Here is a 144,179-nt window from a genome sequence, read left to right on the forward strand (position 1 = left end):
TAGAAGGCTTTGTAAGCCTTCAAACTTATTCTTGCATTGTCACATACCTCCATCATCTTCTAAGGAAACACAATTCCCTTCAATTTATTGAAATACTTGTGGTGCAACACTTTGGTAATGCTAGCATCATGAAACAGCTCCACAAGTTCCTTTGTCTTGACGATGTGCTACAGTAGAGTATGTCCTATTGCTTGAGCATTAAAATCAATCCCCATCATCATTTAAGCCAAATTATTGCAGGTAGAAATAAAGTTTTAGTAGCCTACAAAAGCGTGAATTATTGCCCTTACCTAGCTTGACGGATACGTTTCTTTCAAAATCCACCACCTAAAGATAGCATGGACATCGCTTGTCTCTTGCATTTGCAAATGTTGAAGCCAAGGGAATGTGTATGAGATGATCTACTCAATGGCATATATAATATGCAATGTGTTGTAGTTGAACGTAGTTGTCCAACTGCCACTCTTGCTTGTGTTTTTGTTGGCCGAATTTTTGTTTGAGCTTTTCCATTTCCTTGTTGAGTTGGTTGGTCTTCTCATTGGCTTCCTCTTGGGCTTGTTGAATTTCCTCACATACTTCTCTTGCCAAAGAATATGCAACAAAGATTTTCTTTGTTAATTCCATTTCATTAAAAAAAGCAAAATACAATCTTCTGCAATAGCCAATTAGGCCGTCTCTTCCTTCAACTACAAAACACAATAGCTCAGTGACATTTTGAAATGGTGGTGACACATAGGTTAGAGCATTGCTCAAGTAAATATGACCATCAACCCATAGATTGATTGCTTTGCACCCAATCATCCATAGCTGATGTGCAAGATAGGGATTGGATATGCCAACTCGCATGATAGCATATTTTTGCTCCAAATCAGCATTAAGACGATATTGTTTTGACATGTTAGTAATGTCTTGAAATAGAAGGTAATTGAATGACATTTGGAGTTAGCTTGATCAAGCAAATTAGAGAGATAAGGTGTAATGGTGATAGCTCTACAAGTAGAGGATGTTGAATATGGAGGAAAAAAATAGAGAGAACTCAGAGATATGAGATTTGGATGATATTGTGGAGGGAATAAAGAGACGGAATGCTAGTTAGTCTCCTTTGAATTCAAATGGTTGCTCATGGGTGTGCTAGAGAGAGAAACATTGCTACACACAAAGAGAATGGAGTATCCCATTGCTCTAAGCTAGAGTTGGAGATGGAGAAGCACATGAGAGAGAGAGAGAGAGACGAGAGAGACGAGAGTGGGGGAGAGAGAAAATTTACAACCTTAGGAGATCACCACTTTTTGTCAGAGCCTGGCACCAAAGAATGTCCGTTTAATGATTGGAACAGGGAAGTGACTTTGGTATATGAGAGAGAGAGAGAGAGAGAGAGAGAGAGAGTGAGAGAGAGAGAGAGAGAGAGAGAGAGAGAGAGAGAGTTTGCTCACATCTTAAAGAGAGAATGCAGCGAGAGAATGTGAAAAATCTGGTTTTTTGGTAGGGGGAGATTGAAAAGTGCTTCCTTCAATGAATTCAAAGTGAAAGAGAGTGGATTCAAGTTAAGAGAGAGAGGACACAAACGGAAAAAAGACAATTAAATTTTTTGAAATATATTAAAAATTAATTTATCCACCTCTTTTTTGGAAAGTTGCCTATTTTAAAAGACAAAATATAAAAGTAGTTTTTTAAAAAAAGCCCAACATAGGCCTTTTTATCACTCTTCTAGGCTTGGCCAAACTTGGCTTAAGCCTTAAGCATTTTTTTCAACTACCTAATAAAGAGGTCCTCCTATACCCCATTCACTTCCTAATGTGTTTCACTAGTGCATAAGTTATTTTGCATTTTAGCCTTCCTTGCTTCACTCTCCAACAAGGCAGAAGCTACCAATTTGAAAAGGTCAGAAATCAGAGAAACCAATTGATGTAGGCTCCCATGAGGACACCTCTTAGCTAGCACTCCGTTTTTTGTCGAAAGCAACAGCTGAAGGTTGGAAAGATGAGCCATGAAATCAGCACCTCCACTTCGACACGTAGCAATCAAGACTTATACATGTGGAATTTGTCAATCATCCTTGTATGCATTGATTTTTTTTTTTTTAATGCACACTATGTTGGTAATTGTGGTATGTTTGACATTAGACTCTCCTCAATGTATCTATGGAGATTAACTTTCTTTGCTTTAGCCTACAAGTGTATGGATAGCCAGACTTTGTGCTTTATCTTAATCAATGAAGCATCCACACAAATGATGAATATTTTTTTAATGTAACAACCTTTGGTTGAGCTCGTAGGCATAATGAACGGTGGAAATGTACTTAACATACACATTTTGATAGGTGAATGGAATACACACTAGCGTCAAATATCTTACAGCACCAAGTGATGTTTGTCGACTCTATCTGCTTTTGGTTGTTGATGCCACTGTGGGCAAGAGGGATGCCATGCATGTCCTACGTAGCTTCTTTAGGGATTGTGTGCTTACTATTAGGAAAAATATGAACCCTTTGGGATTAAGGTTAATTAAAGGCCAACCAACAGGAAGAGGGCGGTGAACACACTCTATGCCCTAAAAATAGTAGGAAAACAAAGTAGTCTTACACTTCTTATTGGCCTCTTACCTAGAGATAAGGTGGGGGGGACCACTTGGATCTCCTTAACCCCCCCTCCAAAACTATTTTATGATCAAAAAAGTATATTTTTTTAAAACTTCAAAAGTAAAAAACGTGTACCCAAAATTGAATTTTTTTTCAAAAAAATTCAAAACATTATTTTCTACTCTCCAAAGCCCCCCAAACCTATCCCATACCTAAAAAGTGAATTTCTCTCTCTAGAACCCATTTTTGAAGCCCTACTTTATTTTGTAACCATCACACTCACCCTCTACTTCAACACACACACTCTCTCTACTACCACCTTCATTGCAACACCAAGGAAGCTCTTCTCTCTTCTCCTCCCACCTCCAATTTTTTTCACACCAAACAAGTGTCATTCACTTTCTTTAAGCTACAGCAGCACCAAACCAAACTCCTCTCCATTCTCTGCCACTCCCACGTCTTGTTGGCACATCAAGCAAGCTCATTCCATTTCTCCCAACTACATTGTAGCAACAAGCAAGGTCCTCCTCCTCTTTCTAATTTTCATTACTCACACATGGCAATATCTACTCCGTAAAGGCAGCCAAAGGATGAGATCACCGGATTTGCATGCCACAACACAAGAGGTGTAGACAGTGTGTGGGTTCCACAAGAGTTCACGAAAGGTGCTTGGTTATACATATAGCCATCTACTCTCACCCTCATCGTGTTTGAAACCATGGAGACTTGGATCATCATTGGAAAAGAAAGCTCCTTGGCTTCATGAATTGCAAAAGACAAGGGGACCATAGCCATTGTGCATCATGTTTTCTCTACGTCAAGCATGCAATTGCAACAACCTACTTGATTCCCACCAAATTGTGAGTACTTTTTTTTGTTAATATAGAGCTAGGTGTGAAGTCACATTGGAAGTTTTTTGTGGCTACAAAATTATGCTTTTGCAGCCATATTTCCATCTACATTGGTGGAGGAGTAGCCGCTTCATAGCCTCTCCAGCACATTCAAAGCTATACATGCGGATATTTGAGCAATGATTTTTGCCCACCTTTGTTCGGTAAAGTTGATTCAAAGAATAAATTTTTTATATTCACACTTGTATATTGTACCTACTACTATGCAAGGTTATGGGAAGATTGAACCCATCACGGTATCTTATTTATTTATGTATGGAGTGGCCACACACAGATTTATGGTCGGTAGCAAAAGATGTATTAGATGTCCAAAAGTCCTTAAGATATTATAAAGCTTCTAGGTCTATGAACTTGAGTTGGTGTTTTCTTATTCATTGTTTTATGCATATCTTTAAAGAGTTTGCATTTATTGAGACAACCACAATGTTTGTATGCAAAGATGTGCACTATGAGGTTTTGGGAAGACTTTTAAAAGAGAGCTGCAGGTTTTGTGGAGGGCATGCACAATGGAGAAGGGTACCATTGTAGGGTTGGAGCATCAGGTATTGGGATGCGCTATTTAAGATCTCGCACCTTCACTATGATTGTTGGATGTGCAAGCTTGGAGCGTGGACTCCCTTATAGTGTGTAGAGGGAGCTATTAAAAGCTTTGACGTTATAGTAAGGATGCCCAATGTTGATTTGGAATATGTATGAGTAAACAAGCATTGGTCTCTCAGCAATGTGCGAGAACATTTAGAAATTATGAGCTTTGAGGACCTTTAGAAAGCTCAATTTTGTCTCCAAGGCCACAAGGTGAGGATGTTTTCATCGAAAAATTGCTCCATCAAATTTTTATGTTCATTGCTTCAAAGTTATGTTGAATGTTTGCAGATTAAAAAGAGAATGGAAGACAAACTGAAGTTCCAGGATGATTGGGGTGTGGATGGAGCTATGTTATTGTTGTTATAACTTTGTTACTTTTATATTTTTTGAAAAAAATTACCTCTATAACCAATATGCTTACCTTTGGCACATTTTGAAATTTGAATATAAATTTTCATTCAACAATATTTTTCTTATATATAATTTATTTTAGTACCATTTTTGTGTATTTTTAGAATCTTGGCATCATAATGAGAGGATAGTTGTAATAGTGTGATTTGGTTGCCCTATTAAACATGAAATTTATTGAGCTATTTTAAAAAGAAAATGTCTTTTTTTAGAAGGACTCTACTCTAAAAGGAGGGGCTTAATAACTCATTCTCACTTTTCACTTTCACAACCCTCAGGCTCTTCCAATATCTGTCGGCACTCCAAACCAAACATAGATGCATATACAACCTCTGCCTCTATACCCATACCCACCCCCTTGTTGTGCTTCACCCTCTTCCTTGAGGACACCAACTAGAAGACAAAGTTAGAACTTTACACACTTTCACTCGTCTCCCTGACCTTGTTGCCACAGTTGCCCTCCATATCGATGCATTTGCAAAGATTTCAATATTCATGGAGGAGAACATCATCAAATATGTCGTAGCTATCCCTCCACATGGAGGAATCTGAGTGGCTTGTAACCTCCTAGACTACATTCACTAAGGAGATTGCCCATTCTCAAAGCAGTTGAGACGGTTCGAGGAAATCACTTTTCGATGCATGCCATTTCTTGGACGAGCACGTCCCAGGGGTGCTGGCACTAAAGAAGTGGGTGGAGTACCTTTCTCACATGGCTACCTTCATCTCCCTTATCAGCAAGGAATCCGATTTGGAGGAGGTGCAATTGACACACCTATAGATTGGCACCATCATCAGGGATGCCAAGGAGCTACGTGGTGTCACCATGAACCCTTTGGCCGAAGGCTAGGCACTTCTGCTTGAACATCTAAGGGGGCTCAAGGAAGTGGTGAAAAAACACATTCTTATGGATAGAACTAGTGCCACTCCAGAGGATGATCCACTCATGAATGAGGCCATCCCAAATGTAGAGATCATCCGCTTATTGTCAGTGGTAGTGGAAGGGGAGGAGATTCTTTTTTTGCATGACTTGGAGAAAGCCTTCAACCTGTGCATGCATGAGTGCTTGAGTGTGCTATGCACCAACACCAAATTTCCTCTAGACTTTAGCCCAAATGTCCTTGAGACCAAGCTCCTACCACTTGGAGACACTTGTATGTGAAGAGGTTCTGGCAGTAGAGCAATTTCAGGTGGTAGAGGAAGACTTTCAAGACACTAAAGCTACGCTTGTGGCTACAAGGATGCCTACTCTAGTGAATCCCCACCACACCTCTAAGGATGCCCAATATTATCAATGCAATAAAGTCATGCATTGACTTGGATGCCAAGGGTAAAAGATAGGAGGAGGACAAGGAATAGGAGGTAAAATCTATCCTAATTTATTTGGCTATTTGTTTATACCTTAAATTTTATTTTCTTACCCTTGATTGGTTTGTGATAGGATGTCCTGGAGCTTGATGAGTTTGCAGCGTGGACAGGTGGCAAGCGGCAGAGACGCCCTTTGTACCAAGGTCCTCCCTTGCATATTACATTGGAAAACTCCCCCCTGATGATGTTTCTATTGTAGACAACGAATTCATTCCCCAAGGTCATTTCATGGCATGGTCATTGAAGTCCTTGAATAAAGTCTTATGTTTAAGCACATTGCCCAAACTGCTCATCTTCTGTTCCTAGTGCGTAAGTCCCTGGCATGTACTACATTTAGGACTGGCATCCATGGGAAGGTGCTTGCCCAAATATGGATACACACCTCTATTGGCTCGACTGACCCTAAGGCAATAGCACACTTCCTTTTGGTCATGGAGTTGTCTTATGCGCAAGAGAGATGCCAAGAAATGGCTAAGAAAATTATGGGCATCCCACATGAATGATGTAATATCCCTCCATTGAATCATTAATCAAATATATGCAATTGCCTCTCTATTTTGTACATTCTGTTTAATTATGGTTCTATGTTTTCTAAGTGTGGTAAACTAAGAATATCATTTATTAGTTGTACCCTTTTTGCTTCGCAAATTCAACTCATTGATAATTGATGTGAGTGCCGGGGGGGGGGGGGGGGGGGGGGGGGGAGATGGATCAACACTTGACATCAAGTAAAATTTGTTCTTTTTTGGTGTCTTGGGGGGCACAAAACTGCTTAAAATGCGAAAAGGGGGGTGGACACAAGGGTGCATGGAACAATCAAAAAAGGGTCCTTATTTGATTTTTCTACGCGCCCTTGTGTCCACCCCCCTTTTTGCATTTCAAGCAGCTATGTGCCTCCCAAGACTCTAGACAAGGGCAAAATTTACTTAATTATAAGTGTTCATCCATCCCATCACTCACTCCCCCATGACAACGGTAGACCCAAAGGTTGTGCAACAAAAAGAAATCATTTAACTCTAAAACATTAGGAAATTGAATACCTTAAAAGATTTTGAAGATCAAAGAGAAAAAACTATGATTCCATTGCTTTAGTCATCAATAAAATGTTGGAATACAAAAGTAGGGTGGCTAAAACAAAATATATATTCCACTTTGGCTAATGCTCGAAGTATCACCTCAATCGGTGCACAAGTTGCATGTCCTTTGGTTGTATAGTCACTCTCTTTGCATGCATGGCACAAAGGTTGATATCCTCTAATGAAAATGATATGGGCCTTGATAGTTTCTTGAATCGCCTCCAACACCATGGCTTGTATTCTATATTGATTTTCATAGCTTTAAAGCACCTCCTTCCCGTGCGAGCAAAGGTGGCTCAATGAATGTGCGACTCTATTGCTTTTTGGTAGTGCCAAACTTCCACAAATTCTCTTGCTATTTTGCAACGACGTTGGGATTTTCTGGGGGGAGGGGAGGGAGGCACTTGCACATTTGCTGGTGGGATGTGCTTAGGCTTTTTAAAGAGCCTAGATTTGTGGTAGTTTACATGCTTTGCTATCGGTGTCACCGCCTCCTTTGGCTCCTTGTCTTGCTCCTCTCTCCTTGCCTCCCGATCTTGTAGTGTAGGGAGAGCTCCCATCCCATGGGGTAGTGTCTTCCCTACCACTGGCATGTGGTAGTGGCAAGGTAGGCACTTGGTGGTGTGCGTGGTATCTGAGCACGTTGGCATGGTGGCTCTATCTTTGAGTCACTGTTTTTATTCACCACTGTAAGGTCTGATTAATTAAGGCAGAAAAGGGTTAGTTTCATTCATGGTAGTGAGAGTTTTATAATGATTATGAGAGAAAAAATTAGAGAGAGAGCACTCAATGAAAATAGACTCGCTTGATTGATTAGGATGAAAAGAGAAAAATACAAGCTAAGCATTATGGCCTTATATAGGCTTAGAGTGGAAGGTGGCATTTAATGCTAGAAAGTGATTTCCATACATGTGGGAGTAGGGTCAAGAAGCATGTGGCTATAGTGAATAGCATGTGACTATAAAGAAGCATATGTTTAGGGAACTCTATCTAGTGAGATGCATACATGCACAGTATGGTGCATGGTTGGCATGCTTGGCTTTAGGGGTTGGTCACGTATCGAGTGTAAGCTAACGACTTACCCCAACCTATGCCCCCATAAGCAGAAGCTTACACAAAGTGCATGGATTCTAACCAAGGCTAATAAGGGTTACTTAGGGTAACTGCATATGGCTCATAAGGTGGAATCTGATGCAAGAGAGGGTACATGGATGAAGATAGGGTTTACCTAACAATCCTAGGTATGCATGGATACATCATGGCTAGTTCTCTATGGATTCATTAGCACATGGTTGACAACAACATCATTAGGAATATGCATAGGTTCACATTTGGATTCATCAAGGCGTGGTTCTAATTACTTGGGTTCACACTTGGATACATCCATGCATATGTTTTTAGGGTAGGTCTTACCACCAAAATTTGGGTTTGGGAAAGTGTCTAAAACCCATTATGATACATTCTCATACAGACAGTGCTGACATTCCCTTCCTCTTCTTCCACAATGTGTGCTTTGCCTTTGGAGTCTCTAGGATTCTTTTGGTTCCTAGCATGATCTTTGAGGAAACACCAATTGGGTGCATGCCCCTTCTTACTGGTGGATAATATAGTGCTTGTACACATACGCGCGCAATAGATTCATACAAGTGCGGAAAGACTTGTGCAAATGCATGGTTTTGTGCTTTGATTATTGTTATCCTTTTAGCTGTAGCACAGATTCCGTGAATGCTTGATCTATTTTTGGAATGCCTTTTTCGAACTTGCTTAGTGCTTGACGCGCTTGAAGCTTGAATATCTTAATGCTCAAATGTGAGAGTCTGCTTCCTTAGTGCCAAAATATAGTAAGGACTTTATGAGGCTAGGGGATTGTGTGGTGGACCCAAAATCTAATTCCAATGGAGTTGAGTAGCGAGGTTTGACACCCAATGGTAGTGTAGTTCTCATGAGTTTTACAAGAGGAAAATACATGCCAAATGCAAAGTAACTCTTTGCCAATGAGAAGCACCTCTTCACAGGGCTTTGGAAAATTTTTAGCTCCGAAAACCACTCTCGAAGATTTGTGGCTATGAGAGCATTTGCTAGGTTGGTGTCAAAAGTTTTGTTGTGGGAAGCTCCTCTAAGTGGGGCCAAGGCTTTTGAGATCTAAGGTCACTGGGGTTTTTTATTTGTATTTTTTATTTTGCTTGCATAGCCGAATTTTGATTCTGGCGGGTAGAGAGCAGCACAGCAAGGGTGAGAGATGGCACCTTTGAAGTTTGGACAATGGGAGTGCGCATCGGAAGGTAGGAGAGGCCAAGGCACCAAGACGATGGTAGGTTGATGCCATCAACACCAAAAATGCAACAATCTTCAAATTCTTGTTGCAACAAGCTGAGGGCAGCGAGTTGATTGGGGGGCAGGGTAGCGTACTACATGCAAAGGGCCGATGTGATCATCAGTTGCAAAGGCAGATAGGTGATGAGCTGCGAGTGCTAGACGGCGTGACCTTAGGGCCTATGGGCTGATGGGGCGACTTAGCAAATTGTAGAATCAATGTGGTCAAGACTCGAGAGCATGTGTTGGATGCTTGCCCTAACTGGATGCAAAAAATTTGAAATGTTTCCCCTCAAAAGTCAAAGAACTCTATTAGATTATGAACTTTTTCCACCAGAAAGTGCTTTGGACATTAAATGCCTCAAGCATAAACACATTAAAAAAAACAAAATCTGATTTTGTGGTGCTTAGCTCAAAACATGCATAGATGTGCTCGAGCGAAAGCTAGCGATAATAGCTTTACACACACATATGTGTGATTAGAGTATAAGTAATTAGGATCTAAATGTGATTAAGAGATATTAATCACAACCACCATCTGTGTATGGCTTAAGGCGGAAAAGGGTTAGTTGCATTCATGGTAGTGAGAGTTTCATAATAATTAGGAGAAAACAAATTAGAGAGAGAGAGAGCACTAAATGAAAATAGACTCGCTTGATTGATTAGGATAAAATAGCAAAATACAAGATAAGCATTATGACCTTATAAAGGCTCAGAGTGGAAGGTGTCATTTAATGTTAGAAAGTGATCTCCATCACATGTGGGAGTAGGGTCAAGCAGCATGTGGATATGTGAATAGCACGTGACTATAAGGAAGCATAGGTTTAGGAACTCTATGTAGTGAGATGCATACATGCACATTATGGTGCATGGTTGGCATGCTTGGCTTTAGGGGTTGGTCACGTATCGAGTGTAAGCTAACAACTTACCCCAACAACCACTCATGCACGCAACCTCTTGCATGCACTTGGTGGCGTGGTGGCTCTTCTCTATCAATTATTCACAGATGATGATTCCTCTTTGTATTGTCTCCATCATTGGGTGAGGATCTTTTATCTTCTCCCAGGATTGTTTCTCCTATTCTTGCTACTCCTGCACCTGTCACATGTTTAGGATTTTGAAGATTTATGGAAATCCAGGCTTATGGCTGCGTCCGGCTTTGTGTCAAAAGCCTATGGCTAGGTTGGAGTTTGTGTCCAAGTTTAGGCCTTTGAATAATTATGGAAATTTGTAGTTATGACTAGGTATTGCAGGATTTAGGTCTATAGGCTTACGTCTTTGAATAATTATGGCAATTTGTAGTTATGACTAGGTATTGCAGGGTTTAGGTCTATAGGCTTACGTCTTTGCTGATGATAATCTAGGGTTTATGTTGTCAAAGGCTCATGGTAATCCAAGGTTATGGTTGGTTCCAAGTTTATGGCAGTGTAAATTTATGGCTAGGTTCGGGTTTAGGTCTAGCTAGGTTTATGGTTGTGTCCAAGCTCGGTACAAGTTTCTCCTAGAATTGCAAACATAACCAACAATCATGACATTGTACATCCATATCCTATGACAAGCCAATTTGAAATATTTCATCATGGGTCATTCTATCTTTGAGGGATTATTGTGGGATAACATCCTTCAAAACATTGAGCAAGATGGGCAGGACTATGTTGTCAATTGTAACACTCAAAGCATGCACTAGACTCTATGGTTTGATGATTGTAACTTCTTTGCAACCACTCCCATCTACGTTCAAATATGATGGCTATCCTGATGCTATGACTTGTGCTGGTCCAAGGATGTTGATGTTGCTAAAGTAGATCTGAACATAAGGCTATCTACTGACAGTGATATGAGGGCTGAATAATGCATGCTCTATGGCTAACCATAATTCTTTTTGCAAGCCTTCTATCTACCTTCTATGGTCTTATAATAATCGTCATATCGCAAGCCTCCTATGTAGCTTTTATGGGCTGAAATCTAATGGATGTCGTGATTCTATGACTTGGCTTATCTGGGAATGTTGATGTGGCTAGAGTAGAGCTCAATATAAGTCCGATATGATATTGGTCTTAGGGCTGAATTTTGATGCTCTATGGTTGACCATAACCCTCATCGGCAAGCCTCCTATCTTGCTTTGGTTGGCTGACCATAACCCTCTCATCATAAGACTCTTTGTGCTGACCCTATTTGCATCAAATTATATCATCAGGTATGGTCCCAAATTCCAAATCCCTCATGTCCCAATCCTTGTTGCAAGCCTCTATAGGCTGACATAACCCTCCAAGTGGCACATCAACCATCTCATGCAGCTTCTAAACTCTTGTTTATTGATTATTAGGCAAGATTTATGTTTATCTTGCCAACAACATATTTAGGTCCAGATTGAAATCAAAGAAATCCAGGCACAACTTGACCTGAGAATGAATAACCAGATTAATGAATGTTGTAGACAAGTTTGAATATATATGAAGAACACATCAAAAGTTTACCTACAAGAAACACATCCCTTGCAATTGTGTGAGCCATGTTCACAAGATAGCTTGCCAAGTTCCAACAGCACATGAGGTATGGGAAAGAGTGTTAAATGAGCTGACGTCAGTTCACAAAAGCTACTAAGGGCCCAAGACTTACGAATGCACATCAAAGAAAAATACAAAGAAGCAGTAAAGATTGGAGTTACACATATTCACATTTTCCAAAATGGTCATGTATTGAAATTTTCCAATTTATTTCAAGACATTGTAATAATTGTAATGTGTTATGGGCTCAATGAGAGTTCCAAGATGTAAAGGATAGGTCAGTTAGTGTGCCTAGGTTGCAGATACAGTAATTTGTGGATCTCAAAAGGCCTTGGGCACCCAAACAATGCACATTTAACCATAGATTAACCATAGATATATAGGGCAATGTGTAAATGGAATTAGGGTTCTCATTCTCATTTGGACTAAGAGTTTATGAGGTGTATGACTATGGAGTCCTTGAGCTTCTCATTACTCATGTGACTTGATTAACACTAATCAAGACTTAATTCTCTTTCACTATGCCTCTTTAATTCTTTCTTATCATTGCCTATGATGATTTGATTAGCAAGATATTAACTAATTAGTGGTTAATCTTGATCTCTTGTGTGATTTCCCTCTATTCTTTTCGTGTGCTTGTAGGTTTGATTGGAGTACAGTTGCTCAATAGATCTATGTGTGGGCGCTTGTGATTAGTGTGTTGCATGATGGGATTAGTGATGTGTGCATCGTTACAATCGTTACTCTGTGTGATTGGGTTGATTTGAGATGAAGATATGGTGATTGTCAATAGTTGTAGCTTTGCTCCTCTATACGCCAAGAAACTCACCTCGTAAAGTCATTGTTCGCGTTGACATGATTAAATCACTAATTAGGTGAGTGTTTCCATGCCCTAGCCGGGTAGCTCATCACTCTGGATTGATATTTATTGTTGTTCATTGGAGATATGCTACAATGGTATCCCCAACATTTGGTAGCGTTTTTGGGGATCGATAGACTACGCTAGTGTAATTATGGCAAAATTGAATTGGTTTCCTCGCTAGTTTCTTCACTAATTTCACTTATGAGTTTGTTCTTTTGTGGATTTTGGATGTGTGTGCATATGGAAATTTGTTACCAAATCTTGCTAATTGTGTGTCTACACATTCTAATTTCTCACTAACCCCTTGCTAATTTCACTAAATTTTTCTAACTTACACACTAATTTTCTACTAATTGGACTAGGATTTTGTGCTTATGCCTTGATATTTGCCTATTAGAGGCTTGGATTGCATTCTAACAATGCTGGTTTGTGCTAACCACTTCACCATTTGTTGATTTTGGAATGCAATATTAGGGCTTGGATCTTCGACAAAATCGGCCTACACATCGAGCAATCAGCAATTGGATGGTGCCATTGGATTCAAGAGTTGTGCGGTATGCAAATTTTTGTCAAGTTTGTGATTTTGAGCTTTTGATTTCTGCATTTGCATGTCATTGTTATGGCGAATTTTTCCTAGAATTGAATGTGCATAAATTGATGGTTTCATGTGGTAATTTGCATTGTTGATTTGCCAATTGCATGCTTGGATGGTTCAATTGCATTTGTCTGCATTAAGATTGTGTGTGTGCACTCTAATTGAGTGTGTATATGCCTAATTTTAGGTGTATGTGCACTAATTTGCCATTGTGTGTGCCCCTAAAAATCAATGTGTGCTTGGTGATTTGGCTAATGTCATGATTGATTTTAATATGGCCATGCCCAATTAGACATTTGTGTGCTTAATTTTCAATTTTGGCTTGATTAATTATTGTGTGTGTGCACCTAGAAATTGGTAAAAACTGCCAATTATTAGTGTGTATGTACGTGCGCGCGCGTGCACACCTAAAAAATGATTAATATGCATAGTTAATTCAATGTTTGATTAAAAATTTGATGTGTGTAATGATTAAATGCTGCATTTTTTAGCTCAAAATAGGGTTTTACACACCAATTGCGTCAATTTTTTAACCTAGCTCCATCGATTTTAATTGCCTAGTTGTGATTGTTATTGACAAAATTCATTGGCAATTGAATCGATGTGCTCATTGAGTTTTCATTTGGCCACACCATTTGTCTATGTGTACAATTTTGTTAAAAAAAATCTGGTATTTATTAGATACTTTTTGTAATTATTTACTAATTTTTGCATTGATTTCCAATTAATTTTGTAAAATTTTGATAAAATGCAATCTTGACGAGCTGTTTAGTGTGCAAAATTACGGCATGATTTGGAGCCTTTGAGGCCCTCATTGGTCAAGTTTTGCGCGTTTCGCTATTTTCGAGTTGTCGAGGATTGGTTTGGTGATTTTGTCGTATTCAATGTTTTTGATAAAAATTGATATTTCTGGATTGCTTGTACGTGTCAAAAGTGTTTGAATGCAATTGCCAATGATTTTCTGACTCTAATGAAATTTTTAGAAAAAAATTTGGATCTTTTTGGCACTTTTTTGGAATTTAATGTAATTGTTTAATTTTTAGCTAATTTTGCATTTTTGAATAATTGCAAAATAAAAATTGAAAATTTTTGGTGCGATCGACGTCGAAAATATTTGACGAGCCGGTGTGCGGTCTGGCAATGTTGTGATTTTAAACAGTCCCTCCCAGAAATCAAATAAGCGCGCTTATTTTCACTCTCTCTCTTCTCCAAGTCTCTCTCTCCTTGCTGAAAAAAGGCCGCTTATTTCCTCTCTCTATCTTCTTCATTTCTCTCCTTCTCTCTCTTCAAAATAAACTTTGTGCTTATTATGTTTGCCCTACCACTTGCCTCTCTCCTCTCTCTCTCTCTCTCTCACACACACACACACACACACACACACACACACAATTACCTAGTGCCTTTTGGTGCATCTAATTAGTGTCACACACACACACACACACACACACACACACACACACACACACACACACACACACACACACACACACACACACACACACACACACGCTCTGTCACCCACTTGCAAACACCATTGTGAAGGAGCACGAGCGGAAGTGCGACGCGAGAGAGAGTGCGAGAAGAAGAACACGACGATATGGTGAACTCGCTCTACTGTAATGTGTAGAGCATAGTGAGTTCTTATTAGGTTTTTACAAAAGAATATGTGTACATACCTGGCAGCCCGCCCACTTATCTGGGCGACCACATTGGGCTTTATACCCCAACAACCTCCCACTTAAAGTCCAATGTGGTACTTTAAGTGTGATAGAAGCTACTAGACAAGCTAATATACAAGAGATGTACTACCCTACACCTAACTTCTTGCGAAAATGCGCAAAGTTCTTTGAGGGAAGTCCTTTTGTAAGTAGATCAGCAGGATTTTCTGTGGTGTGAACTTTGACAAGCTGAAGTTGCTTATCCTCGAGCATTTCCCTGATGAAATGATACTTCACATCCACATGCTTTGTCTTTGAGTGATAAACTGGATTGCGAGCCAATTGTATAGCTCTTTGACTATCACAATATAACACAGGCATCTCTTCTTTGATTCCCAAATCTGTTACTAGTCGATTAAGCCAAATTGATTCCCAAATCTGTTACTAGTCGATTAAGCCAAATTGATTCTTTGCATGCCTCTGATGCTGCAACATATTCAGCCTCTGTAGTAGACTGAGTAACACAATCTTGTAATCTAGAACGCCATGATACTGCTCCACTAGCCAATGTAAAGACATACCCTGACGTAGACCTTCGGTTGTCTAAGTCACCTGCATAATCTGAGTCTGTAAAACCCTTTACACTTAGCTCCTGACTCCCATAGCATATACGCATACTCTTTGTAGCTTTCAGGTATCTCAATATTCCTTTCACTGCCTCCCAATGTTTCTTGCCTGGGTTTGACATGTATCGACTTACTACTCCCACTGCAAATGCAATGTCTGGGCGAGTAGCAATCATTGCATACATCAAACTACCCACTGCAGACGCATATGGAATCTTATCCATTTCAGCCTGTTCTTCCTCAGACATAGGACAATCTTGTTTGCTAAGTTTCACATATGGTGGCAATGGAACACTCAATGCCTTTCCCTTCTCCATATTGAAACGTTGCAAAACCTTGTCAATATACTCTGTTTGAGATAACCAAATCAACTTCTTTGATCTGTCTCTCTCAATGCGCATACCAAGTATATGACTTGCCTCACCCATGTCTTTCATGTCAAACGATTTTGCCATCTTTGACGTCAAAGCTGAAATTTCTTCCAAGTGCTTGCCAGCAATCAACATGTCATCCACATACAAAATAAGGATCAGCCAAGTTCCATCCTTAGCCTTCTTTGTATATAGACAGTGATCGAACTCACTACGTTTGTAGCCTTGAGAAAGCATAAACTTGTGGAATTTATGGTACCATGCCCTCGGTGATTGTTTTAAGCCATAAAGACTCTTTAACAACTGGCATACCCAATCTTCCTTGCCTTTCTCAACAAACCCTTCTGGCTGCTGCATGTAAATTTCCACATCTAAATCACCATGCAAGAACGCTGTCTTGACATCCATTTGGTGCAACACCAAATCTAATATGGCAACCAATGCAAGAAAGCATCTCAATGTAGTCATCTTGACCACCGGAGAGAAGACTTCATCAAAGTCAATGCCTTGTTCTTGCTTAAAGCCCTTGGCACAAGCCTTGCTTTGTACTTTGGCTGACTATCATGAGCGGTGATCTTATACCTGTAAACCCATTTACAGGGTAGAGCCTTTTTGCTCCGTGGTAATTTAACTAGCTTCCATGTCTGGTTTTTATGCAGAGCTGTCATCTCTGATTGCATGGCCAATTGCAAATTCCCGGAGTCCTTCATTTGCACTGCTTCCTTGTAACATGAAGGCTCATTGCAATCAGTCAACATGACATAGTTCATAGATGGAACAAACCTATCAGGAGGTCGTGTGACACGTCCAGATCTACGCACAATAGGTGGCTCAGGCTCAGCCACAACCTGTGGTTCCAATCTATCCTGTCCTTGCTCCTGTTGAGCCCTGACATTTTGTCTTGCACGTGAAGGTCCATCTTCTTGGAAGAGAATTCTTCTAATCTCCTCAACCCTCTCTGGTTTAGAATGATATTTGGATTCATTAAAGTGAACATCATTGCTGCGGACAACCTTTCTGGATTCGGGATCCCAAAGTCTGTACCCCATCTCACCAGAATTACCATAGCCTAGAAAGATGCACTTTCTACTCTTTGGCTCAAGTTTGTTCCTAAATTCCTTTGGAACGTGAGTATATGCCTCACATCCAAAGACTCTGAGATGCTTGTATGAGGGCATTTTGCCTGACCATACCATCTCTGGCACTGAATCCTTCTGCAAAACCTTGCTAGGAGATCTATTTACAAGATGAACAGCTGTTGATACAGCTTCAGCCCAAAACCCATTTGGCAGCTGTGCATTAGACAACATACTTCTGACCTTCTCTTGTATGGTCCTATTCATCCTCTCAGCAACACCATTTTGAGGAGGATTGTAAGGAGCAGTAAGTTCACGTTTTATACCTTTTGACTCACAAAAGTCCTGAAAGGCCTTTGAAACATACTCTCCACCATTGTCAGTGCGTAAGCATTTAAGCTTCTTGCCACTCTAATTCTCCACAAGTGTCACAAACGTTTTGAAAACACTAAACGCTTCATCCTTGTGCTTGAGAAAGTAAACCCATACTTTCCTCGAGTAATCATCTATAAATGTCATAAAGTAAGAAGCTCCCCCTAGAGATGGGTTAGGCATAGGTCCACACAAATCACTATGAACAAGTGCCAACTGTGTATCTCTTCTACTACTTCTATGCTTATGTGGCTGCTGTGTTTGCTTACCATACAGACAATGTTCAAAGAATTCAAAATCATTAAATGAAAAGCCAGGCAAATAACCAGAACGAGACAAGATTTCCATTCCCTTCTTGGACATATGTCCTAACCGGCTATGCCACAAAGAAACGTTCGGCTGCTCGGTTACATTGATTACATTTTTAGAGACATTTGATACATAAATCATGTAAAGTCCTCCAGACTTTACTCCATGTGCTACGGTCATAGAACCCTTGGATATCTTCCACATGTTCTATCCAAAAATGGTGACGTAGCCAGCATCATCAAGTAAACTGTGCTGATCAAGCTCTTTGTAATTGCGGGAACATGTCTCACATTCTTCAGCGTGAAAGAAGAGCCATTCTGAAACTTCAATTGAACATCTCCAACACCTAAGATCTCACATGTCTGCCCATTGCCTAGCCGAACATGATCTTTAGTGGTCACATAAGAAGTAAACCACTCCTTGTTTGGAGACATATGAAGTGATGCCCCTGAGTCTATTATCCAATCACTCAGTGCATTTCCATCAGATGCTGTAAGAAGAGCTGACTCCATTGTATTCTTCAAGAAGTAGATGTCTCCTGACACTAGACTGTCATCCTCTGCAACAGTGTTTGTCACATTTATTTCTTGAATCTTCATTGAGGACTTGTTCTTTTCACCATGGTCTTCAGCTTTCTCTTTGCCTTTTTCTGTTTTCCATTCTCTGCAGTCTCTTTTCATGTGACCCTTCTTGCCACAATGGTAGCATTCTATGTCACTCTTGCCTTTAGCACTGCGGGACTTGCTACGAGACTGATTCCTCTTTCCACCTTTGTACTTTTCTTTTGTCCTTCCCCTGACAACTAAGGCTGCTCCTTTTCCTTTGTCCATTGTCTTTCTATTGGTTTCTTCAGTAAGCAGACTTCCTTCTACACCTGCTATGTTCAAACCATCTGGAGGTGCAGAATTACTCAAAGCTGTGCGAAAAGTGTCCCAACTTTTCGGCAATGTGATCAACAGGAACATAGCTCTAACAGGTTCATCAAACTTGACACCTTGAGCTGACAACTAACTGTAGATTGTGTTGAATTCATTCAGATGATTGGAGATAGGTGTCCCTTCTTTCATCTTCAAGTCAACAAGCTTCTTAAGCCAGTATACCAGTGAAGCTGCACTCTGCTTCTCATAAAGATCACTCAGCTTTATCCATGCTTGATAAGCCGACATCTCGTCTGCTACATTGAAGTAAACGCTTTCTGCCAAAGTCAGCATAATGGTAGAAAGTGCCAATTCATCCATTTCGCTCCATTCATCTTCGTCCATATCTTCTAGTTTTATCCCCTTGAGATTTATAGGTTTTATCTGCTTCTTTTGTACCAACACGTGCCAAATCTGCTTCTTCCACAATGGGAAATTGGTTCCATCCAGCTTCTTGATATTGTAAAGAGCAGTGTCATGTGATCCAGCCATAGCTATGCTTCACAGTGGTTTACTTTCCTGGGAAAAATTCGGCAGAGTTTCCCCTGTAAACTGACCTCTGAACCAATATCAACCTGTCAAATGAACCAAGAAAGCTTCAGATTCTGCATAAATTTCGGCAGAGTCTCCTTTGTAAAATGGCTCTGGTGTACTCAAAAAACAGACCAAAAAACAGCTCAAAAAACACTGTCTCTCTGACACTGTAAGCTGCGGGTATATTTGTCCTGCACCTGTACTGTCTCTCACTGTCCTGTAAGCATAGACTGTGACAATGCCTCAACGGCAGTAAAGCAAAGATGCAATCCCAACTGTCTAACTCACAGTCAATACATCCTAGCTGCCTATCTAAGGGTGCTCGAGGGATCGCTCCAAGACCTGTATCACCGAAAGGATCTCAACATTCGAGAATCCCCCAGCTCAATAAAACCTCACTCGACCCTCAACAAAGGCTGCAGTAAATCTGACAGTACATAGACTTCCCACAAAGTCATACATCCACAAATTTCCCACTGTATGTTGTAACCGCTGCGGCGGTTGTTTGCTGTGTGACTCATAGCCAGCAAACCCTCAACAGACATACATAATCTCTGACAATACATCCCATGTGGAAGTACCTGCAATGTCACGAAGAAATCTGGAATATCAAGCAGCAAACACAAGCTACCTGATGAACTAGTGGATGTCGCCTACAGTCTGTGTGTAGATGCGCCCGTGTCATATGTGACACGCCTCCAAGAACTGTGAGCTGTCCTTCAATGTGTAGACAGCCACAATTCAACACTCTGGGAGTGTTGATATCCTCAGCACCTGCAATCGTAGGCCGAACACCCCAAATTTGCAGAGTCGGATCTGCACTCGCCGAGACCACGTAGTCAAAAATGGCCTGCGCAGACCTTTGTCGAAGCCGAACGGTGGCCGAGATGACCTTAGAATGAAATTCTGAGAACACCATGGCCTTCGGGCTCTCCCACAGGATTTGGGGCCGTGTCTTCGCCTGTCGAATTTCACTCCAATCTGAGCTGGTGACTCTAGCCTCCTGCAGTGCTGCCCTGAGCCTCGATCTGAGCTCTGATACCAGTTGAAGGAGTACGAGCGAAAGTGCGACGCGAGAGAGAGTGCGAGAAGAAGAGCACGATGATATGGTGAACTCGCTCTACTGTAATGTGTAGAGCATAGTGAGTTCTTATTAGGTTTTTACAAAAGAATATGTGTACATACCTGGCGGCCCGCCCACTTACCTGGGCGACCACATTGGGCTTTATACCCCAACACATTGTTCTCTCTCTTGTTGGCAGTGTGGCAGGGCCCCACTTCCACTCTCTCTCTCTTACTCCCCCCTGCACACATGGAGTGCTTGCTTGGATGAACCTCTTTCTTGTTGCGGTGCGCCGGTTGCGAGTGGTACATTGTACCTACACACCCAAGTTCCAACGGTCAACCCTTTATTCTCTCTCTCTCTCTCTCTCTCTCTCTCTCTCTCTCTCTCTCTCTCTCTCTCTCTCTCTCTCTCTCTCTCTCTCTCTCTCTCTCTTTGTGCGCCACCAGTGCTCTCTTATTCCCTTCAACTCACACATGAAAATTGAAAATTACAAGGGAAAATGCACCTCACTTAACTCAAGCTCCCAAACTTCTCGAATTTCAAGCCCGTGCCTACCCGCAAACATTGTGAAATGAATCGAGTTGATCAAACCTTGGAATCATAGACAATGAATAGAAAAAGAAGAAAAAAGTGCTCAGGTTATCTCTCTCTCTCTCTCTCTCTCATTCTCTCTCTCTCTCTCTCTCTCTCTCTCTCTCTCTCTCTCTCTCTCTCTCTCTCTCTCTCTCTCTCTCTCTCTCTCTCTCTCTCTCTCTCTCTCTCTCTCTCACACACACACACACACACACACACACACGCACACACGCACACACGCACACACACACACACACACACACACACACACACACACACATGCGCGCGTGCGCTCGAACCTCGATCTCCCTTTATCTCCGAGGCAGCCTATACTAACCCTCTATCACATTCACTGCTCCACGTGGTGCACAACCACTGCCTTGTGTTTCTCCCTGCGTCTGCAGTGTACTGACTGCCCACCATCACCGGCTCGTCGACCAATGTCTGCAGATAAGCTTTATTAATCTAAGTAATTATTTATTTGATTTTTTAATTTATTTTTTTTAATTTAGCAAAGAAAATTAAAAATAAAAAAAAGATAGAAAAATTCAAAAAAGTAGAAAAAACAAAAAAATAGCAAAATCATACAAAAGGCCAAAAAACTAGAAAAATTTTAGAAAAATCACTAAAAGTTCTATAAAATCACTAAAAGTTCTATAAAAATTCACCAAAAAATCTTCCAAAACACAAAAATTATAAATGTTCCTAGAAACCCAACCGATCGAAAACAATCCTTCAAAACCCGATCGAAAACTGAATTTCAATAAAATACAGTCGTTAGGACAGTGTATGCGAACTGAAAACTGCAAATTGGGGTTTGAAATTTGAGTGTGATTTGGTAAAAATTGGCAAAATCTAAGTGATAAACTCGTCAGAGCCTAGAATTTGACCTTGAGTCACGGGAAACCTTTGAAAATTGGGACAATTGTTTCAGACAAGAACACCTTTGTTCTAACCAATTTTGAACAATGATCACGTAGTTCAGTCAAAGAACACATGCAAGCTAGAAGTGATCATGCCAAACACAAATTGACAAGTGCAATCATTGTATTGCAAATTGGGCCTAAATTGGAGGACCTAGAGCATGTGTGATTGCAGATTAGGCTATTCAGAGCCCTTAATTCATCGTTTCAAAAGATTGCAGCCAAGCTTGACACATTCAAGCTAGAGTTACCCAACTCTTGTGAGTGTGGAAAGCACTCACCTGCCAAAATTACTTTAGCACAAGCAGTCTTGTCAACCTGAGCAGGCGATGGTGCAACAAAAAAATCTGCTAGGAGACAGTGTCAAAGACCGAGCTAGCATGGACTCGAGTCGAGTGGAGAATTCAAGTGAACCAAAGCCTGTCAATAGAAGCAAGGCACAAGTGCAACAAAGCAAATTTTATAGCTCTATGGCTACACTGGAGACAAAATCTGGTATGCTTATTCAAAAGGCCATAGGTATCTAATGAGCAGCAAAAGTAGCAAAAGAGCCAAGATCATATTGATTAGAGTGAAGCCAACACAGGAGCCAAGATCATACTGATTAGAGTAAAGCTAGATTCAAAGAACTTCCAAATGTTTTTACAGATTTCAGTGGAGCTAGGTATTGTAAGCTCAAGGATGAGGTGCAGATAGAAGTTCAGAAAATTGACCCAAGTGGTTATCCAGACATCTACACAAGCCAGTAAATCGTACACTTGATGCATATGCAATCATGATCATTGTACATGGACTACAATGGTTGAGTCTATAGTTTGGAGCCACAAATGGAAGACCAAACATATCAGCCAATAGAAGCAAGTCTAATGGGAGAACTAGGTCAAAGTCAATATAAAGGTCAAGATGACAATGACGTATGGGAAAGGAAAGCACGCAATAACAATGTCTACTTGCAAAACATACTATCTTTTGCACGTTGCACTGGAAAAGAAATTTTGGAGGCAGGTTGAGATCAATCTTGTTTTCCATGTCCTTGCACGTCTATCGTAGTGTGACATTACCTGGTCGCTAAGAACTACCACCAAGTCAAGTCCACACCACATCTCAAACATCTTCATCAATTGTTCATATCATCAGATAAATCCTGGTCCACAACTACCAATTGACCGTGCACTTAATTCCATCTTAAGTAGTGAAAGAAAGCTATGAAGTTCTGAGAGGCTATCATGCACTTACACACAATAAACATCTTATCCACTTTGCACAAGATGCCATCAAAATCATGGATGTCCCAAGAATCATCTAAAAAATCAAGGTATTTTTCTGACTTGTAGATAAGCATGGTAGCAATCTTCCTGAGCTCCTCATCATGGAAGAAGTCAATAAACACATGCATGTGCATGAAGATGGAGGCACGTAGCACATGACTAGAAACATTTGTTCTTAGGCACTTGTGTGTCTCCTGATGGAGCTATAGTCTGAAGTACTCAAAGGTTTCAGAGGCAAGGACTGGTCACTTTGTACTTTCCTTTACATGAAGTGGGAGATATTGGAGTGTGTCAAGACCAAGCAAAGAACAAGGAGCATTGTAAAAGTGATGGAATAAAATTACCCCCCTTTTAGAAAGCGCTCTTCTAGCACTAGTGTTGTAGAGAAGCTCTTCCACCAATGCATGGAATATATCAAAGATCCCCATAGTGCATTCCACCGGCTGCCAGTATTCATTGTCTGAGCGATAGATATTTGCAACAATCAAGTTAACCACACAATACACTAGTGAACAGAAAACCCTATTGTGAAGTTTAGAAAACACACAGTTTGATCGGTTAGTTGGAAACCTTATCGATGGTGCTCGTAGATGTAGCTCAGAGTGTATATATGCATGTTCAACAAGCACCTCCTTGATTGTTTTTCCCATTTGTGACTGTTCACAAACTCATTTTCCCTGCGCTTTCTCTTCCTTGTTTGTCGGACAACTTAGCTTCCAATGGTAATGGAGGTGGAAATCCATCGGCCACTGTCCAAATCAAAGTTGATGAATACTTTCATTGACTTGATGCTTGCAGACAGTCGTCAAGGTCTTTTGTTCTCCATTAGTGCTTATTGTACGATCTTAAATTGCACAATACGAGAGAGAGAGAGAGAGAGAGAGAGAGAGAGAGAGAGAGAGAGAGAGAGAGAGAGAGAGAGAGTCACTGCGCGCAAAGAGAATGCAATGGAATGTAAGGAAAAAACTTAGCAGAGCGCAAAGCAATGGGAATAAGAGGGAGAACTATGAAATCTCCCGTATCAAAAAAGTGCACAAAACTGCATCGTGCGAGTTATGCCACATTTGTCCTATTTTCGGCCCCGACATAAGAATATAAGACAAAAAAATATATTCAGTCCCGGGTTCAGTCCTAATAGAAGAAAGATTTGTGTGAATCGCAATGTATATTACAATGAAGGTTTTTTACGCAACTGGAGACTTTTTTTTTGAAATTGCATAAAATTGAGATAGAAACAAAGACAAATCTAAGCTACTATTATGGTAGCCCGCCATCCATTGGTCGCGTAACATTCTCTCTCTAGTGCTAGAAGGACCAAATTTGAATCCAAGCTTTCTCTAACGTGGGTCATTGATTCTGGTGCATGCTTCCACGCTACACCACATAGATATTGGTTCTCTACTTATGCAAAGACTCAAGAAGCTTGGAGGCTCTTACGTGCTTGATATATTTGGTGTTGGAGTCATCAAGTTAGTGTGGAATAATGGCATAGAGTTTATGCTACGCAATGTCACACATGTACAAGCTAGCAAAGATTTTGCTTCGGACAGCCAGATGATTTGGGGTACACAACAATCTTTGGAAATAGATATTGGATGATCAAGAAGGGTAATCTTGTGGTTCTTAAATTTCATAATCATGGTACTCTTTATTCCATGCTTATATCTTATGTAAAATATGATTTTATCTTTATAGCCGCCGAATTGCTATCTAGTGACTTGTGCCATACCCTGCTAGGCCATATAAGCTAAAAGGCAATGAAGAGTCTAGCACATTTTGATTACTTGCTCTTGATAGGTAGACCAAATCAATGAAGTCCAATTGTGGTACCACTGACGATGATTCTCGTCCTAGTGCCAGTGGTGATGAATGTGAGCGAGAAGTCATCGAGGTGCACCATGTGTTGAGTTTCTCACCCTTGATCCCATGGGGCCCATGCCGAGGTCCAAGTGGCAAGAGGGGCACCCATTGACACATTTCCCCATAGGCTAGGTCCAACAAAGAAGGCAGCCCATCCAACATAAAAATGCTTAAAAAAATATGTGTGTGTGTGGTGTGTGTGTGTGTGTGTGTGAGAGAGAGAGAGAGAGAGAGAGAGAGAGAGAGAGAGAGAGAGAGAGATCCCACACCTTCACTTTAATCTCTTGCAACCCTATATAAAGCCTTGAGCATTTTTTAAATGAAACTAAGCAAGTTCAAGAAGTATATAATACTAATACAAATGAGATCCCACACCATCCCTTTAATCTCTTGCAACCCTACGTGGCATATAAAGCCTTGAGCATTTTTTAAACGAAACTAAGCGAGTTCAAGAAGTATATAATACTAATACAAATGATATTGTTACAAATTTTGGTTTGGGTATCATGTCCACCCTCTTGCTCCGTTACTAAATTTTGATTCAAAAGAATGGTAAGAATGATTAATTCAATTATATCTTGATTTGGAGGCAAATTAATTGATTCATATTGGGTAGCCAAAGCAAACAGTGGCAACTACTTTGGAAGACCTTCGTTACCAAAGTGAAGAATTGCACAATGTTCCTTAATTGATGGCCAATGAAGAAATCGCTTGGTATTGTATCATATGGTCTTTCCATTCCTCAAGTTCTTTATGGTAATAAGGAGCTCGCCTCTATCGATCTCCGTCTCCGCAAGCTTGAGGCTCAAATGGCTATACCGTTCGTTCATGTCCTTTCGCTCTTCATCTAGTTCTTCCATCCTTGCCTTGTAAAACTCAAGCTTAGATCTTAACCTCTCCATCTCATTTGGGAGAAGCTCTTTCAAGGCATCCATGTCTATATTTTTTGGTTTATCAAGGAGACTACCAAATCACAAGAAGACAAAATAAGTCCAAGTACTAATTTAAAAAAATCTAGGTTAATTATTTTCAAGACAAGAAATCTTATTTGCTATACCCTTTAAGTTGCAATCTATACAAGTTGTTGACATCCATTGCTTCGGCTAGCTCTATTTCCAAGGTGATGAACTTCTCTAACAACAATGGATCTGCCGCCAACTCCATGCATTTCGCAAGACGAGCCTCAAGAACCTCATTAGCCTGGACACACATTTCTCAATAGCAATCACTTTAGCATTTGCACCTATTTTATTAATAATTTGTGAACTTCATCACCCACCCAATGAATAACATAAGAGAACGAGACAACATTTGGCTAAAAGCACATTAACCCTACATGTTACTTATGCTTGTCATCAATTTTATGATTACAAATTGGGTGCGCAGTAAAAGTTTTGCAAATCATATCAAAATTTGTTGGCAATGTTTAGATATAGATTCCTTGTTTCAAAAGCTTTTTGATGATATATAACAAAAAATTTACCAAATCCTTGAAATTTGTGAATTTTCAAAATACCCCTCAAATTTCAAAAATACCCAATATACTCTTGTTTCATTTTTGGATGCAATAACCCCAATTTTTGCAAAGTCTAGTCTTTTTGACTAAAAAGATCAACTACCTTAAAAGGTTTTAAGACACAACTATTCATTGCTAAGCTCACAAAAGGAGGCGTTTGTATCTAAAAATAATGAACAATTTCATCTTGACAACCCACTATACTATCTATACTTCCTCATCTTCTAATGAGGAAGAACCAATCTTCCTAAGAAAAGTTGCAAAAAAAATGTCTTTGAAGATGTTTACAAGGTTAATGAGGAGTATTTTGGGAGTTTTGGAAAAATTGAAGGGCAAGCCCAATATGAGGGGTTTCGTTAAAATTTGAGGAGTATTTCCACAAATTTCAAGGGTATTTTGATAATTTTCCCTATATAATATGATAAGGCATAATTACAATATAGTCCATCATCATAGAATCCAATCTCAAATGTGTACTGACCGACAATGTCCATCGACATGCTTTCTTATGAAAAGTTAATGTTCTTTCACCCATCAATATATATAACGGATGTGCGTGTGCGCATACACATTAAATATGGTCAATGTAATTAAGTTGTTAGTATTGTGGGGGATTGACATCACTTGCGTGCACCAAAATTGCATGTTTGGCCCTCCTTTGTAAAATCTATCTATTTTGCCTTATTAAAGCTCCCTATTTAATGTTCATGTGATACCATACGGTAACCCTCCTTCGGTTAGTATGTAATGACTCAAGGCATCCACTTCATTTTAAAGAAGGTTTAGAAAAGCAAACCTACTTGAAATATAGAAAGAGCTTTGTATAATTTATACATGAATATATGATGCAAAAGTGTACATACTTCTTGGAGTCTCAGCACTTCCTCTTGTAAGAACTCTTGCATCTGCAGGCTTGACTGGAGCTCTTGCTCTTTCCGTGCAAGCGACGCATTTTGCGTTTGAAGCCGCAAGAGCTGTAGCAAAACAAAATAACATATGGAGACATTTATATATGCAGACTAATGCACAAGAGAATACAAGAGGTATTGTCAAGTAAGATATCAGAATATTGATGTGCCACACATGTGCCCCTCGCATACACACATTTGATACAAGCACATCTACACAATGGCATTGTGTATGCGCGTGTATCACATGTGTGTGTGTGTGCGCGCGCGTGCGCATGCACAGGCAACCCAACAGATAATTATGTGGGCGCACACACATGTGATATAAGCGCATGCACACATTGGCATTGTGTATGCGCATGTATCATGTGTATGTGTGTGCGTGCATGCGTGAGTCTGTGTGTGCACGTTTTTGTGAGCACGCGCATGCCAATGTGTGTGTGTGTGTGTGTGTGTGTGTGTGTGTGTGTGTGAGAGAGAGAGAGAGAGAGAGAGAGAGAGAGAGAGAGGTATGGAGCGAGCTTGGGCATGGCGTGCAAAGAGTACCTCTTTCTTCAGCTGATCATCATTCATGTGATCGGTGGGATGAGTAATATTTAGTCCAGCAACCAGCTGCTCATTGGAGAGCTCCAAATGCTCGATCCTGCCGCAAAGCTCAGTTTCCCTGTGCATGAAGTCGATCTTGGCGATGGTGAGCTTGTCGCGCGCCTGCTCCTGCACTCCATCACCCACCGCCATCATCTCTCAACATTTGGCGTCAAAAAAAAAAAAAACAGAAAGCGCGGCATAAATACGCTTTTATAAATCACACCCGACTTTACACTAGCCTACCACGTCGCCTCTCTTATAAACACAAAAAAAAACACAATACTCTTTATATTAGGATGTGGTCACGCGTGCACCCTTTGTCAAGCATAGGCTTCTCAAGGGTGTGTGAGACACTAGAATAACATTTCAATCACCCAAGTGTCGTAGTAGATTGGTTACCCCAATTCTCTCTCGAGTATTAGACCTTAAGTTCAAGGCTCATTGAATAGAACTTTGAGTTCTTGAGATTGTTCCTCTCTCTCTCACCTCGTCAGATAGATCTTTAAGGTCCCTTGGGATAGTTTCCTACGACGTTAAAATTCTCTTCTTCTCAGGTGTGTGTGTGTGCACGTGTGTGTGTGCTAATAAGAGGAGGAAAATGGTATAACCTTTCTATCACCCAAGTGTGGTAGATTGGTTATGCCATTTCCCTCTTGAGTAACAGGTCTTGAGTTCAACTCTCCTCGTCGGATAGATCTTAAAGGTCTCTTGGGATAGTTTCCTATGACGTTAAAATTCCCTTCTCTCTCTCTCTCTCTCTCTCTCTCTCTTCATTAATTTATTCTCTTGGAAATGTTCTCACTACATTAAAACATATTCTCTATTTTCTCCATTGTCATGCCTCCTTATGTCTTATGTCATCTTTCATATCACTTCAGCTAAAGGACATCGGAGAAGATTGTGATGCTTCAATCTCGCTAGCACACATGCGGCTTATTAAGTAACAATGTGGCAAAGCGCTTGCATGCACCGGAAAGTGTGTCTTATTCTATCAAGAACTAGGAGGGATAATGAAAATGACATAAACAACCATGACAAAAGACAAACAAGCATTTGTAAAGAAGCATGTGGCACTATGGCCTGAAAGGCTTTGTAATTGTTGCTATGGTAGTGTAATGTGTAGACCAACACAATCCTCTTCCTCCCTTTTCACCATATAATGTCAACCCAAGATGCGCTTCATTCATTGAGGCGTATGTTGCGCATTGTTTCCATCACACTTACGTGCAGCTCAAAAAAGGAGCCAATTTGGATGGAGGTTCCATCCTCTAATCTCAACACGGCAAACAGCCACTCATGAAGAAACATGTGTGCACACCCTATGATTATGAAGACAATGTTTACAGACCCTAATAGAGGATTTACCTGCGAAGAACGTCATCGAAAGTGAAAGACATGCAAGGAACTGGGGATTAAAATGAGAAAATTTTCAATAAAAGAGTCTCTTCAAAAGTTGTGCTCAATACATGAGCTATACATGTTGTTTGCACAAAGCTAGTCAATGTCAGACCTATCCAACAAGGCTCTCCCAGAGAATGCAAGAGCATGATAAATCCACATGTGATGGGTGTTGACTAAATCCAGGTGTAATGGGTGTTGACTGACAGAGAGGAAAAGCAAGAAGACTAAATTCTTATGGTAGCCTCTTCCATTCAATATCACAACTCTAGGTATTGCAAAAAAAGACCAATGAGATTTGGAGTGTCATAAATTGGGCAACATTCAATGCAAGCTTCGAATTGAGAAATAAGTTGTTGCTTGATGCAACATAAAAATTGGATCATTGAATGTCTACAAGGGGGCATGTTTACTTGGTGAGCCTCAAGAGGCTTTTCTCTTTCCTTGGGCCTACAGTGAGCCACCTGGCACCACAATAGCCGTTGATCAAAACTACCCTTGATTCAGCCAAGAGCTCAAGCTCGCTTTCAATAATGACCTAACGTACTCCAACCTCCGGAAAAGCATACACCATCCACTGTTACAGAAAAGCAACGCGCAACGCAATGGAGGAAGACTACTGTAGACGTAAGGGTGTTTGAGAGGCGCAGGAGGTCTCGCTTCTCCCTAACTGCAACCATGTCTTTCACTACGCTTGCATGGTCCATAGCCATCGTTTCGCCTTCCGCGGCTCCTGCCCTCGCTGCACTCGGGGGGTTCACCTCTTAGACATGTTAGTTACCACGTGAATTCAAATGAATGGGTTTTTTTAGTGCCAAAATTTTAAAATGTTAACAAGATTATAGTAACAGAAGGAGTTTTTTACTTGATTTTAGAGAAAAACCCGTAAGTTTGGAAGAAAAAGGGGGTCATTTTATTACCTTAAGCATGTATGTAAAAGGTTTTTTCTTAACCCTTTGAACGCACGTTATATGAATAGTTTCTTAAAGGTGTACCCCCTGAGTCGCTGCACTGGCATGCAATTCCCTTGGATAAATATTCCCTCTCCAACTCGCTGATGCTGAGGGCAGTGCCATGCGCTGGTTGATGAGGGAGAAAAAAAAAACGATGTACAATTATTAAATAAAAAAAAAGAATCGATAGGCAGCAACCAGAGGAGGAGGATAAGATTGAGAAGAGACAACACTGGTTGAGGAAGCAGAAGCGGCACTGAGAAAAAGGGGAAAAAAATTGCCCCTCAGGTTGTTGAAGGCACAGTTTGCAAAGTGGGAAAAAGCTAATGGTTTTGGCTCTATCAATAAATAGGAGAAAAAAAGAAGAACAAGCAGAGCTTTTGGGACGTAGGAGCGAGGCCAGAGGAGAAGACAAGGTGGTTAGGCAAGATATTGGTGTAGCAGAGAAGAGCTGATGAGGAGAGATAAGGGGAAATCGACAAGCGGCCAGTGGAGCAGAATCAAAGTGAGTAGGAAAAAACGAGCAAAGCAGTTACAGGAGGGAGCAGCCAATTGAAGGAGAAAGCGAGCGCGAAGGGCTCTTTTGCAAGGTGTGGTGTTCGACTTGGACGGAACCCTACGGGTTCACGCTGGACTTGCAAGCGCTGCATGGGGCAATTTTAAAGGACGGTCATCGCTCCCCAGAGCAGGTGGTGAAGGCGCTTCAAGCAATCGAGAGCGCTGATGTGCAACGGGAACACAGCTGCGGATCTGCAATTGCTGGAGCAAAGGACGTCTGTGAGCACATCGATGCAAGCAATCTCCATCATGCCATTATCAGAAGCAACGATGATGCTCAATGGTTCCAGGCTGATTTCAAGACTTGCTCATCATTCAGCCTAGTGTTCGGAAAGGAGTACTCATCTTCCTTGAAGCCGTCTCTAGATCCATTGTTGCAGGTGTGCAGGCAGTGGTGTGTGTAGGAGCCTGAGGAGGTTCTCTTGGTGGGGGACTTCCCACGGTATGATATCGCTTGTGGCAATGCTATCAGCACCTTACATGTCTAGTGGATCCCCTCGTCCGCCACAACGTTGATGGGCTATCTGTGCATGTCCCATCTTCAAGGTATATTTTTGTTTGAGCTCAAATGATTGATTCAAGTACTCCAGACAAGGCATTGGGGTTGACATGTATAACGAGGTAAGTTTTCATTCCTAGCACAAATGTGCGGTATTACAATAACCTTTTTTGACAGGGAAAAGCGTTGCAAAGAGGACTAAGCAACAGATCGTGTACTGACGCTATTTGTTGCTTAATGACTCGGTGTAAAATTGCTTAATTGCTTGATTACTTGGTGAGCCAAAGGCTGAGCCATAGCCCTTTGAGCCCACAAACGGCCACGTGACATCATTTCCTGGGCGTCAGATCGAACTTAAGAGCGCTGCTTTCATGGAACTGTTTTTATTGCCTCCGTTTCAGCATTGAAAAACAAACGAGAACTCCTTCGCAGGGAGGAGCAGGATATAGAGGATGGATGTGCAGGTTGCCACAGTACTGGCTGACTCGCTGGCTACCAAGCAGCTCACCAACATCACCTAGGGGGATTCGTTAAATTTTTAAAAAAAGCCAGCAAAGCGGCCAGGGAGAAGATGGTGTAGGTGGCACAAGAAACGCCGGGGCTAGGGCATACCATCGGGGTTGTGCAGTACATAGCCGAAGACAAAGAAGGGAGAGACACATGCATGAAGGCAGCGTCCAAGACAACGGGGGTTGTGCTGGTCGGCGCCGGCGGGATGCTAGTCGGAGGTCCAGACAACTCACCAGCATCACCTAGAGGGATTTGTTAAATTTAAGAAAAAGCCAGCAAAGCGTCCAGGGAGACGCAGATGTTTCCCTTGCTCAGAAAGAGGTCTCTTAATACTGTGTTAATTCGCAGAGAAATATTGCCACCCGCAACATGTACAAAGGTACACAAGTTTGCCTTGAAAGGAGCGATTGGGACAAACGATTACACTCTCTATTCTACAGCTTGACGCTTCTTTCACCAAGGTACTGCATGAAATTCTATTTTGCAACACGGATGGTTGGCATACAGTAGGGAAGTATAAAAAGTTTTCCACATTCATCACCACAAGAGTGAGCCACGTGGAGGGGCAAGTTGAGGATCACTATATTTACTTACTTGGTTGGCCTAAAAACTTTTTATGAAAGGAGGGTAGAGGATGCTCTACATAGCGTAATGACATAACGCCACTATAGATTGCTACTGAGGACACAGACGTGACGAACGCAGTGATATTTGTGTTAATCCTGTTTTGTGTGTGACAAAAAGGACATATATTCACAATAGTGGATGATTCGACTGCACAACCACAACTCCAGCTCGACAACACTGCAAGGTTCACTATCTGCATCCAATTCCCCATGCCTATGTGTTTGCTTGGCGCAACACATAAATGCTACGGGGTAGGGGACGGCTTCCGTTTCTTATAATCGAGAACTACAGGAAAATTGACTACCCTTGATTGAGAATAAGATGGGTGTCTCAAAGATGGGTCCACGGTCTAGAGACAAAATGGTCAATGTTACTAGGCTGAATGGAAATCTACAAAAAACTACCAAAGTAGGTTAAGGAGTAGGTTAATCTGCAACCCTTTTTCTCGATTCAATTACCCTCTTTAATAGCCCTTTGTTGTATAGGGAGCGCTATGGGACAACTTGCTTCTTCCCAATGCTCAACAGTCCCAAGCTCAGCTATTATTGGTGCGTATCAATTGTTTCTACTCATCTGCTCGTGTTCCGCAACAAAACCTGAGGCGGTAGCAATCACGACCAACTAACCAAGTAACCAACTACGCTCCAAAATCTATCAAAATTGTGTACGGCAAAGGCCCACCAAGCAAGATTAGTTGTGTGTTCATTCAAGGCCAATTTGATAGAGATGATGGCATGCAATCAGCTCATTTTCCCTTAAAAATTTTTAGGGACTTCAACATGATTGCTCAAAGTGTTTTAAATTTTCTTGCTTGAAAATCTATTAAAACCTTGGTTGAAAGTATGAAGAAAATGTGGTTGTGCGGCAAATAAACCTCTTCGCATGGGATCTTTGATGTAGCTTTTCACCTCTTCTTTTGTCATTTTCATAAGTTTCAATATTCACAAGGCAGATATACTTTGTTTGTTAGCATTTCCTTTCAACAGAAAGGAGGTGTATGCTGAGGGTGTTTCAACCCATGTACAGTGAAGCACCCTTCCTATTTACAAAGCTACGTGTTTTATTTTCTCTCTCTCGATACTTTGTAATTGGTATTAGATTCACCACAAGTAACCTTTTGGTCTCATAGGCCTTTTGAAGACGTTAATATTACATTTCATTTCATTCCATCTCTCTCTCTCTCTCTCTCTCTCTCTCTCTCTCTCTCTTTGGTATGTATGTAGATGAGGTCTCTGACTACATTGACAGAGAGGGTGACAGAGGCGCTCAGCTAGTAGGGACATGGATCCCTTTATTATTATATGCTGATGACATTGTGTTGATATCAGAGTCGCCAGAGAGCATGCTGCATTGCACAACTTTGCAGAGGATAGTGGACTGTCTGTGAACCTTGGTAAAACCAAGGTTATGGTGTTTAACACCACACCACAGTGGGTCAAGAGATCGGCACCTGCATTCGTATATGGTCAAGACACTGTGGAGTACACAGATGAATATACATATCTGGGGGTGGTATTCACGGGACCGAGGTTTACTATGAGGAGAGCAACAGAGACTAGACTGTCCAGAGCCTATGCGGCATTGGGAGGGCTAGAGAGGATGTGTTCGCAGGTTCAGTTTCAAGAACCACGAACAAAGTTATGGCTCTTTGATACTTTGGTTGCTTCAGCTATGCTTTATGGGGTCCAAGTGTGGGGACCATCTGTGAATCAAGACAGTTGGAGGAACATGGAGAGACCCTTGGTATTTATGATATCCCGGATGATTAGAGCCAAGGCCTCCGTACCACATGCGATTATTTGAGCTGAGGTAGCCGCCCCTCCTATAGAGATTAAGGCTCTTACCAGATCAGTGTCCTTTATGCGCAGTCTATGGGATACACATAGAGGCAGATATACTAGATTGGCCCTTGAGTCCTCTAGACAGTTAGCGATGCAGGGAGATGCATCATGTTGGTATGCGCAGATGACCTCATGGTTTCAGAGGCATGGTCTCAACATGGATAGATTGCCTCCCTTTCAGTATTCCCTGGATGCACCCTCCCTACCAGTCACACGGACGGAGATCACTAGACTCATTCGGCAGGATCTTATACAGTTGGACACCAGAAGGACATGGGTAGAGCCGATGCAAGAGTTGGGCACCAAGATGGCTTTCTACAAAGAGCACCTTCTCCAACTTTCGGGAGATGGGTTTGTGACTCGTCCAAGCTACATGGACACTCATTTGTCTCATGGTCTGCGATGTGCTATTGGTCAGATTCGCACATCCTCACACCAGCTGGAGACTGAGACGGGTAGATTCAGAGGGATACCGCCGGAGTCTAGGATATGTCAACTATGTGGTAGAGAGCCAGAGACAGAGCTACACTACATATGCCACTGCACTGTGTATTATGAGATATGAGGGCGCTTCCATTGCTTATTCAGGGAGGGTTTTGGACCCCTAGATAAAGTCATGAGGTATCAGGATCAGAGATGCCTTGGCCTATATCTACTTGAGCTACACCGACATAGGATCAGAGATGCCTTGGCCTATATCTACTTGAGCTACACCGACATAGAGATAGTCTGTTGAGGAGACATGGAGTACGACAGTCACAGAGACACATCACAGACTTCTTTGGATCGAGGGAGCCAAGAGACCAACCACCAGCACAGGGTTGTACCCGCATTCATACGAGAGGCACCCTCATTGACAGGGCGACTGAGCTCGGGAGATCGAGACGACCACGACCGAGACACAGGAGCACACTACATCGACGGAGACTCTAGCAGAGGATCAGAGGCATTCTAGCACGACACCCAGATTGTCATTGAGGGCCTATTCTACATTTTCACATTTCACATTTCACACTTCATTTTCAGTTTTCATTTTTACTTTCAGTACTTCTTGTACTTGAACTTCAGACATTGTATTAGATTCACCACTTTGTATCTGATGGTCTCATAGGTCATTTTGGCCTTTTGAAGACGTTAATATATCATTTCATTTCTCTCTCTCTCTCTCTCTCTCTCTCTCTCTCTCTCTCTCTCTCTCTCTCTCTCGCGGCAATGCCTACGCGTATCTCTAGACGCCTTGTTACAAAAGAAGCAATTTGTTCGTTTTCAGCACCTTTGTGTGAAAAAATTGCTTCTCGCACATCTGATGCTGATCACCACATGAGTTTGGTGAGGGGGTATTCTAATTTGAAATTTTAACACAAATGAGCCAAATGAATTAACAAGAGGAGGAGGTCATATTTCAATCAAAAAATATAAAGTTTTTATTTGCAAAAAATGCAAGAAGCAAGATAAGAAAACAAGGAGCCCAAATCATGTCTCCACTAATGTACACACGAATTGATTTGCCAACATCATGAAGTATCTATACATACCATATAAAGTTTGAGTAAGGAGCTTCGAAAAGGCACTGGGGAGTGTTCCCATAGTCTTGTACCAAGCCTAAGTAGTTCACTGCAAACGAAGCACCTCTTATAATGAGTTTATTAACTTATTAATAAGTGACCAGCCCTGGCGTTTTCAGCCAAGTGTTCCAGATCAGCCCGTTTGCAGATTTCAGCCATAGCCTCATCATCGTATCGCAGTTCCAAGCCGGATCAGCCCTAGCATTTTCACTTTTCATCCCTTAGCCTCGCAGATCCAAGCATCCATAACCAAATCCCATTAGCATCTCAACATCTAGGACCAATTTATCAGCATTTGTGCAATCTAAATCAAATACCTCTCTCACGATGGAGAGGGGGGCCCTTGGAGGGGGGTTTGGGACCCCATCTAGTGTTAGTCTTCTCTCTCTTTGTAGGCGAGGATGGCAGGAGGCGTATGGAGAGGCCCTTGGTATCTATGATCTCCCGGTTGATTAGAGCCAAGGCCTCCATACCGCATGATATCATTTGAGCGGAGTTAGTTGCCCCCCCTATGGAGATTGAGGCGCTTACCAGATCAGTCTCCTTTGTACACAGCTTATGGGATACTACCAGATATAGATATGCCAGGTTGGCCCTAGAGTCCTCCAGACAGTTGGCTCTACAAGGGGATACATTATGCTGGTATGCACAGATGACGTCATGGTTTCAGACACATGTCTTCACCATGGACATGCTGCCTCCTTTTCAGTACTCTCTACAGACACCCTTGATGTCTATGACACGGCTGGAGATTACTAGACTCATTCGTCAGGATCTGATCTAGCTGGACACGAAGAGGACATGGAGAGAGCCGGTACAGGAGTTGGGCACGAAGATGGTTTTCTATAGAGAGCATCTTCTCCACCTCACAGGGGATGGGTTTGTGATTCGACCTAGCTATATGGACACACATCTTTCTCATGGTTTGCGTTGTGCCATTGGCCAGATACGCACATCCTCACAGCTCGAGATTGAGACTGACAAATTCAGAGGGATACCAGCAAATAGCAGGATATGCCATTTATGTCATCTAGAGCCAAAGACAGAGTTACATTACATATGCCATTGCACAATGTACTATGAGATACGAGGCTGTTTTCATTGTCTATTTAGAGAAGGTTTTGGGCCTCTATCTAGGGTCATGAGTTATGAGGATCAAAGATGTCTTGGACTGTATCTACTTGAGTTGCACAAGCATAGAGACTCTTTACTGAGGAGATCTGGAGAGAGAGAGTCCCAGAGACAGATTACAGATTTCTTTACACTAGATATTGGACACCCAGACGAGCAGCTAGAGGAGAAGCCACCATTGCAGAGCTCTGACCGCACTCATACTACCACTACTGGCATTCTCATAGACCGAGCATTGGAGCTAGGAAGATCTAGACAATTGCGATTGAGGAGAGGAGCTACACAGTATCGACGGAGACTACAACAGAGGATTCGAGCCGTACTTTCTCGACGTCCAGAGTGCAGATGAGGATGGATCTCTACCATATCTCCCCCCCCCCCCCTTCCCCCCTTTCTCGCATTGTACTACACTTTTGTATTAGCTGGCACATCCATACAGTCCCAGTTTGTAGTAGTTGTATTTTTGTTTCAGTTTTTTTTTATTCCAGACATGGTATCAGATTCACTATGTTGTAACAGCTTGGTCTTATAGGTCACTTTGGCCTTTTGAAGACGTTAATATATCATTTCATCTCCCTCTCTCTCTCTCTCTCTCTCTCTCTCTCTCTCTCTCTCTCTCTCTCTCTCTCTCTCTCTCTCTTAAGAAAACTGGTATTTTCCTGGGAGATGACCTTACATTGGCACAAGTGGCACACATGCAAGAGTTGATGCCAGAGATCAAGGCAGCAAGAGAAAAGGGGACAATCACCTTTTATAGAGGAGGGAAAGTAGTGGTTCTGGAAAAGCGCTCATCATGACGGTGCGAGACCTATGGGGCGACGCTCCGGATAGCAGCATGGAATTGTAATGGATCACATGGGCTAGATGTAGGTGCCTTTGAAGACAGCTTTAGGGACAGAGACATAGTTTTCTACACAGAGACACACCAGATACCGCGACAACTTATGCCACATGTGAAGGGGTATTTATGGGAAACAGCTGGTCGACCAGACAAGAGATCTCTACGAGGTAGCCGGGGTTCAGGAGGAGTAGCAGTCTTATTTAAAGAGGAGCTGAAACCACTACTACAGATTATCATCAGGAAAGATGAACAAGCAAGGTGTATGTGGGTGAGAATGAGACCCGAGACAGGTAGATTTCTATATATCGCTATATGCTACTTCCCTCCAAGTACATTAGTCTACTCCTCACCTAAAGGACAGTCCCCTTTCTCCATATTGAATAATGACATATGGGAGTTCTCTAGAGATGGAGACATCGTTCTCTTAGGAGACTTTAATGCCAGAACGGCCAACTCTCAAGCAGTATTCTATGATACTTCTGAGGAAATGCTCAGAGAAGATGATTTATCACAGGAGGGGCTTACTAGAAACTCACACGATAAAGAACATATTGAATATGGGAGACATCTCATGGAAATGGCAACTACACATGGTTTGGCCATACTTAATGGTCTAGAGAATTTCCCTTTATCTGGGGGATTCACATGCTTCCCGCACAGGCATGGGGCCAGTACAGTGGATTATTTCATGACTTCACCAAGCTTTATTTCTAGTATCGAGGACTTTAAGGTGGGACCCAGACCGGTTGGGATTGCAGTGGATCATGCTCTCTTGACCTTATCAATCTCCTTCCAATACAATGCCTCTCAAGTACAAAGGAAGAAGACACACACAAGATATACTTTCACGCCAGAGACTGATTTAGTCTATGTGGAAAAGATCTATAATAGGATGTGGGCAGCCGAGCCAGTATATACTGTAGAGGAGATTACTTCTCGGCTAACAGAGATACTACATGGAGCAGCACAAGAGGCATACCCACATACTCAGCCTGATCAGAAGAGAGGATCTGGGAACATGCCTCAAAACAGTTGCTACGACGAGGAATGCAGAGAGACGAGAACCCAGGTCCAGAAAGAGCTTACACTTGGGATCATCACATATAAGCAGTCTCGGATTGCTCTTCTGCGTATAGTACGTCGCAAGAAAAGGCCAAACTGGAGAAGGATTTATATCAGCTCTTCTTGAGTCAGGACTCACATGAGGCCTGGCGTTTATTTCACGAGCACTCATCGCCTCCGACAATTACTTCTTCTGAGATTTGGGGTCAATATGTAACATCATTATATACGGTATCTGGACAGCCTCCATTACCAGATCCGCTAGAGCCATGCCCTGCTACCAGTACTTTCTTTACTACGGAAATGGTGGAAAAAGCCATTGATAAGATGAAGACAAGAAGAGCATATGATCATGAGCGTTTAGTAGCAAAACATCTGATCCATGCAAGGGATCTACTTTCAAAAGTCCTTGCTTGTCTGTTTAATCGGGTCATGTGTGAAGGATTACCTGAATCTTGGAAATTATCTACTATCGTACCTATTTTCAAGTCAGGGGATCCTATGATACCCGAGAACTACCGTACCATTATGGTGGGTCACACATTGACCCGATTGTACGCATCCATTCTGGAACAAAAATTGAGTAGATGGGCAGAGAATGAGGGCATAACAACAGGACAAGCTGGATTTAGGAGGGGTTATTCCACTCTAGATCATATTCTTAAGCTCAGAGCCATTATTGAGGAAGGAAGAGCAAGCGGGAGAAGGATGTATTGTTGCTTTGTGGATTTTCGGAAAGCTTTTGACACAATACCAAGGGCCAGATTGATGCGCAGAATGCAAGAGTTAGGGGTCCCCAAAGAGATTATCTGAGGGATCATGGCCTTATACGGGTCAGTAACTGGTTATGTACGTACTCCAGAAGGGGATTCCGACATTGTTCATTCCACCGTTGGAGTAAAGCAGGGATGCCCACTGTCCCCTACTTTATTTGGTATGTATATAGATGAGGTATCAGATTACATTGATAGAGAGGGTGACAGAGGCGCTCAACTTGCAGGGTCATGGATCCCTTTGTTGTTGTATGCAAATGATATTGTATTGATAGCAGAATCACCAGATGCAATGCAGAGGCAGTTGGATGCATTACATAAATTCGCGGAGGACAGCGAACTGTCGGTAAATTTGGGTAAAACCAAAGTTATGGTGTTTAACACCACACCGCAGTGGGTTAGGAGATTGGCACCTACATTTGCATATGGCCAGGATACAGTAGAGTACACAAATGCATACACATACCTTGGTGTGGTATTTACAGGACCGAAGTTTACTCTTAAGAAAGCAGCGGATGCTAGATTGTCCAGAGCCTCTGCGGCCTTGGGAGGGTTGGAGAGGATGTGTTCACAAGTGCAGTTTCAGGAACCACGAACAAAACTTTGGCTCTTTGATACTGTGGTGGCTTCGGCTATGCTTTATGGGGTCCAAATTTGGGGACCATCTGTGGATCAAGATAATTGGAATTCAATGGAGAGACCTTTGGTATCTATGATTTCCCGAATGATTAGAGCCAAGGCCTCCGTACCACACGCGATTACCCGAGCGGAACTAGCTGCCCCTTCGATAGAAATTGAAGCTCTTACCAGATCAGTGTCCTTTATACATGGTTTATGGGATACAAATAATTGCCGATATACTAGATTGGCCCTCGAATCCTCTCGACAATTAGCAATGAAAGGAGATACATCAAGCTGGTATGTGCAATTGTCCTCATGGTTTCAGAGACACGGGTTCAGTTCCAATACTCTCTTGAGGCTCCATCACTGGCAATCGCACGAACGGAGATTAATAAAATCATTCGCCAAGATCTTATACAGTTGGACACTAAGAGGACATGGGTAGACCCTACACAAGAATTGGGCACGAAGATGGCCGACTACAAAGAAAACTTCCTACAACTATCTGAAGATGGTTTTGTGATTCGCCCGAGCTACATGGATACCCACCTGTCTCATGGTTTGAGATGTGCTATTGGTCAGATTCGTACATCCTCACACCAGCTGGAAATTGAATTTGGCAGATTTAGGGGAATCCCACCTGAGAGCAGAATTTGCAAGTTATGCGGAATGGAGCCGGAGACAGAATTACACTACATATGCCATTGCACCGTATACTATGAGATACATGGGCGTTTCCATTGCCTATTTAAAGAAGGCTTTGGACCTCTAGATAGAGTCATGCAATACCAAGATCAAAGGTGCTTAGGCCTGTACCTACTGGAACTACATCGACACAGGGATAATCTAATGAGAAGACAAAGAGCACTACAGCCTCAGAGGCAGATCATAGATTTCTTCGGATCGAGAGAAGCAGGAATGGAAGGAGAAGCAAGAGGCCAGCAGCGAGCACAAAGGAGTACCCACATTCATACCAAAGGCACCCTCATTGACAGGGCGATTGAGCTTAGGAAATCGAGGCGACCACGACCGAGATGCAGAAGCACACTTCACTGGAGGAGACTACAACGAAGGAGTAGAAGCATTCTAGCCAGACACCTAGAATGCTTCTAAGAAGTTTATCTAATACTTTGTATTTAGTTTTTCGCATTTATTTTCACACTTTCACACTTTTCAGACATTGTAACAGATTCACCACTTTTGTATCAGTTTGGTCTCATAGGTCACTCTGGCCTTTTGAAGACGTTAACATTTCATTTCTCTCTCTCTCTCTCTCTCTCTCTCTCTCTCTCTCTCCCCCCTTCACTCACACTATCTCTGTCTCCTCTCTAGTCTATTGCACATTTCTCTCATTAAGTAAAAGGAACCTAGAGTACAAACTGAGCACCACTCATCCTGAGTTATCACCATAAATCACTTCGGGTGCACATCACAATATAGGGGTCAAAAAGGAAATTTTGGTGCACACAGGTGACATCTTCCTAGTACTACTAGTGAATCCCCCAGGGGGATGTCTTACTAGCACGAGCTTTGATGCTTGCACAAGCAATCACTAGTCAGCTTTATATGAGACAGGCAATAAGATGTTTGTGGAACTTGCGGACAAAATGAGCTACTTAGAGCATAGAGAGGTTACGTACAGCACACATCTACTAGCATTGGGAAGTGCACATAAATTGGCCATTCTTCACACGCTATCACATTAGCCAAGCCTTGACAGTTTCACATACAAGAGTACTATAGAGTTCATTGCCAGGAGCCAAAGTATCCAATGTTGCGATATTCAGCCCCTGCTACTTGTACACATGAGTAACATTAGATTTGATTGGATTGCCGTGCTTGATACCAGATATTCAAAGGTTTGAGATTTCAGGTAGACCAATTAGCATAGTAGTGAATCATGCTATCCTGAAATTAACAATAGCAAGCTGTTGCCCAGCCGTGTCTACCTCTGTCGCCGCAATATAAGTTTCAAAAGTGTTGTATGCAGATGACATTATCTATATCTCAATTCACTTTTGGTGGGTAGCATGTAGAATGTCAGAAAGTATGTATATCTAGGGATCACCATAAAAAATACTAAGTTATCATGGCAAGAGACGCTCAACTTGCACAAGCATATACAGCACTCCGTGCATTAAAGAGGAAATGCACGCATATACAATTTCGTGAGCTACGTATGAAACTGCCGCTTTTTGATACCATATCTACCTGCACACTGTTGTATGGGGTGACTTCACCATATGAGAAGCCACTAACAAAGCATGGTGGGCCAGAGAGGGCATATATGCCGGATGGGAGAATATGAGAGACCATTGGTCATGATGCTATCACATTTCATGAGGGGTGAAGGCCTTGATTCACACGAGATCAATCAAGTAGAGATGGATGTACCACCTTTGGTGGAATTAACTAGTTTACACATCTAGGGAGGTCCCCCAAGTCATATTACAAGCGTTGATACTCAATGGAATGGGCTCCCACACCCCTTTTCTATGTAGCATGGTATTTTTACAGCTGCAAACTCTCTAAACCTGATTTTCAGCTCATAATATAACCCATCCTTACTATAAAAACCAATAAAATACAGGATTGGTGGGCTCTTTTGCACATTTCTCTATTTTCATCACGAAAACTTTATGAAACTGGTGCAACAAGAATTCGCTTGTACCTATATAATTTTCTTCACAATTGCACTTCGAAAGGTGGTCAAATTGGGGGCTGATTTTCTGCTGCATTTTTGGCGTGGACCGAGACAAGAGAAGGAGAGGTGTCGCTGTGGTATACTGGCGCCAAATTTCATGCAGAGTGATGTGTAGTTTCCAAGAGACATCCGACTCACTGATTCTCTGGTACAGGGTACAATCTGTCAGAAGTCTAGTCAAAAGACTATAAATAGGGCCCATTACTAAGTTTTGCGGGTTATTTTTGGTTGATCACTTCTACCCTTTTAGGAGCTAGTGTTGAAGCTCTTGTATCTTGTAATCCTAATCACTCTTTGAGCATACTTGACTCATTACTGTACTCTGGGATTTCCATGACTCTTTGCCGCATTCTCAAATTATCCTCTTATCTTGGCCGGTTTCTGACATAGTAATAGTACAGGTGCAACAATAAAGAGATACTAAAAGGCACACCAATCTTTGGGGCAAATCTGGTCGTGTTTTCTATTTCTCTCTCTCCCTCTCTCTTTCAATCTACAGGTGAACTGTTGGATACCATTTACGAGTGATAGGTCACACGAACTTTAAAAGAAATTCTAGCCAACATGTTCTTGGTTCATTTTTTGTTTTACCGCCCTTTGGTAGTTTCATAAACCAGTTTCAGCCTCTACGACGATTCATACGAATTGAGGACACCAGATGTTTGGGGTTCTTTTAAATGGATCTTCAGAGATGCCGAACAACCATTGCACAGGAGAGGAGACCTCATCAACCCAACCCTCCACAGAAAGCTCGAGTACTAACTTCTTCATCCTTCACAAGTTCGGTTGCTGACACCACATGATTTTCACCGACATTAGCAAGGATACAACATTAAGGTGTGTCACGTGCACATCTAATCCTATGTGCATGTGGACAGGCTAACGCCTACTAGGGTTTAGGACAGCCCAAGAAGTGTTCTCGCACCTTTGTGAGCCTATACGCATGACGTGCATGTCCAGACACTTTAGAGTAGTTGCACACCCTCTAAAATTTGCACATGAGCACAGCCAGTGTCTGCTAGGTGTAGGCACTGGGGAGTGTTCTTATAGTCTAGTATAGTATCTAGCCTAGGTAGTTCAGTAGCATGTGAAGCACCTCTTATCATCAGTTTAGTAACTTATTATTAAGTGACATTTTAGCCAGCATTCATTAAGTCGTGGGGTATAACCAGGCACTCTGGAGATTGCTCGACCTAGGTTCCCTACAGTATAAAGGTGACCCTTGGGTCACCATTCCATTATAAGTCAGTGCCTTCAGGGGGCAGCCTGCAAGTTCCCAGCCTTCAAGTACTAGATCAGCCCTAGCGTTAGCAGTTTCCAGCTTTCAAGTACCAGATTCAGCCAGCATTTTCTAGGAGCAGACCAAGTCCATTAGATCAGCCAGCTTTTTCAGATTTCAGCCAATTCCCGACATTGTCATCAGCACCTTCGACATTGGCAATAGCAGATCAAAACATAGCCTCGTCAAGTTGTAGATTCCCAACTATTTCCCAAGCGTTTTGCATTTTCAGCCCTTAGCCTCTCAAATCCAAGCATCTACCGCAAGATCCTATCAGCATCTTAGCATCTAGGACTATTGTATTAGCATTTGTGCAATCTAAAGAAAAAACCTTTCTAGCGATAGAGAGGGGAGCCTTGGAGAGGGGTTTGGGACCCCATCCGGTGTTAGTCTTCTTTCTCTCTCCATCATTCACAGAATCTTCACTCAATATCATTCTCTCTTCCCTTTCTAGTCTATTGCACATCTCTCTCATGAAGTAAAAGGAACCTTGAGTACGCCATGAGCACTCATCCTAAGTTATCACCTTAAATCACTTCCGCTACACATTACAAGGGGTTTCACCTTCGAGTGGTGCCACCCTAAATAGATAAGTGGCACTCATCTTTGCAACATGCCGCCCCGGTCCTCATGTCCACCCAAGAGAAGACCCATAGACAAATTAGAGCTATTATTGTGCACCACAGGTAAATGATGCCAAGGCATCTCAATCATGTAGAGATACGTCTTCTCAAAAGGGAGATACCCCTTTTGAAGACAACTTTCTAATGACATATTTTATGGTTAAACTTTCAGATTGGCAGGTACTAGCTTGTAGGCTTAGACTTGTTCTTTTCTCTCAAATAAGAAATACACTTACCTATACATATTGTTTTATCTCATAGGCCACACTATCCGTTAGACTTTAATTTAATCCTCTCTCCCTCTCTCCCTCTCCCTCTCTCTCTCTCTCTCTCTCTCGTGCGACGGAAGAAGAGGAATTACCTTGCTTAGTTAGAGGAGGAGTTGTATAAGCTATTCCTAAGCCAAGACTTGGGCGAGGTATGGATATTTTTTCATGAGCATTCCCCCCACTGGCTATCACATCCACTAAGATTTCGGGCGCATGTGCACCATCTCTTTACACAGTTTACAGGGCACCAGTCTCTACCCAACCCTCCAGAGCCTTGCCCACATACATGCACTTTCTTTACTGCTGAGATGGTAAAGAAAGTCATTGACAGGATGAGGACCAAGAGAGCTTATGATCATGATAGATTGATCGCGGAGCACTTCATACATGCTAGAGATATGCTTGCAGGGCTTATTGCAGTAATGTTCAACCGAGCCATGTATGAGGGTTTTCCGGATACTTGGAGCATGTCTACTTTTGTGCCTATCTTCAAGGCAAGAGACTCCATGATAACCCGGGAATTACCGTACTATCATGATTGGGCACACACTAGCTAGGTTGTATGCATCCATTCTTGAGCAACACCTGAGTAGATGGGCAAAGAGAGCAGGCATTCACGCATCAGGCCAAGCAAGTTTCAAGAGGGGTTCTTCTACTCTTGATCGTTTATTGACGCTCAGAGCTGTTACTGAGGTCAGAGGAAGGTAGATCACATGGTAGGAGGATTTATTGTTTTCGCAAAGCATTTGATACGGTTCTCGAAGCTCGATTGATGCAAAGATTATAGGAGATTGGAGTACCTAATGAGCTAATCTAAGAAATCATGGCTTTATATAGGACAGTTGTGGGGCAGGTTCGTACTCGCGAGGGGTTATCTGAGCATATTCACTCCACTATTGGAGTGAAATAGGGATGCCCACTCTCCCCCACATTGTTTGGCTTGTATGTAGATGAGGTTTCAGATTACATTGAGAGGGAGGTGGTAGAGGAGCACAACTAGCAGGGACATGGATTTCATTACTATTGTATGCAAATGATATTATCTTGATCTCACATTCGCCCGAGGGAATGCAGCTACGCTTGGATCCATTGCACACATTTGCTAGTGATACAGATACGCACATCATCACATCAGCTAGAGATTGAGACTCGTAGATTTAGGAGATTACCAGCAAAGACCAGGATTTGCCGATTGTGTCATATAGAGCTAGAGACAGAGTTACATCACATATGTCATTGTCTAGTGTACTGTCACCAACTGCTGACGTGTCAAGACACTGAAGAAAGGAGCCAACATTCAGATCCCGGCCAAGGGGCCAAAACCCTAAGAAGCAGAAGAAGAAGAAGAAGAAGTTTTACAGACGTACAAAGTCTTGACGAGTGGCCTATTTTTAAAGAAGAGTTCCCACCAACTTACGGGACCGCGTTCGATGGGGCCCAAGTGACATAAAGACATTAAAGATAAAGCAAAACACACTCCAAAGACTTTGCATAGCAAAATATGATGACGTGGCACGTGTACGGATGTTCCGCAATTCACGACAGATTTTTAGGAAAATCCCTAAATTTTAGGGAAGTGTTTTTTTGGGGTCAGCTTTTCATATTTGATGCTTTTAGGCTTTGGGCCTTTAAATATGAGCCTTGGGGGGCCCTCTCTGGCACTCTTGAGTGCGCAATGCAAAGGAGGTGCTCCCTTGCTATTGTACTTTGCTAATCAGCAATAATAAAGAAATACCGAAAGGGGCACCAGCGTTTGGGGCCGGTGCTTTCTTGGGGTGGAACTTGACCACTCCCCAACTCGTGTCTCTCTCTCTCTCTCTCTCTCTCTCTCTCTCTCTCTCTCTCTCAGTTATGTTGTTATTGAAGTGCTAAAAGTCTGTTCAGTTTGTTCTTTTCTATTGGCACGTGGTGCCCGTCTAATGACAGTGGTATTAGAGCATCAAACGTGTGCTTTTTTGAAGGCATATCGGTCCTACAAAAGAGAAGATAGAGCAAACCAGAGACTACTCGAACTTTATAATTTTGAAGTATCTTCGAGTCTGGACCCCGGACTTATTAGGCACTCCCACCCTTACTTCATTGCGCATTGGGCGCGCTCCCGGATCTCTCTCATTGTGCCCCTCTTCAAAAGGTCCTCTCTGTGTTTGCGAATCTCCAGTAAGTATAATCCGAGGCATCTCTGATCCTGGTATCTCATGACTCTAGAAAGTGGCCGAAATCTCTGAATAGACAGTGAAAGCGGCCTCGTATCTCATAGTATACTGGGCAGTGACATATGTAATGTAGCTCTGTCTCTAGCTCTATTTGGCACACCTGACAAATCCTGGACTCAACGGGTACTCCTCTAAATCTACCTGTCTCCATCTCTAGCTGATGTGAGGATGTGCGTATCTGACCAATAGCACATCGTATCCAGTGGGATAGATGAGTATCCATGTATCCTGGTCTGATCATAAACCCATCTTCCGTGAGTTGGAGAAGATGCTCTCTATAGAAAGTCATCTTCATACCTAGCTCATGTATAGGTTGTATCCATGTACTCTTCGTATCCAATTGAATCAAGTCATGTCTGATGAGCCTGGTAATCTCTGTCCTAGTGAGGGAGATGGAGGGTGCATACAGAGAGTACTGAAATGGGGGTAGCCGGTCCATACTAAAGCCATGTAACTGAAACCAAGATGCCATCTCTGCATACCAACATGATCTATCTCCCTGCAATGCCAGGAGTCAACTAAACCAATCAACCTTGGCAATGAATAACTGATACAATGTACAATGGGGGCAAGGGGTCACATATATACCTACCTCAGTAAATTGCCCTACCCATTGACAAATAAGTAAAATAAATACCTAAAAGCCAAAATTAATAATGGGATTGTAGCAGGGCTAAAATGTCACTGGCACAGGACAAGCAGTTAGTTGCAGTTGGTTGGGCTAGAGTTCACACTGGATGGACTCTCGCCTGCGCAGTGACACGTGGAAAGTAATACGGATGGTGGTCCAGTGGACACCGTGGCCAGATCACCACCACCTCAGTTTGGAGATAGGCTTAGCTGGATTGGGATATCTACCAACCGTTGGTGGCTCGCCCTTTAGGAGATACATATGTGTGGTTGGTTCTAATCGGGGGATCGGCATCATCCACTTTGTATGGTCTAGAGTCTAGTCTCGAGTCCTGAATCGAGAGTTCTGCACGCCACTGGCACTCTCCCTGCACATTGGAGCCTCGACACCCCCATTGTACCTTGAGTCCTGAGCTTGGAGCCGTGTGTGCTGCCAGCCAGAGTTGTATGGTTCTTTGAGTTTGTCGAGTTCCATTGAGTTGAGTCTGCAGTTGTGTTTGTATCGTGTCTTGAGTCATATTCCACTTTTGTGTTTGAGTCATGTTCCTGTGTGATGTTTCTTCTGTTGGAGCAAGGTTTCATGCATACTGCATTAAGGAGCATCGACTCTAGAGAGCATGACACCTTTTGCTCGCTACAGGTGCTCTCATTTTTGGCACGCCCGGTGGGACCTCAACTGAAGTCTCACTCCCTCGAAAGTCAAGTCGAAGTGCTATCTGGTTTCAGCTCCCTGTATCACTCGGTTTGTTTGCACAGGTCTGGGTCTGCCTCAGCTTGGTCCCGTCTAGTTTTCCCTCGACCTGCTTAGTTTTCAACCTGCTCGTCTAGACCTGCTTGTCTAGTCTCTCGTCCTGGTCTAGTAGTCTCTCGGCGGGGTCTAGTCCTCTCTCGTCCAGGTCTAGCTCGGAGGTCCAGTCACTCACCCTGGTCTAGTGGAGACTGGACCAATGTGCAGTAAGTTAAAGGTCTTCGTGTCCAAAGCTTGGGTGGGCTTTTGCCTACTGCATGACACACACAAGGCAATCAAAAGAGCGACAAAGCCCACTACTCAGTCCTTTGAAGTAGTACCACTGGAAGCGTCAACCCTTCGTGCCAAGCAGAAGTCCACCAGCCCCATTACCCTTACCTTCCCCCTCAACCAGTTCATCAATAAACTTCTCATCCCTTGTGTTACAACAAGCTCCATTGCAACAAGATCCTACAGAGACAGCCATGGAGGAGCTCACAAGTGTTCTAGCTAAGGTGACTATTAAGTTTCTGACTTTCAAGGGTCTCTCCAAGGAGGATTTTGACGACCATGCCCGGAGGTTTGTTTCTCTCTGCAGAGGTCGTGGCCTCAACTGAGAAGATACCTACTTAGTAATCTTCTCATCTACCTTGGATGACTTAGGAGACAAGTGGTACAGTCAGTTTGCTGAAAAACACTTTACTACTTGGGCTACATTAAGACAACAATTTTGTGAAGCATTCAAGCTAGGGGACTTCCAAGCAAAGGTTCTGGATGATTGGCCAACTTGATGCTTCAACCCAAAGAGACTTTTGGTGAACTCATAACCCAAACAAAGTCTCTGGTCGCCAAGCTTCCTCAGCAACTAGGTGAGTTTATGATCAAGAAATGGGTAGAGAAGGTGTCACAGACTGACGTGTCATGCTTGGGTGGCAGAGGACACCTCGGTAGAAAATGCTGACGTGTGACAAGGCTGACACGTGGCACTGTCGTACGGAATTCCGTGATTTTCGGCAGCTGTATGGACTTCCGTGTTTGGCGGGCTGATCAGTGGCAGCTTTTGCTGCTTTATGCTACGCAATTGAAGAAAGAGAGAGAGAGAGATTTTGTTTGCTTTATTCCCGAGAGAGAGAGAGAGAGAGAGAGAGAGAGAGAGAGAGAGAGAGAGAGAGAGAGAGAGAGAGAGAGAGAAAAGCAGAAGGCTTTTGCTTTATTTTAAAAGCTTTTTATTTTCAGCTTTTGGGCTCTGCTTTTAGCATCCCTTGTAATCTATAAATAGGCAGGGAGGCCTCTCACAACTCAGAGCATCTGGACGCAGAGTCTGAGTGTGAGTGCCTGCCCGCACTCTTGTACTTTGAACTCAGATTAATACAAAAAGAAATACCGAAAGGGGTGTTAAGTATGGAGCCTGATTTACCCTTGTAATTTTCTGTGGTAAAAGCGTACATTTGTAAGGCCCCCATTATGAGGAGAAGCCATCGTGCGTGAAGGAAAATCACTCATCGGAAACCAAAATTTTCACGGACAAGAATCACGGGCAACTTTAGAGGCCTCGGGGACGGAGGTCCCCGAGACTTTTTTTCGCCGGAATATTCCTTTTCGCCGGAATATTATGGCTGGACGGCGGCCGGAAAGTGGTCAGAAAACAACCGGTCGGTTGACCGGTGGCCGGAAGTCAATGGCTGATGGCCGGTGGTCGGAAGTCAATGGCCGGTGGCCGGTGGCCGAATTCAAAAGCGGACTTGTCTTCTCAAGGGCAGCCACACATGGGCGGATTGGATGGTCCGATTTGGACTTATTCGCACAAGGGCGGCTACACATGGCTGTCTCTCATAAGAGAGGACAGCCCTTTTGGCCTATAAAAGGAGGCCATTTCTACACACATTTCATAGTGTGAAGTTAATGCAACAAGGTGAGTGTGAGGTGGTGAGAGTGAAGCAAGGCGAGAACTCTATCAAGGGTTCAATCCCTTTGTAAACTACTTCTTCTTTTGAAGTGCTAAAGCCATTGAGTGGCTGCTTTCCCGTGGACGTAGCCCACATTGGGTGAACCACGTATATCGTGTGTACTCTCTCTCTCTCTCTCTCTCTACTCTATAATCTCTTGTGTGTGAAATCTATCTCTCTCCATTAAGTAATCTACTCAAAAATCTATTTAGCTACGTCTTATTTCCTAACAAGGGGTGCCAGTCTTTGGGGCCAATATCTCTAGGCACAGAACTCTGCCGGGCCAGTGTCGAATCAATTGTGAACTGTGAGCTGTTTTGAAGTATTTATTTGTGCTGTCGCGGTAGATTCTTGACTTGGAGTGTCCAAGTCTGTTACAGTGGTATCAGAGATGGCTGATTTCTCTTCTACGGAAAATCCGATCCCTATTTTTTTTTTCCGCGGCACTTATGGCTTCAGGCAAAGATCAGCCGACTCCGTCTGCATCTGGAGATGCAGGAAGGGATCACAACGATGATTCACACCAGGAGTATGGCTGTTGCTAATTGGACTATTTCTTATTTTTATGATTAATTTCTTTTTATGAAATTAGGATATTTTAATGTGTACACTAAGAACTGTTAAAAGATTGTAGCTACAGGAAATGCCATCAGGAACGGACAACTCTGATGTGTCATTTGATGGGTGACGGTAAACATCGCGAAGGAGTTTCCATAAGTTCGGTGGAAAGGGCCGGGTTACGGGTGCCCCTGATGCGTCACATGATGGGTGACGGGTGCATCAAAAAGGGGGCATTCCGTAGGCTAAGGAGGAAATCCGAACTGAGTAAGAAAATACGCGTAAGAACGCAAGCACAAGAATAAAGATGGGTTCAATGAAGCTTTTTACGAAAAGCAGGAACAATCGCGGGAAGGCAGACGCTTTCCCGCGAGGAATCTATGTTTGCATTGCATTCGTGCATGTGGTTGCATCCAAGGACGCCTAGGAAGTGTTGTGAAATGCATTAGTTTTAACTTATAAGGTTTTATTGAGTTTTTGGGCAGGTTCAGACCAATTTTAAAATATGCCGGCCGCCCACTTAATACGTGGGCAGCCACTTAGAAGATAAAGCAACAAAAACTAGCCAGCGAATTCTCTCTCCCTATTTCGGGTAGAACAGCGCAAAAAAGAAAAAAAAAAGGCCGCGATCTCTACGCGAGCAGCTATTCGTGCCGTGGCCAGGGAGCTATAAAAGCACCACATGCCCTCACTTAAAGGGGGTACCAACGTCAGCAAGAGAAGACTCTGCCGCAAGAGATCGCGAGACTACGAAGCACGGAAGTCGCTTTTTCCCGCGCAAGAGCGACAGGTATCTATTGTGGATTCGCCATACGAATTGTTGTCGCGTGTTTGTGTGGTTTGTTTTGCAAGAATCTCCCGTCTTACGGGAAGGCCCTTCAAGGGAAGTACGGCTTCACGCCCAAGTCCCTTACAGGAAGGAACGGCCTTGTGCCCAAGCCCTTTACGTGAAAGCACGACCTTCGGGTCTAAGATTACAGAACGGAGGGGTTTCCTCGGGTTCTCGTGCTTGTATAAGAATTCTCCCTGAATAAAAGAATACTCTTTATGGGGGGGGGACCAGCCCATTTCTGGTCCCCAATACTGTGTCGATCTTCTCCCTTCTCTCATGTTTTCAAAGAATTATAATTTTCAGATTTTCTAAGTGCTTGTGTACGCTCCCGTTTTGTGACAGTGATATCAGAGCTCGGACTCCGCTCTTTCTCTGCAAAGGACGATTCCGGGAAGAACGGGAAGAACCATGTCGAGCCAAGGGAGAAGCGTTGAAGAGGAGCTTCAACAAGTGCAAGCTCAGCTTGCGGAGTTGCAACAAATTTTACTGTTGCCAGACGTCCAAAAGCTTTTGGGCGGAATGAAGAAAACGAATGGAACTGATGCAGTCAAGCATCCAGACAACACTGTTGGCTTGAGACCACAGGAGGCAAGAGAAGAAGAACGTGCCGAGGTGCACAAAGGATCTTCGGATCGTAATGAACGGCCTACTCCAAGGAAAGGCCAGGAAAAAGCGCTGTCTTTGCTAGATGAGAGCAAGGACATCTCTATCTCATCTCCATCTTACTCTCGTGATTATACTTCTACTTCTCGATCATCTCGTCAGAAGGAGGAAGCCGCTACTACTACTACTCTTCATCAACCTAAAGATAAGCCTCGATTCAAGAAGCATGGTCGCAAGTCTCAACATCGCATGAGAGTCTTCAAATCGGGCGACAAGGACATCAAGTTCGAAACCTACAATGGACGGAGAGACATCTCCAAAGCACTGTCCTTCATCAGACAGTTTGAAGTCGCCTTTACCAATGGGCACTTCACAGAAAGATCCAAATTACGCCATGTGGGGATGCACCTCAAGGAAACGGCAAGTAATTGGTGGCTAGCCAAGATTCTGGAAGGTTCTCAGGCCAGAACTTGGGAGAGCTTCAAATCTGAATTTTATGAACAATTTCTTCCACCTGACTTCGAGCAGGACATACGGAAGGAATGGGACTGGCATTCCTTCCGTATGATACTCTTCAGAGGATGATGGAGTCAACAATCATTGCTGAGGATTTGCACTCAACTGGGACGCCCAGAAAGATGGAGCATAGCACTTACCGTGCAAGACAAAGAGGGGTCTACGATGACCAAGGGGGCCAAGGAAGAAAACGTCCTCCATCGAGGGACGATGATCACTCTAAGAAGCGAGAGGGCACTGGCAAGCGAACTAAGTATCTTTCTCCTACTCTCAGAGAGGAAGGAAGATGCTTCTATTGTGGCGAAAAAGGACATATGAAACCGGACTGCCCGCTAAAGCAGCAACGGCAAGAACAAGCCTCTACGAGGCAAGAGAAAGCAAGGAAGGAACCCGCACCACCAAGCTCGAACTCAATTCCAGATGTTCAAGGAAACACTCCTGATGAACTCCCTCCGGTACGCCCGGAAGATCACCGCATAGATCTCATACCAGGTAGCTCGCTTCCCAATCAACCCCCTTATCGGGTGAGTCTTGCTCAGCAAGAGGAAATTTTGAAGCAAGTCAACGAGCTTCTAGAGAAAGGGTTAGTACGGCCAAGTGCTTCACCCTACTGCTCTCCAGTTCTACTGGTGCAGAAGAAAGATGGCACGTTTCGAATGTGCATAGACTATAGGTCTTTAAACAAGATCACAATCAAGAATCGCTTTCCGATCCCTCGGATTGATGATATACTTGATAAGTTGCAGGGTGCAAGTGTCTTTAGTCGCATAGACTTAAAGAGTGGGTATCATCAGATACGGATCGCCCCTGAGGATGTCCATAAGACTGCTTTCCGCACAACCTTTGGACTATATGAATTTTTGGTAATGCCTTTCGGCTTGACCAATGCTCCTATGACATTCAATCGCATGATGGACCGCATTTTCAGCCCGTATCGAGCTTTTACGGGAGTATTCTTTGACGACATACTCATCTTCTCTAAGTCAGAAGAGGAACATCGGAAGCACTTAGACTTAGTGTTTCAAGAATTGCGAAAGCATGAGTTGCATGTGAATGCAAAGAAGAGCGAGTTCTTTCTCTCAGAGATACACTATCTCGGCCATATAGTCTCTCACAATCAAGTGAGTATGGATCCTGCCAAGATCCAAGTGGTAGAAGATTGGCCTATTCCCACTACGGTACATGATGTACGTAGTTTCCTGGGATTATGTTCATATTATCGAAGATTTGTCCGAGGATTTTCTCATGTGGCAGGAACACTTCATGACTTGACAAAGAAGAAGATTCCTTTCAGATGGGGATCGAGACAACAAGGAGCTTTTGATCGGCTTAAGTACTTGCTAAGCCATGGACCTATTTTGATAGTGCCTGACTTAAGGAAACCATTTGAGGTTCACTCCGATGCTTCAGGCGATTGCATCGGAGCAGTGTTAAACCAAGAAGGCCATGCAGTGGCATACGAAAGCAAACGGCTTAAGGATGCAGAGTTGCATGCATCAATCTACGAAAAGGAACTCTCGGCTGTGATTCACGCCTTATCCAACTGGAAGCACTATCTTCTAGGAGCGGATTTTGTGATCAAGACTGATCACCAAAGTTTGCGGTATTTTCTTATGCAAAGGAAACTATCTGAGAAGCAGATGAGGTGGGCAAACTTTTTGTCTATGTTTCACTTCCAGATCCTTCACACGGCTGGGAGTAAGAACTTTGGTCACAGACGCATTGTCTAGGAGGCCAAGGGTGAACGCTATCACTTCGGTGTATCACCAAGAATTAGAAGCACTACCGGATTTGTATCCGAATGATCCAGACTTCTCCACCATTTGGAAAAAGCTACATCGTGGAGAGAATGAGTTTCCCTATTCCATTCGGGACGGTTATCTCTACCACCATCGGGCCATATGTGTGGTGGAACCATTGAGAAAGAAGATCATGGATGAAGCACACGCTTCGCCTTATGCGGGTCATCGGGGTATTATCTCTACGACCTTAGAAATGGAAAGATATTTCTTTTGGCCTAGCCTTAAAGCAGACATTGATAGGTATGTCAGGGAATGCTCGGTTTGCCAAAAAGTGAAGTATGATCGGCATAAGACGCCTGGGTTGCTACAACCATTGCCTGTGCCTAATGAACCCTGGGAAAGTATTTCCATAAACTTCATCATGGACCTCCCTAGAACTCAGACTGGAAATGACGCGATCTGGACCATTGTGGACCGGTTTAGCAAGCAAGCACACTTTATTCCAGTCAAGAAAACGATCAAAGCAGATCATATGGCTAGGGTCTTTCTAGCACAGATCTTTAAGCATCATGGAATGCCTAAGTCTATTGTGAGCGATCGAGATCCTCGCATGACAGGAAATTTTTGGCGTGCCTTGATGGATAATCTTGGTACAAAGCTGAATTTTTCATCTACCTACCATCCTCAAACGGACGGGCAAAGTGAGATAGCCAATTCCACAGTATTGGATATGTTAAAAGTTTATGTGTCAGACCGGAAATCTGACTGGGAGAAATATTTGCCTCTTGTCGAGTATGCGTATAACAATACCATACACTCATGTTGGGGAAAGCACCTTTTGAGATTCTTTATGGTAAGCCTTTGCTTAAGAAACAAGCGTCTCATAAGGGAAAGTGGTAAAACTTTCTACCCGTTAATATGGGCCATTTAAGATCACTGAGCAAGTGAAATGATGTTACATTCCGATTAGAGCTACCGCCTAATTCGAGGATCCACAATGCTTTCCATGTCAGTTTACTCCGGCCGTATGTGTAATGACCGCCTCCGAGTCAGCCAAGTGCTGAGGAACCTCTTGAGATTGAGGAAACAGAAGAAATACTCCAACCGGAGCAGATTGTAAGTCATCAGGAGCGGCCCCTTAAGTCCGAAAGATAACAGAGAAATACTCCAACCGGAAGTTGTATCATTTAAGTTAACACGGAAGTATCAAGAATTATTCGAACTTAGATGATCAGTGGATGACTGAGGAGGAATTAGCAACTTATCTCGAGATATTGGAGGTATATGTCCAAGCACTACAGTTGAGGTCAACTGTTTAGAAGCCAGAGGGATGTTGCTAATTGGACTATTTCTTATTTTTAATGATTAATTTCTTTTTATGAAATTAGGATATTTTAATGTGTACACTAAGAACTGTTAAAAGATTGTAGCTACAGGAAATGCCATCAGGAACGGACAACTCTGATGTGTCATTTGATGGGTGACGGTAAACATCGCGAAGGAGTTTCCATAAGTTCGGTGGAAAGGGCCGGGTTACGGGTGCCCCTGATGCGTCACATGATGGGTGACGGGTGCATCAAAAAGGGGGCATTCCGTAGGCTAAGGAGGAAATCCGAACTGAGTAAGAAAATACGCGTAAGAACGCAAGCACAAGAATAAAGATGGGTTCAATGAAGCTTTTTACGAAAAGCAGGAACAATCGCGGGAAGGCAGACGCTTTCCCGCGAGGAATCTATGTTTGCATTGCATTCGTGCATGTGGTTGCATCCAAGGACGCCTAGGAAGTGTTGTGAAATGCATTAGTTTTAACTTATAAGGTTTTATTGAGTTTTTGGGCAGGTTCAGACCAATTTTAAAATATGCCGGCCGCCCACTTAATACGTGGGCAGCCACTTAGAAGATAAAGCAACAAAAACCAGCCAGCGAATTCTCTCTCCCTATTTCGGGTAGAACAACGGAAAAAAAAAAAAAAAAACCCTGGGCCGCGATCTCTACGCGAGCAGCTATTCGTGCCGTGGCCAAGGAGCTATAAAGGCACCACATGCCCTCACTCAAAGGGGGTACCAACATCAGCAAGAGAAGACTCTGCCGCAAGAGATCGCGAGACTACGAAGCACAGAAGTCGCTTTTTCCCGCACAAGAGCGACAGGTATCTATTGTGGATTTGCCATACGAATTGTTGTCGCGTGTTTGTGTGGTTTGTTTTGTAGGAATCTCCCGTCTTACGGGAAGGCCCTTCACGGGAAGTACGGCTTCACGCCTAAGTCACTTACGGGAAAGTACGGCTTCACGCCCAAGTCCCTTACGGGAAAGCACGGCTTCGCGCCTAAGTCCCTTACGGGAAGGAACGGCCTTGTGCCCAAGCCCTTTACGGGAAAGCACGACCTTTGGGTCTAAGATTACAAAACGGAGGGGTTTCTTCGGGTTCTCGTGCTTGTATAAGAATTCTCCTTGAATAAAAGAATACTCTTTACGGGGGGGGAACCAGCCCATCTTCTGGTCCCCAATACTGTGTCGATCTTCTCCCTTCTCTCATGTTTTCAAAGAATTATAATTTTCAGATTTTCTAAGTGCTCGTGTACGCTCCCGTTTTGTGACAATGGCCCACCTCGGCCTACTCAGGCGGAGCTCCAAGAGATGAAGCGTCAACGACTGATCGGCGACGCAACAAAGATAATGCTCAATTTTGCGAAGGACCCAAAATTTGCAAAATATATGAGCAAGACCTCTTTCGAGGAGATGTATGCGCGGTGGCCCCAGGATGTACACGGAGCAAGAATTAGAAGAGGTGGTTGATGCACAAATTGCTCAGCTTTTTGATGCGCAAAACAAAGCTAAAAAGCACGACAAAAAGCAGAAGAAAAGCACTGACTTCCCGAGTTATTTGGGGCGTCAGTCTACTTTTGAAAAGACAAGAAAGCAGAAGAAGCATGTTCGATTTGAGGAGTACCCAATTCTTCTTTTTCTTGTTCTTCTGACAATTCTTCTAGCTCATCTGACTCGAGCAAAGAAGATAGGAAAGGCAAAAAGCGAAGCAAAAAGCAAAGCTTCCGAAAATGCAAGAAAAAGGCAAAGAAGGCTAAATCTCGCCCCGTGATTGACAGTTCTACGAGCAAAGAAGACAGGAAAGGCAAAAAGCGAAGCAAAAAGAAAAGCTTCGGAAAGGGCAAGAAAAAGGCAAAGAAGTCTAAATCTCGCCCCGTGATTGACAGTTCTACAGAGGACTCGTCTATAGACAGTTTGGACTCTGATGACAACAACTTTTGTGCTGTCACGTGACACATCCCAACCCTATGTGTCCGTGGACAAGCTACACCATAATAGGGTTGCCGTCAGTCAAGTCAGTTTAGATTAGAAGTGATCTGGCACTTTTGTGAGTCTATTCGTAGACCATGCATGCCCAATCACTCAGTGTAGATGCATATCCTCTGGTTGCACATTGCATAAGCATAAGCATTTCCATTAGATTTCATCAGAGTCAACTTGGGAAATTTTCAAGTGATTTTATCCCATATTTCTCTATTTTTGACATTTTTCACTTATTTATTAAGTGACTTTTGTTGGGAACTCAGTAGGGCAAATTGGGTAAGTTAATATATAAGCAAACCCAAGTTAGCACAATAGGGCAGATGAGCAAGGAGCACAGCAGGCTACCAAGCAAGAGGTGAACGTTCCCTCCCTCTCTCAGCAAGACCCTCCCCAAGCCATCTTGGTGAGGCCACCTCCCATCGCCATCAAGCCTTCCTCTCCCCTTGTCAACAGCCATCGCGATAAAGCTCCTTTCCCTGGCGTTTTCCCCTAAGACCGGCAACCCGACACCAGTCACAAGCCTAGTGTTTTTCAGCCAAAAACGCTGCAGCATCTTCAGCGTTTTTCAGCCCAGCCTTGGCGTTTTTGGGGATCGCTAGCCAATTTGCAATTCCAGCATTTGTGTAGCGTTTTCAGCAAGCACTACAGCAGGTGCAAACAGCCTTAAAAACGCAGCCATATAGAGCAGGTATCTCAGCGTTTTTCATCACCATAGTACCCCCAACAAAACCAGTCATTTTCAGCCATAAAGAAAGCAGTAAAACAGTCATTTTCAGCCACCGAAACAGCCCCGAAATTCAGCAGATAGAAGACCACAGATTTCAGCCCTAAGTCGTCGTCATCATCACCGTCGTCGTCATTGGCATAGTCCCCATTTGCATCAGCTCATGCATCATCATTGTACACCTTTGTGCAATCAAAGTTAGACCACTTTCGCCGACGAGAGTGGGGCCTTCGGAGGAGGGTTTTACAACCTCTCGGGTGTCGTATCTCTTTTCTCTCCTTCTCTCAGACTCATTCACTTGCACGCACAATATCCACTCACTTTGTTCGTGATCATAGCACTCTCCATACGACGGAAGGCTCTCTCCTTCCCTAAGAACTAAGAAGAACCTTGAGCAAATAAAGATCACTAATCTTGAGAAAATACAACATTCATTCCGCTGTATCTTACATTGGTAAGAGAGCTTTGGAAGTGTTCTGCATTACTCAAGGAAAGAACCACAAGAATTTTTTTGCTTGTTGCGGTCGCACGAACCCAAGTTTACTTGGGCGTGTTGATTCCTAATCGTGTTTTGTTGAAGAGTGACAGGAATCCCAAGAAAGAAGGGCTTGTCCAGCCTCTCCTTGTGTCTCTTTTCACTCATTGAGAGCGGACCGTGCACTCAGCGGCCGGCCAATCGACGTGAGGTGGGAAAAAGAAACCATGGTGTGAGCGCAAGGCCGCCAAGGGGCGCGCCCGTAGAAAGGAGTAGAACTCGGGTGAAGAGAAGATCCTTCGTCAAAGCGATTTGCAAGCGAAAGCACACCTCAAGAACCTCAAGATCCTCAAAAACCCAAGAACCAAGACCCTCAAAAACCCAAGTTCCTCGTGAACTTAAGAACCAAAGATCCTAGTGCATGGTTGTCACCCGAAGCGGAATGGATACTTAACATACAAGTGATGAGCATGAGAGAGGCGACGAAGGATTTTCCCCACTAGGAGATTTTTCCAACCCTCCCCCTTCGCCATCTACACCACGAGTTTTTCTAACTCCCATGGAGATGATGGTCAAGTCAATGATGGACATGATGCTGGCACAACAAGAAACGACTCACATTATGATGGAACGAAATGAAAGAAATGCACTACAACAACAAGAAGCAACTCACCTTACCATAGAAGCGAATCGAGTTGCACTGGCACAACAAGAAGCCAATCGCCTTGCTTTCGAATGCGAGCGCGATGAACGAAATGCAGAAAGGGACGCCGAGCGTGAAGCTCAAAGGGAGCTACGCACTCAAGAATTTATTTCCCACGTGCTAGCCTTGAAGACCGAACCACCCAAAGATCGTGGGAGTTCATCAAGTGGCGCAAGGCACGATGCGGATTCCAACCATCCAGTCACAGAGAAGTTGACTTTCAGTAAGTATGACGGTAAGATGGATGCTACGGTTATTCATTCTTGGTTGCATCAATTTAATGCTTATTTTGCGACAACTAAGAAGACGGGAAATAGCAAAGTTTTGACAACAGCTATGTACCTTGCCGGTGATGCCATCAATTGGTACCACGCATGGCAAGAGGCACAGCTAGCCGCGCAACTAGAGGCAGCCGACGATTTCACGCCCCTTTCCTTTGATTGGGCTGATTTCCAAGACAAGCTCAAGGCGCGGTTTATGCCACCTCAGTACCTCGCACCATTGAAAGAGGATTGGCGCAATCTCAAACAACATGGTATGCCAGTCATGTCTTTTTCTAACCGTGTTTTGCAGCTAGGCACTCAATTACGCAAATCGGATGATGAGCGCAAAGAAGCTTTTCTCTTTGGGTTAGACGAATATATCAAGTTTGATGTTGAGGTCTTTGACCCCGCGGATCTCAACAAGGCGGTAGCAATCGCTCTCGCCCAAGAGATGAAGCACAACAAGGGAAAGCCTAAGGAGAACAAGACTTCCACAAGTACCTCGCAAACTTCTCAGAACCCTCAGAACGGTAAGAACGGTAAGAATGGTAAGAATGATAACTCTTCTAACCAATCTTCCAACAGTCTCTCATCAAAGAATTCTTCCAATGAATCTAAGGGTAAGGCTAACACAATTGCTAAACCTAAGCTTACTCCAGATGAAAAGGTAGCACAAGGAATTGTAGGAGGATACATCACGTCGGAAGAACAACGCACTTATTCTAAGGAAGGTCGTTGTTTTCATTGTCACATTAAGGGTCACATAAAAAGAACATGTCCTAAGCTTGAATCGAATGAATCTAAAGAACCCACAGCACCCACTTCCTCTATCAATGCAATGAATAATAACACGAGTGTGTCCCAAGTTTCTCAGGACCCTCCCATTGATGAATCTCTCATTAAGTGTTATGGTGGTACGTCGGGGCACCGTTTTGTCATATTGTTTGACCCAGGCAGTATGCATGATGTGATTAGTTCCTCTCTTGTTGAGAGAGCCCGCCTCGAAGTTAGTCCGAGATCTCCTATCGAGGTCTCTGGTTTTCGTCCCGGTATGGACGCTCTCATCACGGAGGAGTGCCTTAATGTGTTGTTTGCAATTCAACAGACTGCCTTCACTAGAAGATTTGTTGTTTCTTCTCTCTCAGGATGTGATATGATTTTGGGCATTCGATGGTTTCGTGAGACTAACGCTCTCATTGATTTTGAGGCTAACACTTTAACTCTCAATGCCAAAAGTGATTCTCCTACTATCTTTCGTGGAGAAGACATTGCTCATTCTCCATCTCTCATTGCTAATATGCAGGAAAAGATTGCAAGGATTCAAGAGAAGGAGACTCTCTCAGTCTCTTCTTCTCCAAAGCATGACACACCGAACTTGCATGATTATGAGAAGCATGATGATTTGGATGACGAAGACAAGCATGATGAGTTGCATGAAGAAGATGTGATTGTTCACCAGGATGATGAGTTAGTTGAGGCTTTTTCTAGCGAAGCTAACCTCGTTGCAGATTCGATCAATCACGAAGGATCAATCTTGGCTCTCGAGCCTAGGTCTAAGGAACCCTCACAGAAAGTATTACGTGTTCGCATGATTGATACGCACTCATGGTTCGAATGTTTCATTCGTGATTGTTTCCTGTATTTTAGTCAACATCATTATGTGATCCCTTTTCCTAGGCATGACATATTGCATGTTGAGCACGTTTCTCTCATGGATGAGCACGAATATATGCGGATTTTTCGTGAAAAGCTGAAAAGTATGTATGTCAGGAAGTCACATTCCATGTCTCTTCCTTAGTATGACACAGTTGTAGAAAGAGCACATGATAGTATGAGCATCAAGCATGAGCATTTCCATTGTGATTTGCCACAGGTGATTGATTTCGATCAAACAGAAAAGATTCGAGCTCATTGTTTGCATGTGTTTGATGAACGGGTTGTCACTCCGCCTCTATGTTCATCTACATTGCATACACAGTCTTTAGAGAAGACAATATTTTTTTCCTTCACTTTACATGGAATGGGTATATTCATGGTTTTGTGTTGGAGATGGTTTCAGGAATTTTTCAGCCATGGAGATTCTTGAAGACGAAAGAAGAAAGTCTCTAAACGAAGTTGAAGCATCGAAGGAGCCACAAAAGCCTTTGTGTCGCTTTCGGCGCGGCCCAAAGAAGCAAGCGTTGTAGACCTTTATGAAGTTCAAGTACCGCACGACCCACACATCAGAGTGGGCCAGCGAAGAGTCCCTTCCAGGATTCCGGATGTTGTTGGCGATCTCCCTCGACGCCATACAGTTCGGTACCAGTACCTCACTTTGAAAAGAAGGAGATGTCACATGACACATCCCAACTCTATGTGTCCGTGGACAAGCTACACCATAACAGGGTTCCCGTCAGTCAAGTCATTTTAGATTAGAAGCGATCTGGCACTTTTGTGAGTCTATTCGTAGACCGTGCATCCCCAGTCACTCAGTGTAGATGCATATCCTTTGGTTGCACATTGCATAAGCATAAGCATTTCCATCAAATTCCATCAGAGTCAGTTTGGGAATTTTTCAAGTGACTTTATCCCATTTTTTCCTATTTTTGACATTTTTCACTTATTTATTAAGTGACTTTTGTTGGGAACTCAGTAGGGCAAATTGGGTAAGTTAATATATAAGCAAACCCAAGTTAGCACAATAGGGCAGATGAGCAAGGAGCACAGCAGGCTACCAAGCAACAGGTGTTCCCTCCCTCTCTCAGCAAGACCCTCCCCAAGCCATCTTGGTGAGGCCACCTCCCATCGCCATCAAGCCTTCCTCTCCCCTTGGCATTTTCCTCAAAGCAGCCATCGCCATAAAGCTCCTTTCCCTGGCGTTTTCCCCTAGGACCGGCAACCCGACACCAGTCACAAGCCTAGCATTTTTCAGCCAAAAACGCTGCAGCATCTTCAGCGTTTTTCAGCCCAGCCTTGGCGTTTTTTGGGATCGCTAGCCAATCTGCAATTCCAGCATTTGTGTAGCGTTTTCAGCATGGAACCCACAGCCATGGCAGCGTTTTCAGCAAGCACTACAGCAGGTCCAAACAGCCTTAAAAACGCAGCCATATAGAGTAGGTATCTCAGCGTTTTTCATCACCATAGTACCCCCGACAAAACCAGTCATTTTCAGCCATAAAGAAAGCAGTAAAACAGTCATTTTCAGCCACCGAAACAGCCCCGAAATTCAGCAGATAGAAGACCACAGATTTCAGCCCTAAGTCGTCGTCATCATCACTATCGTCGTCATCGGCATAGTCCCCGTTTGTATCAGCCCATGCATCATCATTGTACACCTTTGTGCAATCAAAGTTAGACCACTCTCGCCGACGAGAGTGGGGCCTTCGGAGGAGGGTTTTACAACCTCTCGGGTGTCGTATCTCTTTTCTCTCCTTCTCTCAGACTCATTCACTTGCACGCACAATATCCACTCACTTTGTTCGTGATCATAGCACTCTCCATAAGACGGAAAGCTCTCTCCTTCCCTAAGAACTAAAAAGAACCTTGAGCAAATAAAGATCACTAATCTTGAGAAAATATAACATTCATTCCGCTGCACCTTACATGTGCAAAGAAGAAGAATTTTTACAAAGCCAACCAGTATGACTTTCTGGAAGACAAAATCAAGAAAGTCCGAGAGTTTAAGGAAGGTGGACAGTCAAATAAATTTGACACGTTTTCTGGTTATAGAGATGCTTCGAAGGCTTTGTCTTTTGTACAACATCGTTTTCGCGGGAGGGCGTTACTCAGAGCACTCTAAGATTCAGAGAGCTGCCTCTTACTCTAAGGGGAATGCTCGAACTTGGTGATCCACGCTTCTATTAAACACGACTGCGCCAGTTAAATGGCTGAAATTCAAGAGGCTTTTTATTTCTTCTTGGTTGACTCGAGAGTATGAACGCGATATACGAAGTGCTTGGAACCATCTTCGGATGACCAAGAAGGATACAGTGGACGCTTATTGCGAGAGATTCTGGAGCTTTCACTCTGGTAGTCTGACCTACCCCACTGATGAGATCATGACACAAAGGGCCGAACAAACTTCGAGAATGAAAGTAGAAAGAGGAAGAGCAACCCAGAAAAGAAAGATGCACGACCCAAACTCACTCCTCAGGAGAGAGCTTGCTACATAAAGGAGGGCAAGTGCTTTGAATGCGGGCAAACTGGGCATATCTCCGTGAAGTGCCCTAAAAAGGCACCGAATGAACAGGATGAAGAAAGGCCAGAAAGTTCTAAAGCAGCTAAGGGACGTGGCAGAAAAGGCAGATAAAAAACTGAACTAGTACCACATTGCGTGGGGCCTGAACCGAATCAAATGAATGAAAGTGCAAATTTTGTTGGGCAAAGGGAAAGATCAGGAAGCTCTTTTGAAGGAGCCAAGGCCAACTTCTTGAATTGGCGGCTCGATTTGAAATTACATCCGACCAGGCTGAGGCCATAGGCGGAGGTAGTTCGAGTGGCACCCGGATGGGATGTTGCCATTACACCGAGCATTGGCAAACTTCGTTTGCAATGACAGGGGTGTTTAGGGCACACGGAGTTTTACGTAATTGCCTTGGAAGGTTGTGACGTTCTACTCGATATCCCTTGGTACCACAAGAACAACGGCATGGTTGACTACCGGGCCGAGAATGCGACTTTGACAATTGAAGGGCTCAGAGATTGTACTTGATGAACTTCAGTTTCTTTACTCTTTTTTTTTTTTGGAAAGAACTAAACGATGGATGAAGGTCGAATATGTTTTGACCTGAAAAAAAGAACGCCAAGATTTTCTCCACACTCATATGCCGATTGCTTTTCAGAGGGCCTGTCAGGCGAGTTACCACCCGCTCGTCCTGAAGATCATACTATTGATCTGATACCAGGAAGCACACCACCGAACCGGCCACCTTACCGTGTGAGCCGAGCCCAAAACGAAGAGATTATGAACCAAGTGAAAGACCTCTTGGAAAAGGGTCTTGTCCAGCCTAGTACTTCACCGTATTGCTCTCCACTGTTGTTGGTTTTGAAGAAAGACGGATCTTGGAGGATGTGCATCGATTATAGAGCTCTCAACAAAATCACCATCAAGAACAGATTTCCGATTCCTAGGATCCATGATATACTTGACAGATTACAGGGATCCTCGTGTTTTTTAGCAGGATTGATTTGAAGAGTGGATATCATCAGATCCGAATCGCGCCGAAAGACGTCTACAAGACAGCCTTTCGAACGACTTTTGGGTTATTTGAGTTTTTGGTGATGCCTTTTGTCTTAACCAATGCTCCTGCGACATTTAACCGGATGACGGACAGGATTTTTCGAGAGTATAGACTATTTGTTGGCACTTTCTTTGACGACATCATTGTTTTGTTCAAGGATGAGGCAGAACATAGAGATCATCTGCTTCAAGTCTTTCAGGCATTATGAGATCACAAGTTAGTGATTAATGCAAAGAAAAGTGATTTTTTTCCTACCAAAGATACCCTTTTTGGGACACATTGTGTCAGCAACAGGAGTGCAGATGGATCCGGCCAAGATAGAGACTATCCGTGTTTGGCCCATTTGAAGAATGTCCAGGAAGTTAGAAGCTTCTTGGGATTGTGTTTGTACTACAAGCGGTTCATTCAAAAGTTTGCAGCCCCTTTGCATATCTTGACACAAAAAGGAGTCCCTTTCTCGTAGGGACCCACAGAGGTGACTGCCTTTCAAACTTTGAAAGAGAAATTGACCACGGGACCAGTTTTGACTTTGCCGGACTTGCAGAAGTCGTTTGAAGTATATTGTGATACTTGTGGTCGTAGTCTGGATGCGGTCTTAATGCAAGAAGGCCAATGTCATTGCCTACGAGAGCCGATTGTTCTCAAGGCCGAAATTGACAACACAGATTTGTGAGAAAGAGCTTTTGGCGGCTATCCATGCTCTTATTCAGTGGCGACATTACCTACTCGGAGCCGATTTTACAGTTTTCACAGATGATGGGAGTTTACGCTACTTCTTGTCACGGAAGCAGCTATTGGAGAAAGCAGATGCGGTGGGCAAACATCTTCTCACGAATTACTTTCGGATTGTCCATGTGCTGGGACAGAAGAAATTGGTGGCAAATACTTTGTCCCAAAAGCCATTGGTTCTCGCTATTTCCGCAATACATCATAGGAACTTCGAGGATATGGTCGGTCAGTACGCCACAGAACAGATTTTGCAGATGTATTCAGTTGAATACAGAAAGGGGAGATAGTAGCGGACTATTCCATTCAGGATGGCTACTTGATAAAGAAAACCATGCTGTGCGTTACACAGCCGTTGAGGAAAAAGGTTCTAACTGAATGCCAATGTCCGCCTTTTACAGGTCACCGATGCATTGCTACCACCTTGAAAGCGGTACTTCTTTTGACCGAGACTCAAGAAGGATATGGATGAGATTGTGTGCAGTTGCTTGGTATGTCAAAAGGTCAAGTTTGACAGGCATAAAGCACAGGAATTGTTACAGCCTTTTACCCATACCCACCCTTCCCAGGGAAAGTATTGCAATGGATTTCATCTCCCGAGAACACGTGGGCACGATTGTTTATTGCCCAGGTCTTCAGATTACATGGCAGACTATTGTCTCCGACAGGACCCCATGTTCACGAGTTTGTTTTGGACGGCTATTTGGGAGAACATAGGCACGCGGTTGCAGTTCTCGTTCCACCTGCAAACTGACGGGCAATCAGAAATTTCTAATTCAGTGGTACTGGATTTGTTGAAGTCTTCTTTGTTGGATTAGAAGACTACTTGGGAAAGGTTTTACGTTTGGTGGAATATGCCTACAGAAACACGATTAACTCTTTGATGTGGGAAGGTGCCATTTGAGATTCTTGAATTTGCTACGAAGGTCCCACCCTTCCTTAGCACGAAAGACAAGATTTTTCTTTGAACCCGACCAATTCACGAGGGACTTGGTCCGGAAGGCTTTGCAAAAATTTTAGGAAAGACAAAAAAAGGCAGCAGATCGCCATCGATTTGAAATTGAAGGAGAATGATTGGGTGCTCTTACATTATGGGAAGGCACTCCCGAGAAAGAAAAAAAAGGGAAAGGAGCGGCTTCTTTGAAAGCTTAGCATGAGATAGTGTGGACCTTTCCAAATTTTCCGAAAAGATAAATGATATCTCCTTTGGACTGAAGCTGCCAGAATACTTGCAGGATTCACAATGTTTTCCATGTGAGTCTCTTAAAGCCTTTTGAAGGCGATGTGCTCGATGATGGGAAGCTAGATGTGCGACCCTAATTGTACGAAAACGAGCAGATACTCGTTCCAAAACAGAAATTGACACAGAAAGAAAGAAAGAAGGTAAAGCGAATTGACAGTTCTTGGTTAAATTCAAGACCTACTTCGCAATGGATGCGAAGTGAATGGAGGAGGAAGACCTAGAAGATATTCCTCGGAATGTGAATCTTTACCTTGAAACTTTTGGTTTAGCATAGTCTACTCCAAATGGAACCCATAATTCAGCTTGGCCGGAGATCTGGTGTAGTGGGTTTGCACAAGAGGGGAGTTACTCCGCTCCTTTGTCAACAGATGCCTCGATTTTTTAATACTAGAGTCACTGATGTCTCTTTGAGCTTCAGGGATACTGAGAGCTGACAGTATTCTGCTGGATAACGTTATGAAATGGAATTCCGGAAAAATATGAAACTGACTTGTTCTTGACTTGTTTAAGTGCAGGAACTGATAGACGAAATGACTGCAGCATTTCGGTCTGAATGATCTCAAATAGACATGGTTGCAATAGGGGTTAGTCAATCGGTCATCTGTGAGGTCCTGAGTGGATCTAGATGCGATTGCTAACTGCATTGCCAATAAATCATGGTCTAAGATCCAAATGAATGTTGAATGTGATTTGTCATGTGATGTCTTGTGATGTCGTGTGATGTGACTGCCGATTGGTACATGTGCTAGATGTGTGTTCCTAGTGCGTAGGTACTAATAGTCAGTGTTTGCTAAGATAGTTTATAGCTTCTGTCTGTTTTGCAGGCGTAATCGAGGTCAATTACAATGCTTCCAAGAGGGGGGTATGTCACAAATTGGTGACGTGTCATGCTTGGGCGGTAGAGGACACCCCTGTAGAAAATGCTGACGTGGTTGCGGATTTCCGGCGGGGCTGACACGTGGCACTACCGTACAGAATCCCGTGATTTCCGGCAGCTGTACGGACTTCCGTGTTTGGCGGGCTGATCAGCGGCAGCTTTTGCTGCTTTATGCTACGCAATTGAAGAGAGAGAGAGAGAGAGAGAGAGAGAGAGAGAGAGAGAGAGAGAGAGAGAGAGATGATGATGATGATGTATTTACATCCTCGGGGGGCCAAAATGACCCATGGGACCCAAAATCTCATATATGAGACTCCCCCCTTCCCATGTGAAAGAGGGGACGTGTCATGATTCTGTGGTGATTTTGTTTGTGAGTGTGGTGTGATGTTCTAGCACTTTGGCAAGATAGATGCCTAGTGCTACTTGAGAGGGATGTGTTCTTGAGAGAAGCTCCTCAAATGTAGTAGATCCTTGAATAAGTTGGGGAAAGTCGACCCAAATGTGTGCATATGATGGACATTCAAGGATTACATGTGCCTCATTTTCCAATGAATTCAAGTTGCATTGAGTGCATCTCCTCATGTTTGCATCAATATTCAGCCATCCTCCCGTTTCACTTTTGAGCATGTGTGATCTTGTCCGCATCAAGGTGATGGCCCGTCTCGCACGATAGGACATGGGTGTCCTGATATGTATTTGGGTTTCCTCGGTTTTGTACTCTTCCTAGTATCTCGTGTTTATCTGCTTGCAATAGTATTCAAACTTGGACCTGTGCATTGCATTCTTCCATTTGCTGTGGAGGGCCTCAAGTAATTAAAGTTCAAAATTCAGCTCGTGCTCATGCTCGGTACATTCCTCTACATGCATGTCCACATGTGCTCCCACATTCCATTTAGAGAACCATTTCCTGATGTCCTCAACAAAGCTAGAGGTGAGAAACTTGCTTTTGTGGTTCTTTTGCGGCTTACATCCTACCTCCCATGCTATGTGAGGCAAACGGTTATTAGGCATCAACTTCACCTTCAAGAGATATCTATGCATTCTTTGCAAAGCAAGCATTTCCAATGGTCTTTGTCTAGTCTCCAATAGCATCACTGAGTATGGTGTTGTGGTTTTTATCCCCATATGTCTACATAAGAACTTTTTCTGAATTTTCTCAATGTCATTCCATGTGCTGGCCGGGATACTTGGTCCCCATACCTCTACCCCATACAATAGCGTTTGGACCACACACGCATTGAAAGCCATGGACTTTATTTCCCACCTTCTAGCGACGCTTTGTTTGCACATGTTTTCAAACTCGTAATACCTTGCTTGTCCTGCTTCAATTCTTGTTTTTGCACATTGCCCCCATCTATGATTCGAGGGTATAATGATGCCCAAGTATTTAAAGCTGTCCACTGCTTGAATCTCTTGTCCATCATACATAAGGGCGGGCTGATCCTTTGATTTGTGTGTACAAGTCGCCATACATTTTGTTTTTGTGACATTCACTGAGAGTCCTGTGGCTTCGCAGAAAGTATGTACCGCATCCAAAAGTTTTTGCAAGAGGGACATGCTATGCGCTAAAAGAACCACATCATCAGCATAAATGAGGAGTAGCAAGGTAATGAGACCTATGTTTGGTGCATCTCCATTATCTTGCATCGTTTGGCAGATAAAGTCCTCAAGCTCATCTATGGATAACCCAAATAATGTTGGGGACAAAGGACACCCTTGTTTGACTCCTATTGTGCTAAAGAACTCTTTTGAGAAGCCTGTTTGCATTTTCAGTTCACATCGAACCGCATGGTATAGGCGTGCCACCGTAACCCTCAAATGTATGGGAACCCCAATGGTCTCCATGCGGGACCATAACCCATGACGAGGTACCGTATCAAACACTTTCTATAAGTCCACAAAACAGCAGTACATAGTTTCCCCTTTGAGTCGCACCTTTTCCATCATAATCCGGATTGTAATCAAGTGATCTATGGTACTATGTTTTGCTTAAAACCTGCTTGACCGATAGCCCTCTTTCCACTATTTTCAGCCCATGTGCTAATATCTTTTTCTATCATACTCCCTAAAAGTTTTGCCATGCAAGAGCCCACCATGATGGTGCGGTAATTCGTGAGTAGGTTACGGTCTCTCCTTTAAACAAAGCTTTGACCCAATTCTCTTGCCAATCTTCAGGCATGCCTTGGTGGATAGCTTGATTCATCGTGCAGTGCATCCATTTCTTAGCTTCATTGCCCGACCATTTCAACATTCCGGAGTTGAAGTGCAAAATGTCGGAGGCTTTCCCAGTGGCTAGTTTTTTCAAACCTCTCAAAGCCGCTGCAAAAGTTATAGGTTCCTTAGTGTCAGCCTGAATTTCAGCATTCATCATTATTTGAGCATCGGTGGGAGCATAGAGTGTTTGTGCATATACATACATTTCGTCCATGCTGAAATTTCCCATTATATCCTCCTTTTTTCCTTTCATGTTGCGCCATGCTTTCTTGGGCTCTTTCTTAAATCGGATCACCTCTTGCTCCTCCTTTCAAAAGTTCATGCATCCTTCTCTTTTTCCTTTTCAGCATCCTGTATTCCTTGGCTGCATTTTCCCACTCCTGCGTGGACTTATTGAAGCACTTTAACTTGCGTTTGGCTGCTTTACATTCTTCATCAAACCATGGGTTATGAGGGAGACCTTTCACTTGTTGGTGATTTCTTTTAGATCGCCCCATAGGGACCTCTGTTGCCTCTTCTATTGCTTGACGAAAGGTAGCCCAATTTTCTGAAATGTTTTGGGACATGCATTGTCTACTCAATAGGCTGTCCAGAAAAGTGGCATAATCGAAATTCTTTGTGGCTTGCATTCGATATGCCCAACTTGTCGCCTTTTGGATGCGTTTTGTAGGCATGTGTGGGAGATCTAGACATACATGAATTGGAGTATGGTCCGAGTTCGGTGACCGAGCCCCAATTTTAAAGTGTCCAATTAAATCCAATGCATTGTGGCTAACTAACGTATAGTCATTAGTGCTTCTTCCATGGTTTAATGTATAGCATGTGTATGTTCCGGAGCTTGCAAATTTCTTGGTGCCATTCATGACTGCAAGTTGCATAGAATTCATCATGACTATCAAAGCTAAACCTTGTCCATTCATAAGGTGATCGCATGAGCATCTATCCCACATTGCATCTAATACGAGATCGCCATCTTTGTTTGCGGGATGGATTGAGTAGTCAACCAATTGAACCTGTATGTTGGCTATGCGAGCATAAAGATCCCCGAGTATCATCACTGCCCCCTGTGGTGTGTAGGTTGCAATATCTGTATATAGGTCGGCAAAAGGGTCATTCTTGGAGAGATTATGCAAATCATAGAACAGTGATTCCTGATGTGGGATGTAGCATCCCGCAATGACCATCGATCTCCCAGCTGTACATATCTCAACCCATATGTACCGTTTGTGTTCATGTATCTTGCATGTCTTAACTTGATTTTGCATTTCCTCCTTGTACATTATAGCAACACCCCCTTGCCCGCGCATCTTAGTACCAGGCCACCAAACCGAGTATGTAATATATCCTGGGATACTTGGCAGTCTACATGTGTCCTGTTCCCACGTTTCAAGTAGAAAAAGTATGTCTGCTTGTGGTAGAACCTCTGTTAATCCTTCCCCTTTGTGCCAAGGGAAACCTCGGTAATTCCAACTTGTGACGTGTATGTTCGTGATCCCATGGGTTTCCCCTTGTCATGCTTCTGGTGGTGTTGCCCCTGTGGAGGTGGTGTTCTTTTTCATTCGTTCTTCATATGCTTGTCTTCTTTCTTTTTGTTTCGCGGGTGTCCTGCCTTCACTGATGTAAATTGGGCTGCCTTCACTGATAAATGCGAGCATTTTCGAGTATGATGGCTCTTTTACGTGCATCCAACATTGTGCATACAATTGCGCGACTATTCTCATGCCTCTGCTTACCCACACTGTGTGCCCCATACACCACTACATCATGCATGCCAAGTGTGTTTGCAAGGAGGTCCGTGACCTCCGTATTCAACATGAGTACTTTCTCATTTGTTGTCAGATTCGGATATGCCTCAGATCACAATATTCATACTGCGTTTCTCTCGCTCATTATACTCTGTGTCATCTACATTTGCATACGTCTCATGTGTCTACGGAATGGCATTTGGAGTACTTCTTACTACATGTGCCCAGGAGGTCATATTTCCAATTGTATTATCACTGATGTGTGCAAGCTTCTCGTCGTGTGTAGCTAGAGTGTCTTGCACATTGGAGACCTGTTTATTTAATGCATCTTGCAGGGATTTTCTCATCTTGATGTTGCATTTTCAGATTCTGTATTTGGATTGTGTGCTCCAATTCCTGGTTCTTTAGTGCAAGATTTTTGATGTCTTCACCTTGCTTCATCACCATTTCCTGTAAGGATGAGATAAAGCCCGAAATATCTTGCATCGAGCATAGCACCGATTTCTCGGTTCCTGCACCTGTGTCTTTACCTGTCCCTGTATTTGTACCTATACCTGTATCCATCTTGGATGGGGGTCTTTGTTTATCATTTGCATTCAGTATGTTTCTTGTCGGCGACGATCGCACGGAGAAACCACTTCTTGAATCCTGCAGGTTGACTGGTTCACTCATTTATGGGGTCCCACCCTTGCTGCAGTGTTGCGCACAGGTGTCCATGGCAGTGCTGCGCAGTGTAACAGGGTTGGCGAGGGCAGTGGCGGCAGGTGTGACCCACAGCAATGCTGCGTAAGGGAGCAGGGCTGTCGAGGACTGTGGCGGGAACAGTGGCGGGCAGCAGGGCAGCTCATGGAGTCCCGTGCGAGCAGCAAACTGTCATGGCCTACTCGTGTGCAAGGCCGCGTGTAGGCAGGGCTGCGCGCTACGCGCAGGCAGAGAGAGAGCGTAGGAGAAACCTGCTGCGCGGAGAGAGAGAGAGAGAGAGAGAGAGAGAGAGAGAGAGAGAGAGAGAGAGAGAGAGAGAGAGAGAGAGAGAGAGAGAGAGAGAGAGAGAGCTTTTGTTTGCTTTATTCAAGAGCGAGAGAGAGAGAGAGAGAGAGAGAGAGAGAGAGAGAGAGAGAGAGAGAGAGAGAGAGAGATTTGATTTGATATTCATGTCCACGGGGGGCCAAAATGACCCATGGGACCTTTTAGACATTCTCCTCTTTCGAGGGTGTCTTACTTGTGTGACTTTTTTGCGTCTTCTGTGAGTGTTTTGTGGTGTTCTAGTATGCGGGCAAGATATGTCCTGAGAGCTGTAGGGGAGGGGTCCGTTTTTGAGAGCAACTCGGCGAGAGTATGGCATCCGTGTATGAGCTGCTGAAAATCAGCTCGAATATGTGCGTATGCTGGGCATTCTAACGTCACATGTGCTTCATCTTCAAGGGCTCGCATAGTATATGATGTGCATATTCTTTTCTGAACATCAATTTTCAGCCAGCCGCCTGTTTCTATCTTAAGCAAGTGTGATCTTGTACGCATTAGAGTTATGGCTTTTCTTGCCATATGGGGCATAGGCGTTTGGATGTGTACTTGGGCTTCCGGCTTGCTTGTGCTGTAGAGCTCCCAGTATTTTGTGTTGACATGTTTGCAATAATATTCGAACTTGGACCGATGTGTGGTCGTTCGCCATTTATTGTGAAGGCATTCAAGTAGTGCTATTTCAAAATTCAGCATACATTCCCCTTCTTCCCCCTTGACAATGGGCATGTCCACATATGCCTCTACATTCCATTTTGCAAACCACTTCCTTATGTCTTGGATAAGACTCGATGTTAAGAATTTACTTTTCTTAGTCTTTTGTAGTGCACATCCGGCCTTCCATGCTATGTGGGGGATTCGAGTGGAGGGCATCAGTTTAACTTTCATAATGTATGTAAACATTCTTTGCAGGGCTTTCATTTCGAGGGGTCTTTTGCCTGTTTCCAAAAGCAATACTGAATACGGTGTAGTTTTTTTGACTCCCAGATGTCGACATAGGAACTTCTTTTGTATCTTTTCAATCTCATTCCATGGGTGGGCTGAGATACTAGCTCCCCAAATTTCTACTCCGTATAGGATGGCCTGTACTACACACGTCTCAAATATAATTGCTTTAATTTCCCATCTCTTGATGACTTTTTGTGTATACATGTTTTCAAGTTGGTAATATTTGGCATGCCCCACATCAATTCTATTTCGTGCGCATTGTCCCCAAGCATAATTAGATGGTATATCCATTCCCAAGTACATAAAGCTGTCTACTCTTTCAATTTGCTTCCCTTGGTACATGAGAGTTGGTTGAATTTCCTGTCTTTTTTGAGTCCTCACTAGCATAAACTTTGTCTTGTTTACATTGATTGAGAGCCCTGTGTTTTCACAAAAGGTATGCATGGCATCTACCAATTTTTGAAGAGATACTATATCATGTGCAAAAAGAGCAACATCATCTGCATATATGAGTAGCAGAAGTGTGAGCATTCCGATGGCCGGTCCATCTGGTTCTTCTACGAGTGCCTGGGGTATGAAGTCCTCAATCTGGTCTATGCATAACCCGAAGAGAGTTGGGGATAAAGGGCATCCTTGTTTAACTCCCATGTTGCTTGAGAATTCCTTGGACATGCCTGCATGTGTTTTCAGCTGGCATAGAACTCTTTGGTAAAGATGTGCCACTGCAATTCTGAGATGGAGTGGTACCCCGATACTTTCCATTCTTTGCCATAGGCCAGTTCTCAGGACCGTGTCGAATGCTTTTGTGAAATCAACAAAACAATAGTACAAGGTTTTCCCTTTTAGCCGGCTCTCTTCCATTAAGACCCTGAGTGAAATAAGGTGGTCAATCGTACTATGCTTGGGTCTAAAACCTGCTTGTCCTATTGCGCGCTTGCCATTTGTTTCTGCCCATGAGCTTATGGCTTGTTCTAGAACACTCCCCAGAAGTTTAGACATACATGATCCAACCGTGATAGTTCGGTAATTAGTGGGCTGATTTACATCCCCTTTTTTGAAAAGTGCTTTTATCCAATTTCTTTGCCAGTCTGCTGGCAGCCCTTGTGTGATTTCCTTATTAATTAATCCATGTATCCATTCCCGTGCAATGTTGCCTGACCATTTGAGCATTTCGGAATTGAAGTGTAGCGTATCGGGTGCTTTACCATTGGCTAATTTTTGTATGTCTTTGGTCACCGTTGTGAAATCGAAAGGCTCTTTTATTGGAATTTCATGGCGCATATCTGGCATCCCCTGTGCGTCTTCATGTACATACAATTGTTCCACATATGCATACATGTCTTCTGGACTTATGTCTCCGATAGTGTCCTGCCGCTTTCCTTTCATTCTCAGCCATTCCCCCTTGGGGTTCTTTTTGAAATTCGCTATGGCATGTGTTTCAGTGTGCAACTCATATTCTCTTCTCTTCCTTCGGTTGAGAGTATTGTATATCTTTGCTAAATCTACCCATGCATTGGCTGTTTGGGGTGTTAGCCGCAACTGTTTCTTTGCATTTTTTCATTCCTCATCGAACCAGGGGTTGTGTGGTAACCCTTTCCTGCTCTTCCCTTTTCTGTATGTTTTCCCCATTGTTTCCTCTACTGCTTCGCATAATGCATGTTTGAAAATTTGCCAGGTGTTTTCAATGTTAGATGGCATACATTCTTGAGCAAGTTTCCTGTCTAGGCATGTTGCATATGCTTGCTTCTTATCTATTTCCATCTTATATGTCGATGATCGGGGTTGGGGCTGTTTTTCCTCAATTCGAGCAGGTATGTGCAGCCATACATGTATTGGTGTGTGGTTTGAGCTTGGTGATCTGTTTCCAATAGCGAGATTATGCACTATGTGGGACGCCTCATAGGAAACCAATACATAATCAATAGCACTCATGCCCTTATTGGCTGTATAGCATGTACATTCCCCTGAATTAGCAAATCTTTGTGCTCCGTTTAAGGCTAGGAGTTGCAGTGAGGTCATCATACTAAGCAGAGCCACGCCTTGCGGGTTTGTCATTGGATCTCTTGAGCATCGTTTCCATATGGGATCTATTGCATCATTCTTATGCTCCGTTTCCGGTGTTGTCATGAAATCGACCATTTGCATTTGGGCATGTGCTATCCGGGCATTCATATCTCCAATAAGCATAACCATTCCTTCCTGTGTATATTGATTAATGTTTGCATACAAATCCTCAAATGGGTTGTTTTTCTCAATGTTGAAAGCACCATAAAATGGAGATTCCCTGTGTGGGATATAGCACCCTGCGATGAACACGGGTTTGCCCCCTGTTGCAATTTTAATCCATATGTACCGTTTATGAGCATCCTTTTTGCATACGGTGATCACTTTTTGGAGCTCTTCTCTGTATGTCACTGCAACCCCTCCTTGACCTCTCATTTTTGTACATGGCATCCATAAAGATTGTGTTACATATCCTTCGATGTGTGGGATTCTACAGGTCTCGTGCTCCCACGTTTCCAACAAGAAAAGTACATTTGCTTGAGGCAAAACTTCTGTAAGGCCTTCCCCTTTATGCCATGGAAAACCTCGGCACTTCCAGCTTGTCACTTGTAATTTCGTGGTCCCATGGGTCCCGTCTCGTCATTTTTCTTCCGCTTTTTCCTCGGCTGAGGGTTCTTTCTTTTTAGTGCGTGCTTCATAAGATTCCCTCCTTGCTTGCTGTTGAATAGGTGTTCTATCTTCACTAATGTAGAGGGTGCTCCCCTGTAGGTAAATGCGGGCGTTATCGAGAATTATAGTTCTCTTACGTGCATCCAGTAGTGTGCATACGATTGCTCGGTTGGTATCGGGCTTCTTCTTGCCGACTCTGTGTGCCCCATATACTACTACATCATGCATGCCAAACTTGGTTGAAATCAAGTCCGTGATGTCCGTGTTCAAGGTGAGAACCTTTCCGTGTCAGATTCGGGGATACCCCGAATTACTATATTCATTTTCCTCTTCTCTTGCTCATTGTACTCTTTGTTCTCTTTATCCTCCTCATTGGCATACATTTCATCACCCATATGCGTAGCAATCTGGTTGGGTTGCCCGCTTCTCACCATGTTTGCCCAAGAAACCACAGTTCCGGATACATTCTGTGGTCTTTCACATATGTGAGCAATTTTCTCATCATGTGTGTGTGTGTGTGTGTGTGTGTGTGTGTGTGTGTGTGTGTGTGTGTGAGAGAGAGAGAGAGAGAGAGAGAGAGAGAGAGAGAGAGAGAGAGAGAGAGAGAGAGAGATGGTGAAAAGCAGAAGGCTTTTGCTTTATTTTAAAAGCTTTTGATTTTCAGCGTTTGGGCTTTGCTTTTAGCATCCCTTGTAATCTATGAATAAGCAGGTAGGCCTCTCACAACTCAGAGCATCTCGACGTAGAGTCTGAGTGTGAGCACCTGCCCGCACAACTCAGAGCATCTGGACGCAGAGTCTGAGTGTGAGCACCTGCCCGCACTCTTGTACTTTGAACTCAGATTAATACAAAAAGAAATACCGAAAGGGGTGCCAGGGAACTCCGGCCAGTGTCGAATCAATTGTGAACTGTGAGCTGTTTTGAAGTATTTATTTGTGCTGTCGTGGTAGATTCTTGACTTGGAGTGTCCAAGTCTGTTACAGAAGGCTCTTCCAAAGACTTCTCAGCAAAAACTCAGAGAGAATCTCCAACCTGACGCCAACTTGGAGGAGTTTGATGCTGCTACTGCTACTAGGATAGAGGGGGCAAGGAAGCTGTTTACCGACTCTTCTCCGGTCGAAACTGCCTTTGTACTCTTGGAAAGTCCTTCTGATCCTTTGACTTCTTTACGCATGGAACTTGAAGCCCTGAAGTTACAACGAGCTCTTCAAGAGGAAAGATCCTTCTCTCTTCCCCTCCTATGCAAGGTATGCAAAGTACTTTTCCCTCTCAGAGCTTTTATCATGCCCATGCTCCCTCATCCCCTCAAAGCTTCTACGCCTCCAACTCCAACTCCATGCACCAGGAGCATGGACCACCTCACCCATTGAATCGGCCCATTTTGTGCTACAAATGTGGGGAATATGGTCATTACCAAAGCAAATGCCCCCAGCCAGAAGGGTCCCCTCCCTGCCGTCATTGCCCTGAAGTGAAGGATCACTACAGGAAGGATTGTCCCAAACTTCGTGCATCCACATCTTTGAGCCAAAGTCAAAGCCAAAATGAATTTACCTTTCCCAAGGTCAATCTGATAGCAGTTAGCACTGTCCCTCAACCATCACCTTCTACTCATGTCGTCGCCCCTAATGACAAGTTCAAGCAGGTACAAGAGCCCACTGGTGTCCTCACTTGGGCCCAGAGGGCATCCTTGGGTCTTAGCCTTCCGTCCAATTCCCCTCTTCCGCCCACATTCCCAACCATGGATAACCCGCTTCCAACTGTCGACAAGCCCTCCCCTCGTGCCAAGCAAGGATCCTCATCTCTGCTCTCAGATATTGATGAAGCCTTCTTAGAAGCAATAGCCGACCAGCAGATTAAGGTGCCTACGAAACCACGAAAAGCTTACAGCGGAGACAATCTTGAAGAACACCTCCACCAAGTGTCGCTCTATGACATGATGCGGCTAGATGTGAGTTTTAGAAGCGACACCCTTGCAGTTATTCAGTCACTTTACCCCGGACAGGTCCTAGTGGTGGGCACCTCCCAGTGCAACCATCGGAGTCTTACATGATATTCTATCCCGGTGCTCCCCTCACGGATTATAGAAGCCCTCGTCTCACCGTGTGTTCGTCTTGGGGCAGCAATTGCATTCTGGTAGCCAACTCTTCGCCTTTTGGCCCATTTATAGTCGCCTTGTGACTTTCACGCTTTTGTTCAGGCTGGGGCATTCCTCAGTTTCTACTTCTGGCAGATTATCTCTCGTGGCAGGATGTACTTCTTCATTATCTCCTACAGTTGCCTACACCCTTTCCCTCATAACTTATAATCTTCTCTACATGCAGCTTCTTCAGTCTGGTTGGTCTACATTTTTCCCTTGCCAGTTTCAGCGCCCTCTAGTTTCGGTATTCTCTGCCAGCTTTTTAGTGTTTGTCTCACCAACACCGTGAGTGGTTTTGTGGCGGGCAACTTGTAGCAGGGCTACAGTGTCACTGGCACAGGACAAGCAGTTAGTTGCAGTTGGGCTAGAGTTCACACTGGACAGACTCTCGCCTGCGCAATGACACGTGGCAAGTGATACGGATGGTGGTCCAGTGGACACCGTGGCCAGATCACCACCACCTAAGTTTGGAGATAGGCTTAGCTGGATTGGGATATCTGCTAGCCATTGGTGGCTGGCCCTTTAGGAGATACATATGTGTGGTTGGTTCTAGTGGGGGAATCGGCATCATCCACTTTGTATTGTCTAGCGTCTAGTCTCAAGTTCTGAGCCGAGAGTTATGCACGCCACTGGCACTCTCCCTGCACATTGGAGCCATGACACCCCCATTGTACCTTGAGTCCTGAGCTTGGAGCTGTGCATGCTGCCAGCTAGAGTTGTATGGTTCTTTGAGTTTGTCAAGGTCCATTGAGTTGAGTCTGCAGTTGTGTTTGAGTCGTATCGTGTCTTGAGTCATATTCCACTTCTGTGTTTGAGTCATGTTCCTGTGTGATGTTTCTTTTGTTAAAATGAGGTTCTATGCATACTGCACTGAGGAGCACCCACTCTAGAGACCACGACACCTTTTGCTCGCTACAGGGATCACTTAGGGCAGTTCACTTGAGATGACAGAACTCTAACAAATGGACCCTCAATCCTTAACTGATATGAACCCAACGCCTTCATTTAAAAGCACTATTGCAATGTTTTGTTTTTGGTTCCAAAGGTCATATCCTCGGTGGACGATAATTCAATCTAACTATCTTCAATCTCTCTCTCTCTCTCTCTCTCGTCGGATAGATCTTTAAGGTCTCTTGGGATAGTTTCCTACGACGTTAAAATCCTCTTCTTCTCGTGTGTGTGTGTGGGTGTGTTAATAAAAAGAGGAAAACGGTATAACCTTTCTATCACCCAAGTGTGGTAGATTGGTTATGCCATTTCCCTCTTGAATAACACGTCTTGGGTTCAACTCTTGTCAGATAGATCTTTGAGGTCTCTTGGGATAGTTTCCTACGACGTTAAAATCCTCTTCTTCTTCTTCTTCTTCTCAAACACCTTCTCGCCAGTTCTTCTAATCCCTATAACTGAGGGTCAGGGACAGTCCAGTCCACTGACTTGCATGGACCCTAAAGCATACCTAAGCTAAACAATACTAGTAAGACTCACCAACGAAGGGATTTGGTTGTACAGATGGCAAGGCAAATCAGCCTTATCTCAGGAAATATCAATCTCGAAACATTAAGCCATGCCTTCCTATATCAAAAGGAGGAGGTATGGAAACACATATATATAAGGGCGATAATACACCTCTGAAAAAGCTTTTGACTAGGAGGGTAGCCCGATATCACCATAAACACCAAATTGAAGTACATGTAAATCTAGCTGTTTTTGACCACGAATATAGCAAATTGCTGTACAGATGTATTAAGAACAGCTTAAATTAACCCAGCTTTCGATGCCTAGCTTTGTCATGCAGAAGCTACTCTAATTTTAACATGAAAGAGCTAGAAACAATCGTAAAATCTTGAAAGGGGACAGAAAAAAATCTTACTTCCAAAAGCTTGAGCTGTTGTCTGAGCTCCATCACCTCCTTGGATACTATTGAGGACCTTACACTACTTGAAGTCTTGAGTTCCCTCAGTTGCTCCTCAGCCCTGAATAAAGAGTCTTCCTTTTCTTGAAGTTTCTCTTCCAAGAAGACTGCTCGTTTTTCTAAGTCTAAATTGTCCTCCTCTTGCTTCGCCAGCATCTGTTGAATATGACTAACATGCTTCTGGTATAATAGCTGATCACCCTGGTCCCTATCTTGTATCTGAGCTTCTGTTAGTGATGAGAAATTCGAAAGCTTCTCCATCAGAAGAGACTTTTCTTGCTTGACGTTATCTAACTCCATTGTCACTTGAGCTAACCTCTCAACAGCATTGCTCTTCTCTTGCTGTAAGTCACCAAGCGCAGCTTGCAGGGACTGATTAAGTATACTTATAATGTAAAACATTTGGTCCACTGCATTTCTCATGTTCCCAATTTGCAGCTTTAGCTCTACCAGCTCAGGAGACCAATGGCTGAATGCTTGCTCATTTGACTGAGGAATTGAGCTCTGTAAACTGAGTGCTTCATCCGCATGCAGCTTTTGTGATGTTTTTTGAGCAAAGTTCTTCCATCCTTCTTGCCCTTCAGTTTCATCTTCCTTTCTCTCGTTCAGGAAAACGAACATCTGATCCTCTGCATCTATCAGATTCTGTCTCAAAGACTTGATACAATGTTGAAGCTCAACTTGTCCAGTATGAAGCTTTGTAGCTACGCTCAAAGCTTCTCCGAATTTGTCTTCCCAACCATCGAAAGTTGAAACTGTTCTCTCTGTAAGCCCCTGAAAGGATCCTTGAGACAAAGGTATGGCCACATCAGATCCATTTTGCAGCTGAGATTTAACCTCTTCTGCTTTGTATGTATGTTCATTAATGGACCTGTAAGGCTCAATTCTAGATGTTCTTGTCTGATTGGTTTGAACTTGCACATCTCCCTCCACTCTTTGTTCAGACCCTTCAGCTTCTAGAAAGAAACACTTTTCTTTCAGAAGGGAAGATTCATGTTTTGCCTCTTGCAGCGGCTGTTGGATATCACTTAGAAGTTCATTATCTGAGGAGATCTCCTCATTCAGACAAAACTCATCACTAACACATTGTACAAAAATGCAACCTTTATCTTCTTGAAACAATGTCTGTTGAAGGTCTGTTTGTTCACTTCTCTCCTCATATGCACCCAGTTTTATCTGATGATCCTCCTCAAGCTCCTGGAGGCCCTTCTTATGAATGGTTTCCATGTCAGCTTTCAGTAACTCTCTCTCTTCAAGCACATAACTTAGTTCTGCTTCTACATTTGAGATCCTTTCAAAGAGCTGTGTATTTTCCTCTTCAAGATGAGCAACTTGAGCTTGAAGTTCCTCTTTCTTGGCCTCAAGTTGCATGGCTCTGCTCTGAAGAGTGCTCTGTGTCACCAACTGTGCATCAAGTGTGGTACTCAAGGCTGCCATTTGCTGTACTGACTCATTCAACCTCTCATTAGCATCCCTGTTATGATCATGCGCTTTACAAAGCTTTTCCTGCATTTTCGCTATCCCCATTTCAAGCTGCAATTTTGAAGACTGCAAGTTGGCAGTAGACGCCTTGAGGAGCTTCATTTCTTCCAAAAGAGCTGGCACTCGGGATCCAACCTCATGTTGGTGAGCAATTCGAGCTTGAAGTTCCTCTTTCTCAGTCTCAAGTTGCAAGTTTCTGCTCTGAAGAGTGCTCTTTGCCACCAACTGTGTGTCAAGTGCGGTACTCAAGGCTCCCATTTCTTGTACCAACTCATTCAACCTCTGGTTAGCAGCCCTGTTTTCATCATGTGCTTCACGAAGCTTTTCCTGCATTTCTGCTATCTCCATTTCAAGCTGCAAATTTGAAGACTGCAAGTCGGCAGCAGAAGCCTTAAGGAGCTTTATTTCTTCCAGAAGAAATGGCACTTGCGACTCAAGCTCATTTTCCTGTTCAAGATGAGCAGCTTGAGCTTGAAGTTCCTCTTTCTCAGTCTCAAGTTTCAAGGCTCTGCTCTGCAGAGTACTCCATTCGACCAACTGTGTGTCAAGCATGGTACTTAAAACTGCCATTTCTCGTACCAGCTCATTCAACCTGTTGTTAGCCGCCCTTTCTCCATCATGTGCTTCACGAATCTTTTCCTGCATTTCTGCTATCTCCTTTTCAAGCTGCAATTTTGAAGATTGCAAGTCGGCATTAGAAGCTTTCAAGACCTTTATTTCTTCCAAAAGAGCTGGTCCTTGGGACTCCAGCTCATTTTTGTGTTGCAGGTGAGCAACTTGAGCTTGAAGTTCCTCTTTCTCAGTCTCATGTTGCAAGGCTCTGCTCTGAAGAGTGCTCTGTGCCACCAACTGTGCGTCAAGTTTTGTGCTCAAGGCTCCCATTTCTTGTACCAAGTCATTCAACTTCTTGTTAGCTGCCCTGCTTTCAACCTGTGCTTCACGAAGCTTTTCCTCCATTTCTGCTATCTCCATTTCAAGGTGCAATTTTGAAGACTGCAAGTCAGCAGCAGAAGCTGTCAGGAGTTTTATTTCTTCAAAAAGAACCGGCACTTGGGACTCGATCTCATTTTCATGTTCGAGGTGAGCAACTTGAGCTTGAAGCTCCTCTTTCTCAGTCTCAAGTTGCAAAACTCTGCTCTGAAGAATGTTCTGTTCCACCAACTGTGTGTCAAGTGCGGTCCTCAAGGCTGTTGATTCTTGTACCAACTCATTCAACCTCTTGTTAGCAGCCCTATCTTCATCTTGTGCTTCACAAAGCTTTTCCTGCATTTCAGTTATCTCCATTTCTAGCTGCAATTTTGAAGACTCCCAGTCAGCAGCGCAAGCCTTGTGGAGCCCTATTTCTTCCAGAAGAAGTGGCACTTGGGACTCCAGCTCATTTACACGTTCTTGAGAATGCCCCTTCTGATCTTCTAAAGCTTGAAATTCTACAGCTAGTGAGGCAATTTCATTTTTAGCTTCAATTAGTTGGCATTCTAGGAGATTATTACGATGTCCAAGCTTTTTAACTTGCATCCTTAAGTCATCAATGTAGTCTTGTTTTTTCTGTTTTTCCACTTGCATTCGCAGATCATCCACAAAGTCTTGTTTGTCATTCCAGGTATTCCTCGACTTTACCACTGGTTCACTTCTTGAAAACTTTTCTACACTAGCTTCCAGTAGTGCTATCAGCTTAACATTGGCATCCAGCTGCCTATTAGCTTTATGTAGCTTTTGAAGAAGCTCAACATTTGCATCTGTGAGCTCATTGTGATTCACTCTGCGATCCACATTTTCGTCCTGCATTTCCTTCCGTAAATCTTCTAAGATCTCAGATAAGTCATTGTTGATTTCACTATCTGTTCTCTCTTTTGGATCAATAGCTTCCCGAGCAACATTTACATTTGAGCATTGCAGCTTACCAAACTCATTCTCCAGTTCTTTCTTGAGATCAACAAGTGCACTAATTTCCTTGTCTCGAAGCTCCAAACCTGCTTCTAGCTCTGTCACTAAAGAAACTAAGTCGTTATTTGAATCCTGAGTTTTCTGAAGTTGAAGATAGAGACTGGCATGGACTTCTCGTTCGTATGTGATTTCCTCTTCCAAGGCTTGTATCATTTTTTTGGTTTTATCAAGCTCTGAGTTACTGTAGTTATTTACATCCTCCCATTTACTGGGTGCAACCTCAGGGGTTCTTAGCTGTGCCAGCTCTGCCTTTAGAGTATCATTCTCTGACTCAAGGGAGGAAAGTTTAAGCCTCAGCTCCACCCCACTCTTTAATTCAGACGCAAGCTGCTGCCTTAATGTCTCTGCTTCAACGTCAAGCTTATGTGCATGCGTTTCCCACGTCAAAACTTCCTCTTTTAACTCTCTGATAGTTACTTCAGCAGCATCAAGTTTGAAAGATAATGTTGAGCTCACCCTAGAGCTCTTTTGTGACGACTGTGAGGGGAGTAACATTGGGTTTATGGAATCTGCTTGCCAGGAATAAGCATCCTGCCAACCCTTAATGCTGGATGTCCCATCGTTGAAAGAGGACCTAAAACTTTCTGGACTGTGCCTTAAATCTTGGCTAGCAATGGAGCTCGTTTTATGAGGCAAAAAGGTACTCAACGTCTGATAATCTTCTTCTATCGCATCCCTTTGCATCCCTCTATTTGAAACACTGCTACTTGAGGAATAATCAAAAGAATCTTGGCGAGAAGTCGGCATGGACACAGGTCCATCCTGCAACGTATGTCAAATTGTTAATAAGATGGGAACTATCAGAATAAGAGCCACATGGACATCATACACAAGCTGTTATCTCATGTATGTTATTTGTGTGTTGTAACTTATCCGATCAGCAACTTAATGTTAGCAATAAGAGACATGATTGACGAATAACATTTAACAGGAATAGCAATTGATCCACAATGAAAGAAGACATGGACCCTCTACCTATGTGGAAATTTATGTGGCATAGGTCATGTGATAGACCATGTGATAGCATGTCGAAAGTAACACCTAAGATGATGTTGTATATGGTGAGGTTTCACACTATGATGTAACCATGATGTCACCCTTTATGATGCCTATATAAGAGGCCTGTAATCTTTCTTTTCATAAGCATAATATATTGCTTAAGTCTACATTGAATCTCTCTTTCTCTGATTATACATACCCACACACACACACCATGTATGCTACACTCTTGCACCATTGATCCTTCAAGACTCTCACGCAATCCCACAATATAAAGAGGAACTTACCGTTAGAGCTGTATTGGGAACAGTAATCCCCCTCTTAGCCTGTGATAAAATCCCAACTTGTAACATTAGGCAAGAACTGATTGGAGAACTACTGGAAAGAAAAGCAATAGGCCTTGCCACAATTTAATACTACCTTAAGCTGCCGCTGAGACTTTGGAAAATAGGAACGGTTACTTTTTGATTGGGTTGCTGAAGATCTCACACTACCTTCTGCCATTTCTCCAGAAGAATAAGAATCCTGATCACTTTCTGAAACTGAATTTGCATCGTCTTCATCCGAAAGGATGTTTCTCTGCCTCGGTGGCTCTCTGCAAAATATGATAGTCATGCTTTTAGATAAGAAGAACCCCCTCTGCCCCTAAAGAGAAGCAAGCAAAACTAAACCAAGATGACCCACGAACTGTCTTTAGCATTTGAAGGTGGAAAATACCGCAACTCACCTGGCACTATTCTTAGACGTAATACATTGAATTTTAACCTGGAAAAACATGACAATGGCTCAGAATACCATCACAGCCATCGGCTATCTATCATAATAACTATTTCTCCACTATTACATTTAATAACCTCATCTGTTTTTCCTGGAGCTTCCAAAATGTACGCCCACAATGTAAGCAAATTGAAAAGATAATCCTCCAAAAGAGCAACAAATTTTGGACAAAGGGGGTTTGAAGAGGACTACCATCATCTCAGTTTCAAAGGAAGGCTATCAATAAATGATCCACATCTCTTCAAACATGTTATACTAAGGCAGCGAACTTTAAAAAACAATGTACAGATTCTTAAAGTATAGTAAGGACATGAATGCTCTCTAACCAGAATTACCTTGAATACCTAGAAGTGAACAATTAGAATAGCACGCAGTGAAAAATGACATTACATAAGGCCTACAATCTGGACATGGTTTTTAAACTTACATGTAAAACTGTACCCCCAGTGCACTTCTTAAGAGGCAGGGATATTGTGTCTGGCGACTCTGAATTGATATACTTTGTTAGATCGATGGTTGCCTCGCCTAAAATGCCAGTTCGCAGAGAACCCTATAACCACCAAAACAAGGAGACAAGTAAAATCTTTCAACATAAGTGAAGTAAGAGGTCAAAAACAAGGTAAAGGAGGAAATTCTTGGAGCCAACCATTTGAACCACAAGTCTGTACAACTTTTCGGCGTAACCTCTTGACGTAGAATCTTGAGTTATTCGAACAATAATTGGTTCTGGCCACTGACAAGAGCCGTTCCTAACAAGACCCCTTGAGGTCTTTTTGATGGTTCTGCCCGTATCAATTGAAATCAAAGAAACAATCAACTTGTCCCATCCTGGCCTCGGGATCTGTACATATCATAGGAACATTGTCAGAGGTAGCATAAACCAATAGAACAAGCAAATAAGACCACAGACAAATTTGGGTCTGGACATGCGCACAATCACAACATGTTGGTTCACTTTTTTTTGAGAAATTTGACACTCACAGCTTGCTACCATTGCCTGACGAATCAGATCTCATCACAAAGTGGCAAATGTTGGGCATCATCAAAAGTAATATGCATATCCTTCATTCCTCTCCTTTTTCTTTTTGAATTTATTGAGTATATGGCAATGCAATGACTGCTATGTCGTGTCAGTTACATAGACTAGCCTTGCAGACCACCCACAATGGTGACGATGCATGCATGGCAGGGGTTGATAAAGATGAGATGTGCTTTCTCAGTAACCACTTTTTCCTTTGGCATCTATATAGACATTTTGAATTCAGCACTGTCATTGCTGAAGCTTCCGTCTTGCCCTTTTTGTACTGTTTGATAAAAAAAATTCACATGCAGGCAAGGTTTTTCTAAAGTCTTCCAGCTCACAACTACGCTCATAAATTCTCACACACGTCTTCACATACACCTCAGCTTCCATGCTTGAGTCAGAGGATGTTGAGCTTCCATCTGGGCAGCTCTCTTCTTATGTTACACATACAGCTAGCCTTCACGGTGCAGCATCTCTTGGAATATTACCTTTTCTCTATGGCCAGCTCTATGAGACTTCACCATCATATTGCAATTCCTTGTGGTCTCTTTGGCCATCTCAGTCTTTGGAACATGTGCTCTCTCTCTCTCTCTCTCTCTCTCTCTCTCTCTCTCTCCCCTCCACAGTTTATTAGCTATGACTGTGCCTCATCAATTCGTCAGCTTTGTCATCAAATTACGGGACTCACAGTGGCAGGCCGTGTTGCTCACCCGGCTCGCCTGGAAACGGAGCCTGAAATCAAAGTTCTCCGTTGAAGGGGCTGGCATTATGACAGAACCAGAAGCACTATTCCCTCTTTCCATAATCAGAAGCATGCGCCCCTGATCAATACGAGGATATTTATTCTGCCGCCTTGCTGAAGATATGAATGGCCTGAGTAATGTACTAGAGCTTCTTGCCACTATTCGGGGTCCAAAAGAGCTTGACCCAAGTCTGCATTGATGGATGCAAGCTACCCAAATTCCGTACCAAAGCGGAAGACGAACGATCTGCAAGTTTGACGCTGCGCTAAGAGAAGGAGCTTTGGAGGCAGGGAAGGGCTCTGCTTCGAGCTCTGCAGCTGCGGGGGAGCAAGATTACAAACGCGAGTAGACGAGGCCTCTTAAACCCTCCGCCACCCTGAGAGTTCTTCGGGCCGGCCAAAACAGCCGGCAGTTGCCGTCTCAATCAGAGTATTACGTTAGCTGAGAATAGTAGTACACACTTCAATCAAATTATCTTATCTAAACTGCATAGGAGCAAATACAATACTAGGTATATTAATACTTCTGCTTGTGTCTTACAAATTCATTGTTTAGAAATTAGGGGGGGGGGAGAGAGAGAGAGAGAGAGAGAGAGAGAGAGAGAGAGAACAATATTATAGGAATTGGAGAGAGAGAGAGAGAGTTTACACTTATCGACAGTGTGCAAAATTTAATTGTTACCGAAAAAAAGGAAATTGGAGAGAGAGAGGGGCGGGGCGGGGGGGGGGGGGGGCGGGGGCTTGTGCTTACCATCAGTGTGCTATCCCTAGTACATTGCAATCATAATGTTTCACATACAACACAAAAACCTCACAAAAAATCATAAAGTGGATCAACATTTTTGTAGTTTAATGTTTTTAATGATATTTAAAAGTATTATTTTTTATTAAGTATTGGTCCATTTTCATTTAAAAAAAAAAAGAGAACATGCAAGTTTCCTTGCACGAGAGAGTTTGCACAGTCCTCCTTAGTATTATATAACACGAAGGAACATGCCATTCCCATGGTAACACGCAATTTTTGGTGTATTCGCTCATTGCATTCTAGTGTTCAAGGGAAAATGTGACAGACGTTACTCACTGTGTGTTCTGATGTCCCTTGTTGATACATGTAACTTACCTTTGACCTCGCGTGTTGCCTCTACTCCTGTAAGAGTATAACATCATTGTAAGTAGGGTGCTAAAGTCCAAGCCTAGGCAGCCACATCTAGAGAGAATGCGTAGCTTCACAATCAATGTAAACATAATATATATATATATATATATATACTCACTTGCGTCCACTTCTCTGAGGGCACCACCTTTGACATACATATCAAGCAAAGCGCTACCAAGAATGACATCTTTATCCAATAGTAGTCCTTGGATAGCAATCTCCTCACTCACCCATGTCAACAACTTCGGGAGGGCAGAGTCTTTCAAGGTGCTTGCATCAAGAGAGAGAGGCCTTCATGACCAACTCGTTAAAATAGTCCAGAGTTTCCTTGCCAAAATCATGTTGGAATATCTTCCAAGAACCATGAGAAGGGTTAGAATTTACCAAAATTGTTATTCGAAATCATTTGCAATAAAAATTTTATTATTATATATTGTTCCCTTTTTTATGTTTGAAAAAAAAGAAGAAAAGAAAACATACAAGTCTCCTTGCATGGGGGAGTTTGCAAAGTCCTCCCCAATTATTATAACACGAAAACGTGCCATTCCCACGATGATGTATAAATTTTAGTGTGTTCATCTCATTATGTTGTTAGTAATGGATAAAGAATTAGACACTAATACGTATCATTTTATCCCAGCATTCAATTATCAAATGTCACGATATTAACCAATTCAATGTTGTCAAAATTGAACAATCGTTATTTAGTTTGTTGTCACCCCTCTTGGCTTGTCCTATTGGTATAATGTGCAGTTAATACATTCCAAGAAAGATACAAGTCAATCAAAACATGGCTAGCATGGAGTGTTCTACCAAGGAGTGCTTGGCTAATAATGTCTTAGTGACTCCAATTGGCCACATACCACAGTCCATAGGAACAATTTCTTTCAAAACTTGAGCATAGGTGACACTTCTTACTATGTGTTTGATGGAATGCACTCCAAGAGACCACATCCTGGAGAGGATGCCCATCAAGAACTTTTTACACTTTCAAGAGGGTACCACAATTGACATACATATCGACCAAAGCATCACTATGAACAACATTTACTCAACATCATTGTGATTTCTCTCACGTGTGTCAATCTTTTGCAAAAGGCCATAGGCCACATGCCTTCAAGGTGGAAGCATAGATGACTGCACTAGAAGAAATGCCTCCCCTTTGCATCCAATCAAAACATCACATAGCTTGCTTGCGACAGCTATGTTGGGCATATCTTGTAATCTATGCATTCCAAGAGAAGATAATTTAAGCAAATTTCTCATCAAGAACTGTTTTTTCCTTTGCAAGGGCACCATCACTACAAGAGGTTATTCATATTAGCGACGCTCACACAGCGACGCTCAAAAAAAAATTCCCGGCGTCGCTATGAGCGTCACAAATGTACTTGTAAATTTGCGACGCTCATAGCGACGCCGGCTAGACTAAAAAAAATAACAGCGAGCGCCCAAAAACTCAGATCTCAGCTGATCTGAGTTTTTCGGCGCCCTCAAGCAAGGAGCAGGTAACGCTCTCCCTCTCTCTCTCTCTCTCTCTTCTCCACACACACACACACACACACGAGGAGAGGAAGGAGAGCCAGGTATGCTCCTCCCCTCTCCTCACTCTCATGTTCCCTTCCCCTCTTTCTCTCTCCCTCTCTCTCTCTCTCTCTCTCTCTCTCTCTCTCACACACACACACACACACACACACACACACACATAGTGTTTTTGTGAGAGAGAGAGAGAGAGAGAGAGAGAGAGACAGAGAGAAAGAGTACAAACATAAACAAAAACGCACACACACATACATAAACAAAGAATGCACACACACATTGAGAGAGGAAAAGAGAGAGAGAGCATGCATAAACAAAAAACGCACACATTGAGAGAGGAAAAGAGAGAGAGAACATGCATAAACAAAAAACGCACACATTGAGAGAGGAAAAGAGAGAGAAAACATGCATAAACAAAAAAACGCACACACATTGAGAGAGAAAGAGAGAGAAACTAATTTAACGTCGTAGGAAACTAATTAAAATTAAAAGACCTAAAGATCTAGCCGACGAGGAGTTGAACTCAAGACCTATTATTCAAGAGGGAAATGGCATAACCAATCTATCATACTTGGCATGGGTGATAGAAAGGTTATACCATTTATCTCTTTTTATTGGCACACACATCCACACATGCGCACACACACAAGAAGAAGAGAGTTATAACGTCGTAGGAAACTATCCTAAAAGACGTTAAAGATTAGGTTAGATGTAGACTTACGTTTAATTAGATTTAGGTTTATTTTAGTTAAATTAGATTAGATTTAGGTTTATTTTTAGTTAGATTTACGTTTATTTACGCTATATTTAGATTTTCGTTATATTAGATTAGATTTAGGTCTCCATAGACTGCGATGCCTGCATGAAGCGGGTGAAGAAAGCCCTCAATGGAATATAGGGTATTGCTGCCTTCACTCATGGTGGGTCCGTCGATCCAAAAGTACTGGTGAAATGTCTTCAGAAGATAGAGAAGAAGGTGGATCTTCAGGGCGGCAAGAGTCACTACATCCCCGACAATGACCATCTAGACAACCTCTAGTCATTCAACAGCAACTTCAAAGTTAGTAACAAGAGCAAGAACGGTCCAAAGGGCCAATTGCTGTCGTCAGATGTGGATGGAGATGAGGCAGCGTCACCGCCGAAAGTTAACTCTCACATCTTTAGTGATGAGAATGCCAACTCTTGCAGAGTTACACTACAAGAGGATATTCATATTAGCGACGCTCACACATCGACGCTCAAAAACAATTTCCCGGCGTCGCTATGAGCGTCGCTATAAGCGTCGCAAATTTACAAGTAAATTTGCGACGCTCATAGCGACGCCGACTGGGCTAAAAAAATAACAGAGAGCGCCTAAAAACTCAGATCTCATATCTGAGTTTTTCGGCGCCCTCAAGCAAGGAGCAGGTAACGCTCTCCCTCTCTCTCTCTCTCTCTCTCTCTCTCTCTCTCTCTCTCTCTCTCCACACACACACACACACACACGAGGAGAGGAAGGAGAGCCAGGTATGCTTCTTCCCTCTCCTCACTCTCATGTTCCCTTCCCCTCTTTCTCTGTCCCTCTCTCTCTCTCACACACACACACACATACACACACACATAGTGTTTTTGAGAGAGAGAGAGTAGAAACATAAACAAAAACGCACACACACATACATAAACAAAGAATGCACACACACATTGAGAGAGGAAAAGAGAGAGAGAGCATGCATAAACAAAAAACGCACACATTGAGAGAGGAAAAGAGAGAGAGAACATGCATAAACAAAAAACGCACACATTGAGAGAGGAAAAGAGAGAGAAAATATGCATAAACAAAAACACGCACACACATTGAGAGAGAAAGAGAGAGAAACTAATTTAACGTTGTAGGAAACTAATTAAAATTAAAAGACCTAAAGATCTAGCCGACGAGGAGTTGAACTCAAGACCTATTATTCAAGAGGGAAATGGCATAACCAATCTATCATACTTGGCATGGGTGATAGAAAGGTTATACCATTTATCTCTTTTTATTGGCACACACATCCACACACGCGCACACACACAAGAAGAAGAGAGTTATAACGTCGTAGGAAACTATCCTAAAAGACGTTAAAGATTAGGTTAGATGTAGACTTACGTTAAATTAGATTTAGGTTTATTTAAGTTAAATTAGATTAGATTTAGGTTTATTTTTAAATAGATTTACGTTTATTTACGCTAGATTTAGATTTACGTTATATTAGATTAGATTTAGGTCTCCATAGACTACGATGTCTGCATGAAGCGGGTGAAGAAAGCCCTCAATGGAATATAGGGTATTGCTGCCTTCACTCATGGTGGGCTCTGTCGATCCAAAAGTACTGGTGAAATGTCTTCAGAAGATAGGGAAGAAGGTGGATCTTCAGGGCGGCAAGAGTCACTACATCCCTGACAATGACCATCTAGACAACCTCTAGTCATTCAACAACAACTTCAAAGTTAGTAACAAGAGCAAGAACGGTCCAAAGGGCCAATTGCTGTCGTTAGATGTGGATGGAGATGAGGCAGCGTCACCGCCGGAAGTTAACTCTCACATCTTTAGTGATGAGAATGCAAACTCTTGCCGAGTTATGTGAAAAATTATGTGTTAAATCAGTTTTAAGGTTCTTATAATCCCTGTTAGTTTAGTTCTTTGTTTTTAATATAACATAATTTACGTTAGATTTAGATTTATGTTATATTAGATTAGACTTAGGTTTATTTAGGTTTACCCACACACACACACACACACACACACACACACAAGAAGAAGAGAGTTTTAACGTCGTAGGAAACTATCCCAAAAGACGTTAAAGATTAGGTTAGATGTAGACTTACGTTAAATTAGATTTAGGTTTATTTTTAGTTAGATTTACGTTTATTTAGATTTACGCTTATTTACGTTAGATCGAGTCCACGCAAGAATTACTTACGGTTTAGGGTTTAGAGTTAGACGAAGAGTGAAAAGATCTACTGTGAAAAGATGTTAAGATGCTGTGAAGTGCTACAGCTAGAGAAGAGGCAAAGGGGTTTTTTCCACTACATGCAGTATCATGTAGACGTGGGTCTGTAGATTTCTTGTACCCACAAATATAGGTATTGACCAATAAAGAAGAGATTATAACCCGGTGGTTTTGATCGCCATGCACCTCTAGACCGAGGTGTGCAGGGATTGGACATGACTAGAGAATGTGAGGTAGAGAGAGAGAGAGAGAGAGAGAGAGAGAGAGAGAGAGAGAGAGAGAGAGAGAGAGAGAGAGAGAGAGAGAGAGATAAGACGAAGAATGCCAATAGAATATTAAATTTGTTGTCCAAGTTATAAGATTTTTATCCTCATTATGAGTAGTGACGAGGATGTGGGACCGTCCAACCGAAACACCTATCTCTCAACGAGGGTCTTATGTCCTTGTAATCAATGCAAGCATGTTGTGCGACGGACAAGACGTGTTTCTTTGCAGCGCGTTCGCGAATTTGGCGAGTTCGATCCATCTATTATAGATCGAGTTGTTGCTAATTATAACTTGTCGGACTCTGACGCTGGCCAACAAGCAGCAATCTTGCAACCCAATAGACGTGTTCGCAGGCGCTTTGGTCAAGCAGCATATGTGAGGCCACAAGATGTAGCCTCTGACAGCTCGGGGGATGATCATGCAGAGCACATTCCCAACGAGGCAATGTTTGAGCCCGAGATTGATGAAATGATAGAGACGATCATGGATTCAGAAAGGCTTATCTATGATGATATGAAAAGTGAAGCCGATACGCCATTGTATAATGGAGCACGTATGTCTAGATTGAAAGCACTCCTGGTTCTTCTCAACATGCAGGCAAAGTTTGGATGGAGTGACACTAGCGTCACAGCGCTTTTCAGGTGATCTATTACAATTAGTTTACTTTAATAAAACTCTAAATGTATAATGATCTGATAGATTTTTACACGATTGTATCGTATTTTTATATTGTGTAGATTGCTTAAAGAGCACATACTACCAGCTGACAATGTGATGCCAGATTCCCGAGATGAAGCAAGAAAGATTTTGCAAAACTTGGGGATGGATTACAATTCTATCCACGCTTGTCCTAATGACTGCATTCTTTTCAGAGGGGAATACATAGACATGGAGAAGTGTCCGAAATGTGATTCCGAAAGATATCGAGTAGATCTCCACGGGACAAAAATTCCACAAAAGGTTTTGCGACATTTTCCTCTGCTTCCTCGCATCGAGCATTTCTTCGAATGTAAGTCCATGGCCGCCTTAGCATCATGGCATGAGGAGAATAAATCTTCGGATGGTGTGCTACGAATTCCTGCAGATTGCGTAGCCTGGAAACATATAGATGGAACATGGTCAGATTTTGCCAGGGAAGCTCGAAATTTGCGCTTAGGCCTGGCTATGGATGGCGTAAATCCATTTGGTCAAAGATCAACATCTTACAGTGTATGGCCCGTTGTCATCGTCAACTACAACATTCCCCCGTGGTTGACTACGAAGAAGGGGCACCTATGGCTAAGCTTGATTGTGCCAGGGCGATATAAAGTGGAGAATATGGATGTGTATCTTCGTCCACTATTGGAAGAGCTACAACAATTGTGGATTGGCATAGAGGTGGTGGATATGAGCCGACACACAGGACGACGGAATGCTTTGATCAGAGGCATTCTAATGTGGACCATGCATGACTATCCCGGGCTAACAGAATGCTCAAGTGATCTATTGACACTCCTCACTCAGACACTGTAAATCTTGTTTTTTCCCATAGTTGATCTATTATCATGTGTATACATGCAGGGCTTCAAACAAGCGGATACAGAGCATGTGTCACATGTGGACCTAGACTGAATGCACGTAGGGCGCCCTCACTGAAGAAGCAAATCTACGAAGGTCATCAAGCGTATCTTCCAGAGAATCCTGTGTTACGCGACGTCTTTTTGGGAAGAGAGCCACCAAGGATGTTTGCACAAGCATGGTTAGAGCAGAAGGAGATGTGCCCGCCCCCACACCAGCCACAGCATCGCCATCTACGCCAGGTTTTGCGCGGCTGACTGTTCCTAGCAGCTACACACCTCTACCTACTCCGCTAGGAGCCACCCCACTCGATACTCCTCGCTTCGGGGCCCAGACGCCGGTGGAGACACCTGACGTCCGTACCCCCATCGACACGCCGCTAGAGACCCCTGCCGAGACACCCAGGTTCACGCGTCACCGGCCAGAGGGCTTGCCTTACTCCGTCGACTTCAGCGGCGGCATCATCATGGATGATGACGGCAAGAAGGTGATCTCGCGCATTCGTGGTCTTTGCTCTCAGCTGTTTAGACACTACATACTAAACAAATGGAGTGAAGTACCAAGTGATTTAAAAAACAGAGTCATCAGCATACTTCATGATGAGTTTCCCGTTCCAACACGGGATCAGCGTTTCAATGAAGACCTGATGAAGATTCGAATGCGCGAATACTGCAAACACAAGAGTTCCGAAGTGCAAAAAGCAATCAAGCATGGGTGGAATAGGCCAGATTGGCTGGCCAAAGAAGATAGGAAGAATGCGAAGAAAGCACCGCGCGAGAATCCCGACAAGTGGAAGCAACAAAAGGATGCAGCCAGAGCGCAAGTAGAGGCAGGAAGCTCGCACCACTTGGGGAGCGGTGGATGGGCATCATTTGAGGCCGATTTTGTAAGTGTTTTCGCATTGCTCTTTATGTTCGATAGTTTAGGGTTTATGAGTTTTTAAATTCTAACATAATGAAATCTTTGTATGTTTTGACAGTGGTCGATGACAGGACGTGATCCCACACCGTACGAGCGCGAGTACGCAGGCAGGAAGGGCTTAAACGCCCTGATGGACATTCTCAGTTCTCGCGGAGGCATGGTTAGTATAAGGGTTTACTCTTTTCTATTTTTTGTATTGTTTTATAAATGTCGTTATATGTTTATACTTACTGAAAGCTGTCTTATTGTCTTTTTTTGCAGAATCCGACAGATACGCCGCTTGGACGCGATGAGACGTCTGACTAGACGACGTCAGTTTAGCCGTAGCTAGATAGCATTAGTTTAGGGTTTCTCATAGCTTATGTATCATGAGACGGATTTTATACGTCTTTTTGAACCATGTATATTATTACATTTGTCACCGCAGTTCATTTTGCCAATCAATTCTTTATGCCTATGATGTTGTACAATTGTCATTATTACATTTGCCAATCAATTCATTTTTCCTATGATGTGTACAATTGTCAATTTTACGCTTGTCAATTTTGCAAACAATGCGTCTTGTGGGTGACTTTTTTGGGTCTATTATCTACCCTTGCCCTTTTTTTAAAAAGTGAATCAAGTACAATATGGTTGATGGGTGGCAGGGCATTCAATGCCCTGTCACCAAAAAAAATTTCTCTCGGGCGTCGCTATAACCGTCGCTATTTATGGCTCTGTAGCGTCGCTATGAGCGTCGCTATAGACTTCTGTGTAAACGTCGCTATAACCGTCGCTATGATCGTTGTTATGAGCATCGCTATGAGTGTCTCTATATAGCGACGCATGTAGCGACGCCTATAGCAACGCATTTAGCGACGCTCTTGTAGCGACGCTATTAGCGACGGTTTTAGCAACGCCGGGGGTTATAAAAACCTAGTGTATTTCCGTCGCTAACAGCGTCACAAGAGCACACAACCTCTTGTAGTGCATATTTGGCGTATATATCAACCATAGCGCTACCAAGCATGACAGGTTCCTCCAACAAGACCTATCAAGTAATCTCATCATCGTGAATTCTCTTAGAAGCCTTCAAGGTGCAAGCATGTGAGGGCACCACATTTTCCATACATATTAACCAAAATACTTTCAAGAACGACATCTTTGACCAATAGCCCTTTACTAGCAATCGGCCTGTTGTGGATTCTCTCACCCATGTCAATGTGTTACGTAAGACCACATGTCTTCAAAGTGCAAGCATAGGTGATTGCATCTACAAAGAGGCCTTCCCTTTTCATCCATTGAGAATAGTGCAATGATTTCTGCAGAAAAACTCGTTGCTTTGACTTCATATCTTGCTCTTCCTTTGTGTGATCGACTTGTGTCGCGAATACGAATTTCTTCCTTGGATTTATCACTTTGTTTGCCACAAATATATAGCAGTCAACTGCAAAGAAGGTAGTTAAACCACTTCTTTCTCTTATCCTTCTCCACAAGGGCATTCTGTATTTCCAATTGCCTCCCCCTCCTAGTCTCTCAAGGATATATAAACGCTTGACTAATGGGTTACCATCCCAACCTTCTTGAGAAACTACACAAAGACTGGAGAAGATGAACTCCCATGGCATGAATGCTTTTTGGCCATATACAGTAATGAATGGGTTGCAAAATAGCCACTTTATAAGCAGTACAATAAGCCCATAGAGCTGATGTAAGCTTCAAATCCCAATATGCTACCTTCTTAGTCAAAATAGAAATAGAGACTTGTTGGTACTTTTGGCTTGGCCATTTGCTTGTGGATAATAAGGTGTAGACTTATGGTGGGCTATCATGAAACTCAATGTGAGTTCTCTTATCACCTCATCTATAAAATGGGTACCATTGTCACTCACAATTTCAAAGGGACATCGAAATTGTATAATAATGTTCTCAAAGAGAAACTTAGATGTCATCCTTGCGTTAGCCTTGCAGCGTGTAGCCCTAGCCTTAGCCCACTTTGTCACATAATCAGTGGCAATGATTATATATCGGGATTGATTGTTACAGTTTGCAGGACCAATGGGACTTACAAGTTAAATCCTCACTTTTCAAACGGTTGGATGACCTTAATAGGATGTAAGGATATTTCACCTTTTCATTGTGTTGCTTTGTAACATTGGCATTCATCCTTTTGCAAAAAGCACTGCATCCTTAAATTGTGGGCCACCAATAGCTTGATTGTAATATTTTTCTTGCAGTCAAATCTCCTAAAAAGTGACATCTAGCTATGTCTATATATGCTTCTTGCATAATGTTCAAATACTCATCCCCACGAGCGCAGTGCCTAAGAATGTCATCTTTTCCTCATTTATAGAGATTTTTGACAATCAAGCAATAAGGTTCGAATTCCTCGATTAACTTTCGAGGTAAATTCTTTTGAAGCTCTTTCTTGGAATAAAAATAATCTTCTCACTGCAATCGGGCATGGTCTCAACCATAAAAAGGGAAGTATTAGGAAATGCATCATCGACTCCAATGGGGGACTTCTCCATTGAGTAGCGAGACAAGTGATCAAAACACCATATAAGAGAGTTTGAAACTTTAGAGCCAATTTGAGAATCATATTTTCCTCAATGACATTGCAAAGATGCTTGGACTTAGAGAGAATGAGTCACCCCTGGTGCTCGCTATTTATGCACTCATGAAGGATACAAGTGGAAAGGAGCACCAATAAAATTTGAAATCGATTTTAAAGACCAAAGTCTCTCGCTAAGACTCTCCTATCAGTTCAATGAAAATGAGAAAAATTTGATGCAAAACGCGGTAAGTATCCATGTGGAAATCAAATCTTGTGCTTTCTTTTATGAGAGTGCGTCCAAAAGTACTTCCCATCCACACAAATCATTGATTCCAATTATGGGTGAAGACAATCGTTCTTGAATTGACCTAATAAGAAAATCTCTCAAAGAAATCAATGAGGATATTGAGGTAAAACAGACTTAAAGTTAAACAATCGTGTACACTTTTCTTACAAATAGAGGTACTATTCTTTAAAATGTTTTGCAGACTACATACCATGTTGATCAATTTGCTATGCAAACTGGAAGCTCTCACAATGTGTCCCTTGGCAGGAATAGTTTAATGTGCCACTACTTGAGCCACCTGAGACAATCCATTCTTTGAGTTTTTCACACAAATTATTTGAAGCATGGTTGTGTGGAGCTACTCAAGTGCAAGGCATTGAGTGCAGTCCTTAACACTATTTTGGTAACCTAACAGGACATAAAAGTGTCCTTTCAGGGTTTTGGAAAAAAATCAAATACTCGTATCATATGTATGTATTTGTAGATGTCCTTACTTTACCTCAAAGCTAACACCACACTTTATGTGGTAAAAATAAGAAACACTCAAATCTCTTGACTGACTGTATGGTCATGAGGATCTCTCAAAACCAAAAGAGTGCTCAATTGACAAAAAATAGCATATTTGCTGGGACGTGGACCCCATTTTACACAAGGTTAAAAAATCTCTAGACAATGAGCCTATTTTCTCGTAAACAATGAGCATCATTGAGTTATTGACCAAATTCTATGGTTGTCGTAGCCCAAAAATTTTCTTTTGAACATAAAATTTGGTACAAAAAAGGTGCAATTTTTGCATTTTGTTGTCCTATCATCAATAATTCTATGTTTACCCATCATTATCTTGATAAATTCTTTCACTTTACACAATTTGGTTCTTTACCATCATGTTTAAGCATAGAAAGCATCAAAATGTGTCTTCCTAAGACAGTTTGGAATACACCTATGAAGTACAAAAATTGTGTGGATGAAAAAACTGGCTTCCACAATGTGGCCTTTTATATGGCATATAGACCTATCAAGTTGGTGCCAAATTGGAATTGTACACTTATATTTGGACTTGATCTTAAAATTGACCACATTTGTTGAGTGAAATTTAGCAATTTGCAAACAACATAGTATTAACTCAACACGAGTGCGATTCTAGTAAGATGGAAAATCACTTTTGCCTTTGTGTTGTTTGCTATTTGGGGTATACGTGCCCCAAAACTCAAGGAAGAAGAGTTACATCATAAACACGCTCAAGTTTCCTTTTGAATCTTGATTATAAAGACACTTGCAACTATTCATCAAAATGTGAATTTTAGTAGCAAATCAGCATAGAGAATTTTTTGTAAGAACCGTAGCTTCCAATACATGGGATTTCCCTTTTATAGAAGCACAAGAACACCTTTAGAAATAACTATGCTAGCTATGTAGCACTTTAGAGGTCACTTAGTTGTGTTTTAGGGTGATCTAATGCCAATTCCGTAAAATTGGCCAAAAACAACACACGTTTTCTTGCTTGAGTGAGGTTTTAAAAATTTATTCAAACCCAACTCTACAAGTGGAATCAATAGCCCCAAAAAATTCCAAGTTTTTTTTCGGCCATAAGCTAACCTTTTGGATATAGAGCACTTTAGAACCTCCTTGGCATCTCAAGCAATAATTCTAGGAACGTGCTGAGTTAAGAGGGCATAAAAGTGTCGTCTTACCAATCTAGTGTTAACAAAGATTCCCTGACTTTTAATGCCAAAAAATGTATCCTATTGGATCATGAGGCCACCTTGCATACCTTTGCAGAGAAGCACCTTGGGTCAAATTTTACTGAGGTAGCATAGTAGTGATTAAAAGGATCAGAGCAGTAGCTACCAATCGCGGTACCAATCATTGAGAGAGGGAGTGTGTAGAGTTAGACAATGGTAGTTACCGGGATTGAAGCAATGTGCAACAACCAACAAACTATTACTTAGCTACCAGAGTCAACCAAAGGACAATCAAAGAGGTTCCATAACAATGATAATAAAATTTATGTTGGTCAAGAACTCAAAGCAAACCTTAAGTTGCTCAAGAAGACTCACTGGGTTTTTCTCCACACTTTCCGTGCAATACGCTTCTGACACACATCCTTCTTGTTGGGTGATACGTGTGTTGTTAGCAGCACGCAGTAGATGACCTTTAGTGATGCTATTTTTAGCATACACTGCTTATTTTTTGATAGACACATCATTTGTATAAGCACTTTTGATGTATTTAGGGGCTCAACATGAGTTCCAAATTGTATATTGTCCACTGTGCCCTTAGCTTAAGGGGTGAAAAACCCTCAAGAGATTGTAAAAACCCTTGGCATGAGGCTCGGCATGAGGCTTTCCATTTGTCTCGTAGATGATGCAATTTGAAAACTAGCAAACACTCCCTGATGTAAATACTAATACAATAGGACTAGAATTGCAATCTTTTGTATTGCTTTCAAACTTCATCTTGTAGTGTATATTTTTTATTTTTTTCATTCTATTTGTACAAATGTGAATAAGGCATCATGTGTCAAGGAGCAACTTCCATAAAACCTTTTGACCGCAGTGTCAAGATGACCTGGAGCAATTTTTTGCCAAAGTGGGGCCACAAAAAAGTGGGGTGATGCACATAGGTGTTTTTTGCCTTGTCTAGCCATGTTGGGTTCCATGACACCTTGTTGGTCCCCCGTTCCCTCCACTTCATCTCCCCATGGCTTTGTTTTGGTGAAAAAATGTCCGACATTGGCCCTAACACCCGAACTTTGATGTTCCATTGAAGAGTTTTTATGGAAATCATTCGTGAGACACGTGTTTTGAAATACTATGAACTAATTTCATCACTTAATTTAATGAATTTGAAATTACAAATAATTGGCAAAATTAAACAACATAATTGTACAATTGCAACAAATGACAAGACGAGTCATAAAATTTATATAAAACGATTACAACTCTCAAAAGAGTGGTTGCATGGAAATATTCTAATTCTTAAGAAGGCAACCCTTATTGCACAAATTGATTGCAAGGGTTAGATTAATATTCTTTAAACTGACTCTCTTGGCGTGCACCATACAGGAGATGCCATCTTGAAATAACTGCACCAAAATATCTTTTTTAATGTTTTGTAGTGCCGTTAGTACAATGCATTGTATTCTTATGACAAATCATTGTATTCATCCATTATCTCTCTCAGTACTCGAGACAAAGCTGCTTTAGGGATAATGGGCTCAATGCTCTTTTGATATTTTATTATCTCTCTCAGAGCCGTTTTTCCCAGCCTCCATCTCCGTTTCTTTTGAGTGGTTGGTCAATGGTGGCCGTGATAGAGCTGGAATTTGGGCCTGATTGAGGAGGGTCATTCTTATACTTTGTCCTTCTCTCCTATTGTGCTTACTGCTCTTCAGGTGTCAACTTGCATTTTTTCTTCTTTGCACATCTTATAGCACATTGCAAAAACTCTATGGGGTTGGGGCTTCCACTTTCACCTTGTTGGACAGCTTGTGCATGGTCCTTGGTAGCTTCTTCTTTGCCTCTAACCTTGCTTGTAAATTGTCAAGGCAATCTCTCTCTACCTTTTCCCTTGCCCACTCCTCCTAATCCTGTAGTCTTCTCTCCTCCTCTTGCTTCTTTTGGGCCTCTTTTGTGATTATTTCTTTGCTTCCTCTTTCTTTCGCTTCTCTTGGGCTCTATTGATTTGTTTGGATTCTCTTGCTTTTGATTTAGGATCACTTAGTATGACCTTCCTAAATTTTTTTTTCATGCATGGTGGAAGATTTTGTAGCATGGGCTGATTGGTTGCTTGAGCAGCATGCTATGGCATGGGTGGCATTCTCTCTGCATTAAGAAGAGGGCCCTAATATTTTGTTTATATTGTCCTTGTTTCCTCCTCTTTTCTTCTTGTCTCCTGAGATCTTCTCTCATTTTCCCTCTCCCTTTGGATATAAAGATCTTCTTTTGTTTATAGGATAGAAAGGGATGTATGCATGGTTAGGTGGTACACTAGCTACCCCATTTTTTGGATGGTAGCTAACGATTTGGAGAAACCTAGGTTTGTATGTGGTGGCACCCCAATTAGAGCTGGTTAGCAAAGCGAGAGTATAATTTTTGAAATTGGAGAATAGTTGGGGGTTCAACAATTTAATCTAGTTAGGCATCTAGTAGTTTAATCAAGTTGGGGGTCCAACATTATGCTAAGGATGGGTAGTGTAGTAAATTCGACAGTGCAAAAACAAAGAGGGGGAAATTCAAGGAGAGAAGAGGAGTGAAAAGCACTTTCCTATAACAAGTAAAAGGAATAAATATCTACAAGTTGTCTCCCTTTGTGCTAGCAGTAGGGCAATCCAAACACATGCAAAGCAAAAACAAAACAAACAAAGGGGAGATCAGGTGAAAGAACAAAGGGGAGATCACGGTGGCATGGATATCTCCTATGGGAGTGTCTCCTTCAAGAAAGAGGAAGGTAGCTACCCAGCCTACATCAAGAAATATTGCCTCCAAGAAACTCCCTCTTAGGCAGGAGCCCTCTCATAATATCTCGTTTTTGGAAACCGCCGCATGTTGAGTTTGAGAGGAATCTTATGCATGAGTAGGGTAGAGGCTGCTAAAGATTACTACATTAATGATAGTGGTCAGGACCCAAGGTTGATTTTGGAGGAGAATTTCTTAGATGAAGGTTGGTTTGCAGGTGATGTGCCTAGGAGGGGAAGCAAAGTCAAATGTAAGACAGTGAAGAGGGAGTATTGGAAGAAGATTTATATCATATTCATCTCTATTTATCAAGAGCCTCCAAGTCATTATGACATGGAGGCCACAAAGGCCTTTGCCACATGGTTTTTTGTATGAAAATCTAAAGGGTCTAGTGAATTGGGTTGCCTTTTTGCTGAGAGTATTGTTAGTAGCGGCTTACACATGCTACACCAATTATGCACCAAGCTGAGGATGTGCATAATATGTCCTATTTACATTGTATAAGGACTTGGGCTCATTTAGGAGTTCCAAATTGTATAAGTTATAGGGCTCACCTTAATTCCATAGTAGAACAGCTTGGAGCTGCATGCCTTTATAAGAAGCCTTTTTATGCAAAGAGGCTTCATTCTTGAGGATCCATTCTTGAGAGCCCACTCTTGAGTGTTCACTCTATGGATGGCCTACCCTTGAGCTTAATACGCATGCTTAATGGGCTAGTGCTAATCCTTTGTAATTAGAGTAGCTCTCTTTTATTAATCTAATCTCTATTTTTCTCATTAATCTTATCTTCTCTCTACATCTCATTAATGTCATAACGTAGTTTTGCTTTTATCTAACTCTCTTCTACAATGAGCAAATGTTTCAATTAGTTGATGATTTTTCTAATTCTCTTGATCTATGTAGTGTGTGTGCACTCTTGGTCAAGTGATTAGAGTTCATGCTTAATTGTGTGCTTACATGTGAGGAGGTTTAAGAGCGTTGAGCTTAATGCCACGTGTGTTATATGATTAGAGTACCTTGGTTGTCATGTGATGATTGGGGAGGCCAACTTCAATGCCATTAGTGTGTGCTCTGGTCATGGATGCTTGTGTTGATTGTGCTCTCATGACACAATAAGATTCGCAAGTTAGACTTTGGTGGACTTGGTGTGTGTAGGAGTTGATTGATTAATGATTTGAGTATGATTAGAGTTAGTCTTGCTATGGCTAATCTCTACTTGCATTGGAGAGACATTCTCTTGAATCCTCTTATTCATTATGTTCAATGACGCTCTCACACTTAGTGATGAGATGTTTTCATGTCCTAGCAGGGTGATGCTCTCATTGGATTGATGATTTTGTTGGAGTTAGCCTATGCTATGACTACCTCCTAACATTTGGCACCGTTGTCGGGTAGGCCAACTTCAATGCAATTAGTGTGTGCTTTGGTCATGGATGCTTGTGTTGATTGTGCTCTCATGACTCGATAAGATTGTAAGAGTTGATTGATTAGTGATTAGAGTATGATTAGAGTTAGCCTTGCCATGGATAATCTATACTTGCATTGGAGAGTCATTCTCTTGAATCCTCTTATTCATTGTGTTTGATGACGCTCTCACACTTATTTGTGTGATGTTTACATGTCCTAGCTTGGTGATTCTCTCTCTAGATTGATGATTTTGTCGGAATTAGCCTATGCTACGACTACCTTCTAACATTTGGCATCATTGCAGGGGAGCGGTTGCCTAAGCTAGAGGAGTAGAGGATGCTTTGATGAGAGTAATTTCACTACTAATTTCATCGGATTTGAGTGTGTGTAACTCAATTTTAGTTTAATTTGATTGTGTGTGTCAGTAAATGGAAGCTAATTTTTGAGTTATGAATATCTCAAACCCCTAATTTCATCCCCAATTTCACTACTTTCATACTAACCCTTACTCCTTTTGCTTCACTTCCATACTTATTTAGCAAAATATTAGCTTGGTGTGTGTTTACGATGTAAGTGCACTCACTTGCTCATGTCAATTCTTGATTGATTAAGTGGTACAATGTGTGCTAATCACTTGCTAAATTAGGTGTGTAAATCAATTGACCTACACTTTGCACCTAATTTGATTCACCCAGAATGAGATTGATGGTCAATTTTGACTAATGAACCTTGTGTGTGTCAAGATAATGCTTAATTCTCATCAAGAATTCATGTGTGTGTAATGCACCAAAGAGGAAAAAAACTGCTCTAAAATTTAAGTGTGTGCACCAAATCTTGAGTGTGTGCATGTATAGAAATTGAACAAATTGACAATATGTGAATGTGCAATCATGTAATTGGTATGTATGTTAGGCTAATTCAATCATTGGATAGACCTATTTGCCAAAAAGATGGGCAAAATTTGAGTGTGTGTGGGCCCAATTGAAGACCACTTGATTTAATGATTGATGGCCAATTGGGGCACCCAAATGCTTTTTTATTGTGAATATACATTAAATGTGTGTGCAAGCATTAGGGATATGCCAAATTGCATTGCCAACTGAGCTAAATCTGAAAATTGTGCTTAATCTTTTAGTGTGTGCATTGCTTGATTAGGTCTAATTAGGATCCATTTTTAAGGAATTGAGCATGCATGCATTTGTTTATGCTTGATCAAGTGTGCAATTTGAGCATTGTAATAAGAAATTGAGGGAATAATTGCATAAATTTTTGGTCTAAATTTGGGTGTGTGTGCCAATTAATGGCATGTGCAATCAAAAGTGTGTGAATAATTGGTACTATTTACCAATTATAATGATGGATTGGCCAATAGTTGATGTGTGCATCACAAATTGGCCTTGAGGATTGAGATAAACTCAATTGGAGCTGAATTGTAAAGATTTTTAGTGTATCTTCATGCTAATGATTGATCAATGTGTTGAGCATAGCAAAGATTCATTGATGTGTGTGTAATTGTAATCTTCACTCATGTGTGGCCATGCAAGCCTAAAATGACAAATTCAATTGGGTTTGGATGATTTGAGCAATTAGAGATGAGCAATTGATTTTGCAATGGTTAAAAATTGGAGAATTGGCCAGTAAAGAAATTGATCACACTATTGATGTGTATGCATTTTCAATTGATGGATTTGAGAGTCGACGTTCATGCATGAAATTATTTTCAATCCAAAGTGTATATTCAAGTGATCCTCAATTGGCAACAATGTGAAGGAAAAGCGGATTAATGGTTCACAAAGTAATTAGAATATTTGAAATTTTGATCAAGAATTGGCTTTAATTCTCAGTATGTTGCTTCAAGGAATGAGATGTGTGCATGATTAAGTGATTTAGGATTTAGTGAATGACTCAATTTGTGACGATTGGGAATGATTGATGTGCAATCACCATTGCATTGTATGCTAAGACACAAATGGATGAAAGTTTTTATTTTGCAGGATAAATCACGCTTTCATGTGTGTGTGCATAGCTCAATCAAGTGTGAATTGCATCAATTTTGAATTGAATGTGGAGCACTTGCTTGGGCATGACTTGCCTTGTCTCAAATTTACTCACACCTTCTGTGCCGTGGAAAACTCCTCATATAAGGGGGAAATTTCAAAAAATGTGAAATAAATTTCACACACACACACAAGAAAAAAAAATGCCCCAGAGGTATGCTTTGTTGCCTACCCAAAGCCTCGTCGTGCACCTACTTCTTTTCGAGTCTCTTGGCTCCCTACTGGCCCGCCACTTCTGGCTCCACACACACACACACACACACGTGAAAAATGACACCCAACCGTGCGCTACTTCTCCTGCAAGTTGAAAACACCAACATACAGTTGATTATTGGCCCTTCTTCTCTCCCTCTTTTGTGCATATCTTGCATGTGGTGACCCCATTTTCTTTACTTTTGCTTGCTTGTATCACACTGACATGCACACACACATCCACAACCCAACCTACCCGTGCATCTTGCAACCATTAATCATCAGCTGCCAGAGGTTCCCTCATCAACAAGCCTCACAGGTTCATTGTTCACTTGTGTGATCTTCTGGTAGCCTGCTGGTGCGGACCCCACCCCATCTCGCACCTTCTTTGGTAGCAGATTTTAGCACTCACTATCAAATTTCACTGCTAGAGCCCACCATGCCACCATTTTTCCCGGTTTTCTCATGCCCAGCCAGTACCCCCACACACCTTATGAGCGTGTTGCATGTCACTTATGGTTCAAGTTTCACACAGATGACTACAATAATTGAAAAGTGCTCTGCAGTGCCCCCTTCTCAACCATGCTCAATATCTACCCACTCCTTGCTACCTACATTTCCCCATACCCCCATGTGCCCTTGAAATTTGGAAATGGGTGTAGTCCAAACTCCACGTACTACTGGCCATTCGGCCCCACAAAGATTTTCAAACCTTGTCATGCTTGGTTTTGCCATAAACACACACACCCCTCCCCCTTAAATGAAAACTCCTTCTCAGACACCCTCATCTATGTGTGCGACATGCACTGACAGCACAACACCACAAACTCACCAACACTCACACCTAAACTACCCCTTCCCTACTCCCTATCTCCCCCCCTCTCTCTCTTCCTCAGCTCGTTGAAGCCCACCTACCGATGATGAGCGTAGCAATAAAAATAAAATAAAAATAAAGGTAGCTCCCACCAATTGTGACCCAAAGTCTTAAAAAAGGAGAAAAAAAGAAGCCCCATTAAGCCAATCCATAAATCAAAAGATGACTGAGGGTACCAAGAAATATTTGACAAAAATATGGAGGCTAGAGTGGGGACAAAATGGAAGTGAGATAAAAATTTGCAAGCCTAGCATTGAGATGATCCGGTGCAAGAAAATTGAAAAGAATTGCTTCTTGTTTAGTGCTTGTGGATGACAGATCCTCTTTTAGCACTAAAATGAGTTTTTGAATGGATTTAGTGGCCAATGTCATTCTCTCTCTCTCTCTCTCTCTCTCTCTCTCTCTCTCTCTCTCTCTCTCTCTCTCTCTCTCTCCATCTTGCTTTGTATGTAAAAATTTGCTAGAAGAGAGCATGGAATATGATTTTGTTCTTTGAAATTTTTGGCAAGGTTGCACTAAAATTGTGGGATTTGTGCTTGAGCTTCACATTTTTAGTGCTTATCTTGAATACCAAATGCTTTCTTGCACCAAATTATTGAGCCATTCTACCAAGGTATTGGCCAAAGACACAAAAATGACGTTTTTGATGCGTTGAGGGAGAAGATATTTCAATTCACCTTATGCTCTCTCTTTCTTTTTGCTTTGTGTAACATAGTTGCTATGAAAGAGCAAGGGACTAGACATCTTCTGGCATGTGTGCTTTGATTATGTGAGTGTTTCAATGAGCTTGTTCAAAGGGCCATAAGATATCATCGTGGATTTATGATTGAGCTCGATATTTTTGGTACTTGATGTGCATGTATAAACGCTTTGGCACTGACAATTATTGTGCTTTTTTTTGAAGGGTTGTGGGTAAACCTAAGCTTTGATTGATCCAAGAGGTGTCGGCATTACAATATATTGCAAAAATGTGGCCATTTAGAGCCATGTCATTTTATTTTATTAAATTTGTATAATCATTAGCTCACCGCGTTGCAATAAAAATGCTAAATTTCATTGAAGCTAGTGTTTAGCCAACTTTTTTGAGCTTTCACAAGGTAAAATTTGGCTTTCAAGAGACACTTCGTTTCATTTAAAGTTGCATTATTTCTAGCTCATGGCTTGACTTAAATTTTCTTATTTTCATTTGAGCTAGAATTAATCAACTTTTAATCATGCATGAGAGACTTTCACATAGCAAACAAGCTTACGTAGAAGCATTATCTCTCACATTTTTGATGTGTATGCATAGAATTGCTACTAAAGAGCATCATGTGCATAACCAAAGACGCTTTTTTCCCCTAGGGTTTTTCCCCTTTGGTATATCTGGGTATTTGAGACCCTACCATTAGGATTTCAATATTGGTGTGTTTTTCGTGGCTTTGAATAAATGGCTTTTGGAGCTTGTGTTTGTTAACGCTTAGCTTCAAGAAGCTTGGCTTGCAACTAAAAAGAATCAAGTGACCTCTACACAAGGTGGATGCTTTGCTCAAGGATGATCAAAGAGAACGAATATGTAAAATCCTTCCATGCTATGCTTTTTTTATCTCTTTACTCCTTGCTTGCTTGGATTAAGTGAATTTTCTTCTAAGCTATGGTTCCTTTCATTTTCAAAAGCTAAGCATACTAAAGTTTCAACACTTTGCTTTGTGAATATTAAACTCAATAGAAATTTGGTTTTATGTGTGTTAACCATGGGTAATTAGCCTTGACCTTAGGTTAAAGTAGGATCATTGCTCATTATTCAAAAACTCTTAGTGATTGTCTTAATACTTCACTCATTTATAAATGACCTAGGGCTATGATTATGCTTTAGCCCCTTAGTCCATTTTCCATATTATGGAAGAATAAACAATGTAAAAAATGAACAAATGAATTAAAAACATGTCAAGAAAAAGTAGCAAAAAACATGTCAAGAAAAAGTAGCAAAAATGCTACAAGACACATTGAAAAACAAATTTATATGTTATGTTTGTGTCCATGTGAGGCATAGCGTCTTATTGGCACTTGGTAGGCGAGGGGAACCACTTTGGCTTGCTTAGTCAAGGCCCTAAAATGATGCTTAGGTTGATAGGCGTTAGCCGTTGCCTTGGTAGGATAGTAGACTCTTGGAACACCTCCTTGAGGGTCCAAGGAGCCAAGATTCATAGCTTGACTTGCCTTGGGGTGGTCGCCTTGTGATGTGCTTTACTTTTTTCAATGAAAAGTTAAAAGAACAATCTTTCATGAGCTTCAAAAAGCTATACTAATATATTAGGAGCTTCTTTGTGGCCATAGACATGATAGACTTGGATGCTTTATTAAGATTGATCATATGGCTTTTAGGCTAGTAGGTTTATGAGTTTGCATTAGCTTAGTATCATAATTGATTACATGTGTTACATGCATATATCTTCAAGTGGTTTAATCTTCATAATAGCTTAGGTGTTTTTTTGCTTTATGTGGTTTAGTTTTTGGCTATGATGGATTCATCTTTTAGAAACAAAACTTCACTTTGAATGATTGTCCATTGCACTTTATGTTTTGTTCATCTTTGTTGGCCTTTGATACTCATGACTTGTCTTATATTTTGCAGCTCAACATTTCTCCATGGACGTGCTTCCTACCATGTCATTGTGATTTGCTTCAGCGGAACACAAGGACATGCACCAAATTAGGAGGGGGGAATGTTAGTAGTGGCTAACACATGCTACACGGATTATGCACCAAGCTGAGGATGTACTATGGATGTACACAATATTTTCTATTTGCATTGTATCAGTACTTGGGCTCATTTAGGAGTTCCAAATTGTATAAGCTAAAGGGCTCACCTTAATCCCATTGTAGAAAGGCTTGGAGTGTATGCCTTTATAAGAAGCCCCTTTTATGCAAAGAGGCTTCATTCTTGAGTAGTCATTCTTGAGAGCCCACTCTTGAGTGCTCACTCTATGGATGTCCTAGCTTTGAGCTCAATGCCCATGCTTAGAAGGCTAGTGTGAATCCTTGTAATTAGAGTAGCTCTTCTTGATTAATCTATCTCTATTTTGCTCATTAATCTTGTCTTCTCTCTACATTTCATTAATGTCATAAAGTAGTTTTGTTTTGATCTAACTCTCTTTTACCATGAACATTTCAATTAGTTGATGATTTCTCTAATTCTCTTGAATTCTGTAGTGTGTGTGCACTCTTGGTCATCTGATCAGAGTTCGTGAAGCAACTATCTCAAAGGTAGAGAAACAAACTTGCAAGATGATATCAGGAACAACATTAGGAAGAGGATGGGGTCTAGGAGGGACTGTTTATTTGCCATGATATTATGGAGGTGATTAACATTTTGATAAAGAGGTGCATGCCATGTGTACAAGAATGGTGGGTGTGTAAGAGCGGTGTAAGATTTGTCAAAGAATGCACATTTCCCCGCAAAAAAGAAGATGGAAAACTTTATGATTTTTGGCTTTCCATAGTTTCTACATACATTTTTTAATTTTGCCGACGAATATAGATGTGACATTTACATGCTAAGCTGTTTCCATAGCTATGTTACATGATATAATTTTATTCATTAAATTTTAAATTTCTTTTGTTTTTTTTTGGGGGGGGGGGTGGATTTGAATTCAAATAATCTATCCATTTTTCATGTTTGAATTCGAATGTTGTCCTTTGATTACTTTTCTGTTTGTAAAGGTTTGACTCTCTTAAACTACCGGATAAAGAGGCCCTCCTAGACCCCATTCTATTCCTAATGAGTCACTTGCTAGTACTATGTGATGATTCCTATGCCATTGATGTATTCCTTGCCAAAAGTCTTGGTGTTAGACATGAATGGGCTGCCCTTGCTCCTATCCTAGTGATGTTTGCAAGAAACTCTCTCTCTCTCTCTCTCTCTCTCTCTCTCTCTCTCTCTCTCTCTCTCTCTCCATCCTGACTTATGCAATTTGCGTTGCTTGGGTGCTCATAACTTGTGCGATTTGCAACTCCTATCCTGCGCCATGAGAGCAAACCCTTTACATCAGTCAACTGCTGGCAACAAGCTTTGCAAGGTCAATGTGGTAGGTGGGAGAGGGGGACTGAGAGCGATCGATGGCGAGGGCTAGAGAGGGAGGAAGAAAGGGACATGGAGTGCAAGCGCAGGATGGGGCTTGGTGATGCTTAGCAAGAATGGAGGTGAAACTAAGAGTGGGAGGAATCTTTGTAGATTTAAGTTAATAGAATTAGAATAGAACTAGTAGGTCACTACAATTTTGGATTGATTTGTATTAGGGAGAATCACTGGAGATGCAGTGATGCCTTTGGAGGGGTAAAATAGAGGAGGCAACACGTGGAGGAAATAGGTGGAGTTAGATAAAGATATAGGTAAGGTATAGGTATGCAATGTGTGCAGAGCTTTAAAGTTTAAAGGCCCAGAGAGATGGGGAGATTTCTTTTGTGTGACAGAGCACGATCACGATCGTCTCTCTCTCTCTCTCTCTCTCTCTCGCCGACAGATGGATCTGTGTTTAAGCCCGATTGGGACACCTGCAGTGTAGATGGGATCTCTCTCTCTCTCTCTCTCTCTCTCTCTCTCTCTCTCTCAATATGGGTCAATCTCCCTTTAAAAAGAATATTAAAAAGAAAACCTATTCACATTTGAACTCATATAAAAAGACAAAGTGTAAGCGAAGATCCTTTAGTTTTAGGAGGCTTTTTTTTGAAACTTTGTGTTTTATAGTGAGTTCAAAAGTGATTTTTTTAAAACCTTTGTCTCTCTTTTTTTTTTTTTTCAAAACTCACAATTGTGAGTAATTATATTGATCAACCCATAAAATTACAAGGTCTTGTCGTGCTCAAAACTTTGTCTTTTTTTATTGAGTTACTAACTGGGTCGACATCACATAAACCCATTAATTAGCTACTAAAATTTCAAAGGAATCTCCAATTCCAAGTGAAAAGGGGAAAAAGGGAAAAAATTTGTGATCACGTGGGCCCTACGCAACCGTTCCCACGGCCCTATCCCTCTTGTGTATCGACCTCCTCATCCCCCTTGTACAGACTCCTCTCCCTCATGGTCAGTTGCTCCCCTGCGTGCAGAGCTACTCATCTCCAGCTGTCTCCATGTCCCTTCCCTTTTTCTCCATGTCCGTCTGTTGACAAAATCCCTCTCCCCCTTTCTCGACCTGCGCCCAATGCTGCCCTCCCACCCTTTCCTGACCTAAATATCCTGCTCCTCCTCTTCGGCATCGACCTGCTCTTGTTCACCTTGCCGCTCTTCTGTAGTGTGTCCTTGCCCTGCCATGGAGAACTCAACCTTCAAGACGTATACATCCCACCCCTATCCATCCCTTTTCGCTCGTGGCCTCAGCTGGCCACACCACCTTTGGTGAGCATGGCCCCTGGTTTCCCGATCGTCTTGCTCCTCGTCCCGAGGTGAGCCAGAGAGAGAGAGAGAGAGAGAGAGAGAGAGAGAGAGAGAGAGAGAGAGAGAGAGAGGGGGAGGTCTTTCGGATGCAAACATATGGTTTGACTCTAAAGTCTTCTAGAGAGAGGGGGGGGATGTGATTAGAACAAGTGGGAAACAAAATCTTAATGGATTTTATTGAGACTCTCCTTTTCAAGAAAGGTGGGGAGCCAAGCATACAATAGTCAACGTCATTTCTACTAATCATCCTTAGAGAAGAGAGATATTTGGTGGATACAGGCGGATGCATACCAAACCCTATAAACACTCACTCAATTTTTTGAAAGAAGCCGTGTAATTCAGCTTATGATGATTTGTAATTGTAATGTAAATTGACATACCCTATCAACCTCTCTAAGTCTACATGCTTGTAAGTGGCCAAATGGCCGTGGGAAAGCTCCCTTAATCTTTATGTCAAAACCCTTATTTTGGTCTAAAGAGATATCATTAGCTTGGAAGATTTGAAAATGTTCACTGTGAGAACTTCTTGCTGCTACAAATTGTAATCTTCTTTTCTCCTGGAGTGGTAATCAGAATTCATTTCCGAATAGCACATTGTGTTCCTTGTCTCTTGCTCTACAATCTAAGTATAACCATTTTCAATTCTGCTATGGTTCACGACGCTTTGCTTGTGAGCTAAATGCATTGATTTGAAGGTTAAAATGGTTGTTTTTTGATGTTTTGATAAGTGTTTCTATGATTAATGGGGACCTTTCCGAGTACTTTCGTTTCAGCTTTCTACACATTTTTTGTGATGGATTGTGATTTATGTACCTTCCCATATGGTAATAGAGCTTGGTAGGATTGTGCCCCTAGGTGTTGTGATACCTCTCCTTAAGTTTCGTTGCATTCCGAATTTGTTTGGATGTCAAAAAGGCGTGATGATCTAGAGCGGTGAGATTGGAAACATATTGATTTTCTGACTAGGAAGTGGTTGATTTGCTTTTGTTATAGAATGAGTAGCCCTCTGAGTTCACTGTGGTGATATCGACACTCTCATTAATTCTCCGTGCCCCATCCCGAGTCACTTCCTTGCATATTGATATTATGTTAGTACAAAAGAATTATGTTGTAGACGTCCGTCGTGGTGACCCACTAACATTGGCGCCGCTGCCATGGAAACTGATCCTTAGGTGGTGAGTGACTCAGTGTACGAAAAAATCTCCCTTCAAAGCTTTTGACACCTATTCCACTTACACATAGATAGTGAAGCAACTAGATGTAGGTTTAGTGCTTGGTAGAGACTGGAGTCTGAGACTAGCCAGTGCTACTCCTTAAGAGCAAAGAAAGCTGTGAGTGAAGTACAAGATAGTATTTTGTTCGTTGATTTTCCCATGCTTGGAAAGGACTATTCCACCACGCACTTTGTTATCATTTTTGTATTGTTAAGTTCATTTATGCTTGCATATTTATTTCAGTTTATAAGAGTAGGTTAGGAAACAAATTACACCATCATTTGGGGCCAAAAGGATTGAGGAAAAAATTGTCAAAAACCTTATTTTGGTGTTGAAGACCATAACTCTGAAAAGTTGAAGAATTGATGGTCAAAGCTTCAAAACTGAACCAAACCCAGCAAAACCTTCAAAAAGGGGGATAAAAACACTTGCTAAAAACAGACTGTACAAAAAAATTCCAATTTGCCTGTCAAACATGGATCGCGATCCATGTACCTTTTTGGCAAAATATGCTAAAATTTTCTGCCTTGCTTAGAATAGGCTCCAGGCATCAGAACCTTGAGTTTGGTCAAAAATAGAGTACTAGAAGATCACTAAAATCAAGAAATTGGGGTGAGCAGAACAAAACCTTGGGAATTGAGGAAAATAGAAAAAAACTGAACTTTTACTTGTCCAAATTCAGAAAGGGAAGAGAATTGGGATCAACTAGAAGCAGGGAACCAATAGAACCAAAAATCATGACCAAATGCTTCCCAACATGGATTACAATCCATGTTACAGGTAGACATTTGATAGTAAGATTTGACTAGTGTACTCTTGATTACTAGGGGGACAACTTTTCTAAAAGGAGCCATAGACAAAAAGTGAAAAAACCTGATCAAAATACCAAAAAAGGAGTTGTTTGCAAAAAACCGCAAAACAGACACAAAATCTTGGTTTTGACTTGGAAAAAACTGATCAAATCCAAAAAGATTTGGGGAATAGCATCACCAGAACTTGTGTCACCAACTCACAAAGTATCAGTCCAAAATCTTGCCAAACATGGATCGCGATCCATGCACCTTTTTGGAATTTTAAGCTAATAATGGGCAAGTAGAAAAGTGATAACAATTGAAGCACTTTCTCCTAAGTGACCCTTATAAAAAATGTTCAAAAAGAGAGCAAAAATCAAATCAAGGGGGAAACCACTAGAACAAACCCTAAAACTCACTTTTGACTGACCTTAAAAACTCCAAAATATTCAAAAACCATATAGCCAGCATCAGTAGGCCAGGGACTAGCTGTGGCTCAAGTTTCAGGACATACCGACACTAAGAAACATGGATCGTGATCCATGTTCCCTTGACACATTTTGATACCAAACTGGCACCATAGCTAGAAGGCATCACAAAGACTCTAGTGATCCTTCCAAAATTGAATTTGGATGCAAAAAACCATCCCAAAAGCCCAAAACTGGTAGAAGCTCTTGCAAAGTGACAGAATTAACCTAGCTTCCAATCCAGAGGTTCATTTAAAAAAAAATTGATACCATAAGACCTCCTAATCATGCTGAACATGCTGGTATCAACAAAAGTTGATTTGGCTTCCCAACATGGATCGCAATCCATGTACCTCTAAGTCATAACAGAAGCAAAATTTCACCACACAAAGAGCTAGTCCATAGTACCCTGGTGGATCTTTCAAAATTTAAATTGAACCTGAATTGTTGAGGTTGTGTGAGGAATTGTGTGCTACAAAAAAACCTAGCTAAATTTTGTCGACTAAAAGCAAGAGCTAACAAGAACAACTGTAAGCTCACAACTATCAAGCAATTTTTTGACAGGTTGCAGGTACTAAAGGATACTACCCAACAAGCAAGATCAAACGGGGGATTCAAACTATCTAATGAGGTAACCCGGTTTGGATTTTGCATTACCAGTTCTTTATGAATTTGCGATCAGGAAGATTGAACCAGAATAGGATTCCCAACATCTTTGACCAAGGGAGCAATCACTCAATGGAAGAAAGCATGAACCAGAGACCACTACCGCCTTTAGAACCCATTTTAGAGGAGAGCTTCTCCAACACTTTGTTAGAGAGATCATACAGCCTCCTGACTGAGGATTCTAACAAGTCGAACCCTAAGGGAACAACATCGATGGGGGTAGGTCCTTCTCAGCCTACATCTGATGTAAAATTATTGTATTTGAAGTTTCAATTTGAGAACGTGCTTAAGGCCAAAATCTATAAGGATGGAATGGACCGCTACTGTGTTAACTTGGAAAATAAGCCGAGCGAGTTCAAAGACCTTGTAGATGTTTATTATGATGGGGATAGATATTTCAACCAAGAGGGAATGATGTACTTAGTGGTTCATAACCGTTTTATTGTGGATAAATGGGGGATGACTGGCAACAAGGACAAGGTAGACAACGAGTTGGCCGATGAGCCACCCAAAATGGAGAAACAAAACGTGATGCTCAGACGCACCAATGAGACAGAGCGCCTAATATAGACAACATGTATGTGGGGCTATATAAGTTTAATAATGAAGAACAAACACTCTATTACAGATGTGACAAACCCTGCATCAAGGAACTGACTGACCGTAAAAACTTGTATGTTTTCACGTACATGGAGGGGAGAAGTATTCAGGTGGTCATAATAGATAAGTATGGCCGAAAGTACTCTCCAATGAATCGTAAGGAATTAGAGAGATATACCTAGAGAAGCCACACCAGGAGGACCAGACGTTGTTAGAATGGTTGCAGAGGCCAGACGTATGTGACCATCTCAAGTGGCAAAATGCGTACCCAAAAAGTATAATGGATCAGGAGATCCGTATGCCCATGTTTCGATCTTTAAACAAGTGTTGAGAGCGGAACATGTAACTGATTTTCATACTCAATATGAAGGTTTTGGGTTGACATTAGAAGGGATTGCTTTGACTTGGTTTCAACCATAAACAGATTGGAATTCCCAAGTATTGAGCAACTTCTCTGAGAGTTTGCTGAGGAATTCTCAAAGAGAGGAATCAAGCATTACACTGTCTCCCAGATCTATGCATCTAGGCAAAAGGAGAAAGAGAAAGTGAAGAAAGCATCACTTCGTTTCAAGCAGTATATATAAAGATGCCCTACTCAAGAACTACCTCAGGATGAAAGACTGTTAGTCCTTTTCATAGAAGGATTGCAAAATGACACGTTGGCAAGTGTAACTTTGAGCAAGTCACAAAAGAGGCATTGTATCTGGTAGATAATTGCAAGACATATGGGGAGGTGATTGAAGACACAGATCAGGGGATGGGTAGCACCTCTTCAACCACTAGTGAGTCCACGACAAAATAGGGCGCACAAAACCCAACTATGCCGGACGTTTATCAAATGATCGAGGAAGTGATCAGAAGGATAAACCAAGGAAACAGGACAAACCCAAATAGACGACAATCGCCCACCCAAAAATGCGACACTTGTGGAGGAGATCATCCAACCCAGTGGTGCAACCTTCAACAAAGGCCATAAGTAAACGCACAGCAAGTACTGAAGTGGTGTGCTATCGAACAAAAATGGAAAAACCTTGAAACTCACGAGTGTTTCTATAATTGTAACTATGTTAGAGAGAGACAATACGAACCACATGGAGGGAAACAATTTCCACCCCCTCCAAGGTACCAAGCAGGGCCAAATAACACAATCCTGGGTCAAGAAAAACCTCAACCTGTGTTGGGACATCAACCTCCCTTAACTGAGGAAAATAGGGCTATGGTAAGGATTTTTCAACCCATAGAATCACCTTCTGATCAAAGTATGGTCCAAGTAGTCTCATATCAGGAAGATTTAGACAATACTTACAAGAGGGGATTTTATGGGAATGCATATGTTCAAGAGGCACACATTCCATGGATAAGTCCTGAAGAGATTCCCGAGCCCTCATACATAGCATAGTCAACTAAAAACCATTACTTGGTCGATGAAATTATGCTTATGTTCATGGAAAATCAGAGCTACAAACCTAGGGGGTATCCTCCTAGAGCAAGACAACCAATGGGGGCTCCACAAGCTTCTCCACCACTTGTATGGCCATGCTATGAATGTAGTGGTGATCATTGGGCAAGAGTTTGTAACAAACAAAGGAGAATGGGTAAAACTTTTTGGATTCTATGATGGATGTACCAGTGACCATTTCATTCCACACTGTCCAAAAAACCCTGACAACAAAGGGAAAGCAACCATGAATAAGATGGGGATTGTGCCAAGATCAAGTGGACCAAAAATAGAATCAAACATTCCGATAAACGCGGTAACTAGAGCTCAAGCACATGAGGCAGCAAGGAATGTCCCAGCCAGCCAAACAGAGATAGAAAATTTGTCTATCCAAACCCCGAGGAAATCCTGGAAGGCAAAATGAGACAAGATGAAAGCCAAAAGAGAAAAAGCAAAAACAACATTGGAAACCAAATTACTGTAAACAGAGGAACAACTGCAAAGGGAAAGAGACCTTAAGGGAAACAACGAGATAAGAAAACCATCGGTTATACCATCAGGAGGATATGTCTTGGTAGACAAGGTTTTTGAACCTTTGGATGCAATTTTAATAGCTTACAAGGCAAGGCTAAAGCTTAATCAAACCCAAGAGGTTAGGTGGTTAACGTACCCTCATCCAGGCACTGAGAAAGAGAGGCTAAAGATGTGCAAGGAGCTCATCCAAGCCGCTCAAGCGCTTATGGAACCATCAGTTCCTACTTCTCCAAAAACTGAGGTATTAATCCGAGAAGAAATTCAAGAGTTAGAGGGGCGGGGAATTGAAAAGGAAGATCAAACAGACTCTGTAATCAAAACACCATTGAATATGAGGGTGGCAACCAATAAAACAGATTACAGAGTCTCAAGCACCACTGCCAATTTCGGAAGTAGAAGAACAATGGCCTCAGGAGCTATGGGAACAGACCAAGAATAGAAAAGATGAAAGTGCTACACTTCTGTCAGCTCCCATCACAGAGATTCACTTGGAGCGTGAGCTATACCCAAATGACATCAGATCAGTGTATGGCGATGCTAGCAATATTGGTAGACATTAAACCACAGTCATTGAAAACTTTACCTTCATTTAGTGGTAACCATGAAACCCGATCGGAGGTGAAGAAAGTACCATCTCAATGGAAAGCCAATCCTAAGATGATGGTTACTAAAAATCTTCACGAGCTGATGTCATCCCATATACTCTGTCAGAGTTACTGCAAATAAGACTGCATCTTTGAGATGAGGTCGGGAAAATTTTGGACAAAATAGGACTGATAATTCTGCCACCCAATGCTTCTCCAAACACACTGAAGACACAACCCTCGAAACAAACTAAACATGAGCCAGTACCAATGAACAAGGTAGGGGATTATTATGAAGGTGAAGAAGGAAATACTATCTTGTTGGTGGAGTACAAAGAGATTAAGTCAATAGCAGTATTGGATAGTGGGGTTGGAATAGCCATAGCTACCAAAGCAATGTGGGAAAAATGGGGGAAACCTGCTCTCCGAAAGACTAGAAAGAAACTTCAATAAGCAGATGGGTATCTAGAAAGACCCATTGGCATCCTGGAGCAGATATGAACACACTTTTGTTGTTATGAATTTTGATGAGAGCAGCAATTTCAATATCATATTGGGCAGACCATTCATTCGTCAGCTCAAAATGGTGCAAGATTGGGGTTACAACTATATCTATCTAAGGAACAAGGATGCCACTACGAAAATTAGTGTCACAAATCATAGCTATAGAGATGTAAAACAAACCTAAGGAGAAGACTTGAACTCCACAACTGATTAAGAAGGGAGAATACTGGCTTGGCTGCAGAACAAAGCTCACCAATGGACAGGAGAAGCTTCTAAAGGTGGAAGTTTAAAAAGGAAAAATTGCATTCTTGATAGGACTACACAAGACGAGGCATATATACCAGAGCCTTTTCCAGAAGAGATATTCGAACCTTTTGGATGGCAACAGATACTAGCCACTCTTGATGTTTGTGTAAACGAGGTGAACCTCACCACATTCTGCGATGAGGAAGGATATGATATCATTCCATTCCACATGTTGGGTGTCAGCCTAACTCCGAAGTTAGAGTGGGAAGTCCCTGACGAGGAGGGGATTGCCGAGTGCCGATATATAGTGGATGAAATTTCAGTAAGATACCTTGACCAAATGGACAAAGATGATTTCTAGGACTCGATTGATAAGCTGTTAGAGGACAACGTAGATAACAAGCTATCTAGTAGCTCAAGTCAGAACATCAAATGGAAGGATCGACGGGTGATCCACTATGATTTCCCAAACCAAAATCCTCGACGACAACGCAGATATTAAGATAAACGTAGAAACTACCAAAACAAGCACAACGAAGACTCAGTACCTCTGTTAATCGACAAAGCATAGTACTTAAGGTTAGTAGAAGCAACAGACTGCTTCAAAGACGGGATATCAAAGAGATACATGAAACCTGACTCAACCAAAAAAAAAAGGGGGAGAACACACAAAAACAAAAAAAAGAGAGCAATTCCGAGAAATCGACGAAGTTATCCAAAATGGAGCGCAAAATCAAATACAATGAACTGAAACAAGCCTTGAAGGAAGTTTGGACAACAAAAATGGAAATTGGCGAGGAATCGAACGATGATAAATTCAATGCACCTTCCCACTATAAGAAGTATACTATTCACGATAGGAAAATCGTGGTGCACAAACCCAAAAATCCCAAAGAACCAGGAACTTCATATAATGGGCATGAAAAGGCCAAATGCATAAACTTAGCAGAACCAGACGAGGAGCCTAAACCAGCATACATAGCCACGAACCTTACTGATGAAGAAGAGTGACTTCTAGTCGATATGCTCAGACAATACAAAGATGTCTTTGCATGGTCATACAAAGATCTGAAGGGGATAGATCCTGAGATCTGTCAACACATGATATCCCTTAAGAGTGATGCTAGACCACGTAGACAACGTCCTTACACATACAAAGAGACTTTTTCTAAGAAAATTAAGGAAGAGATAGACAAAATGAAGGATGTCGAGTTTATCTACGAGATTGAACACACAGATTGGGTGTCCCCTATTATGGTAGTACCCAAAAAGAATGGCAAACTGCATGTCTATGTAAACCTCAAATAGGTAAATGCAGCCACCATCAAGGATAACTATCCACTACCAATAACGGATCATGTTATTGAGAGGGTAGCAGGTAAAGAGGCCTATAGTTTTTTGGATGGATTCTTAGGCTACAATCAGTTGACAATTAAAGCAGAAGATCACCATAAGACAGCTTTTGCAATAGAGTGGGATATATTTGCCTACAAGGTAATGCCTTTCGACCTGACCAATGCCCCTGCTACATTCCAAAGACTAATGAGTCATGCATTCAAGGAATATCTCAGACAATTCCTAGAGATTTACATGGATGATATTTGTGTTCACTTTCACAAAGAAGTGACCACATAACTCATCTAGGAAAAGTCTTTCAAAAATGCAGAACGTATTGTATTTGCTTAAACCCGAAAAAATGCGTCTTCATAGTAAGGCAAGGTAAAATTTTGGGCCACATTGTGTCCAAAAACAAAATTTCAACTGATCAAGAGAAGGTACAGATAATTGATGCACTATCGAGACCAACGAAGATGAAAGAACTGTAGGCATTTATGGGACATTTTGGGCACTACAGGTGTTTCATATACATGTATGATGTAATAGCTAAGCCGTTGTACGCCCTCATTGCTAAGTTTAAATGGAAGGAAGAATGCGAGCAGGCTTTCCACAAATTGAAGCAGCAATTAATTTTTTCTGCAATTTTGCAAGCCCCTGACTGGAGCAAAATCTTTCATGTTCACATTGATGCATCAACCCATGCCATCATATGCATATTAGCCCTGCCAGGAGAGAATAAAATGGATTTTCCCATTTGCAAACAACTTTATTTTCTTCGTGGATCACCAAGCACTACTATATCTAGTAAAAAAACCTTGCAACATTGGAAGAATTGTTCTCTGGTTTATACCATTGCTTGAGTTTGACTTCATGGTAGTCGTAAAAAATGGGACCACACACACACACACACACACACACACACACACACAAGCAGATCATCTTTCATGACTGTTTCATGGAGAAGCACCTGAGGGTGTTGATGATGATCTTCCCAATTCGTGTCCGTTTAACATCAAAATGGTCCCGAGATGGAGCGAAGAGGTCATTCCTCTACTCACAATCGGGTCATTACGGATAGAAAGACAACCATCAATTATACACAAACACAAAATCTCCAACTTTTAGCAGTACGATTGTACAAACACGGTAAGGATGGGATATTGAGACTATGTGTATAGCCCAAAGAATCCACCTACTACCTGAAACAGGCTCATATACAAAATGCAGGATTTCACAATGGAGAAACACAGACAGGCTAACGGCTAAAGAGACTGGGAGTCTATTGGCCAAACATGGAACACAGTGTCCATACATATGTAAAATCATGCGATAGCTGTATAAAACAACCTGCAGTGGAACATGCCACCCTGTTTTGAGTAGTACAAGCACCCAAATGGAGTACTCACATAGTTGAGTACTTAAAAAACAAGACCTTCCCAGAGGAATGGGGCAAAGCAAGAATGAAAACTATCAAAGAAGAGGTCAAAAACTATGTACTCTTGCCAACCAACTGTATTGGCGGGGAAAGGACAAACAACTACGGCTGTGTGCTACAGAAAGCGAATATTACGTTATCTTAGATCAAGCACACTCAAGACAGCCCAGGGAACATTTCTTTGCTGATAAAATGGCAAAGCTCGTGCTACACTCAGGCATATGGTGGCGAACCGTGTTTATGGATGCAAAGACCTATGTCAAACGATGTGATGAATGTCAACGCACGAAACCACCCTTATGGAGAGATGAAATGCCACTAAGGCCAATGATGGGGGTACTTGTTTTCAACAAATGGGGCATTGACTTCATTGGTCCCATCATACCTCCAGGATATAAGACGCATGCACAATACATCAGTAGCAACTGACTACATGACAAAATGGGCAGAAGTAAAAGCGACCCAAAAAAATGATGCAAGAACTACAACTCAGTTCCTTTTCAAAAACATCTTTACGAGATAGTGATAGGGGAAATAGTGAGTGATAGGGGAACACACTTTTTAAACGATGTCATTGAAAGCCTCCTTGTTGACGAATCCATGGTGGTTCATTGCAAATCGGCACCCTATCGTCTGCAAGCTAACGGGCAAGCAGAGAGTAGCAACAAAATCTTATGCATCGTACTCACCAAAATAATCAGTGACTCAAGAAATGATTGGGATCAAAAGCTACACACAGCCTTATGGGCTTATAGAGTATCTTTTAAAACTTCCATTGGCACGACTCCCTTTAACCTGGTATTCTGGATTAATGCGATCCTAGCATTGAAATTCTTAATCAAAACCCTAAGAGTGGCAACACAATTAGGATGGATGGGCCATGAGCTATCAGAGAGACTAGACACCTTGGAACAATTAGATGAAAACCGACTTAGATGAAAACCGACTTAGAGTATCTGGGATATATGCTAAAAAAAAAACAAATGAAGGCTTTCCATGATCAACACGTGATTGGCAAGGAGTTCCAAAAAGGGGATTACGTTTTAATGTATACCCTCAAACAACACTCTAAAAAACTCAAAAGGCAAGGAATGGGGCCTTTTGTAATACATGATATATCACAAAGTGGCGCCATCAAGCTTGCAACATTAGCAGGTGAGGAGATGCCTAATTGGATGAGAAGCTGCAGATTCAAGAAATATCTAAGTTTCGCTGACATCAGAAGAACTTGCAACAATACATGCAACAACTCAGCACAGAATTCAAGCACATATCATTCAAGAACAAACAAAACAGGAAGCCAAAATCAAAATATTGAAACGCAAGGAGCAAGCAAACTTTCAGAGAAAAGCACAACAGAACGCTGTTATCAATACTAGTCCGATAGCATCCATACAAACTACAACTATATGGTTAGGAGGAGTGGATCTATGCATTAATTTACAACTTGCCGACGGCACCACGGAGCGAGCATTAATGGACACTTGGGCCATAGCTAATGTTAATAACTATTCCACTTTCAGAAAAATCACGCAAGAACCTCTAATGCAAAACACGATGGGGTTCAAAGTAGCAAACAAAGGCACTATGGACAGTCTGAGCCACATAAATTTACTAATCACCATTGATGGAATAGTTTATCCACATCAGTTTCATGTGGTCGACGATCAGCGCCATCTTAACGAAGCTGTTATTCTAGGAGTGCCATGGATGCGCACTTATAATGCCACGCCAAACTGGCAGGAAAATACCTTACTGCTCAAACAAGAGGACCAATCTCTTGCCATGCCCTTTGTACAAACAGACCATGTATGGGAACTTCTACCATCACCACATGCACCAGTTCAGCGATATTCCACAACCGTGGTCAAGAAAATATGGGTTAATCCATCATGCAAACCAATCCTAAGAAATTATGGATACCAAAACGACAAAACAATACAAGTCCGCCTACATTGCATCCACAAAAATCCGACCTCGCTAAACTGCCTACGTCTTTTGTCGGACAACCTAGGCCAATGGAACACCACCCTTAAAAACCAAACAATGTCAAGTGGGTATGAAAACCAAAACAAACTCGCTCACACAAGGACTCTAATAGGAAATCCACAAGCAAGGAATTTCAGTGGCAACCAAAACAAAGCCCTCAAGCAAAACAACCAGTAGCATAACAACTTCTGTAGGTCCCCGTCAAACACAAGGCGTGTCTTCTACAATTACTACTGTTTGAACCATGCAGCTTCAATGTGATCTCGCCACCAGCAACCACTAAACATATTGTTCAGCTTGCACAACATTTTGTTTCCCCATGCATATCCTCCATCCGCATCATAGAGCCACACTATACGGCTATGCATAGACACCTGCTTTATTCTCGTGCACTCTAACACATGTTCATTTGGGATGACTCACTCTAGGAAGGGGAAAAAATGCGGCAGGAATATTATCATTTCTATATATTATCATTATCATATTATTTCTTTTCTTTGTTTTTCAGAGCCTTATAAACTCTTAGCCAGCATAACCATGCGCCATAATGTCACCATCTAATACCAAGATAAGAATATGTATGTAAGAGAGGTTACACTAACTTTGGCTAATTTTTGGTCGACTAATAATAATTGTAAATAATTTTCTTTTACAAAAAAGCAAAAAAACGACAGATAGCCAAGCATCCACAACCTGCAAAAAAATCCAAAACTGCATCCCCAACCTTTGTGAAGGTACCCAACAACCACTTGTTGATGGTAGCACAAATATTAGCAAACATTTCAATGGCACATTAGCAGACTTTTCAATGGCCAAAATCGAGCATAGAGGTTCCGTCCTCGACTTACCAAGAAAAAAACTCTCTCTTCTCCACTCCATGATGATGTGGTGCTCCAAGGGCATCTAGCATCCATGGCAAGTCCTGTAGTGGCTCTTGGATCATGTCACTATCAAACTCGAACCCATCGTTGTCAGATGCCAAAGCTCTTGCTTGATGATCATATAATGGAATTATTGGAAGGCCTTCAATGAACATGACCAGCATTAATGTCTCAACCTGCAATATGGTTACTATTTAAAACAAAAAAACACCAATGTCTACCAACCATGAAATTTTTGGAGAAATGGTTGAGAACTTACTAGACCATGAAGTCATCTATCACAACGTATGTGAATGACACCATCCGAAGAAAATTTATGCGAAGATGACAAAAATATGACAAGCGAGCATCCATAGTAACTTTTTGCTAACTTAGCAATATGGTTACTATTTAAAACAAAAACACACCAATGTCTACCAACCATGAAATTTGTGGAGAAATGGTTCAGAACTTACTAGACCATGAAGTCATCTATCACAACGTATGTGCATGACACCATCCGAAGAAAATTTATGCGAAGATGACAAAAATATGACAAGCGAGCCTCCATAGTAACTTTTTGCTAACTTAGCATAGTACTTTTGGTGTCCCGTAGGATTCTTGCCCGTTGTGTGCGTTAATTGAGCCCTGGGAAACTTAAGCAAGACCCAATCATTTTGTTTAAAGGCTTGAGCTCTTATGTGCTTATTAGCAGGAGCCTTTTGCCTTTGCTGTGAGATAGAGCTAGCATCCTTAATCTTTTGGAAAGATTCTTGTAGGTCTCAGCTATACTCATCTGCAGCAACAACAAAGATCTTCCCATGTACCTTGAGTAGCAAGGGACTTTTTTATCTTCCCTCTACCACCTCAAAAGGTGCTTTTCTATGGAAGTATGTACAGATATCAGCCTAATAATATGGACCTAGCTCAAACAACACCAATGGGTATGGAAAGACCTCAACCCATGTTGGGCCAACAACCTCCATATCTGGGACATAATGCAGTGCATGTAAAGTACATGCATCCACAGGGAGTCATAGATGAACAAACACTAGTGCCTGTTACACCCTATGCTGAGCCTAGTCCATCTACAGTAATGGTAGAAGGAGAATTGTATAATTCACATCCACCACCAATGGAAGAACCTGTGACTTATGCTACACCGGAGCTTGCAACAATGTACTATGTGTCTAATCAAGGTGTTAGACCTCCTATGGTAAGACGCATGATTAAGCCAAGAACTGGAAACTGTCATAACTATGGTGCAGACGATCATTGAAAAAATGAATGCCCAGAGCCTGACAAGAACCTCAAGCCAGTTGAAGCTTATTGCATACAATGTTGCAAGAAGTGAGGACACTTCCCGGAAGATTGTCCAAAAAATCCTTTAAACAAGGGTAAAACAATAGTGAACGTAGTCCAAGTGATACCTAGTAGCTCATCTAAAAGTGGACCAATTGTTCCAATCAAGGTAACCACCAAAGCCTAGGATAAGAAAAAGAAACATAACTCCTCTGATGATTCAAAAAATACAAAAATTTTCTCTCAAAAGACCAAATGAAGCAAAAACAAAAGGTATGAGATGAGAACACAGAAATAAAGGGCTGAAATCGAGAAGAAAGCAAAGAAGCTATTCCAAGAAAAGGTGAAAGAAATTGGAAGCAAAATCAAAGAGACCACTGTGAAATCTGGAGGATCAATTTTGGTTGACAAAAATTTTGAGCCTATTAATGCAACCTTGGAAGCCTACCAAGCAGGTCTTAAAGCAGGCCAAAACATGAAAAATAAATGGAAAAACTATCCTTCTCCAGACATGGAAGCAGCTAATCTTGAAGCTTATCAAAATTTTGTAAGAATCACGCAAGAGACGCTAGAAAAACAAAAACCCAAGCTTGAAAGTATGACAAAACCTGAGGAGCTTGTGGAAGGAAACAATAAAGAAAAATCCAAAGTGGTGGTAGAACCCCACCTAAGAACAAAAGAGCTAGAACTTATAGTGTCGAACAGGGAATATGCCTTAGATGGAATTCCATTCATAGAAGAAGACTGTCCAGGACACTTATGGGAAAAAGTTAGAGAGATCAATGATAGGATCCTAAATCTAAAGTCAGCTCCTATAGAGGAAGTATGGTTAGACAATCTACCTCATGATATGGACATGGATGTACAATCCTTGTATGGGGATTGCGGATATGAAGCTTCAGGGATGTCTAAACCATTGGCCTTGAAAACACTACCCTCTTACTTGGGAGATAACGAAGATGAATCCATAGTGTGTAAGACCACTCAAGTAAAAAGAGCGGAACAAACCCTAGAAGTAGACAACATTTATTCAACCATGTCTATATCCATCCAATGCACTCTTACTTTGGGAGAACTATTGAAAATCAGGCCATATCTATGGAATGATCTACAGAAAACTCTAGAGAAGGTGGGAATAACGGGACTAATCGCAAAAAAATTGGAAAAAATGAAACACGGAATGGACAACAAAGAGATTCCATCAGTTCCAATGAACAAAGTTGGAGAATACTATGAAGGGGAAGAAAGAAACACAACCCTTCCAATGAAATATAATGATATAGAAACCATGGCAACAGTGGATAGTGGGGCAGGCATAGCCGTAGCCACAAAAGCAGTATGGAAATCCTATGGACAACCAGCCATTAGACAAACTCGAATGAAATTGCAATTGGCTGATGGACACATTGAAAGACCATTAGGACTGCTTGAAAAAGTGATAGTAAATTCCTGTGGGATTGAATATCAACACACTTTTGCCATAGTAGACTTTGGAAAGAAACTCAATTACAAAATCATATTGGGAAGACCTTTCATGCGACAAGTACAACTTATCCAAGACTGGGGAAACAATTATCTATACTTGAAGCAAGTGGGATCAATAACAAGGGTTAATCTAAAAGATCACACTTATAGAGATGTCATGAAAATTCCCATACAAGAGTTTGATTTAATCTCTTCGGCCAAAACTAAGCTTTCATCTTGGTTAAACAAAGACTTTCCTATTTGGATGTATGGAGCTTCAAAAAACGGGAGTTTAAAAAGAGAAGAATGTATCTTAGAAAGGGATTGCACGGATGAAGCTTATGTACCTGAACCCTTTCCAGAGATTTGTTTGAGCCATTTGAGTGGACTCAAATTTTAGTGACAATGGATGTATGTGTGAATACGTCTATGCCTACTCAATTTTGTAATGAGGACGGCTATGACATAATTCCCATACAAATGATATCAACCCTCCACATTGAAGACAAAATTCAAGAATCCAAGGACTTGATGAAAGCTCAACAAGTCTTTTCAGACCTCTACTATGATGCAACATATGAGTTAGAAGAACACTCAGCTACCTCAGATGATTCGGGGTCGAAAAAGGAACATGTGAGAGCTAAGCTACTCATGAAAGGAGGGAGGAAAACTTTTTTGACTTTCCTAGACAAAAACCGAGATGACAGAAATGGTATAGACGAAAAAGAGACACTAGAAATTTGAAAGCTAGACCTATGCCATCAGTCTCCAGTAGAACACAGTTCCTGATGCAGATAGATGCACATGATTGTGTCAAGGACAAAATCACCGGCAAATATCCTTCAAAGAAAAATCTAGAAATCTCAAACACTTTGAGAAAAACGAGAAAGAAAACTCAAGCAAAACCTAAAAACTAGGACACGGATTGAACCTTGAAAGAGTCGAACGAAAAAAGAAATATCAAGAGTTGAAAAAAGCTCTAAAGGAGATATATACAACTGAAATGGAAACCACTGAAGAAGAGGGTAAATATGTAATGAGTATTCCAACCCATTACAAGAAATATACTCCAAGATCGAAGAATCATAGTCGAACAACCTTGTAGAAGACTACAAAAACAGAGCGAGTCCTACGAAAGGCCGGAAAACGCAATAAAAGATAGATTTGGCCAAACCAGGAGAAGAGCCTAGACCAACCTACATTTCAAATGACCTTAAGGAAGAAGAAGAAGGTCTTTTGTTAAGCTTACTGAAAGAATACCGAGATATCTTTGCTTGGTCTTATAAGGATCTCAAGGGTGTTGACCCAGAAATCTGTCAACATACCATACCCATGAGGGATTATGCGAAACCAAGTAGACAAAGGCCATATACATACAATGAAACATTTTCCAGAAAGATCAAAGAAGAGATTGAAAAACTAAAGGAAGCCAAATTCATTTATGAAATTGAACACACATATTGGGTGTCTCCAATTGTGGTAGTACCCAAGAAAAATGGAAAATTACGAGTGTGTCAACCTCAAGAAACTGAATACAGCTACCATTAGAGACAACTTTCCTCTTCCAATCATTGAGCATGTTTTAGAATGAGTTGTAGGTAAAGAAGCTTACAACTTTTTATATGGCTTTTCAGGTTACAATCAACTTTTGGTTGACCCCAAGGACCAACATAAAACTGCTTTTGCAAAGAAATGGGGTATTTTTGCCTATCGGGTTATGTCTTTTGGGTTAATTAATGCTCTTGCCACCTTTCAAAGATTGATGAGCCATGCTTTTAAAGAATATCTTAGGAAATTCTTGGAAGTATATATGGATGATCTATGCGTACATTCATCAATCCAAACTGATCATTTTGAACACCTCAAAAAGGTATTCGAAAAATGTAGACTTTATAGGATTTGTTTAAATCCTAAAAAGTGCACATTTATGGGTAAACAAGGAAAACATTTTGAACATATAGTGTCTAAAAATGGCATATCTACTGAAATGGATAAATTTACGTTATTAATTTGCCTAGACTGCCAACAGTCAAGGGGGCTCAAGCCTTCATGGGGCATTGTGGATCTTACAAACGGTTGATTTATATGTACGCTATAATTGCAAAACCCATGTATAGTTTGATTACACACTTTGAATGGACTGATGCTTATGAAGAATCCTTCATGAAGCTTAAGCAAGCTCTCACTTCAGCTCCAATATTGAAAGCACCAGACTGAAATAAAATATTCCACATACATGTAGATGCTTCCAATTTTGCTAGCGGGTGTATACTAGCTCAACCAGGAGATGGGAAAATTGATTTTTCTATTTCTTATGCTAGCCGACACTTGAACATGGCGGAAAATAATTATACCACCACAGAAAGGGAAGGATTAGGAATGATCTATGCCGTAAAAAAGTATAATACCTATTAGCAAACAAATTTGTGTTCTTTATGGACCACCAAGCCTTATTATACTTGGTCAACAAGCCATGCAGCACCGGAAGAATAGTGAGATGGTTCATCATTCTTCTAGAATTTGATTTCACTATAGTTGTGAAAAAGGGCACTACTCATCAAAGAGCAGATCATTTATCTAGGATTGTTTCAAGGGATCCATCTAAAGGAGTAGACGATGATCTACCAGATGCCTATCTATTCTCTGTGGAAATGATACCTTGATGGTCGGAAAACATGGCATCATTGATGACCATAGATCAAGTGCTTTCACAAATACCACTTCCTATTACAATCGGATTAATTGAGCAATCGGTTATGTATCAATTACTAGTTGGGAGACTATACAAAAGAAACCGAGATGGAATATTGCTCTTTTGCATTAATCCTGAGGAACAAACCCAATACATAAGTCAAGTGCATATTACCATACTAGGACTTCACTTTGCAGAAGATCAAACTATGCAACGGATCTTAAGACTTGGAGTATTTTGGCCAACTATGAGGAGTGATGTTCATTCTTTTGTGAAAACTTATCCTCAATGTCAAAAACAAACACCCACATCTCATGTAACATTGTTCCAAATGTCGATGTTCCTAAGTGGAGTAACTATCTAGTTACTTACTTATCCGAACATTTCCTGAGGATATGAGTAAACGTCGTCAAAGAGCAATTGAAATTGAAGCAAGAGATTATGCTCTTATAGGAAACCAATTGTATCTTAGAGGTAAGGACCAACATCTACGTCTTTGTGCAAATGAAGATGAGTATATTCCAATTATAGAACAAGCACATGTTGGAGTAGCTGGAGGTCACTTTTCTAGTGAAACCACTGTAAGAGCAATCTTAATGGCAGGTATATGGTGGCCAACACTTTTTGTAGATTCCAGGGAATACGTTCAAAGGTGTGATGCTTGTCAACGAGAAAAATGCCAACACGTGTAGATAGCATGCTCTTAAGACCAATGATGGGGGCAAGAGCTTTTGCAAAATGGGGTATAGATTTTGTTGGGCCAATACAGCCACCTACTTATAGAACCCAAGCTCAATATATCATTGTAGCTACGGACTATTTGAACAAGTGGGCCGAGGCTAATACAACTCAAAAGAATGATACCAGAACCACCACCGCATTCTTATATGAGTATGTGTTCACAAGATATGGACTACCAATAAAAATTGTCAGTGATAGGGGAACTCATTTCCTCAATGAGGTAATCGAGTATCTGCTTAATGAATTTACGGTCATCTATAACAAATTAGCTCCCTATCATCCCCAAGCAAACAGACAAGCTGAGCATACGAATAAAATTCTTAGCTCGGTATTGACTAAAGTGGTTAGTTCAGGAAGGACAAACTAGGAAATAAATCTCCATGCTGCTCAATGGGCTTATCGATTTTTGTTCAAAACAACTCTAATTGCTACATCCTTTAACCTTGTTTATGGTCTTGATGCCATACTGTCAATAGAGTTTCTATTGCCGACACTAAGGGTAGCTAAGGATCTTGAGTAGACTGGACATGAATTGTCAGAGAGACTTGAATATTTAGAAAAGCTAGATGAGCAAAGGCTAAGTGCTGTAGCTCACATCTATGCACAAAAACGGAAACAAAAACAGTGTTTTGATTCCCATCTAATTACAAAAAAAATAAAAAAAGGGGACTTAGTTTTAGTCTATTCCATTAAGCAACACATTTCCAAGTTTAAGAAAAAGGGAAACGGACCATTTATCATTGAAGATGTATCTCCAAGTGGAGCAGTTAAGTTATCCACCTTAGATAGTGAACCGATGGCTAATTGGATTAGCGGATGTTGATTAAAGAAGTACAATTTGCTGCTAACCAATAAATTGCTAGAAAGGATGCATGCAACTAAGCAAAGAAAGATAAAATGAGAGCATGTTATTGATGAAGTCAAGAAGAAGCTCGGCTTCGGGTGCTCAAAAGGAAAGCTGCTCTCAAGAATCAACAAATACCTATTTCCATCAACACACTGGAAATAGATGACCGACAATGGGAATTGCCGAAAGATGCAGTGTCAACAGATGATGAATGGCTAGATGGAATGGACCTTCACATCAAAGTACAGCTCAACAATCATAGCAAAAATGCTTTGGTTGATACATGAGATAGAGTAAATGCAGTCAGTTATTTCATGTACAAGAAATCAACGACTCAGTCATTGACATCAGGAATAGCGAATATCAAAAGATGCAACAATAACCCAACACCAACATTGGGAGTAGTCAACATAAATGTGATAGTACATGGATGTTCATATTCTCATCAGTTTGCTGCTTATGAGTTGAACACATGAATGAGACAAATATTCTTGGAATCTCATGGATGCGGACGTACAAGGCAGTACCAGATTGGGATACCAATCAGCTCAAGCTATCACCTAAAGGTGGACAACTCATTGTTCCAATTGCACCAAGCAACGAGGAATGGAAAGGAAGTTACCAGCAGAGCAAACCACAAATTAATCAATCTTCTCCATCCTATCAACAAGTAAATTCTCTAGATAGCATGCACGGAGTCATGAAAATTTGGGTACCAAAAGCACAACTTAAAGACAAATCGATTCAAATCTGGGTGTTCAAAACATCATCGACAATACCAAAGACGGTTCCAAAGATCACAACACAGAGACGAGCATCTCCGAGCAAGGAATGTACCACGAAATGGATTTGGAAGAAAAAGAATCACTTATCTTCTCCGCAAACTATAAAACCGATCGAACAATGGAGAGTTAAGTCTCAGAAGACTCAACCACACCATTCCGACCAAGACAAACCAAGATATCAATGGCGGCAAAAAGCTCAACAACAATCAAAAGTGATACCAATAGCTCATGCAATTAGCGTGCTAAAGCATCTTAATGGTACAATCAAGCAGAGATCACACACGCTACAAGATTTTCTCTTTGGAAGACAACATCAGAAAGCCTCGACATCAGAAACCCTTGAGTTAAGTACTCAAGACCCAACTCTTGCACTTTGAACTGCATTGATCTTCAAAGCACCGTAAAGCCAACCAAGGCTATGCATAGACACAATGTTCAACCCATGCACATAGTCGTCCCGGAGTACGCCATCTAGGAGGGGTGGAAGGGCACTAAGTAATTAAGGGCAATGTTTGAAGAGAAAGAAAAAAGTTGGATGTTAACGTGTGATTTTTTGCATTATTACCTAATAACGCCCTTATAAATCATCAAAAGGATAATTTATCTGATAATATCTCCCTGATGAATGTAAATAGTGTATATAATATCAAAAAATCATCAAAAAAATAGTCCTTTTTGGTTATTTTTCATCATTTCTCTTGATATTGAGACTTAAAAATAGAAAAAATCCAACAAAAAACAATAAAGCTGTGTTTTTCAATGGATTTTCGTAATTATTGGATTTTCACTTTGCTTTTTTAGCGCATTTGTTATTTTCTTTGATTTTTCAATAAGCATGTCAAAAATTAATAATAAATAGAAACGAAGCTCAGATGGAAAAACAAAAAAACGGCCCGAAGGCTACAAAGCGTCAAATTTGACATACGAGGTCAAACTGACTCCAAATGGGCCAAAACTAGATGAGTTGCTTCAGGACTATATAGTGGACAAGTCCATAGCCTCAAAAGTGACTAACCAACTCTACAAGCCATGTAGTCACAAAAATCGGTGATTTTAGAGTCGACAAAGCACGAAGTGATGCCGGCAAGACCAAATTTTACCAAATTCAGTTTAGGACTTGTTTTAGGTGTATAGAATGTGTTTCGATCAAATTTTCAACTTTTGCAAGAAAAAGTTGACTGCTGTAAATAATCACGACTATTTACTTTTGCAATATCTTGGTTTGAAAATGGTATGATCACCTCACCTATCACTTCTACACACCTATTACATGCCAAATTTCAAGTATGAGCCAAAATGATCAATTGTAACTTGGAAAATTGCCAAAAAAACACAAAGAAGTCCTTTCAAACCAATTTCTGAGCTATGAGTCACATTTTTTGATCCAAATCACCTTATATCACATACACATGGTCTACATGCTTAGAACCAAGTTGCACCAAAAAAGTTCATTTTGATGAAAAAGTTAATAATCGCGATTATTTACTTTTTTGCCAAGATGAAGGAAAATTGCAACTTTGCCATCATGGGACCAAAGTACCTGATGTCTAAGCCCACTAGCCAAGTATGAACAAATTTGGAGCTCAAAATATCAAAATTCCTTTACATCTACTGTTTCAAAGACCTAAAGCCTAAATCTGGCACTGTTTTCATCGTGTGCACTCAAATGAGCCTACACTTCACTCAAAGTATCTAATTGATATATACTTCAAGCCTATGGTGCCAAATTTGCAAAAAGTTGATAAAATTACTCAGCTGTTAATAATTGCAATTATTTACTTTTGTTGTAATTTTTTGTTTGGACTTCATGATTTTGATCTTTATGCATGTTCAAAATTTTATTTGAAGCAAATTGGACCCCATTTGTCAACAATTCAGACTGAAGGACATTTCAGAGCGGCATCTGCCAAATTTTCTAACTTTGACACTCTATTTACTTAGCAGGAGCCATGCAAGCTGCAGAGAAGGCCAAGAAGAAGGTCTCCCTAAAGGAGAAGCTGCAAGAGCTACCACCATACCAATTGGACCCCATTTCAGTAAAAACAGCCAAAGCAACCTATCTATCAAAAGAACAGTTGGAGGAGAACAACACCACGGTATTCACAGGTAGATTCAAAAGTGAAGAAGGACATCAAGTAGAACTATAACTTCTGCCAAAAGAGGTCTATGATGTAGCAGCAAAACCCAAGACAAAAGAGGCCAACAGAAGGCTTGTGCTTAGAGAGTTCTACGAACCAGAGCCATGTGGATTTTCAGAAAGCTAATGAGCTCCTATCCACCATCAAGGAAGATGGAACAGCCTAGATCTCTAACCAGCAAGGGAACAAGGTCGAAGTGGTAATCACAAAAGAGATAGTGGCCAAAGCTCTCAAATTTTTGACAGAAGGGATGACTGTGAGAGCTAGAGATAGAAAGACGACAGGTACCTTCACCAAGGAAATTGTTGCGGAAACCTTTTTCGATCTTATTCAAAAGCAAGTGAAAGGACCAGCACTGTTATACCACCAACACTTCCACTTCCTTTCAAAGACACTGCCAAGATACACAACACCCAATCATGCAGTTACGACTACATTTACACAAGTGTTAAAGTCGACAACCAGGCAACCCATCGATCACGCACAGTATGTTCTGTCCACACTGAAGGGGACAACGAAAGAGGGTAAGATAACATATCTGGGAGCACCTGAGGCACTCACAAGAATTGCCTACCATGCTATCGGCATGGCAGACAACTTGCTACCTGCCATGGATCAGGACACATGGATCATGTCTGCACAACCATCCCCTCAATCCACAAGGTCCACCAAAAGAACTTAAAAATCTGATGAAGATTCTACCGAGAGCTCTCTAGAAAGGCATAGTAGTGAGAGCTTCGACAATGAGGAAAGAAGAGCCCGCATCGAAGAGATGAAAAGAAAAGCAGTGGGCGCATATAAAGAGGAGCCTCAACAGAAGCAGGCAAGGTTTGAGAGAGAGCAGCACTCTTGTGAACGAAGCTGCCAAGATCTTGCAAAGTGGGTACCTATAGAAGTAAAAGGACCAAGAACAAAGCACCCTGCACGAAGAGAAGCAGAAGATCCAATGGATCTATTGGAAAGAATGTGTCAGGAGGCAGAGGCATTGAAGCTGAAAGAAGCTCAAGAAGCAGAAAGAAAAGCTAAAGATGCAGCGGAGCAGCAAAAATAAGCAAAAGAAGCAACCGCAGAAGGAGATACCCAGTATGAACAAAGTGATATGTCTTCCCGACCATTTTCACCTACTACAAAATAGCACGATCACCCCATGCCAAGCCCTCCATCATCACCAACAGATAGAACCACACAAGGTGAGTCCACTAAGAAAAAGAGCCTGAGCAGAAAGAAGCAACAGAATCTGCACAACAAGAAAAAACTACTTAGGAGCAAGCTCAAGCAAAAGAACCAGAACCACAAAGAGAAGCAAGTCTGAACCAGAGGAGTCAACAAGGTTTGAGCAAACAAAAGAACTGGAAACAAGAGAAACCCCGTCTACCACCACCCAGCAAGAAATGGCTGAGGCATCCATGTAGCCTCGAGCAGACAAAGCAGAAGAGGGCCAAGCACAACCTCAAGGGAACGAACGAACCCGGCCGCTACCACAACCAACCAACACAACCCCACCAAGAGAATCACAAGAGACTGCCAAAATGTTTGGGCAGCTCACAAGAAATGAAGACTTGCAGACAAATGATGAGTTAATTCTGCAAGTCAACGAATATGCAAAGCCAATGCAGGATATGACAGAGAAACTACGATCAACAGCACTTAGCCGCATCATAAAGGCTAAAGAATTGGAGATCGTAATCGACGCTCTCCAAGGAGAGTTAGAAGACAGATTGAATGTCATCACTGATCTGCAAAAACAAGTCTAGGAATTGAAAGTTGAAGCTGAGCAACACCAGTAGCAAGAGACAAACAGCAAAAGGAAATGGAAGAGTTAGGTAAACTTTTCATGAAGCTAACAGATGCTTGCAAAACTAAAGACGAACAGCTGACAGAGGTGACTAACAAGCTCTTAACTACAACTCTATCAGTGCAAAAGATCCAAGTACAGCTAGACGTAGCAAATGCCTCATTGCAATATTCAAAGCAGAGGATCAATGATCAGGCAACCTTTTTGCAACAGATAAGAAAAAATCCCGTAGTTGCCTCGGTCAAAGGTACAGACGAAGTGTACAAAGCACTGGAGAAAAGAATAAAGACCTCGAGCTAGAGCTAAAGTTGGAGCAGTCACAATGCAGAGACTTGGCATTAATGTGGGTGCAACGAGAAGAAGAGCTGCTCAAGGAAATAGCCAAGCTAAAAAGTATCAACCAGCTATTACTGCAAGATGGACAGCAGGAGACACAAGAAGAAGCAGGTACGTCAGAGCAGCCACATATTGATATTCCTTCAGTCTCTTTCACTGAGATGGAAGCACAGCCAGCAGACGGGCTAGGTGGCAAAGAAGATTTCCAAGTACCATTATCAAAAGCTGATGAAGTTCCAATGGTCCAGCTGTCAAAAGCTGAGGAAGATGCACTTAAATAAAAGGTTACCCAGGAGATAGATGAGCAATGAAAAGCGGCGATGGATTGGGACTTGAGAGTTCTTCACTCTGTTAACTTGCTCCCAATCAAATCAATGCACAATGGCATCAGCAATCACTGCCATATCCCTTGATAAAGGTAGAGCTGCTCCAGGTCAAGGAAAGACTTTATAAAGACATGCAAATAGAAGGCACAGATGAAGTCCACCCCAAGTGGAGAAAGAGCTTGCTGAACAAGAATCCAAGATACTTAATTCTGGTTCACAAGAGAACTTGCGGCACTTCAAAAGGATCCAACTTTTTGTCTTGTACCAGGAATAAGGACGTGGCAAACACATGAGGCAATAACAAAGAAGCGGCCTACATGGCTGAATTATCCAAGATTGCCAGCTCCAAAAAAGGGATCACCGACAGAAGAATACATGGTGAAAACCCTAATGGGTGCCATGTCATTCTTCAAAATCCTCCCTAATCTCTCATGTGCTATGCTTTACAAAATCTGTTGAATTTTTCTCACCTGCATTGAAGTCTTTCATGAGCCAGAGCAAGCAGGAGCCCCATGGATGTCTTTCCTTGAGGGCAATAACGGTTTATACTATGATCTCAGTGGCCAACCTTTCGAAGAAGTCCTCTATGTCTTCTACGTCCACTGCATGTTCTTACCTTCTCATAATATGTTGGCGTTTGAGGAAGCATTCTACACAAGTTTTTTCACTTGGAGAACAAAGATTTTTGGGCCAGTGATCAGTAACCTGACTTCAAGATTCGTCGGCTACTCTGCAGTCTTAAAAACAAAGTCACTATGCAGTTTTTGCAGGTTCCAGACAAAGAGAGAAAGATCAAACATGAAAAGGCTCTACATGCACTTAAAGACCTTCGTGCCAGCCGTCAACCCATAAAGTTGTGTCAAGGGACGACATAGGCGAGGAGGGGGGGAATGTTAGCAGCAAGCTAACTCTGGTACCATTTGTTGGAGCTCTCATTGTAAAAACACTTATTATTTTGATAAATCGAGATTATTGTAACTTCTATTTTACAAATAAACTTTGTAATTGATGAGCCGGGGCTATAAGCTTCCAGATTGTATCAACCTATTTTTATCCATCTATAGTTAGAGCTCCCACATTATTAGTTTTCACCACCAAAAACCTTGGCTAACGTATAAAGGCTTTTTTTTGTAATTTATTTTCAAGTTTTGGATAATGAAATACACAGCGTGAGCTAACGATGCTCACTTCTCTCCTTCTCACGCTTCCTACTCCCTCTCTGGTTGTCACATTGCAGTCGCGTGTTTTGTTGTGTTGCAATCGCAGGTAAGAGCTCTACACATTAACGTAAGCATTTCATGGTATTTCGTAGCTTGAAAATCAAAAGCTAAGTATAGGCAGGGTATTGGGGCATCATTGCTAAGCATTTAGATGTATTCTGGGTCGAAAACGATTAGGTCAAAAATCCACTGCTGTTAATAATCGTGATTTTTGCACTTTACCTAAAGTGGGATCTGAGACTATAAGCATGTTTGCTTAGGTCTTATAAACTTGTCTTAGAAGTATCGTTACATTTGGATGTCATTTGATGCTGTAACGGATGTGATTTGTTTGCCGATGAGCGATTGGATTTTGGTGATTTCAGTCACTTGAGTGTAGCTTGAGTTAGATGCAAGTTGTTTATTGTTTTCCAAGAGATTGACAACCTCTTGTAGCCTCTATGCACTAGTCGAGTCAACTTCGTCCCATGGATTGACAATTTAATCGTGATTCTCGTTAAATCTGCAATAAGATAGGAGTGAGGTTAGACACCCGTCCCACAAGGGATTATAGGGAGGTTCCTGTCATGGCAATTCAGATTCAAACAATCATTGATAATCAACCCCTCTAGCAAGATAAATGGTTTGACCAAAGACCAACAGATGAAACTTATTACAAGAATGCTCCCTAGCATCTCAGGATCGACCCAACTTACTGTCCCATCAACAGACGACAATCCTGGGACAACTTTTACTCTTGGCAAAGCAAAAGGCCAGCAATGCTGAACTACCCGGTTATCACAAATCAACTCAATAACAACCCACCATCTGAGGGGTGATTAACATGATGAAGAAGATCCCTGACCTCGCATGCCAGATGCTTGTGAAGATTGCCAAGATTCTCATCACCTGCATTACAGCTTTCAATGATAAAGAAGCAGCACAGCATCCCTGACAAATCTTTGTGGAAGGCACGAGAGGCATTTGCTGGAATATGGAGACAAAAATCCCAAGCAAGAACGTCACCATGGGATTATATACAAGAGTCATGTTCGTGCCCTCTAATTACATGCAGACCTTCAAGGAGGCATTCATGATCGGCTTCTTCGAAGTGGACTCCTCCATATTCAATCCCATGACAAAATATTTGCCAGCACGTCATATTGCATATCAAAGTACTCTCAGCAACAATCCTTTCAAAGAGCTGGCCACCAAAGTAGAGATTGAAGCAAGAGCTCATAAGTTCAAAAACCTCACTGCAACGCTTGAGAGAAGATAGTAGCCTACACTCAGAGATGGATTACACAAGGACATGCAATGAATAGGAAGGGGGGAATGTTTGGTGGATACAGATAGATGCACAACAAACTCTGTAAACACTCACTCAATTTTTTGAAACAAGCCGTGTAATTTAGCTTATGATGATTTGTAATTGTAATGTAAATTGACGTACCCTCTCAACCTCTCTAAGTCTACACCCTTGTAAGTGGCCAAATGGCCGTGGAAAATCTCCCTTAACCTTTAAGTCAAAACCCTTAGTTTGAATTGACGTACCCTCTCAACCTCTCTAAGTCTACACCCTTGTAAGTGGCCAAATGGCCGTGGAAAATCTCCCTTAACCTTTAAGTCAAAACCCTTAGTTTGGACTAAAGAGAGATCATTAGCTTGGAAGATTTGAAAACATTCACTATGAGAGGTTCTTGCTGATACAAATTGTAATCCTCTTTTCGCGTGGACTAGTAATCAAAATTCATTTCCGAATAGCACATTGTGTTCCTTGTCTCTTGCTCTACAATCTAAGTATAACCATTTTCAATTCTGTTGTGGTTCACGACGCTTTTCTTGTGAGCTAAATGCATTGATTTGAAGGTTAAAATGGTTGTTTTTTGATGTTTTGACCATGGATAAGTGTTTCTATGCTTAAGGGAGACCTTTTCTCGTACTTCTGTTTCAGTTTTCTGCACATTTTTGGTGATGGATTGTGATTTATGTACCTTTCTAGATGTTGATATAACTTGGTAGGATTGTGCCCTAGGTGTTGTGATACCTCTCCTTAAGTTTCATTGCATTCCAAACTCCTTTGGATGTCAAAAAGGCGTGATGACCTAGAGCGGTGAGATTAGATGCATACTGATTTTCTGACTAGGAAGTGGTCGATTTGCTTTTGTCGTAAAATGAGTATCCCTCTAAGTTCATTGTGGTGAGGTCGACACTCTCATTAAGTCTCCGTGCCCCATCCCGAGTCGCTTCTTTTCATATTGACATTATGTTATTACAAAAGAGCTATGTTGCAAATATCCATCGTGGCGGACCCGCTAACAAGAGCTCTCGACCTTTGTCGCGCGCGATTTTTGGAGTCCACAGTCACCACTTTCAATGACGTTTCACACAAGACATGAGGGGTAAGTTCTAAACTCATCAAAGAACATTTCTATACACACGGATAGCAGGTATAGGTCCCAGGAAAAACCCTAGAATCCCAATTGTGTACAGACTCCTAGAACACAAAAATGACCATAGCGGCTTGTCAGCTCAACCGAATTGGACAAGATTTGAACTGTAGTATGCCCCTAGATAGTAGAACACTTCCATATCCTTAGATGACAATTTGGCAGGGGCCGAGGGGGTGCCCAAGTAAATAATCTAGGTTTTTTCCACATGCCAGAATTGAATTCAGACTTCATGGGCAGCATATAGACAAGGTCTATAAACAATGCACCTAGAAGGTTTCAAGAAAATAGTGAAGGAAAGCCTTCTAATAGCAAAAAACAGCTCGTAGACTACAAAGCGTCAATTTTGACATATGGAGTCAAACTTACTCCGAATGAGCCCAAATTGAATGAGCAGCATCAAGACTATGTAACAGGCAAGTGCATGGCTTCAACAGTGACCAACATCTCTACACACCAAGTGGTAACAAAAAAACGGTGATTTCAGAGTTGACAAGAGCACAAAGTTATGCCGACATGACCAAATCTTGCCAAACTCATTTTATGACTTGTTTTAGATGTAATAAAGATGTGTAGGTCATAAAATTGTTATTTCAAGCATAAAATTCAACTGTTGTAAATAATTGCTATTATTTATTTTTTTACAAAATTGACTTGAAAATCATCATTGTGCTTCACCTATCACTACTACACATCTACCTCATGTCACATTTCAAATATGAGCCCAAAATGTCCAGTAATTCTCAGATCTTGTCAAAAAACGCACTAAAAGCTCTTCAATCCAAATTTTGAGTTATTTGTCACATTTTTTGATCAAAAACCTCCCATATCTCACACAGAGGGTCTATAGCATGTCTACAATCAATTTGAAAGAAAAAATGCTTAAAGTGATAAAAATGTAAATAATCACGATTATTTACATTTTTGCACCAATGAGCGCAAATCTCATCTTTGACCTCATGGGACCGAAGTAGATGATGTGACAAGTCCACCAATCAAGTTTGATCATATTTGAATCTCAAAAAACCAAAATCCCTTTATATCTACTATTTCATAGTCTGAAGACTAAATCTGACACCATTTCCACCTAGTACACTCAAGTGAGTTCACACTTCACTCAGAGTATCTAAATCACATGTTCTTCAAGCCTATGAAGTCAAAAGTGCAAAAATATGGAAAAAATCTCATGCTGTAAATAATCATGATTATTTACTTTGCCTGCAATTTTTTGCCTAGAGTGGATGATTTTGATCTAAACATGTTTTTATGCATCTATGCATGCTCCAAAAATAATTTGAAGCAAAATCGACATCATTTGCCAGCAATTCAGAAAAACAGCATGTTAGAGCGAAATTTGGAGATTTCCTAACTTTGAAATGGTATTTTTCCTCATAGGCACAATGAAAGCTGCTGAGAAAGCAAAGAGGAAGACACAAAAAGAAAATCTGCAAGAGCTACCACCATATCAGTTGGAGCCCAGTTATGTGAAAACGGCCAAAGTAACCTACATGTCAAAAGAATAGCTTGAGGAGCACAACACCATAGTCTTCACTAGCACATTCAAAAGTGAAGATGGAAGTCAGGGTGGAGTTGCAAATTCTACCGAAAGAAGTGATGGCACAACAATCAAAGTCGTGATGTGCAAGTTTTAGGGACTTGAAGTCGACGATGGTTGCCAGTCGGGGAATGCCATATGAATTTTTCAATTTTTTGTCAGCTCGGTTGAAGTGCCTGGTGAAATCAAAATGTAGCCGAGATGGTGGAGTTTGAAGTCGGAGAGCTGAAGTTTTGGTGGGAATTTACGGCCTAATCATCGAGGTACTGAGCAAGAGACTACAGTGCAATCAAGTTGGGGATAAAAATGGTTGCTT

The 144,179-nt window shown here is 41.9% G+C and overlaps 1 protein-coding gene and 2 pseudogenes across 1 annotated transcript; 2 read left to right on the plus strand and 1 right to left on the minus strand.

Moving 5' to 3' along the window:
• Window positions 1-25,166: 25,166 nt before the first annotated feature.
• LOC147425129 (uncharacterized) lies at window positions 25,167-88,327 on the minus strand. Its single transcript, XM_086500660.1, has 12 exons — window positions 87,889-88,327; window positions 86,995-87,017; window positions 86,823-86,909; window positions 86,604-86,726; window positions 86,127-86,164; window positions 85,820-85,994; window positions 85,687-85,725; window positions 80,933-85,162; window positions 27,727-27,894; window positions 27,136-27,246; window positions 25,814-25,956; window positions 25,167-25,719 (listed from the first exon to the last, which is right to left on the minus strand). The coding sequence occupies exons 1-12, from the start codon at window positions 88,013-88,015 to the stop codon at window positions 25,479-25,481; spliced, it is 5,505 nt and encodes a 1,834-aa protein (XP_086356786.1). The 5' UTR covers window positions 88,016-88,327; the 3' UTR covers window positions 25,167-25,478.
• On the plus strand, window positions 30,446-31,285 carry LOC147425130 (haloacid dehalogenase-like hydrolase domain-containing protein At2g33255; annotated as a pseudogene).
• On the plus strand, window positions 36,121-37,199 carry LOC147425131 (uncharacterized; annotated as a pseudogene).
• Window positions 88,328-144,179: the final 55,852 nt, after the last annotated feature.

This window comes from Adiantum capillus-veneris, chromosome 25, assembly GCF_014529385.1.
Source record: "Adiantum capillus-veneris isolate H3 chromosome 25, ASM1452938v2, whole genome shotgun sequence".
NCBI lineage: Eukaryota > Viridiplantae > Streptophyta > Polypodiopsida > Polypodiales > Pteridaceae > Adiantum > Adiantum capillus-veneris.

Excerpts from the sequence above, each read along its gene's own strand:
- LOC147425129 (XM_086500660.1), bottom strand. The coding sequence starts at position 88,015 with ATGCTTCTGATTATGGAAAGAGGGAATAGTGCTTCTGGTTCTGTCATA. Across the intron at positions 85,163-85,686 it reads TTCCCAATACAGCTCTAACG|GATGGACCTGTGTCCATGCC; the intron begins GTAAGTTCCTCT and ends CATACGTTGCAG. Across the intron at positions 27,247-27,726 it reads ATGATCAGCTGAAGAAAGAG|CTCTTGCGGCTTCAAACGCA; the intron begins GTACTCTTTGCA and ends GTTTTGCTACAG.